This window comes from Mauremys mutica, chromosome 6 (assembly GCF_020497125.1).
Source record: "Mauremys mutica isolate MM-2020 ecotype Southern chromosome 6, ASM2049712v1, whole genome shotgun sequence".
Classification (NCBI taxonomy): Eukaryota; Metazoa; Chordata; order Testudines; family Geoemydidae; genus Mauremys; species Mauremys mutica.
Genome location: NC_059077.1, coordinates 86869494 through 87013672, shown reverse-complemented (window position 1 = coordinate 87013672; position 144179 = coordinate 86869494). Strand labels below are relative to the sequence as shown.

The following is a 144179-nucleotide window of genomic DNA, read 5'->3' as shown; positions in this document are numbered from 1 at the left end:
CCTGAGTCAGCTGACACAGGCCAGCCACAGGTGTTTAACTGCAGTGTAAACATACAGTTATGTCTTTTCTGTTTTATCTATTTTCATATAAGACTTAGAAATAAGTAAATCTATGCTGATTTCATGAAGATCCATCCATTTCAATCTATCCATTTCCTGTTACAAAAAGTGTTTCTGAAAGCAGTTTCGCAGTAGGTGGGGCAAGTAGCCAGATGAGAATAGTCACTAGGTTTTTGTGCTGGAGGAGATGGAATGGTATTTTCTATTCCTGAAGATGTGGTCTTATTAAACCTTTTATCAAATAATTTGGTTTCACAATACATTTCCGGGAATTAGTGAGATTGATTATGTTCCTAATTATGTTTTTTAAAAAATGTCCTTAGTCTACTTTGAAAAATTTTAAAGTGGACCTTTATTATAGTTACAGAATTGTATAAAAGAGCATTGCCCTCATAAAATGAGGGTCACAGGTGGAATGTAGCAGGGCTAATATGAAGGGTAATGGAAAAATCCACTACATGTGTTCACTACTTAAATGACATGGTTGAGTAAATGGATTTCTCTCCTTTCTAGGAGTGTGCTTCTACATTAGTCTAGCAGCAATTAGAGAGAAGAGGTTGCTCTGCAAATTGGCTCTGCGAACCATGTAGTTCATCTTTTTATTGTGTAAAACATAAAAAATTGCTGCTAATCCATCCACTTCAACTCTCTGTCTAAAAATTATTTACCATCCCTTTCAGCCTAGAGCACTTGGCGAATGTTTTCCTTAAATTCACTAAAAGGAGGAGGTATTTGTATCAATAAGCAGATTATGGTTATGTGGGATAAATCTTACCATGGTAGCAGTAAAGAAACTGCATTATTACTCAAGAGTTCTTAACAAATTGATTAATGCTTTTAGAATAATTAGTCCACATTTCAGATGTAATAGTGCTGTCTTATTTATTAAATCAGAGATGCATTACTTGACCATAATGCTAAAACAGTTTGGTTTTTTTCTTAAATAGGAAATAAATTGTTTTGAACTTTTCTTTGTTAACAGACAGTAAGTCACTTATTAAGCACAATTTGGCTTTCACAATAACATGTCTCTCTTTTTTTCAAATCTACATTGTGACTTGGGCTTTTCCGGACAATGACAATAATTGAGGTTGTGGCTTAACTATAGTCAATAGTTTCCACATCTTGAAAGAGTGATCTGTGATCAGTCCATCGGACTGGGTGTCGGGAAATACGATTTCTACAGCAGGCTTTACCATTCAGTATGGACAAGTTACTTGACCACTGTGTCATATTTTCCCCATCTGTAATAAGGGAATCATATTTACATGACAGGGGTGTTGTGAGGCTTAACTATTTGCACTTTGAAATTCTTGGAGGAAAGATGCTCTAAAAAGAAAAGTATTATTATCTAGATGGACATTTTGAATCCAATCATTTAGTCTTCACTAAGACAAAGCTGAAATGCAAAGCATCTTTATTGATTGTTACAGCTGACTGGAGAATTACAGTTCAGTTTCATGAAAACCTTTGAGTTTTCAGAATTTGTTTTTATTTTGCATTAGAACAAAAACAAAAGCTTGTGAACATTATCATGAAACAGAATGATATTGAAACATCTGTTTCTGGACTGAAAAGGTTCAAAATAATTTCTCTTTGTCTTGCTTTCTTTGGTCAGAACCCAGAGGTGACCAGGGAGTCCTGGACCTCAGAAACTTTACCACTGAAAACCTCACTCGTCAACCCCTTTTCCAGATCATTTATGAATATGTTGAACTGCACAGACCCCAGTTCAGATCCTTGGAGGATCCTGCTATTTAACTTTTTCCATTTATTCCCATCCTTTGTTTCCTATCTTTTAACCAGTTACTGACGACTTTCCCTCTTATTCCAATACTGCTTACTTTGCTTAAGATCCTTTGGTGAGGGACCTTGTCAAAGACTTTTTGAAAGTCCAGGTACACTATATCCACTGGATCACCCTTATCCCCATGCTTGTGGATACCCTTAAAGCATTCAAATAGATTGGTAAGGCTTGATTTCCTTTTAGAAAAGCTATGTTGACTCTTCCCCGTTTATCTGTGAGTCTGAATTCTATTCTTTACTATAGTTTCAACCAATTTACTTATTACTGAAGTACCTACCAGCCTGTAATTGCCAAGACTGCCTTTTTGAAAAACTGGCATTACATTAGCTACACTCCAGTCATCTGGTACAGAAGCTGATTTAAGTTACAGGTTACATTCCACAGTCAGTAGTTCTGCAGTTTCATATTTGAGTTCCTTCAGAAGTTCTGGTGATTTATTACTGTTTAACTTAACAATTTTTTTCCAATACCTCCTTTATTGACACCTCAGTCTATGACAGTTCCCCACACGCAAGCCATTTTTTAAAGGTGATAAATGTGAGGATCTCCCCCATATCCTCTGCAGTGAAGATCAATGCAAAGATTTCATTTAGCTTCTCTGCAACAGCTTTGTCTTTACCATGTGCTCCTTTAGCATCTCAATCATCCAGTAGCCCCACCACGTGTTTGGCAGGCTTCCTGCTTCTGATGCACTTCAAAAAACAATTTCTGGTAGTTTTTGTCTCTTTTGCTAGCTGCTCTTCAAATATTTTCTTGTCCTTCTTACTATACTTTTACACTTGCCAGAGTTTATGCTCCTTTCTATTTTCTTCACTAGGATTTGATGTGCAATTTTTAAAGGATGCCTTTTTGCCTCTTTTAGTCTGCTGTTTAGCCATGGTGGTATTTTTTAACCTCTTTTTTTAATTTAGGGTATATATTTAGTTTAAGCCTCTATTATGGTGTTTATAAATAGTTTCCATGCAGTTTGCAGGCATTTCTCTCATGACTGTTCCTTTTAATTTCTGTTTAAAGAGCTTCTTCATTTTTGTGTAGTTCCCAGTTTTGAAGTTAAATGCTATGGTGGCGGGTTTCTTTGGCATTTCCACCCCTTACAACAATGTTAAATTTAATTACATTATGGTTGCTATTACCTAGTGGTTCGGCTATATTAATCTCTTGGACCAGATCCTGCACTCCGCTTAGGACTAGATAAAGAATTGCCTCTCTCTTTGTGGGTTCCAGGACAGTCATTTATGGTGTCTTGAAATTTTATGGTGACATGTTCCCAATCAATATGAGGATAATTGGAATCCCCCATTATTACTGTGTTTTCTAATCTTCCTGATTTCCTCTCTAGTCTTCCTCACATTTCACAATCACTGTAACCATCCTGGTCAGGTGGTCAGTAGTATATTCCCACTGCTATACTCTGATTATTTAAGCCTGGAATTTCTATCCATACAGGTTCCATGGTACAGTTTGAATCAGTTAAGATTTGTACTTTACTTTTACATTTAGTGCCCCTCCACAAGCAACATGACCTACTCTGTCATTCCTATATATTTTATACCCTGGTATTACCATGCCCCATTGATTATCCTCATTTCACCAACTTCCCACAATGCCTATTATATCAATATACTCATTAGTGCCAGCCACTCTCGTCCACTCATCTTAGTATTTAGATTTCTAGCCTTTATATATTAGCATTTGTACATTTTGTCAATATTCAGTTGCTTGCCTTCATATGTTACATTTAAATGAGACTCCTATGTTTGTCTGTTGCTCACTAGCTCCTACCTGTACTTTACTAACTTCTTTCCTGTCCTCTTTACTAGGATATAGACTTTCCTTTCCCCTTTAATAAATTAATTCCTAAGGGATATCTTTGCCTGAAATGTATGCTCCTCCACATCTTTCAGCTCCCCCCCAGCCCTTAGTTTAACAATCCTCTACAACTTTTTAAATTTTACATGCCAGCAGTCTGGTTCCATTTTGGTTTAGGTGGAGCCCATCCTTCCTGTATAGGCACCTTCTTCCTCAAAAGGTTCCCCAGTTCCTAATAAACCTAAAATCTGCCTCCCTACACCATAGTCTCATTCCTGCACTGAGACCCTGCAGTTCTGCCTGTCTTTCTGGCCCTACATGTGGAATGGGATGCATTCCAGAGAATGCTGCCATGGAGGTCCAGGACTTTAACTAGTAGCCTAAATTTGGCCTCCATGACCTTTCTCCTCACAATTTGACGTCCAGGTTGAATTTGCAGGATTGGGAGGTAGAACAAATGTTTTTAAACTTGTAAACTGATCAGATTTGATATGGAAATCATAGAGACACAATGAACAAGAAACTCTATGATGACATTTTTATAAGATTATTTTCAGACTAGAATAGTACTTTAATTATGGTGATTCTGACTTTCTAGCTGCAGACACAACAAGACAACTGCACTGGGACATGACATACAATAACAGTATTATGTTTACATTGTCAAAGCTAACTTCACAACCAAAAGTCAGAAGTGTTATTTATTTTAAATTAAAGTGTAGATCCTGGAGAAAATGGCAAAATTCACTTTTAATTTGGTTATGGTCACAGACAAATGCCTGGTTCTCCTGTGCTCCAAGGAAGTGGGTTTGAGGGACGAGCACTCAATCAGTATTTTAAAAAACATTTCAGGGCACTGAATGGCTGCACCAAAAACTTAGTTGGGTCACAAACACACACACACACCCTTACACAACAAACTGCTTGTGAGTAGCAGAGAGGGAGAGAGACATTTGATAAGAATCTAGGAAAGATGGAAGTGAGGATAAGAGACTGGCAGGAACAGAGGCACATAACAGGGGTGCAGAAAAAGTATTAGATTTACGGTCATAAGTTTGGAAAAGCAACTGAGGGATACTGCAATACTACATCATGTTGGCCTTGTATATACTGCTTGCTAACAGGCTCTGGACTGGAATCCAGGGGTAGAGACCTGGGTTCCCCTACCGTTCACTGCAGAGTGGCATTCCTTGGGGCAGTGAACAGGAAGACTGTCAGAGTCACTGCAGGAGTGACATAGTCAAGGCAGCAGGCATGAAGACTGTCTGACACTACTTGTGCTGAGTGACTTGGAAAGATGCCCCCGGAAGGGGAAATCACAGTATGGCCCAGCTGGAGGACCAAGTCATGAAGCAGCCGTACTGCGACTCCATGAGTGGGAGGATAATGTAATGGTGGAAGAAAAGAAAAGGGGTGCTGAACTGGGTGGAGCTAATCCCAGAATCGCCAGAAAGGGGTGCCACCCAGTGGTGAATAGAGCACTTCATGACAACACCTCAGATACAACTATACCACACTGGACTCATATCACCTATAAAAAGAAGACATTTGCTTCTTTACATACTGTTTGAATATACTGTGTCTGAAGCCGTAAATCAGAGGGCAGGTTCTCTGCTGCTGCTGAGTTTTGCTCAGTGCAGTGGAGGGGGTAGGGTATCAGGGAGTTGGTTATAACTCCTTGATTCGTTTGGCTCCTCTGCAACATTGACTAGTAAAGTTTAGGAGATGCTTTGACTTACACCAGCTGGCAAATTGTTCATCAGCAGCATGCTCCATTCACATGCTTCCCCACCCTCTACAGTAGTGCTGCAGGGGATAGAGGTGTAGGTGCTGACTTTACCAGCTCTGTGCTGTCTGGTGACTCTCCAGTACTATGCTAATCAGCAGGGGAGATACAGTACTTTCTGTTTTTTTTCCATTACTCAAAGAGAACAAAGGGAGAGAAGTAGGGCAATAAATCTGCTCCCAGGAATTGTTTAGATTCATAGATTCCAAGGCCAGAAGGGACCTCTGTGATTATCAAGTCTGACTTCCTGCATAACCCAGGCTATAGCGCTTCCCCAAAATAATTCCTAGAGCATATAATTTAGAAAAACAGCTAATCTTGATTTAAAAATTGCCAGCAATGGAGAATCTACTATGACCCTTGGTAAATTGTTCTAACAGTTAATTACACTGCTCTACAGCCAAAATGCTTCTGAAATAAATGTAGTCAAACTTTACTAATTCTGGGTCACTGAATGAAAATGATGCTTAAAATTGTTGATTGGCTCTAGTTTTCAAGTTATGCTATTGGGTCAGTATATACGACCCTTGACTTGGGAATGGCGGAGGATAAGTGAGTTATAAAGGGAAGGGATCTCAATATAAACCAGAAATGACTAAAATACATCTTTGACTAGATCTATGAATAAATCTATGACTGGGTTTGCACAGTACTTGCTTTTTAGGCAAAACAATGAATGATGCAATCTGAAGCTGGTATTGTGTCATACATGATATGAATTGCATCATGTTATTCCTAGAAGTCATGGATGATGCAATCATAATGAAGCTTACATCACTCTGCTGAACAAATTGCCCTATATCAGCTCTAGAAATCATACAGTGTCGTGCTCTCTTATTTGTCAATGTTTGATTTTGCAAAGGGACACATTTCTGTTTTAGCCAAAGTGAGCAGAGATGCCTCGTACTTGTGTGAACAGTGCAGATAACTTCTGCTATGTTTGTGGTGCAATGACTTTTGCATCACAAAAGCGCAGTATAACCACTATGGTTAAGAAAGCCTATCACCTTTATTTTGGCTGCAAAATTGGAGATCAGGACAAGATGGGCAACTTTTGAGGTGCATAAACTATGACAAACATCAGTGGCAGCTTTGTGGCGATTTGAAGGTTGTTGCTCTCTTGCTTGGTCTGCAGACTGGATACACAAAGTACTGCTGTTTTCTCTGCGAATGGGATAGTCGTGCAAGAGATTCCCACATCAAGAAAGATTGGCCACTCCGACAGTCATTGGAGCCTGGGAGGAAAAGTGTTCAGCATCCACCACTTGTTGAATCAAGGAAGATTTTGTTACCACCCTTACACATCAAGCTGGGTCTGATGAAGAACTTTGTCAAGGCCATTGACAAAACACAAGCAGCTTTCAAGTACCTCTGTGGAAAATTTCCAAGGTTAAGTGAAGCTAAGATAAAGGAAGATGTCTTTGTTGGTCCTCAGATTCGTGAACTTCTTCGAGATGATACATTTGACCATGCACTGCGTGGCAAGGAAAAGACGGCATGGAAAGCCTTCCAGTTAGTGGCAATACATTTTCTCGGAAACAACAAGGCAGACAACTACAGGTTGTTGGTGGAAAACCTCCTCAAGGCATACAAAAGCCTTGGCTGCAACATGTCACTAAAGATACATTTTTTGCACTCTCATCTAGATTTTTTTCCACCGAACTGCGGAGCAGTGAGCGACGAGCACGGCGAGCGATTTCACCAGGACATTGCAACAATGGAGAAACGCTATCAGGGCAAATGGAGCCCATCAATGCTTGCAGACTATTGCTGGACAGTGACAAGAGATGCTCCATTTAATGAATACAAGAGATAAGCCAAGAAGCGCCGAGTAGACACTGAATAGGACTAAACTATGTACATAATAGTTTTTTGCCTTTTGTTTCACAATAAATTTTATTTATATAACCCTTTTGCTGATTTTTAAAGTGTTACATAAACAGGACAGGTGAAATATTATCATGTAAAGCAACCATAAACACATGAAAAGACCTAGGTTTACAATTTATGATTAAAACTCTACTATCTACACAATATACATAGACATAAAATGTAAAAACTTAAATATCTTAGAAACAGTAGCCAATCAGTTGTTTTAATTGTCATATTTGAATTTAGCACATCAAAATACATAATAAATATCACATTTTATCTCTGAAGCAGACGAATTCTAAAAAATTGTAGACCAGTGTTACCCTTGCTTTCAAAAATTTACACCTTATGTCCAATCTGAATTTGTCTAGCCTCAACCTTCAGCCACTGGATTGTCAACAGACTCTTTTGTTAAAGGTTTTGTAACTGGAATTTTTCTAAACTATCTTCTAATTCAAATGAAGGGGGAAAATTCTTCTACTGATAGCAAGACAGCTGAAATTTCTAAGCATTTGGATACGTCATTGTCAGAGAGTTCAGATGCTGATTACATTTGTTAGTCCTTCAAGGACTTTGGTATACTTTCCTTTGCTAGTTTGTGTCTAGTACAGGTTTATAGGTTAAACACAATTTCTGAGGCTTTGTGAAAAGGATGCAGCCTAGAATGTTTTTAAATAGGGTTTAAAATTCATTCTTGTTCTCTGTTGTTCATAAAAATTCTTTGGGAGTCTGACATTGAAATTTGTTTCCAGACTCAAGTTTATTTAATAATTTTTAGAAAAATAAAAAAGTAAGCAGTGTGCAACATCTGAATTTAAAAAGAAAAGATTTTAGAGGTTATATTAGCAAAGTCTTAACTCCATAATTACAGATTTTTTGTTTAAATGCTGACTGCCCCAGTTGCAAAAGAGGGGAAATGAAAAGACAAGATTTTAAAAGTACTGTTATTTTATTAGGTAAAGGATGGTTGGTCTTGTAACTTGAGCATAGGACTGGAAATCACCTCAGGCAATTCACTTACCTTACCTATACCTCAGTTTGCACAACTGTGAAATTGGGATATTAATACTTCCTTCCTAGAGGGGCAGTATGAGGTTTAATTCACTAATGTTAGACTTCAAGCTACAAGATGCTTGAATAGAGGTGCTATGGAAGCACAAAGTATTATTTTTAGGTTCTTAAAAGCCATGTTTCTGACTCTCTTATCTAAAATGTCCCAGCATGCAGTATGCCAGTAACACCACATCACCAGGGAACCCAGCTAGAGAGTGGAATCAAGGTTTGGGGATCAGATTAGGTATCTAATGGCACTGGAGTTTGGCTAACAGAAGTAGCAAGTCTATAATGGTAAGGGATGAGTCAGTGTTACTCTCAGTGTCAGATCCAATACTACATCAGGATTTGCTAGCATGACACCTACATCCCATGCAGACTTTAATGCAGGACTGAGTCTTTAGATCATAAAAACGGAACATGCTTTCACTAATATAAGGAGAGGGTACAATACAAGCAAAACTTGTCTGGCTGCTGCATGACAACCCATCAGCAGTTGGAAAGACAGCTACTATGCCCAAGCCACACAATGGTAGTTATTACCACTTGGGCACTCAGATACTACAGTGATGGACATAGTCTAATAACCTAAATAGATGGATATACTACAAGGTAGTCTTTAGTTTCAACGTATTTGACTCCTCAAAAGTTACCTTGCTTTCTGTAGAATACTGTATTTTTTGAAACTGGATGTCCTCTGCCTTGCTGTTTATCAATGGGTATCGCAATATGGATTGTTGCATGCACTGTTTACTCCCTTCCTCTCTCCATATTTATTTGTAGTCCTAATAAGACACTGATTTTGTGAGTGGAAACCCCACCCTGCAATCATTTTCAAGCCATGTATCTTCTAAGGCTTTTCTCTATATTTTGGAAGTCTTGCATTTGGGTCAGAGAGAGAAATAAAGTAATTCCATTTACATAGAGATGCTAGATGGAAATTCTTGCATGTATCTGTTGGGCTTTTCATTGTTAAGTACTAGAGTTGCACAGGGATATTACAGAAGATTAATTTAAAAAGTAAATTTTAACCCCCCACCAATTTCTAATTTGATTACTGGGCATTCTTGGAAACAAACCTTTTGAATGTCATTGTGAGAAAAGAATTCAAAAACTGGATTTTAATGGATATGCTTGCATTGAGAAAGGGGTGAGTAGGTACAATTAATGAAATGTTTGTGCCCATAATAATAAAGTATTTACCTCTACAGGAGCATGCTGTTTATATAATTAAAATAAAAATGTATTTCTCAACAAGTTACATGGTACTTGAATGGCAAATGTTGCTATGGCAATACTGAAACAAACAAGAAGGAACTGCATTCAGATGAATCATGACATTATATGTAGAAGACAAAGAATCAAATGTTTTCCAAATGGGGCTAGATATAAAATTATAGCAAACATTTTAATGAGTCTTTTCTTAATTGTTTCATACTGTATGATAAACAAGAGGAGTAAGTAGGAGCAGGGAATTATGTTTCTTATACAGTGTTTCAGCAAAATGCAGTTGAAGGATAATCTCTCTCACACGCTCGCTCTCCCCATCCTATTGCCCCAGTAGGGCTTATTGAAAGTGGTGGTAAAGGAAGGCAGTATAGCTTAGTGGCTAGAGCACTGGACTTGGACCGAGGAAACCACAGTTCAATTCCTAGCTATGCTACTCTCACCGGCTGAGTGACTGTGGGCAGGTCTATTCCCATCTGTAAAATGAGGATAATGAGACTGACCTCCTTTGTAATGCACTTAGAGAGCTAAAAGACAAAAAACACCATATAAGAACTCAGCATTATTATTAAATCGGGAAGGCACACCAGCCTGCTGTAGATGTGCATCGAACATCCTCTTCACACTACATGTATGTATTTTCCACTGCTAGGGATGTCAAGTTCTAGAAGCTAGTGTGGATAAGAGAACATATTTCTATACCTAACTATATAAGGATCCTGGGCTAGTCAGCTTTACCACTGACATGCTGTCCTATCCACAGTAAGATTAAAGAAAACGGTTAGAGCACAGAGATCCCTGGTGGTGATGTTATACAATAATTATATAATTAAAAAACACGCTAGAACATGGATGCCCTTGACTGTGGGAGACAACTCTGTTAACACATGACTATACCGCTTGTCTGAAGCCTTCTCTCTCTCTCCTGGTGTACTACTCTCTAACAGCCATTCAATGCTCTGAGTACCTCTTTATATGTGTGGCGTGTCTTCAGCTTCCTTCAGTGGGAGGACTGGTAAAAAGGACAAGCTTCCAAGCATCATTAATAAGGGAACCAAAAAGGACAGGAAAAGGTACTCATGTAACAACAGGAAATAGTAACATCCGAAACGAGACAACTGAAGTGGGGAAAGGCAGGACAGGGCCTGTGAAAAGTAAGATGATGAAGTGCTTGATCTCACCGGATAGAGGGAGGAGCAGAGAGTTGGAGGAAAAAATATTTTAAAACTCTCGGTGAAAGTAGGGGAAATAGGCTCTTTCATGCCTAGAGAAAACGTTTGCAAACTATACTAATGGTGTGAAAAGGAGAGATGTGCCACTGGGGGGAGGAGGTTATTGACATGGAAACATCTGCTTCAAGAAGCCACTTGTAAGGTAAGTGCGCACTTGAGTGGAGGAATCACCTGCAACTGGCCAACAGCAGAGCAAAAGAGGCCAGTCTCCTCTTTGCTCCTGCAAGTAGAAGAACCTTATTTTCAAGTTCTCTCTGGTCATGTTTTATGATAGTAAGACTCGTCAAAAAGTTGGGTGACCACAGTCCATTGCTGGAGATAGTCAGGTATCAAAACATGTTCTTGCTTTTCCCTTGCCACACACTCTCCTGCTTCTTTATTTTTTGTTCTTGTCTTTACTATTTCTCAACCTCTGTACTCTGAATGCCACCACATGTCCCCCAATCAACCAGTTTGGGTTCTACAACCAAAAGAGTAAACAGAAACCCTATCTTGCAACTAATTGGTTCATGCTCTTTGACAAACGTTAGCCAGTTTCCAGAAGGCAATTGGAACCCACTTCTGTACTACTATCGCCTCCCTCACTCAAGTGGTCTGGCACTGGATGGTTGGTGCAAGCTCCTCAAACAACTCCAGGGACATTTACTTTCTCATGCGGAAGTTCTAGAGCCACTCCAGGTCATCCCAGAGCTGCAGGACGATTTGTTCCCATCGTGCTGTGGTAATTGTCTTTCACAGAAACACTAGTTTACCCATGGAAAATAAACACCAACTGTGGCATTCATTAGGTCTGTCCAGTCCACCATGAATTAATCCCCCTCTGAGTACCACCACTTTTTTTTTTGGGGGGGTCTCAGAAAGTGCTCCTGGAATGCCATCCAGCATCTTGCTGATTGTTCTGCTGCATGAATCATTTACCCACAAGCAGGAGCAGCTGATCAAATAGATCAGGGGTCAGCAACCTCTGGCACACGGCTCACCAGGGTAAGCACCCTGGCAGGCTGGGCCAGTTTCTTTACCTGCCGCGTTGGCAGGTTCGGCCGACCGCGGCTCCCACTGTCCCAGGCCAATGGGGGTGGCAGGAAGCCGCAGCCAGCACATCCCTTGGCCTGCACAGCTTCCCACAGCCCCCATTGGCCTGGAATGGCGAACTGCGGCCAGTGAGAGCCACAGTCAGCCGAACCTGCCTATGCGGCAAATAAACAAACTGGCCCGGCCCGCCAGGGTGCTTACCCTGGCGAGCCGCATGCCAGAGGTTGCCGACCCCTGAAATAGATCCATGCCTTGTCTCTGGGTTGGAATGCACAGAAGTGAGGAGCATGCACAGTCAGATATGCCTCAGAAAAAAACTGCATTTGAAATGTTGCTGGCTGAAAGCACTTATGCACAGGGATCTGAAAAGGACAGACAAATTCTCCCACAACACACCACAAATCAAGGATTAGAGCAGCTCCAGGTGGTGAGGATGTACAGGACTATGGGATATGCACCCATAAATCCAAGCACAAATCACATGTAGCTACAGCACCACTATGGACACAACATATGTCTGATGCATGTGTGAGTCTGCACAGTGGACTCTGGCAGTGGACTTAGCTAACACGCGAATGCATGTGCACAATCCAGGATGCAAGTACACACACTACAAGAACTTCTTTTCATAAGATGACACTAGAAAACTGTAAGCTCTTTGGAACAGGGACCATCTCTTTGTTATGTGTTTGTACAGTGTCTAGCAAATGGGGTCCTGATCTATGACCCAGACCTCTAGGCACTTCCCTAAGTAATAGTTAATAATAAGAGCCTTATAATGACTAACTAGTACTTACTGAAACTCTGGCCGCTAAATAGCAATCTATAAACACTTTGAAACGGACAAAGTATTTTCTTCATTTCCCAAATATGTGCGTGTGAGAGAGCATGCGTGCAAGCTTCCAAAATACTAATGTATTGTAACTCTGTACTACAGTCAGCGGCAGCTCCAGGCACCGGCGCTCCAAGCGCGTGCCTGGGGTGGCAAGCCGCAGGGGGCGCCCTGCCAGTTCCTGCGAGGGCGGCAGTCAGGCAGCCTTCGGCGGCTTGCCTGCGGGAGGTCCACCGGTCCCGTGGATTCAGCGGCAATTCAGCAAGCCTGCCTGCTTGGAGTGGCAGAAAAGCTAGAGCCACCCCGACTACAATTGCAATGAGATGTTTAACATTTCATTTTCTACAAGCACTTTAAAAGGATGCTGAAAAGGACCACACTGGAAATGCTGAGGCTTATATGTAAGCAATGTTTGCCTGCTCAAAGCAATTGTACTAGGCTGGCACTATTTTAATCATTTAAAAATTTTTTTTTAAAATGAACAAGGAAAGCACGTTACCAAACAGAGGTACTGACTTCAAGCCTGTGTAAGTATAATGACTAAACTGGAGTCAACAGGCCAAATTCTGCTCTCATGGGTGCAACTCCCATTCATTTCAGGGGGAATGACTTCTGTGTAAATGAGAGCAGAATTCTTTCTTACTGAGTTCCAGTGTACCAGTTGGCTAGAAGTGTCTGGGAACAATGAACAAATACACTAGCTTCTAACAGTTTGTCCATCCACAGACAGAACTGTGGGCAGGAGTTTTCTGTGAAGTGGAATGTGCAGGCTTCTAACTCCTGTTTAAACCTATCATTCTGTTATGACTATTTACTATTTGTATTACTGCAGCACCTAGAAACTGCAGCCAAGATTGGGTCGCCCCATGCTAGCCACTGTACAAACACCTAGTAAATGGCAATCCCTTCCTCAAAGAGCTCATCTTTTAGCCAAGATAAACAAAGGGTGGGAGAGGAAATGGAGATGTAAAGTGACTTTGCCAAGGTCACACACCAAGTCAGTTGTAGAGCCAGGAACTGAATTATCCTAACTCTCTGTCCAGTGCTCTAGCCACTAGACTGCACTGCTTCCCCCTTAGAACCTTTTCCCCATGTTTGCTGAAACTGAAAGGTGCATATATCTACACAGTGTAGGAGGTGCCCATCCTCTACCACTTCTGATCAGCCCAAACCCTCTTCTCTTTGTGAAGCAGAAGTGCACCTCTTGCACTGCCAGGGGACCCTCTTTGGCTACACCAGCAGTATTGCCCCAGAATGAAATTCAGTTTGGCAGTGAGAGCTTGTGCAAGGTGCTCTACACCACTTAAATCCTGCCCTATTCCCACGCAGAAAGAGGCCAAGTGGAGGAAGATTTTAAGGGTGTGCTGCTGGAGGAACTACTGCAGAGCCAGTGGCTCAAAACCAATGGATGTTAATTGTTGGCCTCTATTCTGGGTCATAGAGGGGCTGCTCTTTACAGCCCTGCAGACTCTGTGTGTGTGTGTGTGTGTGTGTGTGTGTGCGCGCACATGGATTCCATCTTCCCAACCTCCCTGGAGTTTCCCCACACAGAGCTTGACCCCTGAAGGCTTTGTTAGTAGAGGAGTACCTTTTACCTCCCTAATGAAAACCACCTTATTGCAAACACTGCCTTGTGTCTAAAAGGCCCACAGAGCTGATATGGGGGCATCTTATGTCATCTTCACTGAAATGGAGTCAATGTGATAGGTGGATTAATTAGAACAGTTTCATGTATATTAGCTCCAGCTGACCCATGGACCTGAAAAGTTGTTAAAAGGATTTATCTGCAACATTAATGTCGCATGGACTTGCATTCACATCAAAGCCATAAAGACGTCAATGCAAATGAGACTGAGATGTCAGTGGGAGACTTTTTTTTAAATACATGTTTATTTTGTATTAGTTATTTTATAGGCGCATTAAAACAGCAAAGGGAATTAAATACAAATACAACTGTAAAATGTCTGAAGCCAGCAAGCTATTGTTATTGTGTCCTTTAAGGGGCACTGTCAAATTGTTGAGGACCATAACGTAGGTCTGCTTTTAAAAATTAAATAAAAATAAGACTTGGTCATGCTGAGCTCTGGGCTCTCAGCATCTGGCTCTAACCTTTAGAGGTGACATTCAAGTAGTGAGTGGTATTTATTCCTTGCCCTTCCCTCAAAAGCTGTTGTCTCCAGATGCTGACATCTGTGAATACTATATTTTGGTCTGGATTTTGAATGTGAGGTGGAAACAGGAAACTGTATGGAAAACAGTAGGGAAGACAAAATATTTTTGTTTCTCTCTTTTTTCTCCTTTACATGTTCAGTATGGGGGGAGGGCTATAAAGATAGTGATCTTGCCTTAGCCATTAGCTGTAGTATATTATGTTGTACAATATGGGATTTACCTAACCCACTTCCTGTGACCACTATCTTTTAATCATAGAGCCTGGACATGAACCCCTCAATTCTGCTAATACACACACCAGTACAGTGTCCCACTGAGGTCAATGGAACTCCATGAAGATGCAAGGGCCTGTATACCCAGCTCTATTTGAAGGGATGTGGCCTATATTCTGCCTTTATGATACTAGGAGATACTAAAGTAGAATTTTTTTGTGATTTTGATATTGTTCTTTACCCCCACATACCATGTAATTTGAGCATATGCAGTGGCTTAGTCTATAATGTAGCCATGATTTAATTCCATTTTTGAACTAGAGCTGAGTGAATAATTGATTTATTTAGTTCAGGGGCCAAACTGAAAAAAAAACCCTGAAAAGAATTTCAGCCAAAACTAATTTTGCCCCCAAAGTGAGAAAAAAAAAGGTTTGGGTAAATCAAATGTTTTGTTCTATCCAAAATGGTTTCCCCCCCCCACCCCCGCCAGTTTTTGGTTTTGTTTCAAGTTTAATGAAACACTTCTTGAATTTGAGCCAAATCTGAACTTATGAATCATGTAATCTTTAACAGAACCCCTTAAGTGCATAACAGCCAGAAAAGAAAAAAAATGACCAAAAGAAAAATGAAATTGAAATATATTATTATGAAAACTGAATGAAATGCAAAAAGCAACATCATAAATGGGAAAAAGGACATCAGATTTTAAAATTATTTCAATTTCAGTAATCTGTGATGGTGGTAAGTGTCACACGGAAGGAGAGAAGACAAACATTTCAGGTGCCTACTACCCCTCAGAATTTGGTTCCATTAAGTGTCTCTGACATGGAAAGGCATAAAAGCTTATAGTATATTATGTAAGGTCACCCACTGTTCTTGTGGGCTGCAGTATATGCAAGCACAGCAGAGGGAGTCAAGGATAAATGTCAGACTTAGGAATTTTCTAGCTTGAGTCAGTTTGACTTAGTTCCCAGAGGACTTCTGTTTAGCTGTTTCAGAGGGACTTGGATAAGCATCTCCAATTATCATGAATGAGAATTATGTGCTGCAGTTCTTCATGCTCTGTTCCTAAACTTAAACATTACTTTGTGTATCTTGTTTGCATTTAATAAGGTTATAATTTAATATAGACCAATAGTCAGCTTTTCCCCTGCCTGAGTTATTCCTTCATACGGTGAATGAAAAATCCACAAATTCAAACTTGGGAAGTTTCCTGATAATTCTCTGTTGGGAGGAGCATGGGGATTTCCCCTCTTCACTCCAAAAAATAGTCAGGAGAATCCTCAAAGATCTGCATGGATTTGGGTGACCACAGGAGGAAAAGGGCTTCCACAACATAGCCACTTGCCTCCCAGCCCCTACACAGTAGCCAAGATGCCAGTTACTCTCCATATTGAATCCTGAGCCCTAATTTGTAGTAGTGGATGGACAGTCAGGCCAATCACTATAAGAGTGTAGTGGATGCAGTCCACTGCTTTCCACTATGAGGGATTTTTGGCCAGCACATGTGCAATGTGCATGGACATGTTGACAAAGCTCTCATCTGCCCCCAATCCATTTCCTTAGGGGCGAGAACCTCTGTGGAGCACAGCTGTGTGATTTACAGGGGCTGCAGAGTTTCCCTGCACAGAGGTGATGTGGCATTGCAGCTACTTTGACATTTAATGTGGCCATGTATTTGCTTATCTGATCCACACTAGTCTAGGGTTTAATTTAGCTGCTTCATCTTGAAGGCCGAGGCTTTCTTTCTTTCCATTATAAGCCTGATTTTGGCTTACTCTCTAAAATCCTTAAGGTGGTCCTTCTCATTTCAAATGTGTCCACAAATTGTACCCAATTTGAAGAAGAAGAAAATATATTTTTCAAAATTTCTAATTAGATATCTAGCATACTGAAGGCAATCATTCCCCACTCATCATTTAAATTGCAAGTGGCATCAATTATACAGGTATAACCAAACACAGATTGTGTATCTATATTATAAAGATATCCTGGACCCAGTTCAGTATAGAACTTGCATGAAAAGAACAAAGATTAGTATAGGATGAAACATCATGTTTAGTATTGGAAAGTCTCTCTCTCTAAAATTTGAAACCAATGATAAAAATGATGTTTGGTGGTTGCTCTTGTCAATACTCTATCTGTAGGATGTACAGTACACTGTCTTTTCTCAATTTAAAGATGTGCACAGACTGCAGACTTCTTAAAACTCTTGTGAAAAAAGATGGAGGGAAGATGGTGGTGGTAAAGTCACTGTATCAATACAGAAATCTTTTCCAAATGTAAGATGTCCACAGATATACATCTTGATTCTGCACCATTCAAGTCAATGAGAGTTTTTTCATTGACTGGAATGGGAGCAAAATCAAGCCCATAGTCTATGAACTACTTAAAGCAGTGGCTCTCAACCTTTCCAGACTCCTGTACCCCTTTTAGGAGTCTGATTTGTCTTGCCGACCTGCAAGTTTCTCCTCACTTAAAAACGACTTGCTTACTAACAGCACCAGCTCCAGCTTTTTTTGCCACCCCAAGTGGCGAAGCAAAAAAAAAAAAAAAGAAAAAAAAGATAAAGCCACTTCCTTCTTCGGCTGTGGGTCCTTCACTCCCTCTTTTCCTCTTCGGCGGGAGCTCGAAGAGGAAGAGAGGGACTGAGGGACCTGCCACCGAATTGCCGCCGAAGACCCAGACGAGCTGCCCCTTTCCATTGGCTGCCCCAAGCACCTGCTTTCTTCACTGGTGCCTGGAGCTGGCCCTGCTTACAAAATCAGACAAAAATACAAAAGCATCAAAACACACTATTACTGAAAAACTGCTTACTTTCTCATTTTTACTGTATAATTATAAAATAAATCAATTGGAATATTTATATTGTACTTACATTTCAGTATACAGAGCAGCATAAACAAGTCAGTGTCTGTATGAAATTTTAGTTTCACTGACTTTGCTAGTGCTTTTTATGTAGCCTGTTGTAAAACTAGGCAAATATCTAGATGAGTTGATGTACTCCTGGAAGACCTCTGCGTATCCCCAGGGGTACCTCTGGTTGGGAACCACTGTCTTAAAGTTCTTAGAAAATCACTGATTCAAACAACACTTTTGAGGGGACAATGGGAGGCTGGCATCACTATAGGGGAAGAATCAAAGTTGTTTGGGTGTTCTAAATTGTGGATTTATATACATTCAAAGGTTTGGGTTTCATTTACTTGTAACCTCAGCTTTCCTGAGTGTCTAATTGTTGTTTTCTTAAAATTGTTTCTCTCTGCCTTAATTTCATATTAAAGTTTTCAATCTGATAATACAATGTAGCCAGACAATTCTTGTCTAACTGCTAGCAGTGGAGTTCTGTGGCTGGAGGACTATAAAAACCACATAGAAAATGATAAATTCAGAGATCAAAGACGTTTGAGAAATGTTTGCAAGCGAGTGTGGTCAATCAAGTAAAATTAAGCTTTCAAGTCTGTGATTTAAAATAACTCTCTTAAAAAAGATTATTTGAAAATTAGGTTAATTGAGTCCCACTAGGTAATACCAACTAGACAAAACAAGATGTTCACCTTTGTCTGATGATACCAAGTCAGACTGTTAAGATCTCTCTTTTCCTGGTGTACCATTTTGTTATTTGGTTAGAAATATGTCAGCCTTTTGCTACTGTTAATCTTTTTATTTTGACTCCATAAATAACCTTTAAATAAATGATACCTAAAAAAAGGCATATGCCCAGCAGCTGTAACCCATAACCTTTACAAAGTTAAAATTTAAATCTACACACTCTAAATATTAAGCAGATTTTTTTGTTTTGTTTCACATTTTCTCTCCTCTAACAAGGGGAAATTGGTTTGCTCTGTGTTTCCTCTGGGCCATCAACATTAATACTGATGGGAAGCAAACAGCCATCTCACTTTCCCCATGCCAGGTGTTCACTGATTGTAAAACTGAATAATGGATTATAATACATCCTAGTCTATTTATCAATCCACATATCTTTTTACAATGCAAAAGAGGTCATTTGAGACTCTGTGTAGGTTTTTTCAACTCTATCTATTCATCAACAACAAGCTGTCTGTAAAGGCTGCTGTGTGAAAAAGAGGCCACATTACCTGGAAACAATAATGGAGTGTGACACTGCATGAAATTGTAATTAGGTTTGACCAGGGCCAGGATACAGTTGCTATAATCAGTATCACTCAGAATTAATTTCACACTTATGAAAGGATTTGAGGTGAGATTGATTTAATGGTGACCAAAGCTACCCTATTTCCCATAAACCCAAAACCTTTTGAAAGGGGAGGGAGGGAAAAGAGAAAGAAAATTGAGAGATGATCATCATATTATTAGCACCATGGCGAGCACCCTGATCCCCTTAAAGTAAAAATGTGTTGCCATTTTAGTGAGCTCTAAGGGAATAATAACATGGTGATTATCTTCTGAACTCCTAGACCTTTGTATTGCTCTTTAGGTTTCTAAAGGTAAAACTAAAGCACTAAAAATGTAATTCCACCCTTTCATAAATTTCACATTTAAAAAAAGAAATGTATGCAGAGAGCAGCATTTTAATCTTTACAGGGCAGAAGTGAAACAAATAATGAAGTTGGGAGTATATTTTATTTAGAAAGCACTCGATAGACAGACAGTCCAGATGCACATCTTATTTTTCTGTGTCTTCAAATGAGTAAACAGGATTTTTCCAAGAAAAATTAAGGGGCAGGAGAGAGACTAGTTCTCCCATTGCATCTTGATTGCTGTGCACAATCATTTAACTCTCCCCTTCAGGAATGGAAAACCAGTTGACCAATGGTATTTTAGAGTAAATGCAATGTAATGTTCTTTTTAGCTTTATAATTCAGAAAAAGAAAAAGCTTGTGAGGGGTGAAGGATGGGGCAAGAAGAATGTAGTGCATTTTGGGCTTAAGGCTATGGAATTATTATACCAATGTGATATTCCACGTTATCTATTTTCTTGCATTCTTCCTCTTTTTCAATCTCACTGCCAACTGACTTAATGAATAGACTTAACACGTACCATCTGTTGTTATACTCTGGACCTCTCCACGGTGCCCTCTTGTTTACTACAGCATTACATTTAATCAGTTTTCATTTGCCTCTGACATTTAAAAACCACAGAGACCCAGGTGAACCAGACCATTTCAAATCACTGCTAAGCTGCATAAAACACCTCCTCATACATATGTTACTACATTTTCTTCTCTTTGAATTTTAGGAGCCAATTAGTCTTGAGATACATCCTAGTTCTGTTTGTTTGAGGAAGGGAGGTTGTTATTAATGTACCTTACTGGAAGGGCAGAGGTGGAGATGGAGGTCAAACCCTATATGGTTTAAAATATTAGATTTGGTAACTGAGGATTAATAGATTAGATAATTAGAGTTTGCCCCCTTAATCCCCTTTCCACTTTTATTAGGTTTCCTCCTTGCTCAGCTGCAATCTAATCAGGAGCCAAATGCCGCTCTCATTGGAGTCTATGAAAAAATGCCATTGACTTCAACAGGAGCAGGATAGGGGCTATGGAGCTAAACACTTCTATTTGCAGATCAAAATAGTCTCATCTTCTCTTCTTTACCCCTTAAATGGGAGCAGGAGCTCTTCAGAAATCAGTTTACTAATGTTCTTAAATTCAACTCAGGCCATATGCAGGGTGCCTGGGCATTTAACATAACATTACTTCTGAATACCACAAAGGAGCTGTAGTGGGTGAGTACATACACATCAACTTCATGATGAAGAAATAAAAATATTTTAGAAATGTAGCTAACTACTATGGTGAAATAAAACCACATTCCTGCCTGAACGTGATTCAATACTGGGAAATTTTAGTCCAGGGTATATCTACACAGCAAAAAAAAGATCCACCGCAGTGAGTTTCAGAGCCTGGGTCAACTGACTCAGGCTCATGCTGCAGGGCTAAAAAACAGCAGTGTACATGTGTGGCCTCAGGCTGAACCCCAGGCTCTGAAACCTATGCAAGGGGGAGGGTCTTAGACTGCAATTTTCAGCCCCTCAGCACAAGCCCTGTGAGCCCAAATCAGTTGACGTGGGCGGATACTTGCTGACTTTTTTTTTTTGCTTCTGTGTAGACGTACCCTTACTCACTATTGTCATTATGATTACATCACTTGTATAGTTTTAGAACATTTCAACAATGGCTATTACGTGCTTGTAAACTAGTGGAGTTCCCACTCTACTCTGCAAATAATTTACACACATTGGCTACCATTTTCAGATCTGCGTGCCTCAAGTTTGGCTCCTAAATCCACATATTGTTACATGAATGAGGGTGGTCTGATTTTTCAGAAGTTCTGAGAATGCACAAATCCCATTGAAGTGGATGGGAGTTGCAGGTGGTCAGTATTTTTGAAAATCAGGGCACTTGTACACAGTGACAAGATATGGATTCATTGCTTCACCTCTAGAATAAGAGCAGGATTTGGGGTGGGAGGTGAATGCAGATCTCGGCACTTAACTAAAAGTGGCTGATTTTCAAAAGGTATGGATGGCTTTAGAGTAGGTAGAGGATGAAGCCACATAACCCTATGGAAGGTAGGGGTCCCTGGTTAAGGAAGCTCTAGTTCCATGGAGGGCCCCCCCCACCCTGCTCTTACTCAGCAAAATCCCTCTCCCCATCTTTAGATGGGAATATGATGTGTTGCTTCTTCCCTCCAACTCACTACTCTACTTCCCATAGTTTCATGGAGCACTGACCCTATGGTGCTTTAGCTGAGGGACTTCAGTGAGGTCCCCAGGAATGAGAAAGGATGTCATGGAACTGCAGCTGCCCCCAGCAGGATGTATCGTTTTAGGAGTGGAGAGGATGATTGGGCCCCATGTTATTTAATTACTAAACTGTAATAGCTCTTTTCTAGGATTTAGGCATCTTTTAGATAAATAGTTGTTTTAGATAGCCAGAGCATAACAGTTCAGAAGGGGCAATGACACATGCATTTTATATAACTTGTAAGTTAATTCTTGCCGTTTTAAAATTAAATTGATATTTAGAAACCTTGTTATCAAGATATGCCAGTAAGTATTGGTTTAGACTGAAATATTGTAACGTTATTCTTGTTGCTCCCAACCTTTGCAGCCTGAACATTTTGCAAGCACTCACAGTGCATTCTGTGCTAGAGTGACATAATTCTAAACCTGCTTTCCTGCATATTTCTCCTGTCTATTTAATTTGTATTGAATTTTTTATGATAATATGAAACTAAAAGGAATCATGAATTTTATTAATATATGATGTATTTTACTGATAAATGCAGAACTCAAAGACCAAAATATAGCACAGGCCTTTTAAAATGTACGCAATGCCCCTAAAGTTGTATTAATTTGCAAAAGTGTCCAACATGCTAAGGGTGATGAATATAAAATACAATACGCAGCACACAAAAAATAAAGTATCAGGAGAAAAATATAAAACAACAAGCAAAATAAACACGCTTGATAGCCAAAATAGCAATTCACTTATTATTGTTTAACTTCTATATGTTAGTAGTAGCCAGAAAATGCCCCATCAGGACCATGGCCCCATTATATTAGATGGAGACAAGATATTTAGAACTGACAGTCTTTAAGACCCCAGTTCTGCAACAGGCACCTCATCCCTACACCCATGCTAAGCCCCATTGATGTCATTGGGACTTCATTGTCTCCAATGGAATTATTCATCTGCATAAAGTTAAGCATATATATAAATATTTGGAAGATCTGCACGTAAAGACTTGGACAGGAGAGAGCTATATTTATAGTTACAAGGGGCCAGATGTGCCTATAAATAGAGATAGGCACTCCTGAAAATCCCACTGTGTGGATATCTGCACCATTAGGTGCCTAATACCTTTAAAAAAATGGCCCAGAGACAGGTCTCCTTCAAGGCCCAATCCTCCATATTTTCTTTAGGGTGAGATTCATCACCACACCCCTTCCCTTCTACCTGAAGTAATCATGCTTTGTGTGGGCTCTCTGCAGCGGGCTGCAGAATATAGAAGATTTCAGCCTTTACTTTTCTTTGCTGAAAATTGTATCTTCCTAATGCTTTCAGAAAACAAAAGCTCCCTCTTTGTAATACATTCCTGCTCTACAATTTGAAGCCATTATTATGCGAATAGAGCTATGCATATTAAAATATTTTAAATTTTGTTGTTGTAATATTCAAAAACTGTGCCTTAAATTTTTAAGTTTTCTTTTTAAAAGATACCAAAAGTCCGCATTGAGGACTAAAACCCTTTAAAACATCATTATAAATGAACAGGAGTACTTGTGGCACCTTAGAGACTAACAAATTTATTTCAGCATAAGCTTTCGTGAGCTACAGCTCACTTCTTCGGATGCAACCAAAGAAGTGAGCTGTAGCTCACGAAAGCTCATGCTGAAATAAATTTGTTAGTCTCTAAGGTGCCACAAGTACTCCTGTTCTTTTTATTATAAATGAAGACATTTTGAGTTATAACAGCTCAAATATTTATATATTAAAAAAAAAATCAGGAAAAGTCAAATGTATATTTCACTTCCTATGAAATTGACAGTCTGGATTTAATTAAAAAAAAATTATTTAAAAGGAACCACCACCCTCTTTCCTCCTTAACTGGACCTAACTTTAAAACCATAGAAAATCTTCACAATTTAATCACCCGTCTTAAAATACACTTGTACTTTAAAAGAAGGAAAAGAAATCCTGTCAGGAGTCACGTAAGGGGAGGTTACACCAGGTCTGGAGACTTTTTACATTTACAAATATTTCTATGAAGGGACTGGATAACTCAGGGACTTGGTAATGGGATGCCAAAACTTTTGCCTCTAGGTCACCAGTCTGTTTGTTAATAACTGATCATTGTTGAGTGTTGGCTAGTGGCCTGTATGAAAGGGGTATGTGGTCTCAGTTCAGTTTCAAGTGAAAACCTAACCTCCACAAAAACCTAACCTCCATCCCTGGCACTTCTCTTACTAATCTCAGCAGAGCATCAAGGGAGCAGACAGACATGAAGACTGAACTGTCCTCTTGGCCCAGAAAGGTGGTCTTGCCAAACAGGACTGAGGCACATTGGCTGCATAGTGTGGGGGACACTTGGTGCTTTTGCTACATGTGCTGGACCTTGGGAAATCTGGAAGTTTCATGAGCAGCAAATTTATTATAAATAAAATAAAGTTCTTCTGTGAAAGCTGTTCTGATAATAATATAATAAAACAGAATTTTTCTGAGGAAGTCTTGTTAGATTTCCTTCATATACACTGGAAAGCTTTGACTGAACCAAACAGGTATATGTTTAAAGTGCCAAAAACCTTTTGGTGATTTGCCTTCAATTCTCTGATGATTTTTTCAATATATACTTATTTCTGCAAGATACCTTATCCTGCTTCCACTAATGATTAAAGGCCCAATTCTGCCACAGATTAAATGGGACAACTCATGAGTAAAGCACCAGTTATGAAAGGAGATGCATGCAGGTAAATCCCTCTATCACCCAGAGCCTGATTAGAATCAGTGGGGCTCCATGCAGGGTCAGGTGTCTACCTGCCTCTCTCTGTAGCTTCTGTACTGAACATCACTAAGGGTAGGTCTATACTTACCTGCCGGGTCGACGCGTAGCGTTCGACTTCTCGGAGTTCGAACTATCGCGTCTAATCTAGACGCGATAGTTCGAACTCCGAACGTGCTCCCGTCGACTCCGGAACTCCACCACCGCGAACGGCGGTGGCGGAGTCGACGGGGGAGCTGCGGACTTCGATCCCGCGGCATCTGGACAGGTAAGAAGTTCAACTAAGGTAGTTCGACTTCAGCTACGCTATTCGCGTAGCTGAAGTCGTGTACCTTAGTTCGACCCCCCACCCTAGTGTAGACCAGGCCTAAGGGTGAGAGAATTACACCCTAAACAGACATGGGGGAAAAAAAGGCAGCTGGAAATAGATTTTGTCTGAGAATTATTGGATCAGCTGCTTTTGTATTTCAGCATTTTCACTTGAAAGTTCCAAGAGTAATGTTAAAATTACTTGTAAATAGCAAGAAAAGGAGGATCTATAATGCACTCATGTCTTCTCTGATGCCTAAGTGATTATAAATATAACAAAACTGCTCTTTTAAAATTCAGAAACTGCATTCTGGAGCGTTTTAAAGACACCATCTGAGACCTGAAGCAAACCACAAAGACATTTAGAAGGAGCAAAACATGATTTTTTAAATTGCAATTTACAAGAGTGCAGCTGAAAGATGGTCTGCAATATTAAATGAACAGTATATACCATTGTTGGCTGTAAACAGAGTGCTTCTTCTAACTCCAACTAAAGCTCCAATTCATTTCTAATTATGGTGTCTCTTGGAAGAGCCTTTCACATTTCTGTATCTTTTAGAGATACACACATTTCTGGTAATTAAACACAAAACAAAAACAGTAGCTTATCTTGTATTTGGAGGGTGTGTTTCTACCAGGAAAGTGGAATTATTATAGTTCAGTCATAATTTATACTGGAGGTAGGTGAAGTGACATACATTTTAATTCCAGGAGAGGATACAGTGAGCATGTTCTAATTACATTACAAACCCTGCATTTAAAGTCCTTCAATAAGAAAAAATGGTTCTAATTATTCACCTTCATGATGAATCAGTTATACAAGAAAAATCAGCCATAGGAAATGCCCAAATGTTTTTTTTTCCTGCTTAAAACTCAAGTGATGCATATTTGTGCAGATTTTTTTTTCCCCTCAGAAAAAAAGTTGGATTCCCATTCCATTTTAGGGCAAAATCCCAAGCTCCCTACTCATGGCTTGTTTATGCATGGGCCTTATATGCACACACACAGAGTCCCACCCGCCATGGTGGAGGTAGAGCACTACAAAGTCAGGCATAATAGCAATCCCTGCATTCAGGAGAGCTGAGGTGCGGAAGGACAGGGAAAAAGCAGAACACAGCTTGTAGTGCAGGACTGGTGCAGCACCCAAAAGTGGCCTGAGGAGTGGAGCCTGCAGCTGTTCCCTCTGGAGCACAGTAGAAGGTGGTCTTTGCATTTATTATTTTCATACATCACATTTTTAATTTTCTTTTTATTCACTTTAAAGTATTTAAAGTTATAACAATCAGCCATCACCAAAAAGGAGAAAGAAAATAGAAGACAATAACTACCTACTGCATATCTAATTCTATGGACATGGTGATCAGCATTTGGAGTGGATTGGCTTAACTTCCCAGTGACTTTATGGTATCAAGGCCTTTGTAACAGCTGTGTTATAACGACATTATGCCCACACACAAGGCAGCATACCAGGATTACTAGGTCATTCATACTATGCAAGGGCGGATCAATATGCTCAGCCAATATAATACAGGACTTCCTGTCAAACCTTGGCAGGAAATCCTTGGTCTAAGATAGAATGTCATATTGATGTCTGGTATCTCTTGATCACAACTCTTAATTCTTAGGCACCAAGAGATTCAACAAACAGGAAAGAAAAGTAAAATATGCAGTCCAGCTGATTAAATGTGGCTGAGTTTTATGGTTCTTAGGGCGACAGTGACTTTCCATCTCCTGACATCTGTATATGTAAAAAGTGTGATGATGTGCTAGTGTACTGTAGTCCTTTGCATTTAACTTCCTCGTCTTAAAAAAAAAAAAAGAAAGAAAAGAAAAAGAAAAAGAAAAAAGAAAAGAAAAGAAATAAGGTACCTGTGATTGACTACACATTCAGATCAACTCATCATCACTTGTACATGCATGTATTTGAATGTGCAATAGGCAATCAAATGATCTCACATTTCAATATGGTATTTATATAAGTTCAGAGTCCATACATCTGAATTTTCTCACATGCAGAGCATATGTGATCTCACAGTCAACTCATATAACACATGCCAAGTTAGAACATATATAATTTGAGTTATCTAAGAGAACAGTTTTGAACAATTTTGCTAATGCATGAAAAAACTCCCACTTTTATTTTGCATTATGACAAAAAGCCCAAATAGATTTTTTTTCCAAATTTTCCAAAACAATTATTTTTATATTTGTTTTTTTACCCAAAAGTTACCAGCTAAAAGGGTCAATTTCTTGAAAAATTACAGGTGTTTTTAATGAAAATGCTTTCTTAACTGTAACTGCAGCATTGCTATCATGGCTAACACAAAGGGTCAAAATCCTTCCCACTTTACTCACACAAAACTCCCATGACATCAATGAGAGTTAGGTGAATAACATAAGAAGGATTTGGTCCTAACACAGGAAGAAGATATGTTTTATAAAACATGACGCCATGGCTCAGGTGCTCAGATATGCTATGGGATGAGACACATACATATGTTCAAAGGCATTTTTCCTCCAAGTATTCTTCAAACATTTGAGTTATATAGCAGATTAAATGACAAATATGTGTAGCCTGGAACAAATGAGTATGGAGTGTTCAGAGTGGTCTTTAGAAACATATTAATTAACTACCTTGAGTTAACTGACAAATAAGTCTGGGTAAAACCTTTAGGTGCATTCATGTTAGGATTTTTTTAAACCACCATGTTAGTTAACACACTGTAACTAATATGTGATAAAATCCAAGTGTTTAGTTTTCACATATGTGAGCAGGATGACTACGGGAAATCCAAGGGCTCACCTTCATTACCTAACATGTGAAAACTATGAAGTGCCTTGTCCACACTAGGATTTTACCACATAACACATGCCAAACAAACACCTCTTTTCCTAGTGAGGACAAAGTCGTAGTGCAGACACAGCTATAGGATCTTTCAAGAAAGAGTATACAAGAGCTGAATTGCTAATGTAAAACAAACACAGATCAAAAAAAGTTGATAAAAACAATCATATCAGGTCTTCTTCAAACAGGACAAAAACAAAAAATGGCACAAACCCCATTTCCCCCTCTTTTGCAGTCTACCTTTAAAATAAATGTTTAAGAGAGTAGAGAAAAACAGAAGGAGGAAGAGAAAGAATTTTGAAAGTTAAATACAGCCTGCATGATGGCTGCTTGGATTTCCTTCAGTTATACAGACTACAGCTGTGATACAGTGTTTGAGTTGCAATACAACTTATCAGGAAGAAGCAAAAGGCCCAATCCTGTATTCCTTAAGGACTCGGTCAAAACTTCCATTGAAGCTAGGCAGTTTTTCCAGAGTAACTACCACAGACAAAAATTTTTTAAAAGCGCCTGAGTGACTAGGATCTTAATGCCCAACTCACTGGTATTTGGGCTCCTAAGTCACTTAAATGCTTACCAAAAATGACTCAATAGGATCAGTTCCCAAGTTTTTCACATTGGTATTTTTCTGCCCTTTTAATAACTTCTCAAAAGACAGATTGCTTAAGAGGGAGTTTTATACACTTTGGCCCAATCCTACAATGTGGCTAATGTTTCCAGCAAGGTATTTAGCAATCCCTAGTCCCGCTGGATTATAATTGGATGCACTCAGTCCCCTTTGTTGGATTGGGCTCCCTTAAACAACAATTACAAATAAACAATTTATGAGGAATTCATTATAAACATTTTGTAAAAATAAAACCTTTTTTCAGGGACGACTACGCAACTTTCACTTTCAGGAAGCCTGTTGGCTGACAGAAAATCCACTGCATATTCTAAAGCACTGAAACATGAACATGTTTATAATAGTTCTTTACTGCATTATACTTTGTACTAAATAATCTGGTTCCATGAAAGGTACCTTTTAATACGGTAGCACTTATTTCCCACTATGCTTCTAGCATGAACAATTGTGATCCAACACCATCAATACCTGCCACCTGTATAGACTACATAATGAATATTTTAGAAGCAAAAATTTACTTAGGAGTTAAAACCTTGGATAGTAAATATTCATTAGGCACTTAAATTATTGTTTTAAAACAGCTTTTGTGATGTGGAGGGCATGTTTTTTTGTCAGCTGCTCAATATTTATTTTAAATGTATTAAACCACCTCAGAAATATTCATTGCACGAAAACCTTTTTATGTTTGAGTGGATTAAATTTACAAACCCAAATTAATGCTATAAATTACATTTACATAATTCATTCTCCACAAAGCAGAGTTTGTTTTGCATGTGTAGCTGCTAATATATGCATTGAAGAAGAAAACACAGCACAGTATTGTTGCCCACACTGCTAATTTGGCCTAAGCAGAGCTTATGAACCATTTCCGCACCCCTCTGGTTGTAGGATCTTTTTTTCAGTAGCTATATTTCACAATTAAGTATCAGGTACATGTGTTCTCAAACAACAAGGACCTTGCTAAGTAAACTCAAGCAGCTCTCTCTCTGGCTCTTAGTAACATAATAATGCTTAAAAAGCAATTATTAGTATTTTGCTTATTACTGTAAACAAGAAAAGGCAACTGGGGAGAAGTGAAGTAATTGAACAGAAGGTTAGACACTAACGTCTTTCCTTGTTGATTTGAAAATCCACAAGAAAAAACAAGCTGAGCTCAAATTCTTGTTAGTATTTAACTTTTTTTTTAAGTTGAAATTTTCAAAGCCTACTACGGGATGTAGCTACACAACTCCACTGAAATTAATGGAAGCTGTGTGGCTAAATCCAAATCAGCTTTGGAAATATCCACCAAAAGTCCCACAGTAACTCCCAGTGGCTGAAAACCAAGTTGATGTGGTACGTGTGATCAAGTACATGTGATGTGGTAAAGCTGGTAAATTGTTCGGCAAAATTCAATGAAACAATTCTATTCACACATTTTCTGGTCTAGAAAGCATGACCTATGAGGAAAAATTGAAGAAAAAATGAGTTTGTTTAGTCTGGAGAAGAGAAGACTGAGAGGGGACAGTACAACAATTTTCAAGTACATAAAAGGTGGTTACAAGAAGGAGGGTGAAAAATTGTTCTGATTAACCTCTGAGGATAGGATAAGAAACAATGGGCTTAAATTGCAGCAAGGGAAGTTTAGGCTGGACATTAGGAAAAAACTTCCTAACTGTCAAGGGTAGTGAAGCACTGGAACAAATTGCCTAGGAAGATTGTGGAATCTTCATCATTGGAGGTTTTTAAGAACAGGTTAGACAAACACCAGCCAGGAATAGTCTAGTTATTACTTAGTCCTGCCCTGAGTGCAGGGGACTGGACTAGATGGCCTATTGAGGTTCCGTTCCAGTCCTATACTTCTATGATTCTATGACAACAATCTAGGGCCACTAGTCCTCCAATGCTTTCCCACAAACCCCCAGAACCCCTCTTCCCTCTGGCCTTTTCTTGCCATCTTGTCTAATCACTATTTTCTGACCAGAAGCTACCTACCATTGCAAACAGGCCTGCTCAGAATTCTTCCCACCTGAGGCACACACAGCTTCTGGTAGCAGGAATTGCGCACACTGCTGGAACAGACTATTGTATTTTGAAAATAGCCTCCAGGCTGACATCATCTCAGTGTGCTGTCAGCTAAACAGAGGCTGGTACTCAGGCAGGTACTGGTGGATTTCTCATGAGAGGATAGCAAGACCTACAATATTGAAAGCAAGAACCAAAATGCAAAGTTTTACTATTAAATTTCTAAGAAGTTATGGGATAACAGTTTAGGGAGAAAATCAAAGGCATTAAGATGCAGGACAGAATAGCCAAGGACCATAGCTCCCAGGCCAGTAATTCCATGATGATGTGCCCATATTATGATGAGATGGATTGTGTCATTAGCAACACCCCAACCATGGACCCCCATTTTAGACTGGGTTGTTTAAAGGCACCAGGCAGATCAGTGGATTAGGTGGACAGGGGGAGCATACAGAGCCAGAGGATGGCGAATTGGAGCAGTTGGAGCTAGGTCCAGAGTCCAAAGACCTATTCACGGAGAAGTCCAAAGTGGCGGGAAGACTTGAGATGGATGTGGCAGAAGGTCTGGCATCATAGCCTGTTAAGATGTGTGCTGCCATTCTGAGTTAATTACAATGAGGGAGGGAATGGGGGGAGAGGGTTCACCTGCTAAGGGCCATTCTCGATTACTGTTAGGAGTGATATTACAAAATGGAGTGTGGCTTTTTGCTATAACCAATACAGTGGTATCTGGAGAGAGTCTGGAATCACAGCTATGAGAGGTCTGAACTGTTCTGTTAACCTCAGTTAGGCATTAACACAGACACCCAAAAATGATAATATAGATATCAACTATGTAACTACTATGTTACTGACTGGACACAAATCAGATATTAGGAATGGCAATATACAAAAACCTGTAGGAGAACACTTCAATCTCCCTGGACACACAATAGCAGATTTAAAGGTAGCCATCCTGCAGCAAAAAAACTTCAGGACCAGACTTCAAAGAGAAACTGCTGAGCTTCAGTTCATCTGCAAATTTGACACCATCAACTCAGGATTAAACAAAAGACTGTGAATGGCTAGCCAACTACAAAAGCAGTTTCACCTCTCTTGGTGTTCACACCTCAACTGCTAGAAGAGGGCCTCATCCTCCCTGATTGAACTAACCTCGTTATCTCCAGCCTGATTCTTGCTTGCATATATATACCTGCCTCTGGAAATTTCCACTACATGCATCCGACAAAGTGGGTATTCACCACGAAAGCTCATGCTCCAATATGTCTGTTAGTCTATAAGGTGCCACAGGACTCTTTGCTATGTTACTACTGAGCAATCATGTAAAAAGAGGGAGGGGGGGATTTGATAGCTGCTTTCAACTACCTGAAAGGGGGTTCCAAAGAGGATGGGTCTAGACTGTTCTCAGTGGTAGCAGATGACAGAACAAGGAGTAATGGTCTCCTGTCGCAGTGGGGGAGGTTTAGGTTGGATATTAGGAAAAACTTTTTGACTAGGAAGGTGGTGAAGCACTGGAATGGGTTACCTAGGGAGGTGGTGGAATCTCCTTCCTTAGAGGTTTTTAAGGTCAGGCTTGACAAAGCCCTGGCTGGGATGACTTAGTTGGGGACTGGTCCTGTTTTGAGCAGGGGGTTGGACTAGATGACCTCCTGAGGTCCCTTCCAACCCTGATATTCTATTATCTAATCATAAAAATTAAAATCTCTGGATATAACATGATACTCAAATACACTTATGTTGCCATAATACTTTGGGTCAAGTTAGCAGTTGCATACATGTATTTAAGAACTTAACTTGGCCATTCCTGTATAATTAACAGGAAAAAAAGCAGCATTTAAGTAAAGTTACTCAGTGACCAAAGACAGACAATTCACAATTAAGCTCCCCCGTAACTTATGTTGTTAGCAGTACACTTAACTCAGCAACACCACATTTCACAGCTCTTTAATAGTGTGTGTTAGCAGTGGCAGATTAGTCACTGGGCCATAAGACCCATGCTCAGGGGCCCCAGCCAACTGGGGGGCCCTCAGAAAAATGGACGCCCCCGCTCTGCCCGCCTGGCACTCCTGTGGGCAGAAGGGGCGGGGAGGGGCCCCCACTTGTTCTGGCCCAGGGTCCCACAAACCCTTAATCCACCTCACTGTGTTAGTGTTTCTTACCTTAGTATTATTAACACTTTTGTGTGTTATTATAGTAGGGTGTTTCATGGATGGTAGCACTGCTTATTTTGAAACACTTAGTTTATCACTCATTTCTAGATAAACAGGAATGGATTTCAATTTAAGAGCCTGCCCCTGCTCCTATAGAAGTCAATGTCAAAACTCAAACTGACTTTAATAGGAATAAGATCGAGTTCTTAAACTGTAAGGTCCATATCATGAAGAGTTCATGGCAAATTCTGGGTGGAAGGAGGATAGGAGTACTTACAGATAAACAAAATGTATGTTTTGAACAAACCCGAGAGCAAACATTTTGAAACACTGCATTTCTTATGAGTCAAAATCTGATAAGCTCAGAACATGTATTGCTTTCTCATTGTACAAAGTGCTTCTCCTGAGAATGTTCCTCATCAAAAAGTTCCCTGAGGCCTGGTCTATCCTGGGGTGGGGGGGATTGATCTAAGTTATGCAACTTCAGCTATGTGAATAATGTAGCTGAAGTCGACGTACTTAGACCTACTCACCGCAGTGTCTTCACTGCGGTAAGTCAACTGCTGCCGCTCCCCCGTTGACTCTCGCAGTGGTGGAGTACAGGAGTCGACGGGAGAGTGCTCGGTGGTTGATTTATCACATCTAGACTAGATGCGATAAATCGACCCTTGCTGGATCAATCGCTGCCTGCTGATCCGGCAGGTAGTGTAGACATACCCTGAGATTCCCTTATTTCCCACCCTTTTCTGTGCAGGACAGTTTCACTCAAGTTGGTCCTTATTAAAATGAGTGCTTGACAACCTCTGGGCAATAATTATATCCATTCCCTGCTTGTTCTCACCTCTTGATGCCTATTGGGAAGCATTTAACATCTTGGATTCCTCTTACAATAGTTTTATCCAGACAATTTGGGCAAAAGCTGGTTATCAAACAAAACATGATTTGGATAACTTGTGCTATCCCGAAGCATACAGAAAATCATTTAATCTAGCAGTTTTCATGATACCATTCAGCTTCTCTGATCTCCTGCTTGAACTTTGCTCCTGTTGATGATGTCTCTCTCTCCCTTCATTGAAATATATCTGATGGCTCCCTCTCCCAGTAAGACTCCTGGCAGCTAGCCACTAGGAATGGACAGTAGGCATGACAGACAACTGGAGTCTTGCCCAGCTTTTCTGGTGAATGGTTTACAATCTACAAGAGGTGGTGAAAAGCTGGAATTTTCCTGGAGTTGCAGCCTAGTTGAAAGGTTATGCCTTTCCTCTTGCCTCTTCAGTACAGCTTAATTTTCTCTATCCCAACTCACTTTGCTACATTTTGTTAAAAGGAGTTGCCTTGTGTACCTTGATTGCTTCCGAACATTTTAGTGTCACTTGAACCAAACTGCTCCTGCTGTTTTATGTATGAACACATAATGAATGAACCATGAGTCTTACGTTTCTCATGCTACAGAATCAACCAAGTCTATTATCTCTGTCACATTTGGCACCTGCGGCTGCTCAGAGCTGTATGTGGAGGAGCAGGAAACTGTGTGGGCCTGCATACCAGGGAGCCTTCAGAAAACAGTTGGATCTTTGTTTCTTAAACCCTTTGGCAGCAAAATGTAGCCTTTCTGGAGAAGCACATCAATATAAAATGCAAGTAGATTTAAGAGAAATTCACCAGGAAAATCCAATTCGACATACGAACTGAAAATTCTCTTCTAAAAAGTTTCAGCTACATGAGTTCTGAAAAGGTTTATTTTGGTGCCAGAAAAACTGTTCAGGTGCAAACAGGAGGCTCCTCTCCTCCAGCCAGGACTGTCATATTTTAGTCTACTGAAACATGATCCAGAAAGTGCAACTTGCATTCAGCAGATGCTTGTGTGATATTTGTATTCTGAATTTGTGCGGTGCCATAGAAGGAAGCTTCTCCAATGGCTATCCTAGAAGAGCGCTGCATTCTGGGAGACCAGCCCAAAAGCAGAGGGAGGAAGAGTGTTTGGATTCCCATTCCATTTTGCTGAATTTGTAGTCAACAGATGACCCACAAACGTGAACTTCTTCTGATTTCTCGCTTACACCTCAGGTGTCTTGCCATGTGAGGACGGCAAACTCATGAGTTATGGTGGAGACTAGCTTTCCATTACAAGTCAAATTTTTTTAGAAGCTCTTTTCACTTCAGGTTTTGCATGTGTGCTCTGTGTCCAGGAAAGATTTTTCCCCTTGATTCTCAGGTGATTTGGAGAGCATTTTGAAATCTGGGACTCAGGAAAAAAAAATGTATGGAAAATTCTTCTAATGGTTTTTTGCCACATTTCATTCCCAAAACAACTTGTATTAAAAACTTGACATGAAGTTCATTTGAAAGATCCTAATGAGATCCTTTACCATGATGGGGAAAGGCATAAGAAACTTAGAAAGTTAGAATAATCTTGTAGGTTCTAGAGAACCAGATGATACCAAATGACTGTTGGAGATCTAAGCTTTCATTACAAAGTAACAAAAAAGTATGTTGGTCTCTTTTCCTTGCAGAGTTAACTTTTTAAAACCATAATAAAATTATTTCAAAATGTAAAGAGATTGTCATGGAAGTTTATCATAGAGATTTTATCTGGGAAAAAATTAAATCAAAACATCACAGACTGACTTCCCCACCATCTTCGCTTAACTCTCTTCTTGTTTGATAACCCTCCAGCAGCAGAGATCCTATCTTCTCCTTCCCCCCTGTGGTCCACCAAAAGGAGTTTTCATTCCCCTTTGTACTCCTCCTAGATTTTTTGCATGTGTTTCCAATGACAGTAGTAGCATTGCCACCAGGAGAAACTGGTGGTGTTGTGTTATGCACTATTTAATAGTGGCTGTGTTGCACCCAAGAGCTGGCTACCATACGTGATGGGAGAAGCAATACCCTATATGTAATTATTACAACTTTGTAGGGTACTGTGAGGCTTAATTTCTGTGGCAAAGTGCTTTTAGCTCCTTGGATGAAAGATGTTACAGAAATACAAGTATTATTGATCCACCAAAAATTGTGATTCATGAAAATTAAAATTTAGAAAACATTAATTGTTCTAAAGGAATCAATCTTCTACTTCACAGCACTTACAAAGTAAAAATGATCCCCATACCCAATGTTCATTATATGCTGCATTGCCACTTAAAGGAATGATGCTGGAAAATGGAGAGCAACCAGGAAAATGTCTGACATACAGTTGCCAACCTTCCAGGATTGTCCTGGAATTAAAGATTAATCTTCAATTAAAGATTTTGTCATGTGATGAAACCTCCAGGAATATATCCAACCAAAATTGGCAGCCCTACTGGCATATTCACTTAAAAACAGAGCAACAATAATAATATAACTTCCATTAATATCCAACATAATGGGGAAGTAACATCAAATAAGTAAGTAGATAAAGTCTGTAGGCTAGTCTCAGCAGATATATACTTTGAAAATGATTATCCTGATGTACATAAAAAAAATTAATGGATTCCTTAACAATCTACAGATGCCCCAATCTACGAACACACACATAAAAGGGTAACTTAGAAAATGCATTAGATGAGAAGACTATTAATGCACTAAATAATGGGAAAACAGAGGGCCTGGATGGTTTACCAAGAAAATTCTCAGAAGTCTTTAAAGAAACTCTGGGCTCCATTTTGTGTGCAGTACTCCATGTAGCCTCTGAATGTGATAAATCGCCCAAGACATTCTGGAGCATTCTTATGTAAAGCTACAGATGTGTAGCCTTTATCTAGCTTATCAGCAAAGTACTTGTAAAGGTATTGCCAAAAAAATGAAATCTATTATTCAGTAAAACAGGATAATTAGGTTAGCTTGTTAATTTTTTTTGACAATAAACTTATTAACTTTGATAAATGTTAATCAGAATAAATACAACAGAGGCCATTGACTGCAGAGAGTTATTTTTTAAGCACTGATAATGTCCTTGTTCAGCTGTAGGAGTTGTCCATACACCAAAGAGTTTACAATCTAAAAAGACAGATAGAGAGAAGACGGTATATGCTGGGAGAGACCCAGAGGAGGATTTTTTTTAAAATCTAAAATGTATTTTGGGGGATTATTTTTCTAAGAAAATGCCAGGAAAAGGAGAGGGAAAACATGACAGAAATTTATACTTACCAGCTAGAAGAGAAAGAGACACAGCTAGTTACAAAGCAGCCAAAAACAAACAAAAATGTGCCATTGCATTTCTGCACTGCAGATCCAGAGGCATCATCACCACTAGCTCTTACAGTGCTTTTCATCCGTAGATCTCAAAGTGCTTCACAATCTGTAATGTATTTACCCTCACAATACCCCTGTGAGGTAAGGAAGTGCTAGTATCCTCATTTTACAATATGGGAACTGGGGCACAGAGAGACTAAGTGACTGGTCCAAGGTCAGACAGTAAGACTGTGGTGGAGCAGGGAGTTGAACGCAGGCCTCACAGTCTTAGGCTAGGGCTCTAACCACCGGACCATCCTTCCTTTCTTCCTCATGTTAGGGAATAGACGATTCCCTCTTCACTCTACTGTTGAGCCTGTGGTTAGAATTATGGGCACCTCAACCAGAGGAAGACTGCATCAACAAAAATGCTTCATCTCGTTAGAAGACAAGATTAAATGGACTGTTGTAAATATATTAAACTTGATGAAAGGATGGAAGAAAGTGGTGGAAAATAATCAGTGGAAAGGTGGAAACACTTAGGAGGGAGGGAATGATTTAGTGTGGTCCAGGGGGTAGGACTGGATATAGGTCTATTAGGCTGAGGAATAGCTTGCTAAGTAACATGGTTGAAGCCCCATTGCGTGAATCATTTAGAATAGACTACAGAAAGCACATGCACAATACTTCATCTGGATGTGGGAGGAAGTGCTGGTCTCTTCCCTCCCGTGGGCCACAAGTCTGAAGACAATCCACATACAATGGTGAGCAGGCCCAACCTGAGGGCTGTGTGTCTTACACAGAGCCATAGGCTCTTCCTACCACATACATCTCCAGTAAGTCAGAGCATTGTCCTTAACTCCCTGTTGTCTTCCCTCACTGAAGGACAAGCAGGACAAGCAGCCCTGTGGCTGGGCCATAATGAAATAGAAGATTTTCCCTCCACCCTGTCTAGGCCAAGGTTTGCCCAAAGACTCACCCTGGGCTTAATCTGGACTGTCTGCCTCTCCCTTCATCTGCACATTTCTCACGGGAAAAAACAACAACAGCAAGAGGATTTATACATAGACAAATTCTAAGTACAGTTGTGCATCTTGCTTTTCTTTTCCTTGTTTCTCTATTCCTCTATTTATCTTGTCCCTATATTTTCCCCTCCCACTTTCATGTGCATTTCATCCCTTTTCTTTCCTTTTCTTTCTTTCTCTCCTTCTATTGCTTTCTGTCACCCTTTCTTAGGTCCACTCATCTCCCTCTCTCATCTTGTCCAGGTTACCCCTTTACACTCTTTCCTGCCACCTTTTCTAGTTACCCCTTTCTGTCTCCTCCTCCCCGATTTTCTCTTCTCTTGGCTCTCTGATTTCTCTTTTCTACCCTCATTCTTCTCCCTCTCTTCTGGTTCTTCAAATATTTCTTTCCTTCTTCTCTAGCTCCCATATTTTCTCTTGCTTCCATACTTCTCCCTTCCCTGCTATTTCTGGCTTCCTGTAAGTTATAAAGCTGCACAGTAGTTGCTGTTTGTCTCAGGGTAGTTAGTGCATTACAAAGAGAGCAGAATTAAGATTGTTCCGGTGACCGTAACTGTGCATTTTATATTTTGTGAATTATTAAATATTAAAGTTAATATTAAAATAAACCCATTTCCTAGCTTCCTAAATGTTTGTTATTTGAATATCACAACCAGGCTCTCACATGTTCCATGAAGCTACATAGGGTGTCACACCTTTATACGGCCCTGGCTGCAGATTAGTGCCCCAGAATCCAAACTTCTATTAAATATTTTTCTAGCCCTTATGGTAACGAAAAAAGCATTTAAAACATCAACCACGTATAACCAGTGCAGTGAGTCTGCACATGGCATGAAACAGCTCAGAAATATGAGTTATTCATCTATCTCAGTGGGAGGTGAACTCTGAAAACTAATGATGACAATTTACAATACTAACTATTTTGCAGCTAATCATTTCAGCAGAAACATCCAGATAGTGTACAATCCCCAAATCCCATGCAAATCATACATGAAAGTTTTCTGAAGAGGATTTTACCTAGAGGAGAATGACTTTGTAGCCCACGAACAGTCCCTTGAGCTGTCCAGTCATATATTTTCATAGTTCACCCTCCTCTCCCCACCCCAAAAAAGAAGAACAAAACCAAACACAACAAAGCAAAATATAGTAACAAGACTAAATTTTGACTTGAGTTGTGTGCATACAATGTCCTTTGGAGAGACGAGGGACACATTTTTTCTTTTTAAAAACATTGGGATAGTCTCTCTATATAAACCACAATGCAGATAAAGTGTGCTTAAAGCTAGTTACACACACAGACCCCCCTCAGGGTCTTGATAATATTTCAAGCTACTTGAGAGTCGCTCTTCTGGTTACCATGTCATCAGACCCTTGATATGTTTTCACAGAATTATAGCTCATGGCAGTGATTTTTCCTTTCCCCACAAAACACACTCAGTTAATACAAAATTTAATTTGAGAATTTAATCCCTAAATAGTTAGGAAATTCAGAGTCAAGCTTCCCACATTAACTTCAATTCTTCCTTTTGCAACAAGGCCTGGTTTTTGGAGGCATGTTGCGCTAGTAGAATAAATCCAGGTGGCAGTACATTGATTTACATAGGGCTTGATCCAAAGCATACTGAAAAGAGGCAGCACAGTCTAATGGGTAGAGCACCATGCAGCTACTCAGGAGAGAGGGGTTTTATTCCCAGCTTTGACCTGGGAAAACCACTTTTCTGTTTTCCCTCTCACCTTTTGTCTATTATGGGCCAGACAGAAATCATATTTGTTTGTGAATACTCTCACTGACTTCACCTGGATTAAGGTACTACTCAATGTGAGTAAAGGTATTAGAATCTGACATTTAGATTGTAAACTCATCGGGGCAGGACCCATTTCTCACTTTGTTTGAACAGCCTCTGCAGCTCTGATCTCAGTAGGTGTCACTAGCCACTACTGTAGTGCAAATAATAAATAACAACAAATGAAATCAACTAGAATCTTTGGACTTCAGTGGAGATATCACACACTTTTCTGCTACTCTCCTCAGTTTAACGTCTCCCAGCAACTCAGAATCATATACAAGGCTGAATAAAATAGTAATGTATACCCTTTGGGAAACAGCAAAAACAAATAATAAAGCCAACCCATCCAAAAGAGACAGTAACTTACCTAAGACCCTATTGCTTGGCTCTGCAGTCTTTGGTGTCGTCTTCTGAGCCATCACACAGGAGCTGCATGGTATCATTTCAGTAGAACCCTAAAAGGAGAAGAAATTGAAGTTTTTAATTGTTTGCATAATGAATGGCCCATTGGCCTGGTTAGTTCAGTACATATTTCTGTAATAAAGTACATGTACTAATTGTATTTTAAGATCCCCTTCCAGAATTCCTATATCAGGCATAACATATATGCAGCACATGCAATTTACTAAACCCATTCCTGCATTATATTTCCCTGAAAGCAACATTGGTAGAGTCTATGTGTATTTCTTTTCCTGTTCATACTGTATATTTGTATGTGTTACAGAACGCAAGGATAGCTTACGCATACCCTTAACCAATATTTCATGGCCATAAGCCTATCTTCCTTATGCTACATGTACACTATACACTCTGACTCTGATTCAAAAACCCATTGAAACCAGTGGGAGCCTGTAATGGAGTTAACAAACTCCATATTGGGTATAGGCACAAGGGACAGGAAAGTCTTCCATGTTACAGGCAGTCAGGCTGATCACACCCTGCACAGCTGCCAGAAGTGCCAATCATGGAGACATGCACACACAGCTGCGACCAATAAAGAAAACAAGCCCAGTTATAGGGGAGGGGGAACACAGAAGGAAAAGGCAGCAGAAAGGCAACAATCCCACATCATGCTGCCTCTGAAACCAGCAAGGAGACAAAATGAGACTGTAGCCTTGGAGCTTAAGGGCTGATAACTTAATTGAGTTAAGAGTTTATGGACTGATCTAATTGCAGATGAATTGAAGGGGACCAGTTAGGAACCAGCTGGGACCCCTAGAGATATTGCACCAAGAGCAGAGGACAAAACTTTTCCATTAACTTTAGTGAACTTTGGATCAGGTCCTACACTACTTAGCCAGTAATGCTGTGATCCTTTAACAATACATTAGATTGGAATGATTTTGAGTACTCTGTATACTCATATTTTAGTCTTTACAGCTTATATAATGCCATAGATACCTAGAACACCTTATAGAAAAGGTAAAGAATTCCCTCCCCAGAAGAACTTATCTTAATTTATAAGAACAACAGGAAGAGACAACACACAGAGGAGTTGGGGAGAGGTAGGATAAGGAAGAGGACAACATGATAATGCAGTCACTTGAAAGGTTAGTACATGGTTAAAATATTCTTAGTTATATATTAGGATTAAGTTTAAAGTGAAGAAATGGATTTGGAGATGGGATTTAGAAGAGGAGAGGAATGCAGTGTAGCTGATGGGATCAAAAATGTCATTCCAAGAACAGGGAGTTGTGTGAAATAAAGTAACGAAGTGAGGCCTGGTCTAAACTACAAAGTTAGGTCGACGTAACTTGCATCAACCTATTTGTGAATAACTACTCTAAAACTTGTCTGTGGCTGATGTAAGTGCCCTGTTACAGTGACACAGTAAAACTGTCACTGAATGGTGTGGAACCATGGTTGACCTGCTGAGGCAGTGTGAGTGTGACCTGTGTCAACCCTAACTGTTTTCCAGAAGCTGTCCCACTATGCCCCATTCCTTGGGACAGTGAATGCTGTAGTCATAACTGTAAATGCCACTGCCCAGAGATCATGGAGACTGGAAACCTTCATCCTCTTTAAAGCCCCCCTGTGTATTTTTGAAATGACTTTTCCTGATTACCCACCTTGGGAAGCACATCTAGCAGCTCTCCCTTGTCGTGTGCAGCTGCCCAACCAACCATGCAGGTTCCATGCACTAGATGCTCTCCAATGCCAGGAGGCATTGGATCTCCAGGACTTGCGGGAAGAAGAGGCTGTGCAAGCATAACTATGGACCAGGTGTAGAAACGTGGACATCTATGAAAAGATTGCATGGTGGATGCAGGCAAAGAAGTTAGGTCAAGGATCATCATCAGTGTTGCATGAAAGTGAAGGACTTGCTTATTTTACAATGAGCCGCATGCCATATTGGGTGGAGAATCCATCAGCTCCCCACAGACCACCATGGATAGCTTAGAGGAACCTGAAACACAGACCCCTGCCATGAACAGTGAGAAGAAGGAGGAGCAGAAGTGCTGGGGGGAGTGGGCTCCAGCAATGCCATAAGCCAGGCCCTGAGGCTCCACTGAAGTCTAGCCAGTCCTGCTAGCCACATACAGAAGAGCCCAATGAAGGGGAAGGACCTTGGGTAATTGTGTGCATGCATTTTTCCTTACAAAGTTTAAACATAAAGATGTTGCCCAGACCACCCCCAAGTTGACAAGACATGAGTATCAACTTTTCATTATTTTACTTTTATGAGAAGAGGTAGATACAGGGGTAGGCAACCTATGGCACGAGTGCCGAAGGCGGCACGTGAGCTGATTTTCAGTGGCACTCACACTGCCCGGGTCCTGGCTACCGGTCCAGGGGACTCTGCATTTTAATTTAATTTTAAATGAAGCTTCTTAAACATTTTAAAAGCCTTATTTACTTTACATACAACAATAGTTTGGTTATATATTATAGACTTAGAGAAAGAGACCTTCTAAAAATGTTAACATGTATTACTGGCACGCAAAACCTTAAATTAGAGTGAATAAATGAAGACTTGGCACACCACTTCTGAAAGGTTGCCGACCCCTGAGGTAGAGGTACAGCAAACAAAGGTAGAGTTGGCATCTGCTTTTCATTCTTCTGTTGGATTAGGTGGGGGCAGAGGGCATACAGAGCCGTCTGTTTATGTACACAGGGATGTCCCCTTTATTCTCCTGAGAGGGCTTGAAACTTTCATGGAGATACTCTACAATTCTCTCCTGAAGCTTTTTAGGGGTAGCAGCCTTAGTTCCCTCTGTGTGATAGGTCACACAGGTCACACTTTCTCACACTACTCCATGATGAGTTCAGCTGGCATCATTGCACTATACAGGTTAACAGCATATGGGCCTTGGCAGCTTTGGGACACCAGAAGCAGCTCTCTGTGCCTTTGTTAACCTCTGAAATGAGATATCAGATTAACCATCACCGCCTGTGGAAAATGCCAATATTCAAAACCATTGCCCTATACTTGTACCCATGGAATAGGAACCAAATTTTTTTTCTTTTATGCAGCTGAAGTTCTTTCCCCAACTCACCCTTGGTGGGCCACACTCACAATGGCTGGGGCTGGAGAAGTGCTGTGCAGGGGCGTTCCAAAGCTGAAGCGTCAATAAGTCTGTCTTATTAAAAGAAGGAAGTTTTGAAATTTTCTCTCTTTCCATTGTGACTGTAACTCCAATGACATGTCTGTCTGTTTTTATCAACAGCCTCTTGCCATTGTGGCCTTGAGGGGTCCTCCTCCAAACCTGCAGAATGCATGACCCTGATGAGAAGTAGAAAGAAAAGGACTAGGAGGACATGTTCAGTGAGAGATTCTGCTAGGAGGTGCTGCACTGGATTATAAGCAAAGGGCCTACATGGCAGATGGCCTGGAGAAAGGACCAGGAATTCCAGCAGGAAAAGAGGGAGATGTATCAGGAAATAATGGGTATTCTCAAGAAGCAAACCCAAATGCTGCAGACCTTAGTTGACCTACAGGTCCAAAAATCCCAAATTCCTCATCCTTTGCAGTCCTTGGAGAACTCCATGGCTGCAGCTCCCTACATCCAACATACCACATGACATCCCAGGCTGCATCCTTACCCCTATCACTTTACATCAGAGGACAGCAAGGAAAACCACCGTTTCACATACACTGACATGTGAGAACCATTATTGGTGTATGTGCAACCACAATAGACTACATTTGTGCACTGAAGCTGACAAAAATGTTTGCTGCCTTTTCAATTTCAAAATCCCATTCTGTTAGTTTGTTTAAAATTTGCATTGTGTTGCTTGTTAATGCAGAAAAACAATGTGCAAAAACCATTTTTGCCAGTCAATAAAGTTCACAACACATACTGCAGAATGCATAGCAGTACTTAAAGCACTTGGTACTTGTAAATGTACAGCAAGCATCACATAACTCATAACTTCAGGGAAACATAGTTATATTTACAAATGTACAGTAAGTACTACACCATTGCTAGCAGCACACAATGCACCAGCCCAGAGAACAGTCCAGGACAGAACACTACTGTGGCTGACCATTGAAGCGCTCTTTCAAACTTCCTTTAACCCCATAGCTCCATGCTGAGCTCTGGTAATGGCCTCTTTGTCTGGCTGTTTAAAGTCAAATGCTTCACCTCTGCCATCCACCCTTGTGGCAGTTTTTTTCCCCTTTACCTCACAGATATTATGCAGCAAGTGGCTATAACAAGTAGGATATTTTAATCACTGAAATCAAATCTAGTGAGTAAACACCACCAGCATCCCTTCAATCTATTAGAAGCACATTCAACTGCCATTCTGCACCTGCTGAACCAATACTTGAATCTTTCCTTGGTGCTCTTGAGCTGGCTGGTGTTCAGTGTTATGAGCAAGGAATAGGCTGGGTCCTGCAGAATCCCCACTGGCCTTTCAGTATCTTCAATGATAATCCTCTGGTTGGGAAAGAATGTCTTTAATTACAGCTTTCTGAACAGTCCTATGTTCTTAGAGAGACAAGTATCATGCACCTTCCCTGAGCTGCCCACACTGATGTCGGTGAAGCATCCCTGGTGATCTACCAGCACTTGTATAACCATAGAAAAATAGCCCTTTCTGTTAATAGGTGGGAATAGGGAAAGGTGGGTTTGTACCAAAATAAGGATATATGCGGTGTCTATTGCCCCACTGCAGTTCAGGAATCCCATTGCTGTAAATATATCCACTACATCAGTGGTTTTCAAACTTTTTTTCTGGCGACTCAGTTGAAAAAAATTGTTGATGCCCGTGACCCAACGGAGCTGGGGATGAGGGCTTTGGGGTGCAGGAAGGGGGTCTGGGTTTGGGGGGGCTCAGGGCTGGGGATTGGGGTGCAAGGTTGGGTGGCTCCCGGTCAGTGGTGCAGCGGGGGTGCTAAGGCAGGCTTCCTGCCTCTCCTGGCACCTCAGACTGCACTGCAGCTAACAGCAGGTCTAGCTCCTAGGCAGAGGCATGCAAGTGGCTCTGCACAGCTCTCACCCACAGGCACCAGCCAATGGGAATGCGGAGCCAGTGCTCAGGATGGGGGCAGCACACTGCGCCCCATGGGCCCCCTGCCTAGGAGCTGGACCTGCTGCTGGCTGCTTCCGGAACAGGTAGGGACTAGCCTGCCTTAGCTGGGCGGCACCGACAGGACTTTTAACGGCCTGGTTGGCGGTGCTGACCAGAGCCGTCACGACCCAGTGCCTTACATTCCATGACCCAGTACTGGGTCACAATCTGCAGGTTGAAAACCACTGCACTACATCTTGCATGCTGCTGACAGTCATAGTCCTGCATAACAGATGACTATTAATGACCCCCCATAGTTGTGTGATCACAGCCCCCACTATGGATTTTTCCAGCTCCAAAATGATTTCTCATTGACTAGTAGCAATCTGGCCTTGCAAACTTCCACAGTGTGATCACCACTCACTTCTCCACTGTCAGTCTAGCTCTCATTCTGGTGTCCCTGCACTAGAAGGCTGGGGCAAGCTCAGCACACAGATCCAAGAATCAGGGGGTAGCCGTGTTAGTCTGTATCCACAAAAACAACAAGGAGTCTGGTGGCACCTTAAAGACTAACAGATTTATCAGTTAGTCTTTAGGATCCAAGAATGTGACCTTTTGCATCCGAAAATTCTGCAGCACTGCTTGCTGTCCTAAATCTGAATTATGATGCAATCTCATCAGTCAGTGCTCATGTCTTGGACCCAGAAGCAGCGCTCCACTGTCTGCAGCAGCTCTTTGAATGCTACCAACAACCTTGAATTGTTTTTTTGCTATGTCTCTTAGCAAACTGTCCTCAAAGAAATCATCATGTCTCCCATCGTTGCATTACTTCTTGTGGGTTTGCAAATACAGGAGAATTGTGTGTGCTGTATTCGTAACATTGATGAGAATAGTGCAGAGCTCTGTGGGCTCCATGCTTTTGTCAGAGATGATGGACACCAAAAAGTGCCATGATGGGACATGGATGGCATTAGGGGATGGAGAAAGTTGCATGCTGGGAACTTGAGTCCGAGCTCCCAGAGATCCCAGCACAACTCATTTCTGTCCCACAAAACACTGCAATCAGTTTCTGAAAGGCATTGTGCTGGAGGGTGGCACATGGCACACTGGGATATCTATCCATGATGCACTACACTTTGCATCTACACAAGCACTCCTGATGAGTATGCCCCGCACCAATGCAAGCAACAAAGTGTGCATGAACGAGTGATATACAAACTTCAACAGTTGTATGCTATGTGACAGACCCAGGCCAGTGGGGTACAGGAGTCTGGTAGAGGGCAAATATACTGGTCACTGGATGAGTAGTTTTCTGTTCCCTGAGTGACCAAAGCAGGGGCTGCACTAGAGTAATCAGGAACCTGCTAGAACCAATTAAGGCAGACAGGCTGATTAGATCACCTGCAGCCAATCAAGGCAGGCTAATCAGGGCACTTGGGTTTAAAAAGGAGCTCACTCCAGTCAGGGAGTGGGGAGCCAGAGGAGAGAAAGTGTGTGTGAGGAGCTGGGAGCAAGAGGTGCAAGGAGCTGGGGAGAGTGAGCGGGTGTGCTGCTGGAGGACTAAGGAGTACAAGCGTTATCAGATACCAGGAGGAAGGTCCTGTGGTGAGGATAAAGAAGGTGTTTGGAGGAGGCCATGGGGAAGTAGCCCAGGGAGTTGTAGCTGTCATGCAGCTGTTACAGGAGGCACTATAGACAGCTGCAATCCACAGGGCCCTAGGCTGGAACCTGGAGTAGAGAGTGGGCCCGGGTTCCCCCCAAACCTCCCAACTCCTGATCAGACACAGGAGAAGTTGACCCAGACTGTGGGGAAGATCACTGAGGTGAGCAAATCTGCCAAATAAGCCCAGGACCCACCAAGGTAGAGGAGGAACTTTGTCACAACTGGTGTTAGCAGTGGGATTTGGTGTGCACAGCGCGGCAGAAGAAGGAGGGTGATTTAAAAAAAAAAAAGAGGGTTGTTTTTTTTTTCACCACAATGAATGACTTAGTGCGGGCATTGATACAAGCTACGGCAGCCCAGCAGCAGGCTACCCGTGTCCAGGCAGCCGCCCAACAGGAGGCAGTGCGGCTGCAGCAAGAGACTAATCGCCTGCTGATGGACCAGGCTTCTCAAGACCGAGCTATGTTGCGGGAACTGGTAAACCAGGTAAAGACCTTTACAGAGCTGAACCGTGGCCATGTTCAGACGCAGATCATATGGGCCAGCCATTGGCTGCAGAAAATGACGTGGGAGGATGATGTAGAGGCATACCTTCTGGCCTTTGAGAGGACAGCCCTACGGGAGGCCTGGCCTTGAGATCAGTGGTCTGGCATCCTTGCCCCATTCCTCTGTGGGGAGGCCCAGAAGGCCTACTATGATCTGACTGAAGAGGCTGCAGTAGACTACCCCCAGCTGAAAGCAGAGATCCTGACCAGATCTGGGGTAACAACTGCAGTGCGGGCCCAGCGGTATCATGAGTGGAGGTACCAGGAATACAAAACCCCGCGGCCCCAATTGTATTACCCCCACCCTAATGCTTCTGAACCAGTAGAGGCAACAGAGACTGGGCCCCTAGATCTTGGGCAGATTAGCCCCGGAAGAGGAAATTTTGGATGGGACCAGGCTGAAGACCCAAGGTACGACAACATTAGAAAGGAGGTGACTGAAATAGATGGGGTCCCCGTGGAAGGGAAAACCCGGGGACCAGGACCCTATTTCATAATGAAGAAGAATCTCTTATACCAGGTTGCACCAGTACAGAGGCAGATCCTAGTACCTCAAAAACACCAGAACACTGTATTAAGTCTTGCTCATAGTCATCTTTTTGGGGGCACTTGGGGGTAGAGAAGACCCTGGCACGAGTCCTACGACGATTCTTCTGGCCCGGAGTACACGAAGAAGTGCGGAGGTACTGTGCATCCTGCCCGGAGTGTCAGTTGCACAGTCCCCGTCCCCACCTGAGGGCACCTTTAGTACCGCTTCCCATCATAGAGGTCCCCTTTGAGCGAATAGCCATGGACCGAGTGGGACCCCTGGAGAAGCTGGCTCGGGGCCACCAATATATACTTGTTGTTTTGGACTATGCTACTCGCTACCCGGAAGCCATCCCCCTGTGGAACACAGCCTCTAAAACGATAGCCAAAGAGCTGGTGGGGATTTTTGCCCGAGTGGGGCTACCAAAGGAGATATTAACAGACCAAGGAACCCCATTTATGTGAAAGCTAATGAAGGACCTCTGTACGCTGCTCCATATACATACCCTGAGAACTTCAGTCTACCATCCGCAGACTGATGGGTTGGTAGAAAGGTTTAACCGAACCCTCAAGGCTATGATAAGGAAGGTGGTAAGTCGGGATGGGAAGGATTGGGACACCCTACTGCCCTACCTTATGTTCGCTATCCGGGAGGTACCTCAGGCCTCGACTGGGTTTTCCCCATTCGAGTTATTATACGGGCGTCACCCCCGTGGCATACTAGATATTGCCAAAGAGATTTGGGAACAGGAACCCAATGAGGGGAGAAATATAATAGAACATGTAATACAGATGCGAGACCAGATAGCCTGGGTCACCCCTATTGTACGGGAACATTTGGAAAAGGCACAGGAGGCCCAGAGAACACATTACAATCACCAGGCAAAAGTCCGACAGTTCCAACCAGGGGATCGGGTGATGGTGTTGGTACCCACAGCAGAAAGCAAGCTTCTGGCCCAATGGCAGGGGCCCTATGAGGTGGTTGAACCTGTGGGGGAAGTAACCTACAAGGTGCGGCAGCCAGGATGCCGAAAACAAGAACAGATTTATCGCATCAACCTTCTAAAACCCTGGCATGCACAAGAGGCATGCATAACTGTCCAAAAAGATCTAACCCAGGAAAACAAGCCTTCCAAACAGGTGAGAGTATCTCCCGATTTAACACCAGACCAGAAGAATGAGGTGTCTGAGATGATCTTCTGGAACCAAGATGTGTTCTCGACAAAACCGGGTTGAACAACCGAGACATATCACCACATCGTGATGAACCCTGGGGCCAGAATAACAATGAGTCCTTATCGGGTGCCAGCGGCCAAAAGGGAGGAAATAAAAGCAGAAGTAAAAAAAATGCTGGAGTTGGGGATCATCGAAGAATCCCACAGTCAGTGGTCCAGCCCAATCGTGCTGGTGCCCAAACCTGATGGCACCACAAGGTTTTGCAACGACTTCCGGCGACTAAACGAATCCCAGTTCAACGTGTACCCCATACCTCGCATAAATGAGCTAGTGGACCATCTGGGGAATGCCCAGTACTTGACTACCCTAGACTTGGCAAAGGGGTACTGGCAGATTCCCTTTGCAGAAGAAGCAAAGGAAAAGACTGCGTTCTCTACACCAGAGGGTCTTTTTCAATATACTGTCCTCCCTTTTGGACTACATGGGGCTCCAGCTACTTTCCAGCACCTCATGGACAAGCTATTACGCCAGCATAACAGTTATGCTGCTGCCTACTTGGACGATGTGGTCATTCATACCCCAGACTGGGAAACCCACCTAGAGAAGGTGGAGGCAGTCCTTGATACCTTCAGGCGAGCTGGCCTTACAGCAAACCCTGCCAAGTGCGCTGAGGGTTTACAGAGGCCAAATATCTTGGCTACATTGTGGGAAAAGGTCTGGTAAAACCCCAAGTGAACAAGTTGGAGGCCATCCAAAATTGGCCCCGACCACGACGCAAGAAACAAGTCCGGGCATTCCTAGGTGTAGTGGGGTATTACCGACGATTTATCCCCCACTTTGACACAAGGGCAAGCCCCCTGACAGATCTAGTGAAAGCCCGTGGACCTGATCTGGTGAGATGGTCTGACGCAGCAGAGGAAGCATTCTCAGACCTACGGACTGCCCTCTGCAGTAACCCCGTACTGATAGCCCCTGATTTCTCCAAGGAATCTATCCTGCAGACAGATGCATCGGAAGTAGGGTTGGGGGCCGTTCTATCACAGATGGTCGGGGAGGAGGGAACAAAAATATGCAGTGGTGGAGAAAGAGTGCCTCACTGTAAAATGGGCCATGGAAGCATTGCGCTACTACTTGTTCGGGCGCAGATTTGTCCTCGTGACCGACCATGCCCCTCTTTAATGGATGCAGTGGAACAAGGAGAAGAACACACGGGTGACCAGGTGGTTCTGATCCCTCCAACCTTTCCAGTTCCGTGTGCAACACAGGGCAGGGAGCCGTCACGGTAATGCCGATGGCTTGTCACGTGTGCACTGTCTGGCATCCCAAGCTGCCCAACCTCTTGGTGTTGAGCAGCGGGGAGGGATATGTGACAGACCCAGGCCAGTGGGGTACAGGAGTCTGGTCCTATTAGTATCCAGGAAGTGGGCGGGCGAAGCCCGCCCACTGCTAAAGGACCTCCCCCCAGCCTAAGGAGAGGATCCACAGGTCCGGGACACTAACTAAGTACGTGGGACAACTAATGAAAAAAACAGGAGCGGGAGTGAGGTCATAGGGCTAAACGAAGGGAACCAGATGGGGACACCGAGCAGAGAACCCCGGACAACGCCCACTGCTCCTCGAAGGCGTCAAGGGAGCCAGTGGATGCCGCCCAGAGGAACTCCGCCCGGAATGCGTGAACGACGGAGGAGCGGAAATAGGCCCCACAGTCGCAGGAAATCCCATCGGCCCAACCTCCTCTCCCTGGTTTTATAGATGGCCAGTTTGGCCAGGACTAAGAGGAGGTTGACAAGGAGATCCCGCGACTTCGTGGGGCCACGGATAGGGAGTGCATAGACAAACAGGTGAGGGGAAAAGTGCAACCAAAAACGCAATAGGAGATCCAAGAGGAGCCGGAACAGGGGCTGCAACCTGGCACACTCTAAATAAACATGCGCCAGGGTCTCCTTCACGCCGCAAAAGGGGCAGGTGTTGGGACTGGGGGTAAACCGCGCCAAGTACACGCCCGTGCTCACGGCCCCGTGAAGGAGCCGCCAACTGACATCCCCGGCGGGCCTCGGGACTAGGGCAGAATACAGGCTGGCCCACCGGGGCTCCTCACCCTCGAGAGGTGGCAGGAGGTCCCGCCATTTTGTATCGGGGCGGGACGCGAGGGTGAGGTAGTGAAGCGTGTGGAGCACGAGCGTGTACAGATGTTTTCTTGGCGCGGTCTGGAACAAAACCGGCTGCAGATCGGGCAGCCGGCTCGCAGTGAAAGGGCGAGGGGGGTGATTGGGGCCACGGGCAGGGGCCCGATAAAAAGATCCACAGGGCCCCGGGGTGGAAGGTGGGGGGGGCGCGCCCTCTCGCAGGACCCGGTCGAGGTAAACCCGAGCAGCGGGCAGTAAAGCGGCCTTCACCTCCTGAAGTACGCGCCGGGGGGGTACGAGGGCTGGAGAGCCCCATGCGCTGAGCGAGCGTCAGGGGATCCAGCCAGTCTCCCCGGTCGTAGTCCAGGAGGTCTCCGACCCTGGTGACTCCTGCCAAGACCAGCCTCTGGCGCACCGCGGGGGACTCCGCCACCTGCACACGGAGCTGGGGGTTGTGTAGCAGGGGCTCCGCGAGGAGATCGACCCCCACGGTGGCCGCCACGGACCTGGTCGTTGAAAAGAGCTTCCAGGTCCGGAGGAGGTCTTGGTAGAAGACCGGCAGCCCAGAGAGGTCTCGCGGAAGACCTCTCGGATGGAGAGAAAAGAGCTGCCGGTCGTATCGGAGCCCTCGGAAGCGGCGGAGGAAGGTGTGTGCCAATACGCTCCACGACGGACTACCCACACCGTACAGGAGCCTCTGCAGGGCCTGGAGGCGGAAGACGTGGACCTGAGTGCGCAGGCACTTCAGGCCCTGCCCCCCCTCCTCCAGGGGCAGGTGGAGGACCCCTGCAGAGACCCAGTGCGTTCCTGGCCAGAAGAACTCCAGAACCGCCGTCCGGAGGTTTGGCCAGGAAATCCGGGGCCGGGACCAGGGTGTTGAGCCGGTACCAGAGCATGGACAGGACTAATTGATTCAGCACCAGCGCCCTCCCCCGGAGAGAGAGGCACCGGAGTAGTCCTGTCCATTTCCGGAGCCGCGCCCTCACCCCGCCCTCTAAACCATGCCAGTTCTCCGGCGAGACGGATGCGTGGCAGAAAGGTAAACGCCGAGATAGAGCAGCGGACCCGCGCTCCAACCGGATGGCCTGAAGCGCGGGTGGGAGGGAGCTCGCCTGCCACCCGTCCCCTACCACCAGGCCAGAGCTCTTGACCCAGTTTGACCCGGGCGGAGGAGGCCGCCGAATAAATGGCCTGGCAAGCCTCCACCCGCGCCAAGTCGCCCGGGTCCTGGACCACGAGGAGCACATCGTCGGCGTACGCCGACAGGACCAGCCGCAGCTCCGGCTCCCGGAGCACCAACCCCGTCAACCTCCGACGGAGGAGACAGAGGAAGGGCTCGATCGCCAGAGCGTACAGCTGACCCGAGAGGGGACACCCCCTGCCGTTCTCCTCGCGAGAAGCTGACCTGCTAGGTCAGTGTCCAGTTGATCCTGACCAGACACTCCGCGGAAGCGTACAGCACCTGGAGAAAACCCACAACCTGGGGTCCGAAGCCTAACGCTTGCAGAGTGCCCAGGAGATACCCGTGATCCACCCTGTCGAACGCCTTCTCCTGATCCAGGGACAGGAGGGCGAACGACAGACCATCCCTACACCCTAATTCCAGAAGGTCCCGGACCAGATACAAGTTATCAAAGATCGTGCGGCCCGGACGGTGTAGGTCTGGTCCGGGTGGACCACGTCCGCCACACGGACCCTAGCCGAATCGAAATGGCCTTCGCAACGATTTTATAGTCCGTGCTGAGGAGCGAGATGGGACGCCAATTCCGTAAATCGCGGAGGTCCCCCCTCATCTTCGGCAATAAGGCGAGCACGGCTCGCCTGCACGAAAGAGGGAGGAGCCCGCTCCGCAAAGACTCGGCCCAGACGGTGACTAGGTCTGGGCCGAGGACGTCCCAGAACACACTCAGTAGAACTCCACGGTCAGCCCGTCCATGCCCGGAGATTTATTGGTGGGCATGCGACGGAGGGCTTCCGAGAACTCGGCCAGAGTGAGAGGCAGCTCTAGCCGGTCCCGGTCGCCCGCGCTGACCGTCGGGAGTCCGTCCCAGAGCACTTTGCAAGCATTAGGATCGGTCGGATCCGGGGAGAAAAGAGCCGCGTAGAAGGCCCTGGCCCTCCCGCAGATCTCCGCCGGATCCGTGAGGGGGGTGCCGTCCTCAGCCAGGAGGCAGGTGACGTGCTTTTGGGCCCCCCTCCTTTTCTCCAGGGCGTAGAAGAAGCGGGAGCCGCGATCCATCTCCCGAAGGAGGCGGATGCGGGATCGAACAAAGGCACCCCGGGCTCGATGATCCTCGAGGGCCCGGAGCTCCTCCCGCTTCTCCCGGCACGCTCCGCAGAGGGATGGATCCTCGGGGCTGGCGGCCAGATGCCTCTCCAGCTTCAAAACCTCCCGTTCCAACTGCTCTATCGCCGCATCTCTCCGTCGGCTGGCGCCCCGGGTGTAGTCGCGGCAGAAGAGCCGGGCGCGCACCATCCCCAGGTCCCACCATCGCCGCGCCGAGGGAAAGGCGCATCTCTGCCCTCGCCAGGCCAGCCAGAACTCCCGGAAGGACGCCACGAAGCCCACGTCCTCCAGCAAACTATTATTAAAATGCCAGTAGGCCGGCCCCGGCCTCTCCGCGCAGAGAGAGGCCGTCACGGTGGCAAGGTGGTGATCAGAAAAGGGGGCCGGCCGACCGCTGGAGGAGTGGGCTCGTGAAAGGTGGAAACGTGACAGAAAAATGCGGTCCAGCCGGGAGTGGCGCGACCGATGGGCCCTCCACCCCGGACGAAGGTGAAAGTCGAGAACGTCGTCCGGGTGGTGGTCGCGCCAGACGTCCACCAGGGAGTGGCGTTCGACGATCTCCCGGAGGACGTCCGCTGCGGCCGGGCACTGCTCGGTCCCCGAGCGGTCCCGTTCCTCGAGGGTGGTGTTAAAGTCCCCGCCCAGGACCAGGCACTCACGAGGATCCAGGGAGCCTGAGGAAGGCGGACGCCTGCCGATAAAAAACGCAACCTCTCCGGGCCCGATGTCGGGGCATAGACGTTGACGAGATTAACCACAAGCCCTCCATGCGGACCCGGAGGTGCAGCAGGCGGCCCGGCACAGCCTCGGCGACCCCCAGCACCTCGGGCCGTAGGTCGGGGGAGAACAGGGTCGCCACTCCCGCCGAGCGAACCGAGAGGTGGCTAAAGTAGACCCTGTCCCCCACTCCAGCCGCCAGCTAGCTTCAGCGGCCGGATCCGTATGGGTCTCCTGCAGGAAAACCACAGAAGTACCCCCCGACCCGAAGGAAGGAGAGCACCTGGCTCCTGCGGAGACCCATCCTACAGCCCCGGGCGTTCAAAGTGGCAAAGATGATCGTCGCCATGAGGAGTGCTGGGGGGGATCCTCGCTGGCAGACACGCCCACGGCCTCCGTCGGGCCGCGCAGCAATCCGTGACCAAAACCCGTGGGTGAGGAGAGAGTCACGGAAGAGGCAGACCCGCCGGTAGGTCGCGGCGGCCTGCTTCCCGGTCCCCTTACCCTCCCCTATGAGGGCCTTTGCGGCCCGGAGGATTAGATGGAAATCCCCCCACCGCTGGAGCGCGAGTTGGACTTTGTTACGGGAGCCACGGACGTCCTCAAGGAACGCCCGCAGCTCCTCCCCTCAGCGCATGGGGGGCGGGGTAACGGATCGATGACCGTCCCCCAGCGGGGCCCCCATCACAGCCCCGTGGCCCACCAAGGCGGGCAGGCAGGGGGCAGACCCTCGACGTGGGCGTCCGATGGGCCGACGCCACGCGGCCCGCCCCGCTCCCCAGTTCAACAGGGGGCGGCGGAAGGAGAGCAGCAGCCCCTGATGGGTCAGAGCAGGGAAAAACAACTAAGGCCGCACCCTGGGGAGTAATCCCTGAGGGCGGCAAATGGCATCACGGGAGGTGGAGGGGACAAGAGTAGGGCAAGGGGTCGGTTGGCCCACACCCAAGAGGGACACCCCCTGGGAATCGGGTCCGGGCAGCGGGGCATCGGCCGTCGCCTCGATGGGCTCGGCGGCCGTCAGCGGGGTGCCACCCGCAGCCGGGATGATGGAGGATCCCAGGGGACCCTCAGAGGCAGGAGCAGAAGCGGCAGTCAGGGGAGGGGAAACCGGGGACAGGGGGACCGAGGTGAGGTCACTCAGATCGAGGCCCGCTAGTAAAGGGTCGTCCTCCCCCTGCGTAACCGGGGTCAGACTTGTTTTGAATAGGACAGTCCTGAGTGTTCCAGGTTCTCCTATCTGTCTTGAGAAGTCAGTTAACAACACTGCCCAAACATTGTGGTAAGGCTCACCGCCGATCCCACCAGATGTGGATAGCAAGCCACTAAGCTTCTCCACAAGATGACATCTTGTGAAGAGGTAAAGGAGAGTTTCACAGGACCTGATGGTAGGTGCCATACATTCGGATAAGCAACCAACATTAGGATGCTCTTGAAGCTTTGTGATCCACATCACTAAGCATGTTTTGGTATTCTGATGGAGTTTTGAGGCTTGTATGCAGCTCAATATGTTTCCACAACACTGTATCATAGGTATGAAATATTGTACATTGATGCAATATCAGGATGCAATATAAGAAGCATAGAATGAAGGGGTTTGTAAATTTTGGGGGGAAATTTTTAAGAACTGTCTGAAAACTTTAATTTTTGATGTGCTGATAATTAAAATACTGGTATTTAGAAGGAAAGAAAATAAATCCAACATAACGAGGATATAACCCTTTGCAAGCTGGACACCTCACAGCCCTCCTGTTTTCTTGGAAAATTGTCCCAGGAAAATTTAATAATACAGTGGCAACCACAGACAACCTCTACAGCCCTTTCAGAACTCTTAGAAGCTGCTTGTACTTCCTTATCTAGTATCGAAGTCTTTCATGTGGTCACTATCCCTTCAACTGAGAGTGGATAGGACTATTTCTTGATTGGACAGATGCAGAAGATATGCACATACACTTCACACTAAGGAAATAAGTGTTCCCCTTCCTACAATCCCCTGTATGGGGTCTCCAAATCACTATTTCAGACCTTGCTATATTTTTTCAGGGTTTAGCTTTTCCACAATGCTTATGCTGTGAGTCAAAGAACCTGATTTCCATCTGGAAAGCTCAAACAAAGACAACGGCAAGGGCAATTTTTAAGGGGTTGGAAGATAAAGGTACTGTAGCTTTAGGTGACCACTCTCAAAGGACTGTGACTGCTTCCAGTGGGGCTGCAGAGTCACTAAGGGCTTCTCTGCACTGTGGCTTTGAGGTGTGAGGGTCAGAATTTCAGAAGAACTCAGCTCCCTAAACAAGGGCCAGATTTTCAGAGGGCTTCAGCTCATTTGGTATGGAGCTCTTTGAATATCTGGCCACAAGTATCACATGGCGAGTTGCTGGGACCTGAGCATTTTGAAAATGTGGCCCTTATTTAGGTGCCTAAAAGGGAGCTGAGCTCTTGAAAATCAGTCCCCAAAGTCTTGTTTACACTGTGTTTTTGTTTGTGTATAAAATATACCAGTGTGGCTGCACTGGGGTGAGTCACTTTTTACATTGGTGCAGCGTAGCTGCATTAGGGGTTGTATCAGTTCAGCAAAAATAAAACCCAGCATAGACAAGCTATCCAGGGCAAGTAGGATGGACACCAGAGTGGAAGCAAGAGGCATCTGTTGTCCCTTGTCCCCTTCAGAGCCTCTAAAATGGATTTCACCTAGTCAGGAAATTCACTGTAACTAAGTAAGCAAGATTAAAAAGAATACATTTTATCCTTAAGTGCTCCTATAGTTTGTGTCAGAGTAATGAGAAAACAACAGAGATAGAGATTGCACTAACTAGAGGCATTAGACTGCACCTGTATCACATTTTTATGAAACTAATAGTCAAATAAGGTAGTTTTGTATTTCTGATTAGGCCGGGAGTTAAATTAAGGTGATGACTCAGTGGCATTTCCATTAGAGTCATTTAGTGTGTTTGTGATTTTTTTTTAATATGTAGCATTTAGGCTTTTGGAGTTTTGTTAGTTTTAAACTCCAATGTGCAGGGCCTATCAAAACAGTTTTAGGGTCTAACCTTGGAAACATTTACATACAGGAGTGGCACGTTGAGACTTGTGCTAAGGACTACTCCCATGAATGAAGACTGCAGGTTCGGGTCCTTGAAAGCGAAGTCTATAGGCCAGCCATAACATTTCTAATCTTACGGGATGGAGACGCCGTTATCAAACTGTGTTTATGGAGTGGATTGGGTACCAGTGTCTCAACTGCACCCAGAAGTGGTGGGCACAGCTGAAAAAAGGGGCATATGCAAAAGAGCCCTTTGCACCCCCATCTCCAGTGTTGGGTCCAAGTTTACACTCACATCGTCCTCAATGTAGATTGAAGCAACAATCTTAGAGCTTCTCTAAGCTATGTTGGCTGACAACAGACTCCACGGGTGGTTCTGGCAGTTGGGGATCTCTGGGATATAGTGATGTCGCAAACAATGGCATACACCCGACTCCAGGGCCAAGGGCTGGTTGGTGATACTGGAGCTCCTCTGGCAGTTCTACACCATCTACATAAAAAGAATCCTCCACTGGCCAGATCTCATCTGCCAGGTTTTAAGGATGCTTTTTGCTCGGAGACTGGTGCAGAACTACACTAGTGGACCAGTGAATTGGGCCCAGTGCTCATTTTAGCATTTGACTGTATGTTTAAGGTTGTATTTTCTGCAAAACGATAACACATAACAACATTCTGTATATTTAAAACCCCATAGAACCACATATTTATAAAATGAAACCCACTCCAGCTCCCCCAATGCAAGCAAGACTGGGAGTACTAGTGTAGAGTGGCCACCAGCAGCTTTAACCCCTGGTCTGCCTACACTTGAAAACTATAGTGTATCATCATGATGAGTTGTCTGGCATGGACACATGGCATGGTCTCAATGGCCCTGTCCATACAAACAAACTGAAGCTGCAATTCACCACCAGTGCTGAATGACAGCTCTGGAGTTTGTTGGTGTAGTCACAGCCCCAGTGTTGTGTTATACCCTTGACACAATAGTAAATGAGACATATTATTCGGCTCAGTGTAGTAGTTCATTAAAATCCAGGGACTATGCCATAGAACTAGTTTAAAACAAAGCTGGATGTTCATTCTCTTGACTGGAAAGACGCTAGGGTATATTTGTACTATACTTCAATATTGTACCATCAGTGTCTGCTTCATTTGTACTGTTTTTAATTTAATCAAGAAGGCACCTCTATGATTACTAATTTACACAAACAAACCTGTCTCTCATTACCTTGTCCGCCACACCTTCTTTAGCTTGTTCTGCTCTAACAACTGGATTGAAAGATCTCTTAGGCCAGGACTGTCTTTGGGTTATTCGTTTGTGCAGTGGGGCCTACTCCTTTTTTGGGGTCCTTAGGAATAAATAATAATAGTGTATTATTTTCATAATGTGTTTTGGGATAAGGTTTGCCTCCAACACTGCTGCTGAACAGAACAGTGTCAAGACCAACACAGACTTATTTTGGCCTATTCAGGAAGAAATGTCTCAGTGCAGCATTTTGAGTTGGGACATATTACTATCTGGGGCTCTTTACCAGATGTAGCTGAATCCCACAGAACCAACAACTGAAATCATAACAATAGTATTGAGTAGATTATTTCTAGTGGGAAAATTTAATAATTTACAATGCCGCCAAGATAACCCCAGGGCTGGATTTACACCTTATGTGCCCCTAGGCACAGCATCTTCAGCCCCGCGCCCCTGCCCCACGCCTACAGCTGATCTTTGTGTTGCACACAGTTTTAGAGAGGTAAGGCAGCCCTAGAATGCTGGTGCCCCTAGGCACATGTCTACCGTTCTTAATTGGAAATCCAGCCCTGGTTAAACCTCATTTCATATGTATTCAGGGCTAAGGGTTTGCATACATCTGAAATGCTCCAGCAGCACAGCTGCAGAGCTTCTGTTTAGATACTCACTGCAATGATGGTAGTGTTCTCCCATTGGTGTAGCTAATCCACCTCCTTGAGAGACGGTAGCTAAATTGATGGGAGAATTATTCTATCGCTGTAGCACTGTCTACACTGGGAGTTAGGCGGGCTTAACTACGTTGCTCAGGGGTGTGGATTTTTCACACTACCGAGTGAGATAGCTGGATTGACTTCACTTTTGAGTATAGACCTGGCCTATGTATTGTCTCCTTGATCCCTCTGTATTGGGAAAGGAGACCTGCAAAAAAGAGGGAGCTGTGTCTTTCAATAAGATGCAAGTCTCAACATTTCCCCCTCAAAATAAACGAAAATAAACTATTCAGATTATCATTTTTCCCTCTGGTTATTTTTTACATTAGGAATATCAGGTCAGGTCTTACAGGTCTTTGGTGGTCTCAGATGTTTACATGTAGAAAAAAGAGATTTTTCTTCTGCTAGTGCTGCAAACTCAAACAGGGTTTTGAGAATCAAGTTAGGTCCTTTCACTCTTGTACATCACCAGAGACATCTGTGTAACTATTATTACCTTAACGGTGTGCACAGAGATGCTAGGAACATTTCTTTTTGATGATGCACAAGGAGGAACAGAATCCAGCTCATTGCCTCTTTGCTGTGTTGAATCTGTAGTGCTAGTGGGAGTAAAAAGCAGTAAACTATTAATTTTGCCACCTAAATAAGCAGATATGACTGACTACACTCAAGGAACAGTTCTGCTGAGTAAGAAGAGACCATTTTTGCCACGTCCTTTTGTGGACAAGCTAATATTGTTAGGTAGGAATATGGTGTGCAGCTGCAGAGACCAAAGGTCATTGTGATGGGGTGCCTGCCCCACACTGGGCTCTAAGGGGTCAACAGAGCCCTAGGGAGGCTGTGCAGGAGGCAGCCAATCAGAGGAAGACTGAAAGACGCAGACAATCAGGACCAAGCAGGCCCATATAAAAAGGGAGCTGCAGAGCAGAGGAAGGTAGTTCTCTGCTGGGAGCCCAGAAAGGAAGGGCTGTGTCTCTGGAGGACTGAGAAACCTACCAGAACTCTGTACGGCGCAGTGCTGCTAGCAGGGACCAGGAGAGTGAGAAACAGCTCCTGGCTGGCTGCTGGGGTTTGCAGGCAGAAGGCAGGGCAAAGAGAATGCTGGGGCCATGAGGAAGTGGCCAGACAATTTGCTGCAGTAGCCACTAAGGGAAGTGGCTGAACAGTGGACTGTAGAAGGGGGGAGTACAGTGTGTGGCATGGCCGGAGGGCTGTGTCGCTGAAGAGGACGCTGCGGTCTTTGGAGAGATGTGGGTCCAAGAGGAGAAGTGATGGTGGCAAGGCACCACCTGAAGAGGGCACACTAACATGCAGTGCTAATCCCCAACACAGCCAGCAGGAGGTGCCAGAGTGGTGAGTGAACCCCATTACAGTCATCCTCTATTTTTTAAGTCTCTATTTCTGGACTGCTGGGAGCTTTTAGCTGGCTTCATTGCTGTATTATGGAAAGTTCAAATAATAACAATTTGATTCTTAAATGCAAGCTCTCTGTGCCTTAATAAGAACAATACAATCCATTTTCAGAGAACAACATATTTTGTTAATTGTTCTGCACAGCTGTTCTTTGGATACAAATATTGGACTTTAGGTATCAGTAATTTAAAGTAAAGTAGAACGGTAGAAGGCCAGAACCAGGCATATGCAGCTCTGAAGTCCTGCATACATCCTCAAAATAGGCCTTTTGCACAGTGATGAATTTCATCTATACTGATGAAAATAGCAGTGATTCGCTGAACATTTTTTTTCTTTGCTATTGAGATAGACCTGACCTGGAGCAGGAAGTCTCTCTCTCTATCCCCAATGCGCAACACACTCTGGAAAGAATTTCTAGCATTATGCTTCATAGAAGGGAAAGATATTAATATATTTAGTACTGTCTCTGAGACTAAAAGGAATAGGAAAAAATACTGCAATGACTTAGCATGGTACTCACTCCATTTTATTTTGACTTGATCTTTTTCTTTTAATCTTTATTTGACAGCTTCTGCACTGAAAGTCTGCAAGCCTGCAGCTCAGAACTGCACCATTTGGTACAACTGAAAGCATCTCTAGAACATATGCTGTCCTGATTAAATAGATATCTATAGGCCAGCCATAACATTTCTAATCTTACAGGATAGAGAAGCCATTACCAAACTGTGTTTATGGAGTGGATTAGGTACCAGTGTCTCGGCTGCACCAAGAAGTGGTGGGCACAGCTGAAAAAAGGGGTGTATGCAAAAGAGCCCTTTTGAGGCTAAATTGCTTCAATGGGAGATGGTCCAGTAAAGTAGCCATCTTGAGTCAGTGCATCTGAAGTAAGTGGAGTGAATTATGTTATGAAAACTAGGTGCTTGGTTACCACGGTGATGAGCATTGCATAAGAACCTAGCTAGAACAGTACTAGAAAATGAAAACAGCTCACTTAAACAGATCTAATGTGTGTATATAAAAGCTTTCTCCAGCAGCTAGAGAAGCTTGTAGGCTTTGTATCTCAGCCATACCACCTCCAGTTTCTAATCCTTTCCAAGTTTTTAGGGTGTTTTGGGAATGGTTTCAGGTCAATTTTCCATGAGGTAAGAATTAGTTCTCAGAATACTTCCACCTCCAAGCACGCTTTTTCTTGAAGTAGTAAATAATTCAGCCACAGCTCCGAGAGACAAGAACAGCCAAGTAAGCAACACTGTGGTTTGTTGTCACACGTTAGAAGGTGGAACATCTCAATCTCTCTCCAAGAGAGAAAAATGAAGGACACCATCTTACTTCTATTCTGAAGAGATTTGATAAGAATTAAAGAGCCTCCTTTGTACTGTAGAAGCTCTTGCATCTTACCGAAAACAGGTTACTGTTCTGTGAAGTGGATTACTTTTCCATATTTAGCAGTGATAAGTATTTAAGCCCATGAGCAGGGTTTCTAGCATCTTTGGAGGGCAAGGCTATTTGTGTTTCCTTCAGCCTTCTATATAAAAGTTTACCAGCATTAACAACTAATGCTTTTCAAGAAACATAACATTTTCCATCTGGACTAAGTTTGAGGTCAATGATCATACTTTTTGCTAAAGTTCCTTTTCGTTATCCCTCTGCAATACTTCCAACTCCCTCTCTTTGCCCGGGCTACTATTTTCTAGCGCCACTAGCTTTGCCACCTTTAATATCTTATTCCACTTCTTAGATGGCTTGACCACATCAGCTTCCCCTTACAATTAGAATCCAGCTGGGGAGAATTCCCCAGTGCACAAACTCGATAAGCACCTCAGGTTGTCTTATGAGGCTCCTTTGCAAATGCCATTGTAGGGGGCATGCTGAGGCCTGGAGGGTGGGACTCCAGCAGAGGCTACTAGAGTTATTTGGGTCATAGAACTGCCTATAGTCAGTGTGGCAGGGCTGCTGTAACTCAGGCAGCCCGCATTCTCTCCCCAGCTTCTTAATATTACTGTGGGCCATTTTGGCTCCTACAAGCAGCCCAGAATTAGGAGGATGCAAAGGTGTCATAAAACCAATTTTCCTTACTTGCAAGTTTTGTGCTATGTCTCTTAGTATAGCACAAAATCTCACCCTAATTGTTTTTAATTGCAATATTAATCACTTGCCACCATAATTCTACAACAACCTCAGTGAAAACAGCTTTTAACATCACTGGCCAAGATTTTTCAAAAGTGACTAGTGATTGTAGGTGATGAATTAAAGTCATTGTAGAGGGGCCTGATTTTCAGAGGCTGGATGCTCTGCACTTTATAAATCAGGCCCTTTAAAAGAGTCGCAAGTTGGGGATCCTAACAGTGAGGCAGCCAAACTGACTAGTCACTCTTCAAAATCGTAGTCCAAAATTGATGGTATTTTTGTATTAAACTGGTATTGGACTGAGTTAATAAAAATATTTCTGCTTTCATTGTGGGCAACAGACATAAACAACTTGTCTCAGAGTAATACAGCGAACTGGTTTGTTACAGTATGCAGGTTTTCTTGTGAAGAACTTTCACTGATGATATTCTGCCATCTAGTGATATTTATCTGAGAAGGGAAACATTCCAACATTCTGCCAGTACATGAAAGGTGTTACTGCAAAGTACCGGTAATACATGTTTCAGAAAAAGGAAAAGATGTTTGGGAGAAAGGAAGCCACAATCTTAGTAGCATGAAAGTCACATGAGCATAGAGTAAAAGTGCAACCACAGGTCTCATTCTGGGCTACACTGTGGACTAATTATGGCAGCTCAGCCATCCTAAAGAGGGTGTAAAGAGCTGCTTGACCATTCTGAGGGAATCCCTCTGGTGCAGGGGATTCGCTGGGTGTGGTCAGGTCAGCATAATTGAGATCAAACTCTGGTTGGGCCAGATTCTGCCCTAGTTACATTGGGGTAAATCTGGTATAATTCAGTTTACATGGTAGCATTGCTCTGGACTTCCATTAGAATAACTGCATGGATATAGAGCTGAATTCTACTCTCAAACAGTTTGAGCAAAATTCATGGGCAGTTTTTTTTCCCCAGAATTTATGGGGCTACATTTCATTCATACAATACTGTACACCTACCACACTGTCACTGAATCTTTGCAGTGGCCTCCTTGGGTAGTACATGCAACACAAATGATTCAAGATACATGGAAGAGCTATTATGGAGCTTATGAACTGTGTAATCAGTGGTAGATTAGGGCAAAATTGAATGAGTTGCATGCAAGTATATATGCAAATAATGGGACCCAGTTTTGAACACTTGGCCCACAGAGCTAATAAACTAGGTAGAGTAGGCAGTTGTGGATCACATGATGGTAAACAGTGACTGCTTGCTACTGCATGAATTTAAATGCATTTCCTGTTATTGTTTCCTGCCTCATTTTCAATCAGGTCCTATAGTAATTGATTGGTGTTGCATTAGATAATAATAATTTCCTTTCTGTCATCTATTAAGGGATTATTTACTTCCTCCTTTTGTGGACTAGAGTGGTCCTATTCTAAGTCGAAGGCCCAAGACAATAGAGTTGCCTCTCCTTATACCAAGTCTGAATTTGAGCCTATGACTGGGGGCGGGGGGAAGTATTTGCTCTGTGATTTCTAACTCTTCCTTACTCACATGCCTACAATGATCCTGCCCTCACAATCCATCTGTCTAACAACGGCCTGGTCCCCATCACTGTACTAGCTGACCACTTCATAACCACTGATGAATGTACTTTCACAACACTTCTATGGGATGGGGAAGTATTATTCCCATTTTACAGCTGGGAAACTGAAGCACAGGGAGATTAAATAACTTGCCCATGTTTCCACAGGAAGTCTAGAGCAGAGTCAGAAATTGAACCCAACTGTCCTGGAGTCTAAGTCCAGTGCTTTTACCACAAGACCATTCTTCCTAAATGGGGAACTCACTTTCCTAATGTTATTAGGTCATATGATTTTTGAAGCTGAGTGAGAGAAACATTCTCCTAGACCTAGGAAAAGCCTCAGGAAGAAAAAGCTACAAAAATGTGACGTTTCTTAAAGATTAAATAATTTTATTACATTTTTCTGCACTATTAGTAAAATGCAGCCTATTTTCTGGTTTCCTCTTGACAAACCAAAACCTGAGCTCCAACCCACACTCACAACAACTGAACACAAACCTACATGCTAACACTTTGATGAAAGGCTATTGTAGCTGCCTGACATCTAGCTACCTGGCGCCAAAGTCATCAGTCAATAGGGAGAAAAAAATCCCTGGGTCTGTTTTCACCATGGCAACCCATGCATAGTAATCAATGTCTCTCTGGTTTGTATGCTGGTTGCTATAGTGAGTCCCTATGCTGCAGTATACTATAGCAACAAGAAAATGCCATAATTCTTGTTTGTTTACAAGGCAACCTAAAGAGGCTGTTTAATCCTGAGCCAAGACTTGGTGATACTCCCTAGTCTGTTGTGTTGCATTTACTTAGCTACACAAGGAAAAACAACAGTAGTGTGTATAAATACACAGGACCTGATTCAGATCCCATTTACACTAGCATTGTAATATCAGGAATAACTCCCCTGGCTTCAATGGAGTGATATGAGTTTTAAACCAGCATGAGAGCAGAATCAAGCCCAGAGAGTCAGTTTACCCTCCTTTACGCTGTTGTAAATGCAGAGTAACTCCAACTTCAGTAGAATGGCTGCAAATTTATACTGGTGTCAATGAGAGTAGATTTTAATTAAGGGTCCCTGACCTGAAGAATTTACATTTTAGGCCTGAGTCTGTTGTTCACATTCATGCTGAGTATTGCCTTATTCTGCAAGAAATTCCATTCATCCCATGGGGCTACTTGTAGAGTACGACACTGTTCCCTATGAGTAAAGGTCTGGGTTTAGGGACTCCATTTTCAACCTTATTCACACTAACAGTCCCAATGACTTGAATATGGCATTGTTCATGTAACTACTTTTTTAGCACCAGGAAGAGGTGCAGAATCAGGCACAGTTAACCTTCCCATCCATGACCTGAAGAGCTCTGTGGAAGCTCTCTGACCAACAGAAGTTTGGCCAATAAAAGATATGACCTCACCCATCTTGTCTCTCTGGGACCAACAATGCTACAACGCCACTGCATATTTCCCATCCATGGCAGTTCAGAGCTCCCTTCCATTTCATATGAAGAAAAAGCAACTCATTTTAATTAACATCCTGTGTTCATTTTGTTACTTTATAGACTACATGCCATGCCCTCTAGTTTCGTTATTCCGCTTTCTGACAGCGTGTTTTGGCAGTCATTTCAACAACTCCAGTCGTAGATCATAAGAAAACTGTTTGCTTAATAAATGCCCTTGAATCGTATCATTGTTGAAACATATCTCTTACAGGGGTAGCAACTTCTCCATATTTAACTTTAATATAAGCTGTTAAATATACACAAATACAGCTCTTGTATTCTCTAGTGGGTAAGAACGAATTTCTCATACAAGATACTCATCCTCTTTAAAGGGACATCATCAACATGAAATCTAGCCAATTTTTTTTTTTAATGTTAAAAGTAATTTCAGGTATTGCACTTGCCCCTGAGTTCCACTGCTAAGTGTTGTGGTTTTACAATCATGTTGTCCTACTTTTTAAAATAAAGGGTGGGATAGTCTGGGGGAAAGGCAATTAAAAACTTAGGAAAATGGGATTAGAAAAACCACAAAAATTCCCAGAAGGACACAGTGGCAGGTATAGTACCTGAAGTTAGCCTTAATTTATTTTTAAACTGACAAGATTTAAAATTGATGGGGGCTATTAAAAAAATCTGCCTACTCCTGCAGTTCTAATTTAGGCCAAATTGCCATGCTAATGGCAATAGGAGTCCTTTTAATTTCAAAGGAAGTTCTGCCAGAGAACTTACTCCTGGTGGAATTCTGCACCACAGCTGGCGTGCATAATAAATGTGTAGCTTCTGTCAGAAAGTTGCAGCAGTTCTGCCTTTTGCCTACTAAAGGGCACTATGGTGCTAGAACAGAGCAGCCGCTCCCAGACAGCTAGGGAAGAGAAAGAGCCTCTCGTGCCAGGTCAGGAGACAGGGGATATGGAGAGACAGATAGAATGGGGTTGCTGGGGGGTCAGATAGAGGCTCATAAGGGCTAATGGGGGCGGACAGACTGGGGCAGAGGCTGAATGGGAGAGGGAGGTGCAGGGCCACATGGGGATATGGGAGAGGGTGCAAGGGCACATGGGGGAAGAGGGATGGCTGAGTGGGGGCACAGAGACACATGGGGACAGAGGGGATGGGGTGCAGGGACACAGGGGGTTGGGAGTGGGTGTCTGAGTGGGAGTGGAGGAACACGTGGACAGGAGGTGCAATGATACATGGAGGTGCAGGGACATATGGGGACAGGAGCAGATGAGCCTGATTGAATGGGAGAGGCTAGGGGGTCAGCCAAGGTCTGCATGGGGGAAGTTCCTTAACAATCCCTCCTCCCCACCCCCCAACAAAACCCTGTTCCATACTTTCCACACCCATATCCAACAGCCCTCCAAGCTCCTTCCCAACAATTACTTCCCTCTCCCTCAGCTCCTCCATTACCCCGACTCCTCCAAGCCTATTCACTGCTTTGGAGGGGTGCAGGAAATATGGGTCTATATTGTAGTTAAAATTAATTATTACTCAGAGTTCTGTATTAATATCCCTAGTAAGGAATCTATTTGTCAAAAAACATTTCCTGAATCTTTTTTGTTGTCTGTATTGTTACTTGCTGACAGGTATATTGAAATAAATTACCAAAATAATTGAAACTGGTGTGATTATATTTTGTTATTTTGACAAATAAAATATGCAGAATTTTAAAATAGTGTGCAGAATTTTTAATATTTGGCACATAGTTTTTTGGCACACAATTTCCCCAGGAGTAAGAACTGTAGGAGCTGGCCCAAAGTTTTGACAACAAGGCTATTTTAAGAGCATCTGTAGCACACAATACTTGTCTGATAATACAATAGATTGTTATGGGTTGGGTGAATTTAGTGGGTGTAACAGCTGCATAGTTGCATTCAGGGTAAATGTAAAAAGCAATTGAGGTTTTTGTTTTTTTTTAATTGAATCAGATAGCTGAAACACAAAAGAAGAAGCAGAAAGCCAAAGACACAGCCCTGTTAGTGTGATCCTGAGGAGGGATGGTGGGGGAAGTTATAGAGTGCTTTTGAATGAAAGATGTTTGGAAATGTAAATGAAGAAAATATCTCTTGTTGTTTCCTTCTTATTATGTTGAAGGAAACAGGACTTTATGTACATTCTTTGTAAATAAACAGGCTTGCCTCAGAGAAATACCTGACTCCACCCGGAATCTCTCCTACTAGCCAAAACAACCCACCAGTCCCCCCAAATTGGCTAACCGCTGGGGTCAAAAAGGGCTAACAATATTCTAAAGCAAAAAATAAATGTTAGCATTTGTTTTTTTACTCAGATTTTTTTCTGTGTAACAATTATGCTGCTAATATAGATTATTTCATGGTTTTTGATATGCACAGAGGCCTTGATCTAGCAAAACACTTAAACACATCCATAACTTTAAGAATGTGAATAGTCCTCTTGATTTAAAATGGGATTATTCATGTGCTTAAAGCTACACAGACTCTTAAGTGCTTTGCTAGATTGTGCCCAGAGAGATCTTGTGTTAAAATTAAAGCAATTTCCTTTGATTGTATATTCCTTTTGCATTATAAAGAGTATTAATATGTTTGCTGGAATTATAGTCAATAGACTGACTAGCTTAGCTAACTTCCTAACCATACTATATAACAAAACTCCTCAAGGCCTTGGAATACATCCTTGCATCTGGTAGTTAGCATACATGATGTAACTGACCCTATTTTAACAAAGCACCTGGATTAGATCCAACACTTTATATTCTGGTTTTCAGTAACATAGGATAAAGTTGCAACCTTCCCTTGTGTGTGGGAACTGTAAAATGGGGATACTACTATTTAGGCCTCATTGCATCCTCTGAGATACTTAATTAGATGTCATTTGAAGAGTGCTTTGAGATCCTTAGATGAAAAATGCTAAACAAAGTATTAGCAATTTGATTTAAAAAAAAAACCCCATTTATTACCTCTCTGTCCCTTAGTTTCTTCATCTGTAAAATGCTTTGAGATCTACTGATAAGTGCTATGTACGAATGAGGTATTATTATTATTTCACTTTGTGCCTACCAATGCATAGTTAGTGTGAATTATTCCACAATAATTCACACTCTGCCATGGTTTACTGATTAATAACAATCACTGTTTTTTACAGAAACCATTAAAAAAAGTAGGAACAGTATGACAATAAACAGAATATTTACTGTATATATACACTATGTAAACTTTTAATAGGTTGATTCGCTCCCCCCCTTCTGTTTTAGGAGATAACCTGTAGACTGATGTGTCGCTGTGTGACAATGTGCTTGTGGAATGGCTCTAGAAATGTTATCACCAAAGGAGCCTGAGCTTTTAAACATCCTAGGAATGTGGTTAGGAGACCAGCACCACTTGTTTATGAAACTCTGGACTCTGAGACAAGCAGAACTATTGGCAGCTAGGCTGTTAGAAATTTGGCCTGCTCTGGGCTTTTCCAGTTTATTGGATTAGTCCTAGCATATATGAGACTTGGATCTTCCTTAGCACGTTGTCACACCACTACCACAGAAGCTCTGACAGTGGAGATTGTCATTGACAGAAAGTGGTCTTTTGGAAAGCATGAGTGCCCTTGATAACAAGTTCCTTCTGTACTCTCTGCCTCCCTTGTTCTGTCTTAAGAGCTCTAGGAACAGGGTGGGCTGAACACCTCCGTCACTAGATTCCTTTAATTGAACGTACAGGAGGCCAGGTAGCTGATCTGTTTGCCCAGAAGCAAACAGAACAGTAGAAAACTCCTCTAGGAAGGGAACATGCCAAATCAACCAACTGGTAAAAAGATTACTCCCTCAAGTCATACAGGAGTCATTTTTGAAAGTGAGACGGGACTTACCACTTGTGTACTTTTACTAGAGAGAGTGGTCTTGCAAGCCAGGCTTGGAAATGCAGTCACAGCAATGGCAGCCATTTTAGAAGGCTGAACTGGGGTGGAGCATGCTAGGAAATAATGAGAAGTAGAGAGAGTCTGTGGGTCCTATTAAACAGGATCCCTCTCTCATTGATAGGAAAAGAGGTTCTACATCAGGGAAGTTTGGAGGAATGTATCTGGTCCCAAGTCCCATTGCTACCTAGGAAAGAGATTTCAGGATTAGCTCTGACTTTGATTTTCTGCATAGCTAATATTTTTGATTTTCTGTTTATTAAGAGTATATGTTTCTGCATTTCAGTAACCCTAAACTTTCAAAAATCACAAGTCAGGCTCCACCAAATATCATGAGATTGACTAAAAGTCATAGGATAAAAACATTCTGGGTTTTTTTCTTCCTTTTGGTTTCTGAGCTTTTAGGATGAACTTATTTCATGTTTTCAAGCTTTCATCTGCAACCCACGACGGCTATAAACTTACCTTAAAAAAGAAAAAGCTGAGATTCTCAAGCAATCTCATGATTCTAACAGTTGGGGCTTTTTAAAAACAACAACAACAAACACAACCCAGCAAGTATGTGAGCCTTGCAATAATGAAGGATGGCAGCACTGGCATTTGCTGTTTGTGTTGGGGCTGAGGTAATAGACATCCTTCCTTTTATACACACTCTTCCCTCCTCAGTTTTACAGAATATGGACACTTTTCTTAAGGAACCTAGAATCAGAAGTGACTATCATAAATCCCAAGAAAATAGCGCTAGCAGCAGTGGCCTTAAGAGCTTGACACAGCCATGTAAGGATAAAAATTTAACAAACCAATCAGAAGTGCCAAAAACAGGTTCTCAGGTGTTTAGATGGAAAAGTGAAGGATTTGTTAGTTCATATTTTGGTAGAACTGGTTGACTTATCCCATACCTGTATGAGCTAAGGTTGGTGTGGGAATCTCAACCAACAATTTCCTCATATTTAAATTCTTTATTTTAGCGTTATAGTAACATCTTTGGCATTAACATGGTCTTGTGCTATGGAAATATATACTAAAAGCTTTTAAAAAGTAAACTCCATGAAAATGTTTTCAGGCTCAAAAGACCTTGGTGTAACTTATCATGTGAAAAGAATAAAGCCTAAATCATGACACATATACTCTTCATTTTTTTAAAGAAAATTCTTGACATAGGCTAATCATCATATTTTCTCTAAATAACAATTAAAAAAGCCCAGATCTCTCAAATATAGAATAGCTTTATTATGAAAAGGCACAAAATATTTTAGTTTGTTCTGTCAATATAATCTCAACACATTTTAATAAAATATATACAGCCAGATGACAAATAAAATGAGCTAGTTTTCCCAAAAGAAGGATTTTTGTAATGCTGACAGATTTTTTTTTTTCATGGTTAATTTCAGTGTTCAAGACTCACAGATGTTCTTCCCATGTCAGTGACAGAGCAGAGGCTTGATTCTGGTATCATTCACACAGGATTTACATCAACTTAACTCCATTGATTTCAATGGAGTTACTCCTGATTTAGCCTGGCGTGATACCAGAATGAGACCCCAGAATTGCAATAACAAAGGAACCAGTAGTGATAATACAATGAATTTCACCTGGAATCTCATCTGATTTGGAAATTAAGTCACAACTGGACCTTTCCAATTATACAGTTACCATCTTTCTGCAAGAGCACGAAGAATCCTGCTACAGAGATTTCAGACAGCAAACAAGGTCATTTGTCTTAGCAAAGTAAAAAAACTTTAGACTCAATATTATAAAAAGAAGAAATACCAATGGCAGTAGATGACAATTTTGAACATGGGAAAATTATGAATCAAAACTGAACAGCTACCAATGCACTAGGCCCTATTCTCTCCTCACAGCAGTTTTACACTAGACAGATTCCATCAAATTCAGTGGAGTTACCCTGATTTACACTGGCGCAAGAGAGAGGGGAATCAGATCCAGCAGGTAGGCCCATGATGGTAGTTCTCACATTCTCTTCAGGCTGATTTCATGACTGGAGAACTGATCCGGTTGTCTGGGCCTGGTTGTCTTTTTATTTACCAGAATAATTTAGGAGTAATTCCACTCAAATCAAAGGAGTTGTACTGATGTGAAAGGAAACTAAGGCTCAAACTATTGCACATTCCTTAAGCAGAAAAATATTTCTCCACTCTTAATTTCTTTCCACCTGTCCAACAAACAGATGTGACCCTATTCCAGCCTCTTGGTTATGACTGGTCCCAGTTCAAAATAATGAAGTGGTCCAACTGCAATTAAAAGTGGGAGAGTCCAGCATTTGACAACATCCTCTCAAAGAGCTTAGGCTGTAGTTTCCTCCTAAGACGATCTCTTGAGAATTGTTTGCAGTGGTGCTGGTGAAGGAGGGGGAAAAAAGGAAGTTAGGTTTATTTTTACAATATACATATTTTGGCCAGGGGGGTTAGAATGTTAAATTATCATACTTGAAATGGGACTTAAAATAGACAGTTCTAAACCCCTGCAATGCTAAAATGCCCATATGTCCTGGTTTTATTGGGGCAGTCCCAGGTTTCCATATGAAATCCCTGTGCCCCAGGAAATTCTTCCAGGACAACTGAAACATTCCACTGAAGATTAAAAAAAAAAATCTGATTGAAAAAATGAAACAAACTGTTTGCTCAATATCACTATACTGAGTAGAACTTGCTCTGTGTTTACCAGGAACAAAGAATCAAGCAGAATGAACATTCAGTGTGATGAACATTGCTTGGAGTGAATGGAATATGCCAAGGAGAGAGGATCCCAGCGGAGCTGGATTTTTTGCTCTAAGTAAATGTTAGCCACATCTGTCCACTGTTTTGTGATAAACTCATTCAGAACACTGTTACAGGAAAAAGTCCTCCACTCCAAGTAATATGCATTTAGTCAGAAGAAGCTCGTGGTAATGGCACCAACATACTAATTTAAACAAACAAAACCGTGTTTGCCTATGAGTTTTTGTAACCATAAAAATGTCATCATAAAAGCGTACAAAGTTTTGATTTTGAAAATATGGTCATCTTTCCCATTGCATATGCAATATTGAAAGCTACTTTTCATATAACGTCATCCAAGCTAGAAACATATTTAGAAATCTTAAAATAACAAAAATAGAAAATTAATTTAGGACTGTGACCTAGATCTGTATTAGAAAGAGAGAAATTTCAGCTGGAAGTTTAAGTTGCCACAAGCCTGCAGGATGCTTTGCAAGATCACATTTCCAGACTCTTGCATGCAGGGACAGGAATGAATAGCAGAGCCTTTGATGATGTAAATTGTCATAGCTCCATTGAAGTCAGTGGAGTTAGTACAATTTACACCAGCTGAAGATCTGTGCCAGAGAATACGGCCAGGCTACATTACAGCAGCATCTATACTGTATTTACTTTATACATTATATATATATATATTTGTATATTTGAATAACTTTCCATAAAAGATTTAGTGGGACAAAGTAAATAAAGATATTAAATAAATAAGGACTATATTAAACCAAGTTTATGGAAGTGTTTCTATGATTTATCCTAAAGTCTGTCTCAGTCATCACTGCAATTATACAAAGGCTACCTCCTCCCACCACCCGCAGAGAATGGAGTGGATGATGAAGGGATACAGAAAACACCATAAGGTTCCTTTGATTTACATTTGTGTAAGAGCAAAAAGAATCAGACCCTTGATCCTTATCAGATAATAGATTTATTGTGGAAGTGAAAGGAAGGCATATTAGAGTGAATAAAATATGTGCCTGCCATAACTTAGAAAACATAGACCTTTGTTGCCTCATGTCACAATCTAAACTTGGTTTAATATACTCCTTATTTATTTAATATCTTCATTTACTTTGTCCCCCTAAATCTTTATGGAAAGTTATAGAAATATACAATTTACCTCTAGACCTGTTTTGGTTCAAATGTATACAATATTTTCTAAAGAAAAAATGTTCTCTTTTTAACCAGACACACAGACTGTTGGAGGAAAAGACCCTGGCCTATCTCAGATATGTGGTTATGGTCATGTACTGTGGTCAGGGCCGGCTCCAGGCACCAGCAAAGGAAGCAGGTTTTTGGGGCAGTCAATGGAAAGGGGCAGCACGTCTGGGTCTTCAGCAGCAATTTGGCGGCAGGTCCCTCAGTCCCTCTCTTCCTCTTAGAGCTGCTGAAGTGTCGCTGAAGAGGAAGAGAGGGAGTGAAGGATCCGCCATTGAATTATGAAGCGTCGCGATTGAGCTGCTGCTGAAGTGCCACTGATTGGCTTTATCTTTTTTATTTTTTTCCGCATCGCCACTTGGGGCAGCAAAAAAGCTGGAGCAGTCCCTGACTGTGGTAGTTCAAATACTTAAGGTTTTAATAGGTTTAGAGATGAGCCCTAATCATAACACAGGATCCAACAATACTCAGACTTTGGGGATGTGTGCTTCTGGGTCAAAAATGTGACCACCAAAACAATGATTCAAATGAGCGTTCCAGATCTAAAATTCACTTGAATTTCACATTTTGTTCTGAACTTCTCAGCTGTCCCATCTCTAGTTGATATCTGATAGAGAGGAAATGCACAATTGCAAGAAAAACAAACCAGGTTAAAATAATTTCTTTGAGGTGTGCAAAAATCACCTGCAGCCAGTGGATGGAGATAGACCAGATATTCAAAATAAAATCAGGCTGTTGGATGTCCAAATGCAAAGCTAAAGAGCCGAAGTGAGTGAAAAATTCCATATGCTCTGGACGGTAACTCTTATATTCCATACTTCTGAGGCACCACATGCATTGTTCTGGTTATTTACAATGGAAAATGTTATTTTGGCTCCAAAGCAATGTCTGTGGACATTGATTTTTTCCCCTTATATTTCTATTACTTATGCCTTTATTTACCACGGTTTCCTAAAAGACTGCCATGAAAATACAGCAGCCCTGGGGAATAACTGACTTCACTGAATTGACTGCAAGAGAGAATGACACACTCATAAATACCTGTTAAAGAGATCTTGGCAGCATCCAACTACTTTTGTGGTGTTGCTTGGCAAATTTGTTACATTGAAAGCATCCCCTAATAAAATGTGGCATGGAACCTCCACAACCGGTACAGATAATATTCCTGGAAATTGAATACGGTAGTGTCAGTTTCCTTTAATAATAGAAATCGCTAGGTGGGTGTCTTCACTAGGAAAAGAGATGTGTTCTTACCTCATATTAGCTAACGTGGTAACTAACACGAGGTAAAATCCTAGTGACGACAAGGCAAGTTGTAGGTTAAATAGGAATTAGCAGGTCAAGGTAAAGGTTAACTCATGTGAAACTACAAACAGCTGTGTCTTCATTAGGATTTTTTATCTCATGTTACTTACATTAGCTAATGCACAGTAAGGTAAGAATATTCCTTTTTTCCTGAATACAGGGCCTAAGATACCACACTAAACTCAGAGAAGAGTGATGGACAGTTTCTCCCATTCATATCATATGACACACAATGCTGCTGACACAGGAGAGGCCAGATTCTGGGTGAAGCTCATTCATTTCAGACACATCAAATCCTTTGTTCCAGTTCTGAAATAACCTCTCTTTAAAAATTAGTGGACAGCTGTCTGCCTTTCTCACGCTTCTTGCTAGGCACTGAGTGATGTCATTTTTCAAATAAGTTCTTAAGTAACGGTTGACATTTCGAGGGTTTATCTCCTGCCAGCCAGGAAGGAAAAGCCTTTTTAGTGATGGTGATATCAGGTCTGTATGGGTGTGTCTGCACTTGGAGCTAGGGGTGTGATTCCCTGCCTGCACAGGCATGCTCATGCTAGCTCGCATTGAGCTAATACACTGCAAATAGTAGTGTAGCTGGGGCAGCAGCGAGTAGCGGCAGGGGCTAGCAATGCAGAGTACAGACCTTCTTGACCCCCCTGGGTATATACTCAGCATGGCTAGCCATGCCACTGCTCCCTGCTGCCTGTGCGACCCCTTGCTATGCTACTATTTTTAGTGCACTAGCTAAATGAGAGCTAGCGCAAATATATCTACATGACCTAGGAGGTATGAGCCCATTTCCAAGTGTAGAAATAGCCTCTAAGAGACCAACAGCGACTGGAGTTTGAGCATGGCAGTCAGTGGCCCATGAATTTATAGGGAGCTTAAGCCTAAGGGTAAAATATTTGAAAGTGTCTAAGTGACTTAGGAATCTAATGGGACTTAGGTTCCTAAGGGTCAAATTTTCAAAAGTATTTAGGTGCCTAATATCAATGGGAGTTAAGTGGTTAACCTGCTTTGGCACTTTTGAAAATTCCTCTACGTGACTATCTGCATCTTTAGGCACCTAAATACATTTGAAAATTCTAAGTCACTTAATCCCTTCTGAAATTTTACCCTAAAATCTCCTCTCATATTGGTTTCATGTCAGTGTGACTTTGTTGACTAATATGGAGTCACTCCTGATTTACATCAGGGTAAGTAAGCAGAGAATTAGGCCCATTGTTTTGGTAGCTTTGGGCATAAATTTTAAGTTCTGCTAAGCATTTTCCAAAATATAAACTATACAGGTATAAAATGGTCTGAGGAGAACCATGTTCATTAATGTCTATGGAGTTTCAGGACTTGGTCCCATGTCTCTATATACTCAGAAAGTGGGAGGAGGGATAGCTTAGTGGTTTGAGCATTGGCCTGCTAAACCCATGGTTGTGAGTTCACTCCTAGAGGGGGCCACTTAGGGCAAAATCAGTACTTGGTCCTGGTAGTGAAAGCAGGGGGCTGGACTCAATGACCTTTCATTCAGCATCCTTTCCAGCCCCATTAAGATAGGGTTATCAGAAATTACTTGGATCTCAGAATTTGTTCTAGGCATAAGAAAAGCATTAACTATGGCAGAAGTGGGTGGAATACAATTTTCTTTCCACAATAGATTTTAGTATATACAGATTTGCCTATGGATGTTCTGGATTCTTAGTCAACCCAGGACCTTCAAATTATACTGTTTGCTAAGATTTTCTAATGCTTCGGTTTTTCCATGCAAGGTAAAGTTGTCATTTGTCAAAAACTCAGAGAGCTGTAGAACTAATGTAATGTCAAGGGTACTAGTTTCATAGCTTTCAAAAAATGGAAAGAGCTACATGGGGCCATAGTGAAAAAGACTGATATACTTAAAAGTGGACTTTTCTGATTTGGGACATGATCTGGCTGTGCTATTTATGCACCAAGATCCTGTCTAAATTAAAGAAACATCAATTCTTTGATTTTGATAATGACAGTTCTGGATATTACATGCTCAAAAAGGAAACTGCAAGTTAGGGGAAAAAACTGTTGCACAATTTAATCACAGCTGATTTTTTTTGGAAATCTCACTAACTGGCTAATGAATTAAGCCCTACAGTGGTATGATTCCTGATATTGCGTCCTCTTTTCATTTCCTCTCTGAGATAGTAATTTCTTTGTAACTCATGATTCAGCTTGAGACTTTTACCCACATTTTGATGGGATTTTGAAAATAAAGGCCTCGTTTCTGGTCTCACTTATACTGGAGTAACTTCATTGACTTCACTGCTGTGACTCCTGATTTACCCCACTCTGAGAATGGAATCAGGCTCATTAAAAAATAAAAGTACTCTATTTCCTCCACTCCTCCCCCTCTTGTACCTCTTCTTTGCCTTCTAGTTCTAAATTAAGCCAGGATAAAGATGTGGGGGAGGTCCTATAACTCACCTGTAACTGGTAATTATCATTTCTTCTAGATGTATCAGTAATTATACATTGACTAAAAATTTTAAAATTGATATCTTAGATGTAAAAGACAAACTAGGGAAAGTCTTTTTATATGCCAAATTCCAGGAGCTCTTCCTCACTAACAACTTTTAACCATCTCAAAGCAAGGAGTAACTAACAGGTAGATAACATGAATGATCTCATTATAAAATTAGTGTACTAACATACTGACACCTCGTGGTCAGTCACAGATATTACAAATTTATACACAGTACCTGCAATACAAGCTGTCATGAAGCAGGCGACAGTACCAGCAATCATCGCCCTAAAGGCACTATCAGCAATGTCCCTTTTTTTGGAAGGAGCCATGGATGCTGGGAAGAAAATTAGAAAAAATCAAATAAAAAGAGGATGAAATTCCTAGGAAGCATATCCTCTAGAAAAGCAAATTGCAAATCATGGGACTGACAAATAGGGGCAAGTAAAATAAATCTGAAATTCTCAGGGAGATATGCAAACACAAAGTATATACATGTTTTTCTTTCTACTAAAAGGTGAGCTGCAAATAAAAAATTTAATTTCCATTTACCTCAACAATATGTGCTGAATACCCGACTGAAGCTGGCTAATAGATACCAACTACAGTGAAACCACTTTTTTCCCCTTGTATCAGAATGTCACACCCATTGATTCCTGCTCCTCTGTGTTGCCCCAGCACGTACCATTCTCTGACAGCAGAGCTGTCACAGAACCCAGTGCAGACAGGAGACAGCCTATATAGGATCAGGTCAGACTATTTTAAACAGTACATTCTGGTTTTCAAAATTCATTTTTAATTTTTTGATACTCCTGAAGAACAGGGAAGTTGGAAGTTTATAAACTGATTCACTTATGGGGCGTTCTTACAGAAAGCAAACCAATATTTTCCAAAATACCAGCAAGAATACAATGAAGCTAATGAAATGGTTTATTTTGTGCAAAGTCTGAGGGTCTGCTCTGTAGCACTGGCTGTCAATGGCCAAGAAGAGAGGGTACAACAGCAGAGGACTGCCAGGGCATAGGACTGCCCTGACCACACCCCCAGCCACAAGAGTGGAGCATAGGGACTGCCACAGCAGCCTCACACCACCCAAGGATCTTTGCTGGCTGATTCATTCAGGTTTAGGGCAGCTTTACACTGAGGGAGAGGCAAAAGCTGCCCTAATGCAGCTAAGAATCCGGGCCTTGTTGATGTGTTGAAGTTCATCAAGAATGTATCCCATAGAGTGGTTTTATTTTTAATTATACATGCAAAAAATTGTCAAAATGAGAAAAACATATTGTTCTTACTGAGTCCTCCTATCACCATTCCCAGAGAACCAAAATTTGCAAATCCACAGAGGGCATAGGTGGCAATGGTTTCAGAACGGATCTACAAACAAACAAACAAACACACACCTCAGACAGAAAATAAATTATTCAATTGTTTGAAAGTTTGCAGCTGATACAAAATTACTCAAGATAGTGAAGTCCAAAGTGAAGAGTTATAAAGGGAACTCACTAAACTGGGTGACTGGGCAACAAAATGGCAGATGACATTCAGTGTTGATAAATGCAAAGTAATGCAGATTGGAAAACATAATCCCAACTATACATACAAAATGACGGGGTCAAATTAGCAGTTACCACTCAAGAAAGAGATCTTGAAGTAATTGTGGATAGTTCTCTGAAAATACCTGTGCAATGTGGAGCTGAAGACAATGTTAGGAAGCATTAGGAAAGGGATAGATAAAAAACAGAAAGTATCACAGTGACACCCATACTTTGAATATTGCAGGCAGTTCTGGTTGCCCCATATCAAATATATCTTTATATATCTATATACCTATATATCTATATCTATAGATTAGAAAAAGATCCAATCTTGATTTTAAAATTATCAGTGATGGAGAATCTACCACAACCCTTTGTAAACTGTTCCAGTGGCTAATTACCCTGAGAGTTAAAAATTTGTCTCATTTCCAGTCTGAATTTGTCTAGCTTCAAATTCCATCCATGGGATTGTGTCATACCTCTCTCTGCCAAACTGAAGAGGCTATTACTAAATATATGTTCCCCATGTAGGTACTTATAGACTCATGGTTCTCAACCTATTTACCATTGTGGGCTGTATAAGCAGCTGTGTGTGTGTTATGTGGGCCACATCAACACAACGTATATACTACCTGTACATCTACCAAAAAATCAAACAAAAAAAAGGTTTAGTATTTGTTATATGACAGCCATACGATTACAATTGATATAATACCTTTCATTTCAACACTGGCAAATGTCTACGAAGAGCATTTTAAATTAGCACAACAAGTCAAAACATTAACTGTTAAAATTAATTAATTTACTATAAGGGTTATACCTCTGTGCAGTTATAGACTATAATCAAGTCACCCTTTAATTTTCTTTCTGTTAAGCTAAATAGATTGAGCTCCTTGCGTCTATCACTATAAGGATTTTCTAATCTTTGTCATTTTTGTGGCTCTTCTTTGAACCCTCTCCAATTCATCCTTGAATTGTGGGCACCAGAACTGGACGCTGTATCCAGCAGTGGTCACACCAGTGCCAAATGCTGAGGTAAAATAACCTCTCTACTTCTCTTGAGATTTCCTTCTTTATGCATCCTAGCTCAAGTTCAGGTGATTAAAGGGTTGTCTGGATTGGGATTGAAAATCCCAGAGGGTTTGATTATCCAAACTGGTTTAGGGCCCCTGCACTAGCTGGAAATGCTGCAGCTTAGGAGGCATTCACTCTGAGGTAGGACAGGTGGTGTTACTTGCTGAATGCTTCCTTCAGGAGAAAGAGCACATTTAAATTGTTATTGGGCCTCCCCAGGAACCCCAGGGGCAGAGTCGAGATCAGTGCATCCCCTGGCTGCCCTTGTCCATACCTGCTCCCTGGCCAGTGCCGTCTTCTTTTGGGGCAACACTTGCTCTCTATGGACCTCAGAGCAAAGAGAAGTTTGTATTGCTTTCCATTTCCAAATGCTCACCTCTTTCCTCAATGGACTTTCCACTGACAAGAGCCACTTGCAGGGTATATGATAGCTTCCCGAGGGTGAAACTAGGCTACAGTCCTTGAAGAAGCCAACCTAGTTGAAAGGTATGGGAAAACAGGGAACATGGAAATGGAAAGCTTTGCTCCCTGCATCCCTTTTCCCATTAACTGCATTTTAAGCCCACACTGAAGTCTGAGGAGTGCTCTCATAGGTTTCCTGTTGATTAGAAGCTCCTTTGTTCCTGCTCCTGTTTTCTGAGAACCAATTTGTAGATATTTGCAGTCATGCGGCACATATGCAAGAGAATGCTTGTCAAGTACTCATTCTATCTGCTTTCCCTAGAAACGGCTTTGTTTCCTGTGATTTCCCTGCCTTCACTTGTACTCTCCTAGCTTTGAAAAACAGGAAGCCTTGTTGTTATAAGCTGTGGGGGTGAATCAGAGTGCTCTCTCTCTCTCCGAGCACATAGATATATTAGAGGGGTCTGAGGTTGAATAGAAGTTAAATCTGAAAACCTAAACACCCTCATGTCCAAGCCATCAGGTCACACTTAAAATTGCTACTAGCAATTTCCAATTCCTGCAGTAATGATAATAATCCTTTGCACCACAGCATAGGTTCAGGAGGATGAAGGGGACATGTTCCTCTCAATGCTGATGCAAGACTAATGCAGTCCCATCCTTGATTCCCCCCTTCTCTCCAACCTTTGTATGTGGTTGCATCACTAATTCCTGGCTCTGCCATTCCCTCCCTCCATGACCGTGGGAAAATCTCTTAACCTCTGAGCCTCCCATGTTTCTACATCTGTAAAATGAGAGTGATATTTATTTTACTCAAATCTACCTTCAGTCAGGGGGAAAATGATACTTTGCAAAGTGCTTTGAAACCTATGGATGCAAATTCTTATGAGTGCTGTGCATGATTTTTATTTTCTCATGTGAGGATCTCAACCTCTTTACCAAGGAGAGTTAGTTTGACTGCCTGTATGAAGCAACAACAGTAGCTCTTCTGTACCACAGAGGATAATAATAAAGTGAGATGTGACCAGGTAGTCAACAGCATCCATCTTTCAAAGCTCAGGTTTACGCAGAGATTTAGAGCCACATACTGTTCTTTGTTAGGGTACAATGAGTTAATCACTCTGCTGTTGGAAAATATTCCATAGGATCTTTAATGACCATAAGTGGTTAAGATATCAATTTTAAATTTTATCTGAAGAGAGGGCACCTGCAGTATCATACAACATTGGGTCATAGATTCAATCCTGGCTCATAAGGATGGATGGCCAGAAAATAAGGATTCTGTTTTGTTGAAAACATTTTGAGGTTTTGACATATGGTTTTGTTCCCATGCAGGACAAAAATGAGACTTTTGAAATTTTTCATAAAAAAACATGAGAGAGCCCTGCCTGATTCAGAGCAGGTTCTTGAACCTGGGTCTCCCACATCCCCAGTGAATGCTCTAATCATCAGGCTATTCTGAGGTGGGTGGGTCTCTCTCTCTCTCTCATTTTGACCAGAAAATCTGTTGGGAAAATTTTGATAGGAAGAAGTTGTGTCTAAATTCATTTGACCAGCTCCACTCAGAAAGAAGAATGCCACCTAACTAGGTCTTGTCTACCTTGGCAATTTGCCTTCATTCCACCAATTGAAACCAAGCCCGGCCCTATTGGTGCAAACCATGAGCTTGGGCTTCCAACTAGTGTAGCTACATTTGGGCCTGGCCATTCTGTACTAGAGTCAGGACAAATTCCCAATAGGGACAAGACCTTAGTCTCTAACACCACTTCCTGCGGCACACTGGGCTTTCCTTGGAGTTCTTTAATCCTAGAAGTGACCAGGCCTGACCTTGTCTGGCTGGTGAGATCTGACATGCTCACAGCCCAGGATGGCATGGTTGCAAGAACATAGCTGGGTCTGGAGAAGGATGAACTTGTAACTGAGGTCCATTGGGGAAAGATCAAAGGAGGTTTAACACAAGAGAAAATGTCGGAGTAATTGGCCATATTCATCCCTGTTGTGATTCCACTAAAATCAGTGGAGCACCATCAGGTAAGAATTGGGCCCAGTAAATCAGTAGACTATAAAATGTTACTCACGGTCATATATTGCTTCACACCACCAATGTACATGGGCCCACCTTTCTCCCGCAAGTGGATCAACATTGAAAGACGCTCATAAGCCACAAATTCATTGAAGAAAGTCTTGTAACCTAGGAGTCCACCGACAATAAAACTATCTTCCCAGTCTACCCCCATCGTAAAAGAAAATGGCATGAAGACATAAGCGCAAATGATCTGCAAAATATACAAGACAGAGAGAAGGGCCGGGTGCACAAGCCCAAATATTTGCTAATCACAGGAGAAAACGTCAATCAAAGAATGAAGGTATCTGCTAAATTCTTTAAAATAAACTTCTATATATATTTTAAAAAAGTATATAAAAATAGTTCTTGGCATCTTGCTGCTATCTCTCTAATAGTCTGGGGATTTTTAATGGTAAGGTCTACCTGAATTATCACAAAAGTAGCAATTTAAGGTTCAGATCCAACCAAAGTACTTAAGCATATAGTTTAATTTTATGCCTCAAGTTAAACACATGCTTAAAAGCTTTGTTGGATTGTGGCCTAAAATGAGGGCCGTGGTTCAGGGAATTGGTAAGAGAGGTGGAGGTTTAATTTCTCATCTGACGTAATCTGGTGTAGCTACACTGAGAAAATGAGTGTTAAAAAATATGTTAGCTAACATGTTTTAATTACTATGTTGACCACCACCTAGGGTAGACAAAGGGTTTGTCTATGTCTAAAAGATGTACAGCTTTAGCTATACTGGTATAGTTAAGCCGTATACTCCCTCCTTGTATTGATATAAAAGTGCTTTTAGCAGTATGGCTTATTCCTGTATGGGAAGAGGAATAAGCTATACTAGTACAAGGCACCTTTATACCGTACAATTGTGCTTGTAATATTTTGGTAATAAATACCTCCCCCCTCCTCCCGACCAAAATAGCTATATCTATACAAAAACTGCGTGTAGACCAGGCCAGAGACCATTTGGTTTAAGAAGTCTCTTAGCCTAGCAAAATGATGTAGGTATGTCTTACAATTAAAAATCTACAAACTCAGCTAACACATTTTTAAACACAACTTTGTCTAAACTAGGAACTAAGTGCTGTTCGAAACCGTGCCAATTAAAACACCTCATTTTCCCTGTGGAAGGGCTGGTCTAAACTGCAAAGTTAGGTCACCTTAACTACACTGCGATGGGCTGTGAAAAATTTCACACCCTGTGTGATGTATTAAGCTGACGTAAGCCCTGGTGTAGACACTGATAGGCCAACAGAAGAATTCTTCCATTGACCTACCTCTCAAAGAGGTGGATTTATTACAGCGACGGAGGAACCCCTTCAATCAATGTAGTAAATGTCTACACTACAATGCTATCGCTGTGCTGCTGTGCCATTTCTTGTGTAACATAACCCTCACAAGCTTTGTCTAGGTAAGGATAAAAGACTCAGTGCAGTGGTCTGAAGCGAAAGCCATTGTGGGTGTTTAGTGAAGTGTTAATTGTGTGGCTGGTGCATGCAAATAGCTCTTCTGGTTTTTCTATTCATTGATGGTAGCTCTGGCACAGATTAGAGCCAAAGCAAACTCACTCTGCACAAAATGGCAGCCTCTTTGGGGTGAAGTCATAGACATTGATGGCTACAGAATGTTTACATTGCAACAGGTATTTTTCACAGATTATTTTGTTATACAGGGATTTAAAGGAGTTGTTCTTTTTAAAAGAAATATATATTTAAATATCCAATGTTTGATTAAAAGAAAGACAAAACATGAAGAAAAGGTATGGGGACAATACCTCGAAGTTCAGCTGTGGGTAGTTAAACATATTCCCCAACCAAGACAGTGCTGAATCAACGAAAGAGAGCAAAGCAAGGAAGGCAATCAGGTTCACAGCAATGTTCGCCACCAATGGGATGGAGGCAGAGGCACCCTGACTAGCAGCTTCCAGCAGGTTTTTTGAGTCTCTTTACCAAGGAAAACAAAAAGAGAATTTGAAAACTAGAGACATTTTCCAGTTCACGGACAAGTTGAGAAACAGTAAAGGTTACACTACAGTTGATTATAAACTAGCTATTTACTCGCCTCGCTCTCTCAGGTGTTCTGGAGGGGGTGCAGAGGGGCCACCATGTGAATGAAGCTTCTAAGAGAAATTCTGGCAGATTCAGAATTCCTCCCAGGAGATCCTAGGAAGTGACCTTGAGGATGCCCTCAAGCTTTGCCATCCTTGGAAAGAGTGGAACATGCTCCTCATTCTTCTCTGGCTCTTTGGGGCTTTGATCCAAGGCCTACTGCAGTCAGTTGCGGCACTCTTTCTATTGACTTCAGTGAACTTTGGATCAGGCCCGGGCACTGCTCATGCCTGCAGAAATGAAGGTGTAGGCACTGTGCTCACCACAGGGTCAAGGTCAGGCCTTACACAGAGGTGCAAGCTGATGAAGAGAGGCTCCTTGCATTTTCTGCCTCTTTGCACTCCTCCGCAGGGATTTTCTTGATCAAAAATTATATGCACTGAATTCTCTGATTTTTGTATGCAAAATAATCCACTCACCTTCACTTTTGCTTACAGGCATTTAGTACGTGCTTCTGAGTAAAGCAAAGGCAACAATAAACAAATAGAAAAACATCCCATAGAATTGCACTGGACTTTTGCAGTTCTGTCTCTGTGAAAATGCCAGTGGGACAGCTACACCTCTGTACAGCTCGGTCTGTTGGTTCTTCATCTGAGTTCAGAAACTATTTACTTTTGGTTTCCTTAGTGTGTAATTAGTGTAATGTGTGCAAAAGCATTGTATAGCTCTCATCAATATAATATTTGAGCACCTAGGTATATTGCTGTTTCTAGGCATAGATCTACTTACCCTTTCTCCATTTTTACACCACTCTTCAGAGTTATTTGGGGTATTTTAGTCTCAGGCCAGAATAGTTTGGAGATAGCCAGTGATGCTGGTGCTGACATCACAGAAGCAGTTAGTAAATGGGAGGCTGAAACCTGGAATTCCAGATGCCAGAAAATAAGCTTTGGTCAATTCATCTCAACAGAACATAGAAACGGAAAAAAATTCCAGAGAAAGGCAATGAAAATCATTAGACACCTGGAGGATTTTTCATATCAGAAGAGCTTGAAAGAACCAGCATTGTTTATATGGGAGAAGAGTAAGCAGAGGTATGATACAGGGATACAAAATAGTGAATAGTATGTTTACCTCTGATGATAACACCCTTCCCACTGGCAGAAGCTGTGGCAAAAGCAGCGATGGGGGAGTGAGAATCAGACCCTGTAGCCCCAAAGCCCCTGGACAGCAGTGATGTCAGCAGACTGCATTCCTCAGCTGGAACTCTGGACATTCTTTTCTTCTTGATTGTTAGGCCTGATCTCCTCCTGTCTATATTCTTTCCACCCTCTCCCACACAGCCCCACATGCATCTTTTTATCCCTCACCTCCTTCAGTGTCTTGCATCCCTTCCTTCCTTTTCCTATTCCCTTAGTCCCTTAGCCCCTGCCCTTATAATGTATATTTTTAATGGCTTGACAAACATCAAGTTAGTTCCACAGTCACCCTGATCATTCTGCGTGTATGTTGTATCCCTTTCCCTCATCTGTCTGTCGTGTCTGTTAGACTGTAAGCTCTTTGGGGTGGGGAGTGTCTTATGATTGCCTAGTACAAAGGGGCCCCAATCCTGAATGGGACCTTTAGGTGCTACCATCATATAACTAAATAATAATAAATCTCAGAAATATCTGCTTGAGGTCACTGCTAGGATCCAGGAGCAGTTGAACCATGGGTATATTCCACTATGCCAGTTCCTACTGCATGTAAACTATAAATATAAATACATAAATACATCCATTATTCCCTCTGCCCTAGAGCTGGATGAATCTCTATATTACCAAGGTAAACATTTCTGCTACTGAATGCTGCACTAAAGGTCAAGTCAATGGGTCTAGTTTCCCATACACATATGAAGATAGTCATAATGGGAATTACACATATAAACCTTGGACACATTGATGGAAGCATTAGACCCACTATTGGTCAGGAATCTCAGCTACAGACATTCTTCTGATTCAAAGTGCTGTTTGAATTTGAATCCATAATACCCTGAAGGGAATTAGGACTGCTACAGGTGCAACATGTAAATGGGATTTGAACACACACTATATTTTCATGATTTATTTTCCCCTCCTTACCCCAAAAGAAATGTATGCTCCTAAGACACTGCCGGCGATGGTTGAGAACCCTGAAGTCATGATTGAGTGGAGTTCAGACTTGGTGACATACGGTAAATAGGGCCTCACTAGAAGAGGAGATTCTGTCTGAAAATGAGAAGCAACAGTCAAATGAATAATTTCTGTATAAACCCTCACAGAGTGGCCAGTTATTTTATGAATTAATGCTAGACACAGTTCAATCACAGTGTCTTTGGTGCTATCAGACAGTTAATGTTTGTGCTGACGAGTGCTCTGAATATGGGGCTTTCTCAAGGCTAAGTGCTGTTTTTCAGGTAGTGCAATTGTGCTGGACACCCACCCCGCCTGGCTGAAGGTCATTTCTTGGTTGCTTTAATGTAGTGGTTCCTAATCTGTTTTTTTTTTTTTTTTTTTTACTGGAGTCCCCATTGTCCTGTATGTCCTAGGGCCATGTCCTCACACAGTTGACCCCTTATCTTATGTTTCTGCCATTCTCTCTCCTGTCCTTTTCTGTTTCTGTTCCCTTTCCCCCATTCTTATCCCATTTTCATCGTCTATTAGTTTTTTTCTTTTTTTGCTTTCTTTCTATTTTTAGACTAGTGCCCTCTTGAGGGGGTCTGTCTCCCAGTTTCATGCCAGAGCTTCATGTGTGAACATAGTATAACCTTCAGAATTTACCCGATTGTGTGTCATTGCTGATTTATAAACTGATGGAATTCTGGCCTCCAAAAATCCAAGCACCTGACCTGGTGCAGTAGAGTCCTAACTTCACACAGAAGGGATGTTTATTGGAAACAGAAGCTCATTAAACAGTGGTATTTCACTTTCCACAGTCCAGGATTTCTGTCTTTCAATAGGTGGGTGATTAAGGGTACTAGCCTATTTTTCTATTTCATAACTCACCTGTCCCACAAATATGTTGCCAGCTGCTACCAGGGACTCAACGGGAGTTGTCCCCAAGGTAACCTGCATTATCCAACCAACCTAAAAATGATAAATATTAAATTTTTAAAATGCCACAATTTGACTTTATGGGTGCAACAGCTGTGTAATACCTGAATATCTCAGATAAAAAGCAATAACAAAATTCTGTGCCGTGGTACCTTATTAATGAGCCATTGCATGAATCCAACATGGTAAAGCATAGACACGACTGTGCTGAAGAAAACCACTATTGGCAGGACCTAATTTGGAAACACAAAATTAAGTAACTTACAATTTTAAAGAGTTTTTCTTTTCTCTCTGTCTGAAAGAAAAGGCCAATGTCTTTGAGATACATTCTGGTTTTGAAATCTTTTAAAGATCTTGCAAGCTCAATCATTCAACCTCAACTATTCAGTTCAGAAATTGTTTTACTCTGGAACTCTTAGAGTTGTTTTCCGTGTAGATGTGTTGAGTTTGGATGAATTGCTTTTCATGGATTTGGATACTTTCCAGATCAAACTGTGATAGTTTTGAAACGGTTTCATAACCATATATTGCAGGTTGGCTGTAGCCATGTTTAAAGCACCTCAGTAGTCCGCACTCAGATACCTACTGGACATTAGCAGCTGCAAATATCTGGATCAAAATTCTGTAAACTTTGTGCATGTTTCAGATGTGGGGTTTGGTGGATCTGCATTGCAAAGTTCAGATCTGGAACCAAATTTAACCATTGTTATACGAGAACATAAGAATGGCCATATTGGGTCAGATCAATAGTCCATCTAGCCCAATATCCTGTCTCAGACAGTAGCCAGTGCCAGATGCTTCTGCACTTGGAGGTTTAGGGGTACCCAGAACATCAAGTTGCATCCCTGACTATCAATGGCTAATAGCCATTGATAGAACTATCTTCCATGGAGTTACCTAATTCTTTTTTTAACCCATTTATACTTTTTAGCCTTCACAAAATCCTCTGGCAATGAGTTCCATAGGCTGGCTGCGTTGTGAGAAGAAGTACTTCATTTTGTTTGTTTTAAATCTGCTGCTCATTAATTTAATTGGTTGAGCCCTCATTCTTGTTTTATGTGAAGGGGTAATTAACACACCTTTATGCACTTTTTCCACACCATTCAGGATTTTATAGACCTCTATCATATCATCCTTTAGTCATCTCTTTTCTAAACTGAAAAGTCCCAGTCATTTTAATCTCTCCTCCTATGGAAGCTGTTCCATTCCCCTAATCATTTTCATTGGCCTTCTCTACCCCTTTTCCAATTTTAATATTTTTTTTGAGATGGGGTGACCAGAACTGTGTGTAGTATTGAAGGTGTGGGTGTAACATGGGTTTATATAGTGGCATTATGATATTTTCTGTTTTAGTATCTATCCCTTTCTTAATGGTTCCTAACATTCTGTTAGATTTGTTGACTGCCACTGCACTTTGAGCGGATGTTTTCAGAGAACTATCCACAATGATTCCAAGATCTTTCTTGAGCAGTATCTGCTAATTTAGACCTCACAACTTTGTATGTATAGTTGTGATTATTTTTTCCAATGTGCATTACTTTGCTCTTATCAACACTGAATTTCATCTGCCATTTTGTTGCCCAGTCACCCAGTTTTGTGAGATCCCTTTGTAGTTCTTCACAGTCAGCCCCGGACTTAACTATCTTGAGTAATTTTGTATTTTTAGCAAATTTTGCCACCTCACTGTTCACTCCCTTTTCCAGAACATTTATGAATATGTTGAACAGCACAGGTCCCAGTACAGATCCTTCAGGGACCCTGCTATTTACCTCTCTTCTTTGTGAAAACTGACCAGTTATTCCTACCCTTTGTTTCCTATCTTTTAAGCAGTTACTGATCCATGAGAAGACCTTCCCTCTTATTCCATGACTGTTTAGTATGCTCAAGAGCCTTTGGTGATGGACCTTGTCAAAGGCTTTCTGAAAGTCCAAGTACACTGTATCAACGGGTTCACTTTTGTCCACATGCTTGTTGGCCTCTTTCAAGAATTCTAATAGATCGGTGAGGTATGATTTCCCTTTACAAAAGCCATGTTGACGCTCTTGTTCTGTATGTATGAATGAAAGGAAAATTTTAATTTGGATCTTTATAGGTTCAGGTCCAGATCTGGATCCAAGTTTCCCAGAAGTTTGAGAGGGTTTGAATCAAAGGTTTTGGTTTGGACCCATTGACCTGACATTCGCAAGATCAGGGGCAACTTGCTTATCACACTCCCATCTAGTTTAACTGTAGATTAACAACATACACAGTATTAACAAAGTCCTCTTCTTGTCATTATTGAGGTGAGCTCTGCTCCCCTTATAACACTGATTATGTCAGTGTTGGATGTTTGAGCTTTGCAGCAGTGAGCAGAGTCACTAAGTTCCTTAAAAGTAACTCCACAGGGATCTATCCATTGTATGGCAGTGAAACTGAAGGAAAAGAACTTTCTTTAAACATATGGTTTAAAAGAATCACAAACGAAGTAACACAAGCATGGCCCACAGTCTGGCAGGTAATTAGCTGCTTTCTGTTCTTCATCCTGAATTAAAATTGGATCATTTGGTACGTATATATCTTAAACACACAGGAACTCAACATTTCTATGCTAGTATGTAATAGGGAAAAAACCTCTCAGTACAGGTTCACGATAAGCCAGAGAGATAAGTAATGTTTAAACCAATACCTCTAAAGCCAGAAAGCTTTTTAATTGTGCAACTGAAGGAATCACACGTCATAAATAATGAACATGAACAGAATAAAAAAAAAGTATAAAAAATCAAATGCATCAGTACTAAAGTATTTGTCAATAAATTCAATTCTTAATTCTCCAGAGGAAAGTTACTACCATAACTTATACTGATGAAGTTCGAAAAACACCCTCTCTCAAAATATATTAATGTGACTCATAGCCATAACTGCCTCTGCCCTTCAAAAGAGTTACTATTGGGATACTTCTAGCTTGACTCTATTCCTCTAATGCATTTAATCATTTAAATTGATATTAGCTGACAGTCAGGGGAACCTTTAGCATTAGCTTGTGATGCACTGAGGGTTCAGGAATTAGGGAGAAGTATCACAGAAGTGAGATTAAATAAACCATCAAATGGCCACCACTCTCTTTTTCTAGGCATAATCCTTACAATGGGTCCCAACTTTCTTCTTATCCCATATTCTGTACTTAAACTTGTGTCCCTACAAGAGATTAAATGGAAATTCCTCAGATTCTAGGAACATGATTATCCAACAGGAAAGCATTGCAGGGAGAGGAAGAAGCCTGGTGGCCATGAACCTCAAGTAGCATATGATCAAAATTACAAGCAAATATCTTTCCTTTCTCACAGCCCAACTGGAGGCAGAATGTTTCAGTGTAGCTGTGGGAGTGTGTGACAAGTTGGAGAGGGAAAGAACGAACGTGCCATTTAAGAAGTGACACTTACTACTCCTCTGTCATTCTCACTACACATGTCACTGGCCAATGCTGTTACAGGCTTGTCCCTGATAAAATCACTTTACAAACTGACTTTAAGAAACTGAGTTTTAAAAGTGGTTTGCCATTGTGCACCTGAAGACAATTACAGGTCCAGTTTTTGTTCCCAAAAGTCAGGATGTTCCAATTGTGATCATCTGCACCCTTGATTGGATATGGAACTTAGAGAGTTAGTTTTTAAAAAATCAGTCCCTGATTATTTAATATGATAGCAACTTTTGTGTCAATGTCTTCAACAGAAAGTGGCACACAACCAATTAGCATGTATCTAATTACTGAGATGACCTCTCATACCCAGGCTAGCTTTTATCTAGAGCATGGAGGAGTCAATTTGAAAATGTCAGACTTTCCTTCCCTAGTGTGACCGAGAAGAACTGAACTACATGCAGCATGTGATAAACTATTTTCACATGTTGCACCCACCCTGATTTCTCAGTTGTGCTGTGCTCACTGGCCCATATTAGACAAACACAAAGAAAAAGACCTTAAGTTAACGTTAGGGAGGCTGCAAAAGCAGAGCTGTTTTGAATGAAGGAATAACAGCCTTAATTCTCACCAATATGCCTAGGTCTTGCAGGGTTCTCTAAATAGGGGGCAGTCACATACATTGTAGATACAGAAAAATCTATGCACAGCAGGCCAAGTTAAGGGTACAGTATCAGCCTCTCTTTCCTTTGTTTGGTTAGTTAGACTGTGAAATGTATTGGACAATAAAAGGTCAGATGCTCCCCTCTGTTCTTCACCAGGGAGCAAACATGCACTGATTGCATGAAACTGGGCTAGAAAAAGCAGAAGGAGTAGGGCGGACACCAAGTGTCGTGCTTCTTGGGCCCCCAGGTAGCTCTTCCTGTGCACCACACATTTGTGGTTCTGCAGGTGTATGGCTACCTGAATCAGAGATAAAAGGGAGATTTTTCCTGTATGCCCTCCCCTCTTACTTTCTAGGCTGTGACCAGGCATGAAAAATGTCAGCCTGAAGAGAATACATAAGAGAAAGTTATGAGTAAGGCTACTATTTAGTCACAGGTATTTGTAGTAAAAGTCATGGACAGGTCATGGACAATAACAAAAAAATCATGGCCCATGACCTGTCCATGGCTTTTACTAAAGAGACCCCTAACTAAATCTTAGGTGCTGGGTATGGGGGCGCTCCCACGGATGCTGCTGCTCTGGGGGTGGGGGGGAGAATTCAGGGGGATGCTGCTGCTCCATGAGGGGGGTGGGGGCACCACCGCCGCTGCTTCAGGTGTGGGGCGGTCTGGGGCCCTGCCACCACTGCTACTCCCGGATCGCTGCTCTGGGGCAGTGCCCAGGACCAGCTGCCTGGGGTCAGCCGCACTGGCCACTGCTGGAGTCACAGAGGTCCCAGAAAGTCACAGAATCCATGACTTTTCAGGACCTCCGTGAAAGACTCACAGCCTTAGTTATAAGCAAATGTTAAGACGGTCAGAATAGAAGCTGGAACTCAGCCTCAACTATGCCCTGTTCTACCTGTGCCCACTGTGCTATGCTAATGCCCATGAAGGTGAGTAAGGGCTTGTTTACGTGGAAAAGTTTCACCAGTTATACCAGTATAATTACACTGCTGTCATTAAACCATTATAGTTATACCAATATAACTCACTGGACACTCATCTACCAGAATACAGAAGTCCTCATAGGGAGTTATGTTGGTATAAACATAGCACTTCAAATTCACATTCTACCATATACCAGAATAATTTCCTTGTGCAGACAAGTCCTAAACCAGGAATAAATTAAATAAAAGTGAACATCTAAATGGAAAAGGTAAGTCTCAAAAAGCTTTTTACGATTGTATGTCTGTTAGCTACAAATGTTACATTCATTGCTATTAGTGTAATAACCCTCCAAAGAAAATAGAACTCTCTCGTTGTTATGCCTTTATAATGTGTTTTTGATTAGCGACACTGTTACACATCCACTACTAATTTTGATAAATATGAGAAATCACCTTTGGACCTATAGAAGTGTCATTTGACTTCTCAGCCATGTCACCTACTGTTTATGTGGCGCATGACTCTGAGATGCTGAGTACTCATAACTCCCATGGAAGCTGGGCATTGTGGGTGCTCAGCATCTTGCACAATAAGACCCCAAATAAGAAGCAGGCGGCAGATGATGTAAAGATGCATTCTAGGTTTGAAACCCTTGGAAGATTCTCCAACCTCAATCATTCAAACTAGACCCTTATACTTAATGAACCAGAAACCTCTTGGCATAAATAAAGAGCAAGCAGTCAAAAAAACCAAAATCCAATAACATTTCACCTCTAAAGAAGTATAAAAGATTTAATTCTGACAAGTAAGTTTTAGCTGACCTATCTTTACTTATGTCAAGAAGCAATTGGGTGTGATCTTCTTACTTTATGGAGCTGGGAAAAGGGTAGCATCACCTGCCTACAGAGATTATATTTATAACATCTCTGTTTGTGAGAGTAAGTATTTAAATAATGGGTTTAATCTGGGCTATATTTTCAAAAATAGGTCTACATTGTGCCTGAAAAATATGCATGTACACACACAAATATGCAATAGTATGCATTTTAAAATTAACCATTTTCTGCATGTATATACATATTTTGCCTCTGCCTGCCTATTTTGTGGGCACATCTTGGATACCTGCTTTTGAAAATGTTGCTCTTTGTGTATTTAGTGAATATGACTGCAGAGGATAAATCCTAGCCCACATTTTCAATTACTCTTGCCCATGTATATAGGGACGTGCTCTTCTGTGTGCACAGCAGGATGGCTATGTACAAAGTTTTATGCATGCACTTACTCTAATTAGCAATCTGATTAGAACTGTGTGCAGCCAAAGTTGGGGTCTGGATACTGAATCTCATTGCAGGCACTGGGTTATTGCAAAGGGGCAATCCAATTATCCTGCTCATTTCTCCCCCTCCCCCTCCTGGGCCAACACAGTTTTGGGTGGTACCTCATCATCTCTTTGAAGCTACCACAAAATACAGTGCATTAGAATTCCACTTGCAAAAAATGGAAGATAGTAAAATCACTTTTGACCAGCTTGATACCCAAGCACTGGAAAAAATATTGCAAGGGTTAGAATATGCAGGAGGTAAATGGACTGGGTGGGTCTGTCTCCTTAAATGTATCTTTTACTCAAGTTGGAGGAAGTCAAAATCCAAGATAAACCATATTGATGATCAGCCAGAGGGAGGATAAGAAGCTATTTATGCACCAATGAGTCCCAGCTGCTGCTTTTTTTTTTTTTGGCCTACAGTAGGTGGCCCATAGGCCAATGGAGGGCCGATGGGAGACTCAATCACCTTAAGGCTGGCACCTGCTAGACACATAATTAGCATGCATATTCCTAAACTGAGCCATGTGCAATTCTGAAAATAAGCAGCATACACACAGTTTTGAGGCCACATCAACCATGCAGCTCATTTTGAGTTGTCTGTCCTTCAGTGTGAACATTTTCTGCTGGTATCCAATCCCACTTTAAAATTTCCACGTGTGTCCTTCTCCAGTTTATTCCATAGAAAAAGGCACATATGGATGTTTGAACACATGCAAACTTTTGAAAATGTAGCCTTAGCTAACATATCAGTCCACAACATGCCTTTATCATTGCTGGAGCATTTTTTAAAAAATAGGCTATAGCTCCATGTGCAATCAAACTCTTATTTGTGCAATGCACTCATCATGCTTTCACAAAACATACAGTGACTGAGCATAGAAATGGTCCTTTAGGTGCCTGACTGTGTAAAAGTGATAGAGAGTTGGAAAACTGAAAAAAAAATATTTGAAAGAAAAAAAAATATGTTCCCTTCTGGTTTTTGTTGAAATTTTGGGGTTCTTTTGCTGATTTTTTTTCTACATTTTTCTAACTATCCTTAGTAATAAATGCACAATCATGGGAATTGTGCATGGAAACAGAGGCGTACAATTTCTTATGAATTGTGTACTATGTGTACCTTGGGCCTTCAAAGCGGCAGAGTGATTCAGTGGGTCAAGTATGAAAACACAGTGTTCCCCTGACTGGATTTTATCACTCAGTGTTTGTGTTCAAAGTGCACTAACTATCCAGGTTGGTCTTATATAGCTAGGAAGCTAAATGAAAATAATTCCAGTCTGGGCTATCACCTCAGTCCATGGGAGAGAGAAGGTATAAGAGCTTGGATAGAGAGACATTTCAGCTTCTTATCTTCTTATCTTCTTATCTCCTGGAACAATGGGATCAGTGATAGCCCATTTCCCAACCTATCTTCTCAGGAAGGGAGAGGAGAAAGATAACTTGCCTAACTGTCAGCTCTTTCAAAGAAGGGAAGTACTGTTGACCTGTGATGAGCTGCAGAGAGAGCCTTGGGTAAAAAAATGCTTAATTCAAAACAGCTTCTCATTTTGTCCCCTAAACAGCTATTTTTATGGAGTTTCTTGCCTTCCTACTGATGAACCTTATTGGCCTGCACCCTCCAGCCCTGCCTCCTCTAATTCTTTCCACCTATCCATGGTATTTATAAGACACCTATTTCCATGGTATCTCAGTACTCGCATCTTTCCTTGAGTACTTGTGGGAGGGAGGATAAGATAGGCAGAAGTTAACCCTGTGCTTACCACTGACCAGGTAAGACCCCTGTATCCTGCCATGCCTCCATTTTGAAAATGTGTCTGCTAATACTGTCATCCTGTCGAAAATGTAAATTGCTGCAGCTGGGTTAAATAAATTTAGAACAAACAAATGCATAACATTAAATGGCAAGTTAAATCCCCAGTTCCCCAACTTTTTCATAGTGTGGGTCACATCTTATTGGGGAGATTGTCCCCTGGACACTTCCTCTCCCATTGGTAATTTCAAACATGCTGTAAATCATACATGGAACATGTTTTCCAATGAAACTCTTTTTGTGGCCAACCATATGTAAAATACCATATATATAATAGCTGTTTACCTTAAAGGCAAATAAATGATCTGTATATTTTTCACCAAACACAAATTTAGCACCGTCATCAGAGTATTCCAGGAAAATCTAAAGAGAAAAAACAAACAAACAAAGCATCTGTTATAAGCAGAGGGTCACTGCTAAATAATAAGCAAATATTGCATAGATTAAAAAAAATCATAAAGGGTGAGATTGGCTGCTGGCCCTATTGCAGGTTTTTGTGGGGAGGTGAGGCGCCTTCCTTCTGTTCTGCATCTTGTCCAATGAACAAGTACAATTGTAGTTCAGGATCTGCTCTCTAGGACCCAGTGGTGAACATTGCCTCAAAGGGAGCAGATGAGAGACATAGCCATAAGTCACACTTGCCCATCTGTACCAGACTATTGAGCTGACCAGCTGTGGGAAGGGGAGTAGTGTGCACTATCCTAAACCTTCCCTTGGGGTAGGGCAGAGCCACTCAGCCATCTGCTCATTACTAATTATTATTATTATTTAGTATTGTGTTACAGTCATGGCTAGTGGCCTCAGCTGAGATTGGGGACCCATTAAGCACAGTTCAACATGTAGTAAGAGACAGTTCCTGCCCTAGGACAGTGGCGAAATGCGAGTCCAAAGGAAGTGTTTATTTTTCACTCCGCACAGATGCCATTGAGGTGCATCTGCACATTCTACATGCTGTTGGCAGAACTTCACAGGGCAACTATGAGCAATAAGTTAACCATTTTCAAATTGAAGCCTGAGGGCAAAAAGAAGGTATTGTCAAAAGAATGGCCATGTGCCAGGTGGGATCAATGTTTGAGCGGCCCAGCTCCATCTGAATCAGAATGGGAAGGAAAGGATGGCAGGGACTCTTGTTTCCTGGAGATTAGTGGCCATACTTTAGGTTTCATTTTTGAATGGGGGTAATTATATTTTAATAAAATTTTTATGTGGGAATAGTACCGCATTATTTGTCTACATTGGATTATTCACCTGTACCTTTTAAGAGCTATCAGAGAGGGACACAATATCTTTTTGTGCCAAAAGTTTGAATTCTCCTCACTGTATAACACTCTGCCCACCTTTTCCACTGTTACTCTCCAGCAGTGGATGGTTTTTTTACATCAGTTGTCTTGCAGGTTGGCCACATGTAGGAGCTCACATTGGATGCAGCCTCCACTCCAGCAATGCTACAAAGTCACGCTAGTTTCAATGAGCAGCTTCTTGTGCAGAATTCTATCTCCATCTGCCACCAATGCTTGAATTTTATTCCTTCTGTTTCTTCTATCGCAGGTCATCTGAGAACCATGGGGTCTGTGGGGGCAAGGAGTGTAGGCTTTGGTGCTAGCGTGACAGTGGCTGTGGTGATAGTATTTCATTAGATCTTCTATTACATGGCATTTTAGTGGACAGAGTTTCTTGCAAGGATGTTTCAGAATTGGACCATGAGCTTCTGTGAGTGGACCAGTATGATACTCTTGCCTGGTGACGGGGTGGGTTCTGATTTCAGCCCAAATGAGGTGATGGTCAATCAAGGAGGGGGCATGTTCTAATTATTATTTATTAGGCCTGCTCTACATTACAGGGCTGGTCGACATAAGTAGCCTTGTGTCAACCTAGCTGTGGAAATGTCTTCACTTAAATTTGGCTCCCAGCAACAGAAGTGCCTCTCTATGCTGATTTAGTAACACCACTTCCCTGTGTGGCATAGCCTTATCATTGATGTAATAAGGTTGACCCAGTGTCAGTGTAGACACTATGTTGCTTATGTCCACTGTTACTGGCTTTCAGGAGCCATCCCACAATGCCCCACACTGACAAAACAAATGATACAAGTGCTCTTGGTGAGGACATGCACAACCAACACAAGAAGTCAAGTGTGCACACACACAAGTGATTTAATAATGGTGGTGGCTGTATGACAACGTAAGTTAGGTCGACATAATTCTGTAGTGTAGGCATGGCCTTAGGCCAGACAATTTGGCATAAGAATAACATGCTCATTTGAAGACAGTATGCAGAGAAAAATGAGGTGACTGGATATGATTACTGGGCAGGTTACCCCCCAGAGGACCCTATTTCTCCCAGGAAGTCAAAACAGTAAGGATCTGATTCTGCTCCCTTTGACTTCTATGGCAAAACTCCCATCGACTTTATGGAACACCTGGTGCATTAGCCTAGGAACATTTCATCCCAAGAGGAAAAGAGGGTGACAGTTGTGTTCAAGAAACAAATGTTTGACTCTGATAATCTGGCTAACTGACTGTTTCTAGTGCCGTATTCATATGTAACAGAAGGTAGCTCTTCTGAATAGTAGGGGACTGCAGACTTATACTGTGTAGAATATATAAAACTTTCTCTTATTAGTGTCTTGTTTACTTTTGTGGTCAACATGCTCCTGTTCTAATATAAATACCCCAATAAAGAAAATGTTAAAAAGAAAAACTTTTTTTTTTGGCTAATGCCTTACCTGTATCTGCCTACCCAGCCAATTAAATACATCAAATCCTGCTTTAGTCCTCAGAGTAACAAGTCCTAGAATAAACTGCAATCCAATTCCCCAAAATACTGGTCTCCAAGCAACCTAACCATACAGAAAAATGAAAATACAGAAATCACTTGATATGAAAACAAATATGTTAGTTTAACATACATATAATTAATGATGATTTAGCTACATTGTAGTGTATTGGGACTGCCAAATGGAACATAGGGAGGTTTCATCTCTTTGGGTTACCACAGTTGCCCTCCTCTTTACTATGGAGTGATGGACTAATGCCAAATCCCTCAATGTGATGCTCCCTTTTGATCCAAGTTAGAACTGCTCATATAAAGATGGAGCACTGAATGCTGAGCACTGAAGAGCACAAACCATGAACAATAAGAACAATAAGAAAAGAACAAGAGGCATATCCCTCCCTGTATATAGTACAGAGGTGAAATAATTGTTATGTGAATGCAACAGACAACGAAAATGTTAACACATGAGTCTTCTTTCATCATAGCAATGAATATATCACTACATGCTAATATAACATCACGATGTTGCTCTTATAAATGGATAAAGCATTGGGCTGAGAAATAGGAGACTACTATTGTCTCACTATGTGATCTTGGTAAGTCATTGCACTTGACTATGCCAGTTTCCCCATTTGTAAAATAGGGAGAATGATGCTTCCTCAGCTTTGTAAAGTGCTTGAACGTCTATGAATAAAAAGGGCTTAGAAGAACCTGTGGGCTCTAGGCTGCTGATGCTTCTGCATAGGAAGTTTAGGCTGGGTTTTTGTTAGAGGAGCCCCTGAAGTTAGATACTGCAGGAAGTACCACTGAGCAGGGCCTGAGTGGCTGCCCATGCAACCCACTGATAAACTAGGAAGCCAACAGAGGGAGCTGTCTGAGCAACAATGCTTGCTTGCTCATGCTCTAGGCCTTGCCTTGCTGTGGACCCTAAACTCTGACATTTGACCCTGGTTCATCCCTGACTGCTACTTGCCTGCTGCCTCTGACTAGGTGCCTAATTCTGACTTCCTGGTATCCTGAACCAGCTTGATGCTGACTTTGCTACTTCCTTCCTGCCTGCAAGTGTTCCTGAGCCTAACTTTGTGGTATCCTGACCTGGCTTGCCTCTGACCCTACTACTTGTCTTCTGACTGGAACTAGCTAACTGACTGGTGTACACAGGCTGCCCACGGCCTGGCCCTGCCAGGGCTACATGAGTGTTAAATGTTATGATACAAGCATTCATTATTGGGTTATTCTAGGGGTGGCCAACCTGAGCCTGAGAAGGAGCCAGTATTTACCAATGTACACTGCCAAAGAGCCACAGTAATACATCAGCAGCCCCCCCATCAGCTCCCACCCCTGCTCCCAGTGCCTCCCACCCACTGGCAGCCCTGACGATTGGTGCCTCCCCTTCCCTCCCGATCAGCTGTTTTGTGATGTGCAGGAGGCTCTGGGGTGGGGAGGGCCGGCAGGCTCAGGGGATGGTGCGGGAAGGGGTGGAGTGGGGGAAGGGCCTGCGGCAAAGCCAGGGGTTGAACAGTGAGCACTCCCTGGCACATTGGAAAGTTGGCACTTGTAGCTCCAGCCCTGGAGTTGGTGCCTATACAAGGAGATGCATATTAACTTCTAAAGAGCCACATGTGGCTCCGGAGCCACAGGTTGGCCACCCCTGGGTTATTCCATCTGGAAATGTGAATGGATGACTATAACCCTATACTTCAGGCTTTCTGCTCTGCTATCATAGTTTGTATATTGTAAATCTGATCAATTTACAAGGACTGAAGTAAGGTACAGCCTTGCTGATTTGCTCCCACTTTAATAAAATAGGCCAATTAGATGTAATGAAGACCCATGGGAGAACACCAGATCTGGCACTTATTAATTCTCACTTCAGTTGCTGGTAGTAATGCTTTGCAATGGATTATGGGGTAAAAGCCAAACAGGCATTTCTCAGGAATGGAAGGGGCTGTCAGGAAGACAGAGTGACAAAATGAGCATCCTCTGGAGTTCTATGTGTTGCTCTTTCCCTTGGCTGTGAAAAGCTTCAGCATAGATATAGAAGTGTTCCAGGAGGCTTTGTGCAATCTAATGAACCAGACAGTGGATTAATGTATAACTCAGAAAAACACTAGTGCTATGCATAAAAAGAGCAAGTAAAAACTGAACAGGGATTTCTGGCAATAAAAGCACAACCTTTCCAAAAATCTCTCCAGTGCAGAGTACTGAAGCGGCTATCACAGTTCCTTGGAAAACAAAGATAAATAAACCAACAGGCATATTTAGAAAATATAGCGAAGGGGTAAATAGAGTGAATTAGAGCATAAACCTTGCACCTCTGAGGGCCTTTGAATTAATACTTTGCACTCTACATGCTTCCTCCCTCTTTCCATGGAGTTATACCCTACCTAATGCTATAATAGGCCTGGTCATTGCTACTAGGAAAAACAACATCTCTGAAGTACAGATTCATTTTGTACTCAGTCCTTAAATAGGCAAAACTCCCATTGTGGCAAATCCTGAAATTAATAGGAGATTCATCTGATTAAGGACACAACATAAGATGAATAAGGACTGTAGGATATGGCTCTTGTTTTTTAAAGTTTTAGGAGATACTGAAGTGTACTTCATTCCTTTTTTCCATTGATGCTCCCCTTCTCCCTTTTACTGGATACTACTAAAACAGATTCATGCTGATAGCCTTCCAGCAAATGTGTTCTTCGTTGTCAATAGGATTATTTGAACATATGTAGAAAGGGACTTAGACCATTAAAGCCCGAGTGCCAGCCAAACAACAAAGATAATTTTCACCAATTGACCCTGAGCTATTAAATGTAACTTGTACTGTGGTTTTTACACAAAGTCAGAGTGAAATGGTTTCTTTTCTTACTATAGAGAAATGGTGAAAATGTTCTGTATAGACTTGTATTTTAATTTTACAGAGCATAGAAAATGTTATAGTCAGAGTCTAAATCTAGAGAATCCTGGATTTTCTATTGCTCTTATTGGGCACAATTTTGCAACTCCCACGCGTATTTTCTTGTTCAAATTGAGTAGTGTTGTATGTAAGCAGTTCCACTGTCTTCACAAAATACACATTGACTTCAGTGGAACTCTTAACATGAAGTACCACTCAGTGTTAGTAAGGGTTTCAGAGTCAGGCCCACTGTGACTGCTGGTTATCAGAACAATGGTTAAGATTTTTTTAAGTGTACAAGTATTTGACCAAATGCATCCATGCATATGACCATATCTCTCAATACTACATTAAAACTAAAGTTGCGAAGTCCAGCACTCAAGTTAGGAAATGCCAGAATTCAAGTTGCCTGTGCAGTACAGTAAATATAGTAACTACAGTTAGGTTTTTAGAAAATGTATATCATTACACGTAAATTGCAGTTGGCTGGGTGAAACTGTTCAGTCCCAGTGAGTACATTCTTGAGACCTAGTCAAAATGAAGGAAAAGATCAAGAGTTAGCCAAATACTTACTTTGGTTGGGTATTTGGAAAAGATCAACATCAAGAGAACATACATCACAAGCCCACCAAAGGAGATGAGCTGATTGGTTCCCTGTTTGGCAGTGTCAAAGATGAGCCAGCAAATGATAGCTGCAATGAGAGCTATCCACACCACCCTATTAAAAAGGAAACAAATATATCATCATACACAATATCTTGATAAAAAGAAGAGCTATCAATTACTCCAATTTCTATTTTATTTTAGTTTTTTTCAGATCAATACTGCTACATCAAAGACCACCCATCCCAGCCTCTGAGCACTGGTGGCAAATTCTTAAAAATACATCTCTACATAAATAGGCAATTACCCAAAGATAACATTACCCTAGCAGCAATAGGAATATAATAAGAATCTGTCAATCACATAGGGTGACCAGATAGTAAGTGTGAAAAATCAGGATGTGGAGGGTGGGTAATAGTTGCCTGTATAAGACAAAGCCACTAATATCAGGATGGTCCTGATAATATTGGGATGTCTGGTCACCCTACAACCAAACCACCACCAGAATCCTTCTCCAATCACTGCCAAAATAGAGAAAAATAGTTTTGCTTTTTTGCACAACTGTTGTTTCCATTTTAAATACTTTGTTGAACTTTCAGATATTTTTGGACTAGTTCTGGCTTATCTGAGACACAGCTATTCATATTATTTATTACTATCTTAGGTACCTATTTGGCCCCCATTTTGGCTCCTTCACAATCTTCAATGTAGGTATCCTAAAAGCCCTGTGAGAGATAGAGGTGCTAATATCCCAAGTTTATAGATGGGAATTGAAGCACACAGAGCCTAAGGCCCAGACCCTCAAAGGTATTTAGGTTCCTAACATCCACTGAAATTAATAAAAATTAGGAGCCTGAATAACTTTGAGGATCTGGGTCTAAGTGGCTTGTCCAGATTATACAGGAAGTCTATGAGAGAGCAGGAAACTGGACCTGGGTCTCTTAAGATCCAGGCTAGCACCCTAAACATTAGACCATTCTTTCTCTCTCTATAATTGTTTCCCAGGAAAAAATAATATGTCTGCCCAATAATAACATGCCAAAAGCTACACATAAATGAATAAATGTGTGGCACAAACCTATCAAAATTAAGAACAGCCTGTATTGCAGGTCTTACAGTAGGGCAATGATGTGATGGGAATATATGAACAAGCTACTCTAAATTTTTTCCCATTATCCTGTGTCAAGTCCCAGGTAACTGAAGTACATGTGCCTGCAGAGGGGGGAGGGATTGAGGAATCTGTTTGTTAGCCCATTTTAACAACAATATCTTCTCTTACCTATAACCAAAGAAGGAAGCAACAAACAAGTTGCACTTGGCTGGATATTTGTATAGCTTGTCTCAATTACTGTACATCAACACAGTATACTGATAATTTATTTTATATGGCCCTCACTACTGTAATATCTGAACACCTCACAAACATTCGTAAAACCTGTCTGTTGTAGGGCAGTACTGTTATCCCCATTGTACCAATGGGGAACTGAAGCATGCAGACCAAATGACTTGTCAATAGTCAAGCTGAAAGTCCCACATCAGCACAGAATTGAACCTAGGTTTGTCAGGTCCAGGCTAGTACCCGAACCACTAGACTAGCCTTCTGTGTTATTAATCAGCATGCTTATTATGCTAGTACCTAAGATGGTCCCTGCCCTGAAGCACTTACAATCTAAACAGGTGAGACACAGGGCGGGGGAAAGGGTAGAATGCACAAGCAGAGTGAACAATGTGATGGCAGAAAACAGCATGTTAGTGCCATATTTTTTATTAATTTTTGGGGTGGGGTTTACTTAGGAGGGGATCAGAAGGGGAAGGAGGGTTAGGGGGACAGAGAAGGGGAGAAGATGGTAAGAGGGGCAGGTGTGGAGTGAACTTGAGGTAAAGAAACAGGGTGGGAGGTGGGTTGGAGCAACAGCCAGTTAGCATAGGGCAGAGAAAGTCCAGTTAAAACTAGAGAACATTCTCTGAATGTCCAGAGGTCCTGGCTTTGGCTGCTTCTGTCCCTGCTGGCTAGAGTGTCTGATTGGCTCCTCTCTGCAGTTTTCTACCACATGCACCATCTGAATCCTACTGCCCCCAGAGTGTGTGTGGGGGTCTCCCCTGCACAGTTCTGGGTTCAGGATAGTGCTGGGTAGAGGGGGTGTTCCCAGCTTGTTTCCATTTTGCCCCCTCCCTCCCAGTGAACATGCCCCCACTGTGACTACTTCTGTTCTGACTGCCCGGAGACAATATAATGTTCAACTTTTATAACTGGATTGAGTGGTGTGTGTGAAGACCACAGGATGGATACACTGGCGTCAGTCAGGATTAACTCCAGTGAAGCACTGGATTTACATCAGTATAGATGAGAGAAGAATCAGGCCCTTTATGAGCACATATGACTGGGGGCATTCTCCCCAGAGAAACACTTGAAAATTCCCACTATTAAGTGCAAACAGATCCCTACCAAAGACAAAAAATAAAATAAAATAAAATTGCTCTTCAGAAATATTCTTGAGCCCTAGAATAACTGAGAAAGGGGTGTGAACTGCATCAGAGGCAGGAATTTTGGCCAATTTCCTTTCCCTTTTGTGTCAGGATTTTAACAGGATGGGAACCTTTAAGATTCCCCTCCAGCACATCACTCTAATGTGGTATTCCTTTTGCTGCCAGGTAGGGGCCAGGAGGAGTTGATGCTAAGTGCTCCAAATAACCAACCACTTTGTTAATAACATGTTATTTTGCACAGTAGACATGTTTGTCTCCTGAGGAGTAAAATTATGCTCAGATACCACAGTGATGGGGCCATACAATACCTAGACAGATTAGATATAGATATAATACATTGCAGGCTTCAACAATTTATTCATCTTAGATATGTATAAAGCCCTGAGAATTATACTTTATAATGGGAAACCTGACACAACTTGAGTGCTAAGGAATGGTTTGAATAGCAGTGATCTAATATTGGAGAAAGATTCATTCAGGGTGCTTATTAACTTGCATTTACATTCACTTCCCAGTGAAAACAGTAAAATGGTTTTTTAAAAATGGTCCCAGTGAAGTCATAAAATTTATAAACAGCTAAAAGGCTAAATTAACTTAATGATATGATGTCCCTCTGCATAAGTAAGAAGCCAGTTTCATTTACCATTTTAGCCAAAACCACTGTTGTTTCAGAAACCTTTCACAAGGGGAAAAGAACTCAGCTATTTTGTCTTCATATCTGGCTATTAAAAAATCCCAGCAGATGAAGAAGATGGCTAGAACAGTGAGTACAAAAAGCGCCAGGGCTCTCTGAAAATTCAGGACACATGCTGCGATGACTATCATCAGGTAAGCTGTCAAGGAAACAAGCATATGTATGTCAGTTACACCTGTCCTGTAAAAAAAAGCAAACAAGCAAAACACACAACAGATGGCTATTTACTTACTTGAGCTTTAATTAGGAAATAGGAAAGCAAAGCCCTGATTCAGGAAAGCACTTGAACATGTACTTAAGTTCCACTTGATTTCAATGAGACTTAAGGATGAGCTTGAAGCTAAGCATGTGCTTAAGTGCTGTCCTGGAGGATAGCTTCCTGATTCCTGGCTTAAATGTGGACAGTATTATTACATGCAACATATTCAGTCACTATCAAACCCCATCACTGGGAAGTGGGGAGAGAAAGGGATTCTGGTGTGTGGCCAAAGCAAAGTCCATTTTTAAGGTAGCAGCAAGGTAATAATAATAAACCAAACTCATAAATAGCACTATTCATCCTTAAATCTCAAAGCAGTTTACAAAGGAGGTAAGCACCACTAGTAGTGTTACATATGGTAGTAGAGTAATGTCCACAGTTTCATTAAAAACAAAACCAGTAAATGTTCATTCAGATTACAGGCCTGGTGCCAGAAGTATGGGGTGATGCGATGCAAACAGTTGTCAAAAGTCGACACAGAATTTGGATAATGCCCTGTAGTTGGGTTAAGGGAGTTTTGAAGGCTGAGAGCCAGTAAGAGGGCAGGAAGTATTTCTAGGAGAGAGAGAGAGAGAGAGAGAGAGAGAGAGAACTAGGCTTTGCTGAAGTAAGCGGCAACAGTAGATACCGAAGCTACTACATTGATGTGCGCACTATAAACATTTCAGGGATAAATAGTTCTGAGGAAGGGGAGAGCAATGCAGTTAAATAAGAATGGTTGGAACCTATAGCTAGCAGATGGGATAGGAGGAGAGATGAGATAGGACCTGGCTCATGGACATGGGGCAGGGATGAGGAAGGGATAAGTAAAGAAACCAGCAGAGAAGAATCTAATAACAACTGATTTAAGGTGTATATTAAACAATAATCCCCAGATTAAACAAGAAATAATGTTGCTCCTGTATTCAAGTAATCCAAATAAAAATGGGCTTCTAGGGGCTTCCATGATATGTTTCTGGCTGAACAAAGCCTACCATATATTAGAAGAAGGCAGTTTCTTTGATCACTGGGGCAAAGTGAAACATCCTATGAAGCAGCATGTGTTCTGTGCACAAACAGAGTGATTTAAAAATAATGGTGCCTATTCCATAAATAAGGAGAAGCATTCAGAGATTTACCTCTGTAAACTGGGCTATGCAACAAGGGCCTGACTCATAGCCTGCCGAGATCAATGGGAGCCTTTCCAATGACTTAAATGGGCTTTGGACTAGGCCCCAAATTTGCTGCCCGCAGTAACTAGCTACAAACGGATTTGGCACATGACAATTTCCTGGCTAAAATGTGGGGCAACAGAATACTTAATACACATAAATAATGACCTGCTTTTGCATGCCTATAACAATGAAGCAGTAGTTTCTTTTCCTTTTGTAAGGCAAGTTGTATATATTAAACACTGACATGTGCTTGGGAAGCCTCTCTCTTGAGTTATTCTAAGAGTTATTGTAAGAGTTTAGGTCGGAGACCTCAAAAGGAAGCTCATAAAAGGACAGAATGGAACGACCCAATTTACTGCACAATCAGGAGAGGGACAAACAGGACCATTTGAATGAGTTCTCTACGTATGCTGGAATGCTGAGGCTTTATGGCATGACGTCTCCATAAAGAAACACTTTGGCGTGGGCACTGAATGGCTCAGGTAGGAGAATGTTAATAGGACAAGGAGCCTTTCACTTCTAGAACACTGATTTGAATCCAGTCTAAATCGGTACTAACTAAAAGTCTTTAGTATCTGATTGCTGTTTAGTGGTGTCTCGTATAGGAATTTGTAGTCTCAAGCAAGCTCCTAGAAGATATAATTTAAGATAACTGACCCCACTGTCTCAGCAGAGAAACTGATCACGGAATGGACATGGTAACTGAACTCCCCTTTTCATCCCTAAATGTAGTCTGTCCAGGTCAAGAGATGAAGCATATTGGTGGCACAGCATATGGAAACTTCCACTATTATTGCTCTTGCTGTACTTGTCTGCTGAATAAATGGAGAATTTCAGTCTGGAACCATTATCCAGGACTAGAATTCACTTTAATCTTCTATATCTTCTCAAAAACATTCAGAAAGATTTCGTGGACTTTTATCTGTAAAAATGTCTCATAGTTTTCCAGTATGTTATATCAATTAAATTCTACTTCACACTATTTAATTCAAACATTGACAGCAAAACATGCATAGCCTGAAATCAAAGTAAAACTGAAAGAGGGTACAGTTATTTCCTATGGTTTTAAAAAATAAAGTACCTGCTATTAAAATTCCATATATCACATATCGAATTCTGGTTTTGTATTTCTTGCAAAAGTCACAGACTTCCTCATATTTCCTTTCCAGATACCTAGAAGTACACACAAGCAACCAAAGCAAACAGAACAAAGAAATAAATTCCACCAAAGCAGAAAGAAGAGTAATTCATATAGGAACATTGCAGAAGATCTATCAAAGCTCCTGGACTGCCAGAGAGTTAATTTTGCATTTCCAAAGTGCAAAATAAAACTCCTTTGACAGTCTTGGCTATCTTTTTGGAATTATTTTAGTATTAGTTGTTTGACTTTGGACTAGTAGGATGAAAATGGATTTGGGAGACCCTTAAAGGGCCAAAATTTTGAAAGATTAAGATGTGGGTCTGTCCACACAAAATGCACATGTAAATGCACAACTGCACGTGTCTGCAATTACTGTAACTGTGTGGAAATTAGATAATGGAATTAACATAAACTAGTTAGACTCTTAACTAGTCATTAATGTACTCGTTACCAGATTTGTGTGCACATCTGCAATAATCCTGAGCTTTATTGCAAAGGTGTAGTTTTTTGTGCTTGCCAAGCTCCATGCACAAAATCATTGTAGTAATTTGGATCTCTTGAAAATATAGCCCATCATTACAGGCACTCAACATTTATCAAACCTTTGATTATATGGAAGCTACAATTATCTAGTGTGTCCAAATACTGTGAGCGTATCTTAGCATCTGCCCTTCCCAGGTGTTAAGTGACCCATTTTTGGTTCTTTTTTCATATCTATAGTGAATGCCATGGGATTTTACCATGGTGCACTAAGATGTAAGGGAAGAACATTGTAAGGGAATGAATTCACCCAGATTTTCATTAATATGATATATGGTGGTACAAAGTATGTGTCTAGACCAGTGATGCAGCTCTCTGTGTGTTATGTGGGCCACCACAGAATATATATACTACCTATATGGCCCTGAGGATGTCACGGGGCCGCAGATGCGTGCTGATTGGTCTGCAAGCACCCCATGGGCTGTGGGTTGAGAATCACTGAGCTAGACAATCACCTAAGCTTTGTGTAAGCTTGGAAAGAATTCACAGCTACAGAAATGACTCTTTAAGTCAGTTCCTTTAGACTAGAAAAGCAAAGATATATTTAAGGATAATAATTATCCAGACTGTATTCACATGGTAAACAGATGCAGCTGGAATCAAATATGCAGTGAAATTTAGCATTAGCTTTCTCCTTATGCTGTGGTAAATAATGATTAATTTTAAAGAAACAGGAAATGACACATGCCACTGTAATGTGACTCATTTTTATCTAGTTCAGATTAGCACTCAAACAACAGATTAGGAAGAAGTTTGCTCACCACGTCAAACAGTAACAGGTCTTTGATAAATGTTGTTTGCTTCTGACCTGTCAGTTTTTGTTACTGGAATTTCTATTGCCATACAAATTATAGCTATTATTTCATAGGACGTTAAATTACCCACTAAGCCTCTGCAAAGAGATTAGGTCCAAGGAAAAGGCAAGAAAGCTGAAGAGAAAGACACATATATAAGACAGAACAGCCTTATCAATTTTAATTGTTCGTGAACGAATTAAAGATTATTGGTGATTACCTGCAATGGTGTATTCTTACAGTGATATTGTAATCGACAGATTTATTTTACAACTTAGTAATAGATAGTTAAGATAGGGTATGTTCATGAAAGGATACTGTCACCCTGTGGAACTCTTTGCCAGATGATGTTCTGAAGGCCAAGACTATAAGTGGGTTCAAAAAAGAACTAGATAAATTCATGGAGGATAGGTCCATCAATGGCTAGTAGCCAGGTTGGGCAGAGATGGTGTCCTTCACTTCTGTTTGCCAAAAGCTGAGAATGGGCGACAGGGGATGGATCACTTGATGATTGCCTGTTCTGTACATTCCCTCTGGGGCACCTGGCATTAGCCACTGTCAAAAGACAGGATACTGGGCTAGATGGACCATTGGTCTGACTTATGAGAAGAGGCTGAGGGAACTGGGATTGTTTGGTCTGCAGAAGAGAAGAATGAGGTGGGATTTGATAGCTGCTTTCAACTACCTGAAAGGGGGTTCCAAAGAGGATGGATCTAGACTCTTCTCAGTGGTAGCAGAAGACAGAACAAGGAGTAATGGTCTCAAGTTGGATATTAGGAAAAACTTTTTCACTAGGAGGTTGGTGAAGCACTGGAATGGGTTACCTAGGGAGGTGGTGGAATCTCCTTCCTTAGAGGTTTTTAAGGTCAGGCTTGATAAAGCCCTGGCTGGGATGATTTAGTTGGGAATTGGTCCTGCTTTGAGCAGGGGGTTGGACTAGATGACCTCCTGAGGTCCCTTCCAACCCTGATATTCTATGACCTCCAGAGGGCATCGAGTCCAGTCCCCTGCACTCGTGGCAGGACTAATTATCTAGCCTGTTCCTGATGGGTATTTGTCTAACCTGCTCTTAAAAATCTCCAATGATGGAGATTCCACAACCTCCCTAAGCAATTTATTCCAGTACTTAACCACCCTGACAGTTACGAAGTTTTTCCTAATGTCCAACCTAAACCGCCATTGCTGCAGTTTAAGCCCATTGCTTTTTGTCCTATCCTCAGAGGTTAAGAAAAGCAATTTTTCTTCCTCCTCCTTGTATATGTTGTTGTTAATGGATTGATTTGTTTCAAGGCTTGTGACACAGGAATGCTAGGCTATTGGGAGTGATTTTTTTTTTTTAAATAAATCAGTGAGCATTGGCCTTCAAAATAAAGGACACATAATGAATGGACTTTTCAAGAACATGGGAAAAAATAGTCAGGCTAAATGTTAGGTCCATCTTGAAGTTTTAATTCACAAATAAAAATGTTATAGGTATACCACTACCCGCACCGTATGCCTGATATTCTACTCCCACTCTGTGTTCAGTGACATCAAAAGCTAGCTTCAAAGTAATTCAAGTGAAGCAAAGTGCTCTTTGTATTACTGTGTAAATAGAGATTTCTTTACTGCAAGTAATTATATTTAGCTGCTGGTGGAAGAACAAAATGACCTGGAGAACAATAATAAAGCACTGTGGATAAACCTTAATTATGTTGGAACTTTCAATGGTATTATAAATAAATCAGAATTAATAACTTCCTAACATGTGCCCTTCATCTTCTTTGCCCTTACTCATCTTTCCACTCCTACCTATCATAGATTCATTACTATTCTTTGTTCGGGTTTTCACCAAGAAGGTTGGTGGTGATTGGACGTCTAACGTAGTGAATGCCAGTGAAAAAGAGGTAGGATCAGAAGAGGCTAAAATAGGGAAAGAACAAGTTAAAAATTATTTGGACAAATTAGATGTCTTCAAGTCACCAGGGCCTTATGAAATGCATCTTAGAATATTCAAGGAGCTGACTGAGGAGATATATGAGCCATTAGCGATTATCTTTGAGAAGTATTGAAGACAGGAGAGATTCCAGAAGACTGGAAAAGGGCAAATATAGTGCCCATATATAAAAAGGGGAAAAGGACAACCCAGGGAATTACAGACAAGTCAGCTTAACTTCTGTACCTGGAAAGATAATGGAGCAAATAATTAAGCAATCAATTTGCAAACATCTAGAAGATAATAAGGTGATAAGTAACAGTCAGCATGGATTTGTCAAAAACAAATCATGTCAAACCAACCTGATAGCTTTCTTTGACAGGGTAACAAGCCTTGTAGATAGCGGGGGAAGTGGTAGACATGGTATATCTTTACTTTAGTAAAGCTTTTGATACTGTCTCGCATGATCTTATCATATACAAACTAGGGAAATGCAATCGAGCTACTATAAGGTGGGTGCAAAACTGGTTGAAAAACTGTTCCCAGAGAGTAATCAGTGGTTCATAGTCATGCTGGAAGGCATAATGAATGGGGCCCCACAGGGATCAGTTCTGGGTCTGGTTCTGTTTAATATCTTCATCAATGATTTAGATAATGGCATAGAGAGTACACTTATAAAGTTTGCAGATGATACCAGGCTGAGAGGGGTTGCAAGTGCTTTGGAGGATAGGATTAAAATTCAAAATGATCTGGATGAGAAATGGTCTCAAGTAAATACGGTAGGATGAAATTCAATAAGGACAAATGCAAAGTACTCTGTTTAGGAAGGAACAATCAGTTGCACACATACAAAATGGGAAATGACTGCCTAGGAAGAAGTACTGCAGAAAGGGATCTTGGGGGGTCATAGTGGACCACAAGCTAAATATGAGTCAAGAGTATAACGCTGTTGCAAAAAAACTGAACATCATTCTGGGATGTATTAGCAGGAGTGTTGTAAGGAAGACATGAGAAGTAATTCTTCCGCCCTACTCCGCTCTGATTAGGCCTCAACTGGAGTATTGTGTCCAGTTTTGGGCACATTTCAGGAAGGATGTGGACAAATTGGAGAGAGTTCAGAGAAGAGCAACAAAAATTATTAAAGGTCTAGAAAACATGACCTGTGAGGGAAGATTGAAAAAACTGGACAAGGAGGAGGAAGAAAAATTATTCTTCTTAATCTCTGAGGATAGGACAAGAAGCAATGGGCTTGAACTGCAGCAAGGGAGGTTTAGGTTGGACATTAGGAAAAACTTCCTACTGTCAGGGTGGTTAAGCACTGGAATAAATTGCCTAGGGAGGTTGTGAAGTCTCCATCATTAGAGATTTTTAAGAGTAGGTTAGACAAACACCTGACAGGGATGGTCTAGATAATTAGTCTTGCCACGAGTGCAAGGGAGTGGATTAGATGACCTCTCGAAGTCCCTTCCAGTTCTATGATTCTAAACTTTAGGGGCGTGATTCTGAGAATGGGAGTCTCTGCTCAAAAATGTGCACACAATTGCATGTTTGCAGATGCTTAGTTTGTACACACAACTATGGTAATTGCAAATGGTTATTTAGACACTCAAATGCTTAATTTGCACTCACAATTACAGCAATTTCCACCCTTTTTTAAAACATGGCCCTAAAATGCGAAATTGTTTCATAAATGCTAATAAAACCACAAGTTTCCAAAGAGCAGGGAGGAGTGACTAGAGAAGAATAGTTCATTTGATTATGTAAAAGTAGTTAATTACTTTACAAGTTGTGTGGCATAAAAACTAATGCTAACTGTTTAAGATAAATATTTTAATGTTATGACTGCTTGTGAAACTGACCAAATTATGGGCCTGGTTTTCCAAGTTAAGTGTGTAATGCATATTTTTTGCATATACTTAATTTATGGATCCAAATTCCCAAATTGTGCATATAAATTGGGTAATTTTACATGCATATGGCCAGGTCAAGTAACCCAGTTTGAATGAGATAAATTCAAAATACCTGGCTACCCAGCAGCTGAGTTTCTAGAGCTTGCTGAACTATAAAACAGGAAGACTAAGATTCAAAACTGAAAGTTGTGAAGACAATACCTAACAAAGCAGTGATATAAATTGAAGGAAAGAGTAAAGCAGAGCACAATGTGCTTATATGAAAACTTCTCCCAACCCAATATGGCAGAAACATGTTAATTCAAAAGTCAGTATTTTATCTCAAGCTCAGGAACCTCTTTTATGGAGATGGGATGCACACACACACACACACAGGGACTATCAGCTCAATTCATTGTGTAATCACTGACATCTGTGCAAAGTAGTGTAAAACACTACAAATCAGGATGGTAGTGGTTTACATCTACTTTGCACTGGTGTGAATTACTATACAGTATGCATGGCAATGATGAATCTTGAACTTTCAGTAGGAATCCATTAACAGGCTCAACTGTGCTACTATGCAAAAGTGGTGCTGTTAGATCAAACGGGCAAATCTACTTTATGTAAAACTATTAGCTTCTCTAATTTGCAAAGATTCCTGATCATAATCACATGCTCAGTTCCGTGATCATATACTTTTTTAAAAATTTTAAATATGTAGTTTTTTCAATACACAATTACTAGGAGATACAAAGGACTGCCTGGCTTAGTAATATGGCAGCTGAATTTTTGCCTGTCATGAAGGAGGCTGAGACATCGGCAAATTTTTGTTTGGAGTGAGGGTGAAATGGGTGGAAAACTTGCTCATTAAAAAAAAAAATTACCCTTTTAAGAATATTTTCTCAGCTACTGAGTCTTGTTTGTTTTTATGCTGATCACTCTCGATATTGATGTGTGTATCCTCCTGGAAAACAGATACATAAAAATATAGTGAATATGACATATTTCTTGAGTAGTTTTCAAAAGAGAAGATTCTCTTAAAGACAGTGAGGTGGTTTTACAGGGCAAAATTTGGTTTCATTCTGTAGCTGAATCACAATCCGCATGCAGTCTCAACAGGAACTCTCAAGAGTAACATCTCATTCCACTAGCTCTATTCATAACACACATTCTCTCTCTCATTTTGCATACACAGCTCTGATTCTGCTGTGTGGTACCAACACTGTTATTAACATCAGGCAAACCCAGTAGTTATATAGCATAGCTGTCAAGTGATGAGCTTTTTTAATTTTGAACCTTCTCAAAGCCCATAAAATTTAAAAGGGGGAGGTAAAGAAGGAGACTAGCTTGTCCCTTCTGTTACTAGATGAGGAAAAGAGCCAAGAACAGAACAGTTTTGTATAAATGATCAAAAGTGAATCTTATATTGTAGGTGGATCTTGTAGCACTGCCTATTAAGGTTATCTGACACTTCTCATTATAAGACCCTGTTTTCAGTTAATTATAACTTTGCCAAACTTTAACCACTTAGGCTGAAATTTGCCATGCCAGGTGTTTGCCCCAGGCTCAATGTTTTTTGGCTAGTTTCAGTCAAAGTGGTCCAGCTGCTTCCAAGAAGGTGGCTAGGGAAGACTATGTTGTTTTGCCCATGTTTAAAAAATTCTGGAAACGTTTTATTTGAAAATCTCTAGTACCCCCCATGCTTTGGAATAGGGACTTGAAGTTTGGCAGGGAGGTAGCCTTTTTGTCAGGGATATCCTTTTAGGCCGATTTTCATAGAAACAACTAAATCTGGCCAAGTTATAAGCCTTTGAAATTTTGTAGTTTACATATGACAGCTTTTGATTTTAACAGCTAAAAATGCTACAGATTTTATCCACCCTGACCATGCTTGAGCCTCTCACAGCTCCTAGTGCTGACCAGACTGCATGTGCAATCCACATTGAACAACTGAGCATGCTCTATCCATGGCTCTACCCTCACAACTTTTACAGGTAAACAAACTGGACACGCCCAATCCCCAAAGAGTGACTGAGCATGCTCCAGACCAGTGATATGGAGGCTCAGAAGGACTTTCCCTGTAATAGCAGTTCCCAACAGCTCAAGACTGGGGTGGGGCCAGGTACTGGAACTGAGAGCAAGGAGCCCGTCTCTCCTGTGCTCTCTGTGACCCTACCCCCTGCTGGCACCCAGACAGTGGGAAGGAGGAAAGCACCTGATTTGAATGCAGAGGGGACAAAAGGCAGCATTGGAGGAGGGAAAGAAGTAGATTGAGACAGTTACTTGAGGGAGGAAACTGACTAGAAGTTGGCAGGAACATGCTCCTTCATAAACGAAATTTCTCTGAGGTATAAAGTATGCATCAAACATAGCCAGAACACTTTACTGATGCAACCATACTATGGACTATACACTAGTCTCCAAAGAAGTTTTTTTTCAAGTTGGCTGGTAGTTTGGAACAATTGTGTGTTGAGTAATTTTAGTCTTTGTACGCAATAAATATTTATGCTACATAGCTAGTATATAAACTAGTATACAAAACTAGTTTATAAATCAAGACCTATCACTGCTTTTTCTCCCCTTCAATCTATTTTTTTCTGCTGCATATTATACACTCTGTTGAAAGCTCTGAAATGCCCTAAGTTAGTTTCTAGGGAGACCATTTGAAGCAAAACAGCTCAATGGGAAAACTAACAAAATAATTAAAGTGGCATGTAAGGAAAAAATTTTTTTGCTCAGAAGCTGCCACTCATTTTCCTATGTGATAGTCCAAAACTACATGGATAGAGGTCTGTTTTTAACCTTCGTGATTCAAATTTCCATGAGAGGGCCTTGAAAGCCTTTCAGCTCTGTGGAGCTAGACTATTGTATATTATCTGCCCTATTCTACTTAACTTTGATTACTCTCTTTTTGATATTCACTGGGAAATAAAATGAAAATCAAACGTGAATTAAGCCACCCGTACTTTTAGGTAGTATTTGCCAACCAAGGGGTTCTTTCCACTGTACCTCTGTAGCAGGGTTCTATCCTGATAGCCACATCCCTTTAGATCTATCAGAGTGCCATTTTCTCTATAGTTAAATTAGGGTTATACTGCATCTGTTCATTTTGGATAGGTTGAATCAAGACACTCAAACCTAAATTACAGCTGATCACATACTGCGAAGTAAATGTGCCCATTTTTCATTCTATCTTCCCAAGTCAGACCTCCTAACTCTCAGTTTTGCCATGATACAATCATGCTTAAAATACTTGAGCCACATTACCCAAAACAGTGGGGGCTAAAATATTATTCTGAGTGTCTTGGGAAGGGAGCACTCGTGGGAGTCATAATTAAGGCTACAGTTTTGTCATGGAGGTTGTGGAAGTCACGGAATCCATGTTTCCAAAGACCTCCATGACTTTAGCCTCGGCAACTGGGAGCTGCAGGGTCCCACCACCTCCTGCAGTGGCAGGGAGCTGTAAGGTACCACCTCTGCCTGAGGCAGCAGGCTCCCAAGCTCTCAGTTGCCATGGGCAGCAGAGGTACTCCGCAGCTCCCAGCTGCCACAGGCAGGGAGGGGTACCACACAGCTCCCTGCCAGCCAAAGCAGCAGAGGGACCCCTGCAGCTCCCTCATCGCAGGGCAGAGGAACCCCAGTAGCTCCCCGGCTGCTACCGCGGGGCAGGGGAACCCCTGCAGCTCCCTGCCACCACAGTGGGGCAGTGAGACCCCCCCAGTTTTTATCTCGTTTCCTCAGTTTTTTTTTCATTTTCAACAAAAAATACAAAACTGACAAATGTTGGTTTTCAGCAGTTTTTGGCTGAAAATTTGTTGTTTTTGTTGAAATTTTCTGTAGAAAACCCCTAATTTTCTTATCTTTTCTTATATACTCCTCATCTTCCTAGAATCTTAGTGCCTCACAATCATTAATGGATTTTATCCTCATAGCACTCTTGTGAGGTAGGGCAGCACTATCCCCATTTCCTTAGAGAGGGAACTAAGGAAAAGGGTAGATTACTTGCCCCAAATTACATGATTTGGGGCAAGGGTAGATGACTTGCCCCAAATCATGCAGGAACTCTGTGGGTGAGCCAGGAGTCAAACCCAACTCTCCCAAGCCCAGTGCCCATCTTTCTGCCTTCTAGCATGGGCTGGGTCTTAAGGGCACAATCTTACCTTACCAGTACTCTTTCTAACCTGAAGAATTTCACTGATGGCTCTTTAGATTAATTTGTAGTTCCACTTTAAAAAAAATATTTTTATTTATCTCTAATACATAACACCCTTATAAAGGAATGGCTGTTTGTAAAGTGGGTTTCTTTTGTCCCCCTCTCCTATTTAAAGTAGGCTATAACAAAGGTACTGAATAGTTAAAGTTTTGAAAATAATGATACTTTGCCTCAGAAGCATTTGGAATTGTCTCATGTGACACCAGCTCTCTTGGCTGACACACCAGGGACTGAATGCGTTGGGTGACCTCCAGAATTAAAAGCATGAACTACTGCAACTTGAGCTATAGCTCTGTAGCTGTGGTCTGTAACAACTCATATCTTCAGGGGATTGGCACAGAGGCGGAATGGTAACACCCTCCCCCACCCCCGCTGAGTTATACAATGTTAGCAATTTCTTTAAGTATCCCTGAATCTATGTCTATTGAGTTAAAATATTTAAAAAATATGAACTTGGAAGAGAATTTGATTTTTTTGGCTTTCAGACTCATTGTGTCTGAAAACATTTGTTAGGGGTCCCACACTGCTGTGCCCTTTTAAGTCTACAATATTTTAACCTGAGGACCTCCCCCGTAACCCTCCCAGCACTGCTGGAAATTACTGTAGCATATGAGCTGCTGGAGTGTGGTACAGACTGCTGGAGTTTTGCTAGTGAGCATTTACCCCATATTTCTCCAAGTGATTGGATTTACTTCCAAAAAATAGTATTGTTGGGCCCACCACAAACACAGTGGGCCAGATTCTGATCTCATCTCGACCCATGTATTTTAGGAGTAACTAGAAGGATTGCAGATTTACAGTGCTGCGACAAAGATCAGAACCTGGCGTAACATGTCACCAGTGGAAGAGCAGAACCATTGTAGACAATCAGAGTAGCTAGTGATGAATTAACTCTTTTTCTTGCCCTGGATGAAGTCTAAAAAATGTTGGCCTTGCACACTCACACCTTACTCCTTGCATTTAAGGGCAGCAAATGAAAAACTTGTTACCACTGCTTGCAGGCCTCTTGCCACCAAACTCAGTCACTGGACAAGACTTCAATATAGGCAAATATATTAACTAAAGCATCTAATGGAGCTGCTTGAAATATGAAGACTTTTTTGTGAAAATATTGATGAAATCTTTGCTATGCACTAACTTCACCATGCAGACAAGCCCTAAGTTCAAGTTCCGGAATTGTCTGACCTTTCGAAGGTAAAGGAAGGAATGAAAAGTTTTGAATTTCAACATTTTTTGACTAACTCTAGTATATCTAAGTGATTAGTGACTCACCACATAGAACCATAGGACCATAGAAGATTAGGGTTGAAAGAGACCTCAGGAGGTCATCTAGTCCAACTCCCTGCTCAAAGCAGGACCAACACCAACTAAATCATCCCAGCCAGGCCTTTGTCAAACCAGGCCTTAAAAACCTCTAAGGATGGAGATTCCACCACCTCCTTAGGTAATGCATTCCAGTGCTTCACCACCCTCCTAGTGAAATAGTGTTTCCTAATATCCAATTTAGACCTCCCCCACTGCAACTTGAGATCATTGCTCCTTTGTCTGTCATCTGCCACCACTGAGAACAGCTTAGCTCCATCCTCTTTGGAACCCCCCTTCAGGTAGTTGAAGGGTGCTATCAAATCCCCCCTCACTCTTCTCTTCTGCAGACTAAACAAGCCCAGTTCCCTCAGGCTCTCCATGTAAATCGTGTGCCCCAGCACTCTGATCATTTTCGTTGTCCTCTGCTGGACTCTCTCCAATTTGTCCACATCCTTTCTGTAGTGGGGGCCCCAAAACTGGACACAGTACTCCAGATGTGGTGGGCCAAGTCATACAGCCAAAGGAAATGAAATAGAAACATTTGATGTAAAACCATCTGTATAGCATTTCTGTCACCCTTTGACCATTGGATGTTGCCTCTTATTTACTCTTGCCCTTGGATTTGGGCCATCTAGTGGATGGGTAATTACAGTGCAAAACCAAGTATGTGCTCAAATCAGGGAGAAAGGGTCTCATTTTATGTCCTGTCTGAAAAATAGCCTCACTACAAGTGTTGGTGAGCCAGACCAACATTTTCACTGTGGTTTTCCAAAAAACAGCAAAACCTAAGAGGAAGAAAATACTTCTTTCAGTGTCAGTGGATTCTGGAAAGTGGAATTCCATTTGCTTATGGTCAAAAATGTTTACAGTATAGAATCTGCCCATGAGGTTTTAGATTAATAAGTTAAATAAAACCCATAAAAACTCTTTTGATAAAGACAGAGAAAAAAAATCAGGGGCCTCATAGTAGCAAAGAATTTACCATAAAGGACCACATTCTACTCTCAGTTACATAGATTTGAATCTGGAAGAGCTCCATTGCTCTTTAGACTATTTATAATACTTTCTATGGAAAACTGTCACCACCCCCTCTGCAGGTATATCAGCAAATTGAGCTGGAGGTGTAATTTCCAGATTTAAAAGGTATACCCTTACTAGAACTGATCGAGCTAGGAAGCTAAAAATGGCAGTGTACCCACAGAGGTGCAAAAGCAGCAGGAGGGGCTAGCCACCTGAGTTTGTACCCATTCAAGAAGCTAGGCATATACTTGACATGGCTAGCCTGTTCCACTGCTATGGTTACACTGCTGTTTTTAGCTTCCTAACTCGTTCAGAGCTAGCAATGTCTCTTCAAGCTGGAAATTACATTTACAACTCAAAGTGCAGACATACCATATGTCAGCTCTCTGCCTTTAGTACTCATCATGACCAGCATTGCTATGCCCCATGTACATTTTGGATAAAGCTGTTTTGATGGATTTCTGAGAACAGGACTGGCTCACTGATTTCAGTTCTAATTCAGTTATTCATTTTATTCCTGGATGTACTATCACAAGTGCATATTTATTTTCTCCCTTGACAGTATTACCAACCCTACTATGTTTATGGTTCATTCTGAGTGTAAACATGGTTACTCTAGTGACTGGATATTATTTAATCTGAAGAAAAACAAAAACTTACCGGGTTACTATGCACAGCATCCCTGTTTTGTAAATTCCTGCTTCTTAACCCCTCCTCATTTATAACATCATCTTCAGAGTCATTCTGAGAAATATCAAAATTGTAAACAAGATGTTAGTTCAAAACCAGAATCAAACATCTTTCTTTAATGTAGGAATAGTTGACTCCAGTTGTGACAATCATGCTTCTGCGCTTTACTTTAGCAAGACAGCAAAAGTACAGAGTTGCTCTGTGCTCAGATACTGATCTGCATGCAAAACTCAAGGGTTGAATGGAGGAGAAAGGGGTGCTGTTCTCTAGATAAGTTAAGACCAAAGTATATTATTCCCCCATCAGCAGTGAGTCCAATCTAAGTGTATGAGAGATGATAAAAAACAGTTTATAGATGGGTGAGGGAATTTAATTTAAGGGTTGGTGAATCATGGCTGGACAGAGGTAAGTTGTCTTAACTAAGGCCTTGTCTACACTACAGGGAAAGATCAATCTAAGCAATGAAATTTGAGTTATGTGAATAGCATAACTCAAGTTGATGTAGCTTAGATCTACAGTAACTCCCGGCTTAACATTGTAGTTATGTTCCTGAACAATTCTACTTTAACCGAATGATGTTAAGCGAATCCAATTTCCCCATAAGAATTAATGTAAATGAGGTGGTTAGGTCCCAAGGGAAAAAAGATATATATATACTGTGTGCACACAGTATAAGTTTTAAACAAACAATTTAATACTGTACACAGCAATGATGATTGTGAAGCTTGGTTGAGGTGGTGGAGTCAGAGGATGGAAGAGGGTGGGATATTTCCCAGGGAATGCCTTGTGCTAAATGATGAACTAGCACTTGGCTGAGCCCTCAAGGGTTAACACGTTGTTAATGTAGTCTCACACTCTACAAGGCAGCACAAATGGAGGGAGGAGACACAATAGACGCATGGCAGTGGCTGCAAACATTCCGCGCGGAAACTGAACCCACACTGATGAACCCACGCTATCCCACTGGAGTGCACCACTCCCTCCACTTTCCAGACTGCCAGCGAGTGTGCATGTGTGAGTGAGTGAGAGAGACAGAGACACATACTGTGTGTGTGTGTGTGAGAGAGACGTGCATTTCCCCTTTAAGTCCACTGACCCCGCTCTAAGTATGCTGCCTTTTTAAGTAGATCAGCAAGTTGAGACAGCAGCTGCTGCCAGCAAGCTCCCTCCATCCTTAGCCCTGTAGTGTCCGCCCCTGCTCTGTGGAGATGGGGTACAGAAGCAGGGGGCAGGAGCAGGGGAGGGGGACACCCTGACATCAGCACCCCTCTGTCTCCTCCCCTTGCCCCTGTGCACAGCAAGCAGGAGGCTCCCGGGAGCAGCTCCAAGGCAGAGGGCAGGAGCAGCACATGGCAGGGGGGGGAGGGACACCTGAACTACCCAGCAATTGCTAGCCTGCTGGGTGGCTGCTGCACAGGAAACTTAGGGGAGCAGGGAGCTGACAGCAGGGCTCCTGGCTCACCCTGGTTCCAAGCCCCCACCAGCTAGCTGCAACAGGCTGCTCTTCCTGCAAGCAGTGGACAAAGCAGGCAGCTGCCAAACAACGTTATAGGGGAGCATTGCGCAACTTTAAACGAACTCCCGTGCCTCCTGGTGGAGGGGATCTTGAGGTGGGGTGTGTGTAGTGGGGTGGTCACCTGCTCCTGCTCTAAAGGGTTGAAATCAGCCCTTGGAGAGGGCTGTGGCAGGGGGCAAGCAGACCAGGATGATTGGGGAAGCAGCCTCAGCTGTAGCCACATCCCAATCAGGGCTCAGCTGGCCCTTATAAGAGGGCAGTGGGCCAGGAGCAAAGACAGTTTCCTCTAGCTGTAGAGGGAGATGGGCCTGGCTGCAGGGAGCTAGAGGCAGGGTACCTGAGTGGAGCAGGGCTGGGGGAAGGCTACGGGAGCTGGGGAGCTTCAGCCTGGAAACCCCGTAGGCTGTGGCCTAGTATAAGGCCAAACAGGTACTGGGGTTGCAGGGAACAGCCCAAGGCTAGGCAGAGGCAGCAGGTCCAAACCCAACCTTGCCAGTGATGAGTGGCTTATACTGTAGTCAGCTCCAGTGAGCGGGGGCTAGTTGGTGACTGGCAGTAGCCTACAACTGAGGTGAGGTGGGAAAGTGGGTGGGGGTTCCCCTGGAAGAGGGAGACCCAGAGATGGTTGGGTTACTGCCGGGCAGCACCCCAGTGGAAAGGGGCACTGGGGTCCGGGAGGGACATGGGGGCCCAGCGGTCGTGAGACACTGGCCTGCAGAGGGCGCTCCGATGGCTGGCAAGCTAATCCCCAGGACAACCAGCAGGAGGTGCCGCAGGGGTGAGTCCTACACCATTACACCCGTCAACTCCCCTTACTCTTCTCAATTCGGTGGAGTACAGGAGTTGACGGGAAAGCAATCTGCGGTTGATTTAGTGGGTCTTCACTAGACCCGCTAACTTGACTGCCGATGCATCGATCACCATGTGTGGATCCCCCGGTAAGCGTAGACAAGCCCTAAGTCCTATGACCTGAAGTAAATATTTAACTCAGTTACTTAAAAGAAGCCATTTAAGAGTTACTCAACTGAAATAGCAATATTTCTTATGAACTCATCCAATTGCTTTAAGGATCTTGACACAGGCAAATATATGAATGCAAAGAATCTTAAATTCAAATAAGTCCCAACATTTCTCTCTTTTCCCTGAGGTTACTTTATATCTCTTCTTCAGAAGTACATAGTCTAAACAATCTGGTGTTTAACAGAAGTTGTTGGTACCTTAAATTACAATAGCATTTCAATATGAAAATTATTACAGGAATTATTTAAGTCTAGTCTATTGGCAGTGCTTTTGGAAACATTAAGTCATCAACGATGTTGATGTCATCACATTGCAGAAATAGTGCTGGACTGGAAGGTTGCTTCTTAACAATGCCGTGTTGTGGCTTGTTTGTTCTTTGTCATCTTGATTCTGTTTACTTGCATGGCTGAGATGAGATGAACAGCCTAAAATGAGAGTGCTGAGTGGTATCTCAGTTCAGACAGCTTTATACCCTTCTCTTTCCATAGTCTCACTAAAGGTGGCAGCCACACTGTGCTACAGAGTAAGTCTTCCAGAAAACGTAGAGATGCCACACCGTGTGTACTCTAGATGCAGTATTGGGTTTCCTGGGACGCACTTCCTGCTGGGACAGAAACAAAAGCAGCCCAGTTGCAGGCTGCAGCTACACAAAACAGTAGGAAGTTTGTTTCCTCATTGCTGTTCATGGTTCTGCCAAAAAAAGGATTTATCTTCAGGCGTCAGTAAGATACTATATACACACCTCTTTCAGAGGCTTGGCTGGATCCAAATACCTGTTGCTGTCACCTCTTCACAAGCTCCTTTATGGGATGGTCAGCTACTGAATATGTAATCTGCTAAAGCATATGCAGCAAAGTTGTACATTTTCTTCACTTCATATTACTTTTGTCTTTGTGGTATGACATTTTCAGAACATCTTTACAGATAGAGTTTGACTCTTTCTTTTATTTAACTCATTTTCAGAGATGCCCCTTTAGTTCCATCAGGATTTAATACACATTGAAATTCCCTTTCAAATGAGTCCAAAAGCTTCTGTTTACTATAAAGAAGTCTTTGAGCTTTCAAAATACGTCCTTTTAAATGTAAATGATTCTTCCAGAGAGTCTTTAAATTTATGCGGTCATCAAAGAAGGTATTACCTCTTCTTAACAACCTTTGGAAAGGTGGTTCTCGTCTGAGCATCAGGGTCCACAGGTCTCAACTGCCATCCCAGGACTGTTTAGGAGTCAGTATGTTCTGACCCGCCTCCCAGTGATCTGTTAACAGTTGCTAGAACTCAAAGCTCAGCTCAGCAGAGGATGCCAGTCCTGGGATCTGACTGGCAAAGCTCTAAGGTTCCTGACTGGTTCTCTGCTTCTATTTAAATCAAGCAGAGGAACAGGAAGTCATTTGTGGAACTGGAGTGTTCCCTGCATAGGACTGCCTCCCCTACACTACCTGATCCTGCTGCCTGGCTTTGACCTCCTGGTATCCTGATCCAGCCTGCCACTTGACCCTGACTTCCAGTCTGCCCTCTGTCTTGTCTCAGACTCTGATCACCTGGTAACCTGACTCTGCCTGGCTCCTGACACCCAGGGGTGAAAGTAAAGTCAAAGACTTACCAGTACGGGGGCTGGCTCCACGCTCCATCCCTTCCACACTGCCTGGCCCATGCTGCCCAGGGTTCCAGCGGCGATTTAAAGGGCCCAGGGCTCTGGCCGCTGCCATGGCAGCAGCAGCGGCCAGTGGCCAGAGCCCTGGGCCTTTTAAAATTGCTGGCCCCGGGGCTGCTGCTCCTTCCCCACAGCGGCAGACGGGGGCGGGGAGGGGGAGGGACAATGACATTAAAGCACTGCCGCAGGATCCTTTGCCGCGGCAGTGGTTTAAAGTCAGCTGGGTATGGGCCAGTACTGGCAGCCACTTTTTATCAGTACACCATACCAGCCCGTACCGGCTTACTTTCACCCCTGCTGACACCTGACTCCTGGTCTGGTCTTTGGCCTGTCTCAGATTCTTGACTCCTGGTATCCAGACCCAACCTATCTCCTGGCTCCTGACTTCTCTGACCACTAAGTCAGATCACTCATGTCCCAGTCGTGAAACTGAGTTTGGTCAGGAAGTTGCTTAACCATTGCCTGAAAACTAATTAATTCCCCAAGTAATATAAATATTTGATACTCAAGTGGCTTCTTATATTAGTAACCATTTATAAGATTACTTTATTCCATATCAGTACATAAAAGATATTACTACTCACACAGCATTGGTATCAGTAAATTGTCTTACATGATTGAATTTAGATACAAACCATTTGCAAGTGAACATCACAAAAGAAGGTTATAGCATCTTAAGCACTTAAGGAATAAACAATCTAAGGTTTCCACCTTTTAAGTGGAAATGTGACCTTAGATATAACCAAAATATTTCCCAACTATACATATTTTCCTTAAAGTTAAACAAAGGAATACTTTAGGCTATATAAAAATCAGTGTCCCTAAGAATATTTCCAGAATTCTTTGTATGGATTTCAAACTGAGGTTTTTCTCCTTGAAGAGAGGAGGGAGGAAAGAAATAATGACAAGAGACTCCTGGTTCAGCTTTTGTGGCCTTGATATATCCAGAATCAAACATCATTTTTCTTTCAGATACTAGGAAAAGTCTATCTTCAGATCCCAGTCGAAGGGGGAGGAAAACCACTGTTGTGTGTTCACACTGACAGATGCTTGCGCAATAGCGTGTTCACACTTGCAGCGCTATTTGGAGCGGTGCACTATGGGCAGCTTTCCCACAGAGCACCTCTTTCTCTTTTGCCGCTAAGAACTGTGGGAAGGCGGAGGGAGTCATGGGACATCCTGGGTCCAGTCCCAATGCCCCATGATCCATTGGTTCGCATCCCAGCAATCCCTCTGCTTCCATCCGCATTTGGTGCCATCTTTCAACGATTTGTGTACCGTGTGCCCTGCCTGTTTTAGGCTGCAGGAATGGATCTTGAACTGCTGATCAGTATGCTGCTTGCTCTGACCAACACATCATGAATGGTAGTGGAGTTATTCCTTAAACTACAAAGTCAAGAGGAGTGCGATGTTGATCTTGCCACGCGTAGTAGCTATGATACGAGATTGCTTGTGGCTTTCACGGAGGTGCTGACCACAGTGGAACACTGCTTTTGGGCTCGGGAAACAAGCAGTGAATGGTGGGATCACATCATGATGCACGTCTGGGATGATGAGCAGCGGCTGCAGAACTGTCACATGAGGAAAGCCACATTAATGGGACTGTGTGATGAACTTGCCCCAGTCCTGTGGCGCAAGGTCACGAGGATGAGAGCTGCCCTGTTGTTGGAGAAGTGCAAGTAGAAGCTAGCTACTCCAGACTGCTACCCATAGGTCGCTAACCAGTTCAGAGTGGGAAAGTCGACCGTTGGACTCTTGTTGATGGAAATGTGCAGGGCCATTAATCGCATCCTGCTCTGAAAGACCATGACTCTGGACAACGTGCGTGACATTGTGGATGGCTTTGCACAAATGGGCTTCCCTAATTGCTGAGGGGTGATAGATGGCACGCACGTTCCAATTCTGGCACTAGACCACCTAGCACATTAATCCCAAGGGGTATTTCTCAGTGGTTCTCCAGGCGCATGTGGATCATCTCTGTGAATTTTAAATGCAACATTTTACAGAAATAGTATGTTTGCAACACAGAAAACACTGATTCAGTGCTTTAAAACACAGCCAGTACTCACACACCTGTCACTAACTGGCTGACCCCAGGCAAACACACATGAGCCACAAGACCCCTACAGCCGCAGAGGCAGGGTGAATCATTGTTTCTGGACCCTCCTGTACACTGGGCACATGGCTCTTGTGGGGGGGCCTGATAATCATTCCTGTCCCCACACTTTCCACAGGATGGAAGATATCTCACTACTGAGGGTGAGCAGGAAATCGAGGGACGGTCTTCTTCAAGCCTGTGGCTTCCGCCTTCACCCCTATGTGGCTCCCCTGTGTGCAGCAATGGTCCCCCTCCCCCTACTGTGATGGCACAGAGGCACAGGAAAGTTACGGTTAATGGGGCAAGAAACAAAGCAGCTCTGCTGAGGAACCTGCGGCAGAGGATTGCCCAGTATCTCCACGAGAGTTTCCTGGAGATCTCTGAGGGAGATTCCTGTGAAGTGAGGGATTCTATCAACAGCCTGTTCTGACATTCAGAATAGGCATGCAGTGGGAGACAAGCCTGCTTTCTGCAACCCTCCTTCCCTCAACAAATTGCTTCAGCAATTCCCCAAATCAGATCCACTTACCAGAGGCCTCCTCTCCTGTTTGCGCTTTGCCAAGATCCAACTGCTGTGACTGGCTAGGCTCCTCCGGGGTAGAAAAGAGCTCCTGTCTGCATGCATCTCTGGCCTCTGAGCCATCCTCTGCCTCTGGGTCCTCCTCCCCCTCTTCGTCCAAGATTTCCTCCTCCTGGCTCGGTCCACTCTTGACTGGCACGTGAGCCAATGAAATATTCACAGGGGCCTTCGCAGTGGAGGTGGGTTTGTCATGGAGTATCGTGTCCAGCTCTTTGTAGAACTGGCAGCTCATGGGCGCAGCATTGGAGCGGTGGTTTGCCTCCTGAGCCCTTGTGGTAGGTGTTCCACAGCTCCTTCACTTTACCCTACACTGCAATGTGTCCCAGTCATGGCCCCTTTCTATCATGCATCGTGAAATCTGTCCACAGGTATCATAATTCCTATGGCTGGAGTACAGCTGGGACTGCACAGCTTTCTTTCCCCAAATGCCAACGAGGTCTAGCAGCTCGGCATTACTCCAAGCAGGGGATCGCCTGGTGCATGGAGCAGGCATGGCCACCTGGAAAGATGCGCTGAGACCACTGCACACATCACTGAGCAATCAGGAAGGGGACTTTCAAATTTGCAAAGGAATGTATGGGGTGGGGATGAGGGTTGGTCACCTGAGGGCAGGGCAGTAGAATTCAAACCAATGACCAGAGAGGTGAGAACAGGCATTGTGGGACAACTCCCAGAGACCAATCCCAGCACTGTAATCGCCACAATGTCTACACTGGCACTGCAGCGCTGTAACCCTGGCGCAGAAAGCTGTATGCCTCTTGGCGGGGTGTGTGTGTGGTTTTTTTTGTTTGTTTTAAGAGCACTACAACTGCACAGTTTCTGCACACTAAGTGGCTTGGCAGTGTGTATACCTTGGGAGTTACAGCACAGAAAGCTGCTTTACTATGCAGAAACTTGCCAGTGTAGACGAGGCCTAAATGACATCCTCTTAGGCCACGTTTACACTTACCTGCTGGGTCGACGCGGCGAGTTCGACTGCTCGTAGTTCGAACTATCGCGTCTGATCTAGACGCGATAGTTCGAACCCCGGAAGCGCTAGTTCGAACTCCGGTACTCCACCGCGGCAGGAGGAGTTGCCGGAGTCGACCTTGGAGCTGCGGAGTTCGCTTCCGCGGCGTCTGGACGGGTAAGTAAGTCGAACTAGGGTAGTTCGAATTCAGCTACGTTATTCACGTAGCTGAATTCGCGTACCCTAGTTCGACCCCCGACCTTAGTGTAGACCAGGGCTTAGTCTCAGAAGACAGGTCTCTTTGCCGTAGCCTTTCTACATAACCATGTCCTTTGAATTTGGAACCATTTGGTTAACTTCTTTTGCACTTCCTCCACTTCTATCATACCAGTTTTGAATAAGAATATTCTAGATGTGACTCCACAGCAATCTGTTAAACAAAGCCAGCATAGTTTCCATTATCAGTGTTTAGTATTCTGTCTAGACATAGTACACACTCAAGATCTTTTCCAGATGATGATGATGAAAGATGGGCTGGCATCAGAGCACAGAGGTAATTACTTAGAGGTTACAGATTATTTAGGAAGGATCTGTTATATTGTTGTTAGAGATTAGTCAGGATAACTTTGAACCCCAACGAATATCTGGTGTCTACTGACGTAAATGATGCTTAGTTGCTTTTAGTGTGTGGAAATATTTGATTTGTTTGCACAATTGGAATAGTTGCATGTTCAAATATAAGTACATAATTGTTCATGCTTTTTTCTGTCTGGACATCCAAAGCCTTTGGTTTCTAATTGACCTGTAAAGTCCATCTTCTCAACATTTCAGACATTCATTCATTCAGCCAGTTGCAAAATGAAGATGTCTTTTATGTGATTCACCAAATCCCATTTTCCCCTCCACCCCGCAGCACATTGTTCATCCTGGCTTCGTTCTTCATCCTGCCTTCTCTGTTAACTAGCATGTCACTATCATTTATAAAGGCATCAATCTGCATGTTCTATCCTGAGACACAATTTTCCAGATCAGTAATGCTGAGGTCCAGGAATAGTGAGTTAGGAATTTTTAAATCAATTGTTGGCAGCATATGCTGAAAGAGTTCAAAGTTACTGAACAAGAGAGAGAAATTGTATTGAATTCAAGCAAATGGCCCTCCCATGTACAGCGCAGAGAGATGGATGATGAGCCAGCAGATTTAAATTCAGTGGGCCCAAAGTGAAAGTGCACAAGTAGTGTAAATTAAGCCCACTTGTGTACATTTGATATTTTTAAAGGTTTAAATCAGCTGTGCAGAACAAGGCAGCTGTAAATCCATGATACAGTGGGTGGACAAGTAAGAACGATGTGACAGACTGGCTAAGAGTGTTGCACAACTTGGCTTATAGAAACCAATAGAGAGCTGCTCACTGTCACAGCAGATAACACTTTAGACAGGCAGAGAAGTAAAACCACAGGAACTGAAGCGGAAAGAGAAGCAGCAACTCTTGAAGCTGCTCATAAAAAAAAAAAGTCAGATTCATAAATATGATCCTGACTCCTGGTCTGCCCTCTGGCTTGTCTTGGGCTCTCATCTCCTGGCAGTCTGACTCTGCCTACCTCCTGACATCCCCTTTGCTGTGACATTCACAACCTACCCGTATTTAACTTAATTTATACTTTGTTTGCTGGTTACTTTAAAAGTCAGGTGATTTTGAGTGTATTGGAGTCCTTCTCACAACTCCTCACTATGTACCACCTCCCATGGCTCTGGGGAGGAGGAGTTGAAACTTCTTGGTTATCCGCAGTTATAATGAGAGCCCAGAGTCTTAGCACTGACTTAGAGCAATCTTCAGATAACAACCCAATTAGGGTGTTTGAATGATGAGCCAAGTTAGTTTCATGGCTATATAAGTGGGAACTGAATTTTGTTACTGAATAGATTGTGGCTCTAATGCCACAGCCTTGAGTAGGTGACAGCATGGCACAGATGTCCAGAAACCAAATCCATGAGGTGTTCACAAGTGTGACATTAACAGTATTCAAAGATAGATGACACAATATTGCATAACCTCCGTACCACACTACTAATGTATATTGTAGAGATATATATACAAATATATATGAGAGAGAGAGACGGGTGAGACACAGATATTTCAACATCTAACACTGACGTTCTGTTCAATAAATACATAGCAACTATCTAAGCTTAAACATACACAATAACAATTTATGTTCCTTAAATTATGTGACATTTTCCAATGCATACATCTGTTAAAAGCCTGAAGACATTGACAAAAATGATTTGTGTTAATTCATGAGTTCTAGCTACAAGGTATCTATTGAAACAAGGAATTTAGCATGTAGGTTTTATAGTTGCAGTGAGGCCATCTTGTGTTATTCTGCAGGGGTAAGAGTGTGCTATGGGGGATGGATAAGATTCAGTGCAGGAGAAGCTACATATGTTGTGAGCCATACATGTAAGCAGCTGACACTTATGAATCTCCATCACTCCTTTTTGCTACTTCAAAATGATTTTTTATACACTAAACGGTGCCAGTTCCCTGATATGGTTTTAACTGTAGTTGGATTTGTAAGGGGTGCAGTGGCTGCTGTACAAATTGCAGGCATTCCTCTTGTTCTTTAGAGACACTTATTGGAAGCTGAAGCTGCAAATGATGAGGGGAAAGTGCTTATATGACAAAGATGGCAGTTTCTTAGACATACGTATCATCACAAAGCAGTTGGGAGGGGAGGTGCACTGGGGCCATTACTACAACTAGCTCCAGTGGGATCCATGTAACACAAATGAGAAGAAGTTGATCCTAAGAAGGGCTGAAAGCAGGAACCACAAAAGACATCAAATGTACTATAGAAAAGGTTATACCCATGTGGTACAGTGAGAATGCTGTTATATTAGCTAGGGCTCTGTGAATTAAGTATTTGTAGACAAATGGAAACTGAAAAAAGCTCAAATATTTATACAAATAATAAAAATAAGTAAGAAATAATAAGTAAAATAAATTGCTCCCTTTACTTGTGTTCTAGCCTGTCTGTCAATGTACACTCTCTCCACATTGCGAGGCAAATTGTCTTTCATGCCTGATGAAGGGAAATGCAGATATGACCCTTTGACCACAAACCATTTACCAGTCAAGTCCACTGAGCACCATTGGAAGCTGTCTTATTTACTTTCTAAAACAAACTTACTGCAGCAGATTTACGTTGTCCCTGTCTTATTTTCTGTTATTTTGTGGTTTAATCATTAAACAGTTCATACACATCTGAGAGTTTGTTTATAGTGTGGTACAACAGATTCAAAGGGATTTAAATTAAATTAATCACTTTCCTCAATGCCGTTATATTTATGGCTTGGAGAATTGCTGACTACTTTGACCTTTTTATTGTATAGCAGGGAAATTATTGGTTGTTTAATATAATACAACCAGTACAACAGAAACTACCAGACATCATGTCTTTGAAGACAATAAGGGCCTACTCTATGCTTAAGAGAAACAGACAGAAGGAAATAGGGGGAGCTGACGATCCTATTTTTCTCCTTGGCCTCTGTCAAGTGATTTATTTTTGTGCACAGGAAGCTAAATATCATCTTCTGATTTTCATCCTTTGATAGAATGAGTAATATGTTACAAATAGTATCCCTATATAATGAAATCTTTTTGTTTTCTTCCAGAAAAAACTTCACTATTGGTCAAATTCAGATATGATAATCTGGAGTATGCACCACTGAAGTCACTTGGATCAGGTCCTAGGTGCATTCCACATCATTGATTTCCTAGAATTTGAACCCTCTTATACCAAGTCTGAATTTGTTCTGTAATTTAGCTGTAACACCAGAATTGCAATGTGCCCTTTGTGTGTTGAGGTAATTTCACTTTACTATGACTAGGGTTTCTCTCTGTCTGAGCTCACTGTAAGACACTGCACTAGTAAAAACTATATACCATTGCTGGGTTTAGTTCAGTCAGCAAAAATGTTCATTTGGAAAAAAAAAACTCTGCAGATGATATCTGGTTGGTGTGAATGTTCCCATTAGCATGCAGAGTATAATAGGAGTCACATATTATTCTGGATGCTCTGTAATATGATCTTGATGCCCTATGTGAACTGTGACTGGCATATGTGCATGGCCCGCAACAGTAAAAGCCAAATACTGTCCTTCCTGCTGATCCCCCTTGCTGAGCTTGGAACAAGGTGGGTTTAGGGGTTGTGGGAGGAGAGGAAGGAGTCTGTCCCGCACAGAGCAGCTTCAGGACCATAGTCTCTCCCACACGTGTGCCCCAGTACTCTAGGTGACAATGCTGCCTGATGGTGGATCCATTGGCCTCTCTGTTCCTTCTTCTCCTGTCCCTACCCTGCTACTTATGTCTTGCTGTGCATGGATATGCAGGGAACCTTTGCTAAGCGGGGCTCCATGTCCCTCCTTGTAAATCCTACCTGCTCCTTGTCCCTCCCTGTAGCAGAATGTGCTTTTGCAGTCACTGTATCTAGTGAAGGAGCAAGATTTGCCCTGTGTGATTATGTGTGTGACTGTTTCTCTTAAGGCAAGGGCAGCTCTTTGATTAGAAGTTAATGTTTGGGGGGGGGTCTAATACTTTCCTCCTATTAATTTTCCTTGCTTTGATGAGAAAACTGTTTGCACCACAGCGATGACTAATTCCAATGCCCTCAGCTGCAATTCAAAGCAGGCACTGTAAATTAACAATCCTAATAACTGAATACAATTTTAGTCTGAGATGCTCTGCACAGAGAAGATAGTGGGAAAAGTCAGTGGTGAGATCTGTGAGCACAGGTGACACACTGAATTCGGGAGGCTGAATGTGAACAAGAAACTTCTCAGCTATCCCAGCACACTAGGTAACAAAGGAAGGCAGTAAATGGAGCCTCTGTAAGTGTGCCAGTTCTGGTCAGTCCCTTTATTTAAGAGCCTTGCACACTGGCAGGATAGGTCTGCAAGCGTGCTGTAAAATATTTGTAGGTGCAGAGCAGAAATTGTTCTCTCCGTGCAGATTCCAAAAGCCCAGTAATTACTTTCCAACCCCCTACAAAAATCAGGCTTACCTGAAATGAAGCATTATAGAATCCATCTGCCCCAGAAAGAGCACTGATATTTTCTTTCAGCTCCATGTGTGTAACTTGGTCAGGGATTTCTACCTCTCTGTTCAAAAAGGCAGGTTGGCAGCAGCACTTCGTTAATCTATCTAGTATTCTGTTTCTATTACTTACAGTTTACCTGTGACCACTCCCATTCTGTTATTTCATGGCCCCACCTTCTAGCTCTTTTGAAACATCCCCCTGCACATAAAAGCAGGGTGAAGCAGAATTCCAAGCTTATTAAAATGACAGAAGGATTCATGCATGCAACAAAAGAAAAATGCCTTCCTGAGTGATCCAAAAGCAAAACATGTATTTTTACATAGCCTTCATTCACTCACACACAGAAAGCACGTAGTGCACAGAAAATCCTCCTCATCCAGGTCTTTGAGAGGCAGCACTCATTTAATCATTTGTGATGCTTGTCTCAAAATGTCAATCAAAATCTATGAAAATATCCGTTGGCAGCTATTGAAACAAATGACTAATAAAAATAGTCAAAATAGTCAGAGACCTAGGATATTAAAAGGCTTGCTTTTCAAAAGATCAGGTCCTGGGATAATTTACAAGTGAGTGCAATTGCACATTTAAGTGGCATGCACTGTGAATGTAGTTGTACCTGCAAACTGAGAGGACAACTTACACCAACGGAGTCTCTGCCTCCCAGAGCGTAGTGTAAAGGGGCCTTTGTGTACATAAGAATAGATTCCAGGTGTTTCTAGTTGAAGCAAGCAACCAGCCTCCACCCCCACCAGCCCTTTCAGCTCTTCTTTATCCAGTATAAAGACACTAAAGTCAAAAACATTTTTTTTCTTCTCTGCGGATCACCGTTAAATGGGACTGTCTCAAAAACAATTATTGGTTTCCTAGTCATTTTGGAAACTGGAAGAATTACTGAACTGAAGGGCCCATTGTCTCTTCCATATACACAAGTAACTTCCATTAGTGTTCCTGTGAGTTAGCCTATTTATACCCACCATGGAGAGAATTGACTACAGAATCAAAGAATTTTACCTTTACAAAGACTGATACATAATTAGATCCAATGAATAGAAAACAATATCAAAAAGAGAACCTACAGCTTTTTATTTGTAGTGTTTCCTTATCAAGTTTGTACAGGAATGGAGATAAATTTTAAAATACCAAAGTTATTTGGGAAATACATACTCCTTGCATAGTCATCTTTCTTATGTCTGGGGAAATCTGAATTCAGTGGAGTTACACTCAGTGGTGTAAAACTGCTATCAGTGAGCTCAGATTCAGACCTATGGTCCAGGAATTTCAGATGAGGATTGACAATTTGCATGCCTTCCTTTCTCCTGCACCACTGAGCTCCATTCCCTTCCCTTGTTCAGCCCAGTACTTTCATACCACATGGGTGTAGCTAACATTCCATCGTCTCCTTTTATTAAACAAAATGAGCAAATGAAATCCTGTCTGTGTTTACAGTATTGCAGGGTGTCAGATGCTGTTACACAATGGATAGCCATCACTTCACAACAGTTACAAGAGAAAACAAGAGATTAATGCTCTACAGAGGACAACAATTGTTGAAAAGCATCCATTTAACATCCTTCCCTTGTAGCCATTCCCCAAAACAGATGGAAGGTTTTTTCAGTGCTGTTTGAGAAAGATATCAAGCTATTTGAAAAGACTGACTGCAAAAAACTAACTTTGTGAATCCTGATAGACATATAGACAATTGTAAAGAAAAACACAAGTCCTGCTAAATGGATAAACCTTCTGCCTGAGCTTTGTGCTTATATACAAATTTACCTTTGAATAGGAGAAAAGGATGGGCAACCTACAGCTATTGGAGGTGAAACTGATAGCCATCTTCAATGCTTCTTGGGCAACAGACACAGAAATGTAAGTAGTAAAGGATGGAGAATTCTGGCAAGCAAATAAATGTTCCAATCTTCAAAACAAGGCTGCCGCCACAATGTGACTCAACTACATTAACCACAAAACTCTAATCACAAGAAACAACAAACAAAACACTAGGACTCTGGAGTGTTGAGTAATGGGGCAGCATTCAATTTCCTCTTCCAAGTCTGCTTTGAAAGTCATTCATTCAGCCTTGCTAGACCATCTTATGCAAATCAAATTGTTTCCGTACATTTCCAGTAGCTGAGCAGATTAGAATTTTTACAGAACACAAAGGCCTCAATCCACATCAGGGCCTCACTGGTGTAGGCATGGTGCCAACACATGGACCTTGTCTACACTGGCAAGCTTAAGCGCAGTAAAGCAGCTTTCTGCACTGTAACTTCCAAGGTATACACACTGCCAAGCCACTTAGTGTGCAGAAACTGTGCAGCTGTAGTGCTCTAAAAAAACCACAACACCCCGACGAGAGGCGTAGAGCTTTCTGTGCCAGGGCTACAGTGCTGCGGTGCCAGTGTAGATGCCGTGGCAATTACAGCGCTGCAATTGGCCTCCGGGAGTTGTCCCACAATGCCTGTTCTCACCTCTCTAGTCATCGATTTGAAATTTACTGCCCTGCTCTCAGGTGACTAACTGTCATCCCCACCCTGAAAATTCCTTTGCAAATTTGAAAGTCCCCTTCCTGTTTGCTCGGTGATGCATGCAGTGGTCTCAGCACATCTTTCCAGGTTGTCATGCAGGCGCCACGCGCCAGGTGACTCCCCCCTTGGAGCAATGCCGAGCTGCTGGACCTCGTCGGCATTTGAGGAGAGGAGGCTGTACAGTACTCCAGCCATAGGAATTATGATACCTGCGGACAGATTTCATGATGCTTGATAGAAAGGGGCCATGACTGGGACACATTGGAGTGTAGAGTAAAAGTGAAGGAGCTGTGGAACACCTACCTAGAGGCTTTCCAGCGCTGCAATTAGTAACCGTCCACACCTGCAAGGCACATCCAGCGCTGCAACTCCCTGGCTGCAGCGCTGGCTGTACACCTGGTCAGGTTGGGGTGTAGCGATTGCAGCGCTGGTGATCCAGCGCTGCTCATCAAGTGTGGACAAACACCAGCGCTTTTATTGGCCTCCAGGGAATAAGGAGATATCCCAGAATGCTTTTAACTAAATTACTCTCTTTGTTTTGTTATGCAGCCTCTCTTTGTTTTGTTGTGAACTCCGATCGGAGCTCCGTTGAACTGCTTATCTAAAAAAACAAACACTGATCACAGCAAACAGGAGCTATCTGTACCTGGCTGTGAACGATCAAATGAGAGGCAGGGAGTGAATGTTTGCTTGACAGAGAAACAGCGTTGGATGCAGGCTGTTTGCAATTAAGACTAAGGGTTCGCGAACATTTTGTGATTTTTTTGTGACACAGTGTTCGCTCCAAAAATCCACGCTCTCTCTCTTCCCCGCTCCCTGTCACAGTACACCACCCTCCACCCCCCTCTTTTGAAAAGCACTTGTTGAATGCTGGGATAGCTGCCCATAATGCAGCACTCCCAACAGCGCTGCAAATGTGGCCACACACCAGCGCTGGTAGCTGTGAGTGTGGCCACACACCAGCGCTGTTCCTGCACAGCTGCATGACCAGCTCTGTAACTCCCAGCGCTGCAACTTTCAAGTGTAGCCAAGCCCAAAGATATGTTGACCCAACCCAAAAGGTAACAGAACATCCAAAGCATGGTTCCCAAGGTCAGTGTATTCTTTTGTACTCAACACCAGAACTGGTTGGTGTGGAATCATTAAACTTCATTTGCAGACCACGGTCTGAGGACAGCTCAAGAAGATTTTCTTGCTGACTGGTAGAGAGGTTAATGCTGCTTACATCTGACAAAATGAATGTGTTTCTGACCCAGCTGGGTTGAGCTGAGTTGTGCTGAATGTTGGGAAATATGACTTGAGCTCAGATGTCAAATGGGCCAAATGATCTACTGTTATTTCTTTAATTTTGCTCTGCTCAATTTCCCCAGTTCAGACATCAGTGACATATGCATGAAGCAGCGGAAAACAGGTAAAGTCTTTGTCTCCACATTTGCTCTTCTGGAATTCAGTTTTTTTTTATAAAAGCATCCACTTGGTCATAGAGAGTCAGAATGTTAGTGTCATGGCCTCACATGGACAAATTTAGATCATTCAGCTTGCTAAATGTATCTACGAGGTAGGCAAGTTGAGTTAACCACACAATACTGTCAAACATAGAGGCAAGAGGGGATGAATAATCAGAAATGTGTGAACTTCTGTGCATAATTCAAAGGCTATCAAGTACTTCCCCTCTTCAGAGCCACTGAATCTGTGTGTGAAGCAACAGTTGCTGATATTCTGACCTCATCTCTTCGCAAAGAATGTGAAACAGGTAAGCAATGAGTGGCTTGAACTTGATAAAGTTGAGAATTTTGAAAGACTCATTTAAAATTTCATGCAGCTAAGTCCCATCTTTTTTGAAGTAAGTGGCTCTCTGTATATGATACAATGCACCTACTGCAAGGAAGGCTTTTCTTTCCTGATCCTAGCTACAAGTCTGTTCACTCTCCCAGACAATCCAGCGAGCCATCAAGTGCAGACAAATTTGCATAAATTCCAGCTCAAATCATGTCCAGGAAAAAAAGTCAGTTAGTTTAAAAATGGCCTCTCCAATTGAGTTTGCCTTTCTAATTTGCAAAACAGTATGTGCTGTTGAGATCAGTGGTTTCAGGGCATCAAACTTAAGCAATTAGCTGAGCTTCTCCACTAATATCTGTGGACTCATCAAGCTGAAGGGCAAATGTTTTTGCCATTTTAAGTTTCTCTACAAGTTGACAGACAATATGCTCAGCCATTTCTCCAATTCTACAATACAGGTGTCATTTGATAAGGGTATTTTCTTGAGAGTATCGACTGCTTTTTTTAAAATCGAGCATGTTTTCTGCAAGTGCCACAGCGGCAGGCAGAATCAGATCTTCTGCAATTGTGGATGGCTTCTTTGATTTTGCTACAAAAAGGCAGACAGCATACGAAGCTTCGAGTGCTTTTGTAGAAATAGTTGAAGCTTTTTTTTCATTTTAAGATGGCAAGTCTGGGACTCAGAAAGCTTGCTTTGAAAAAGTTCTACTGGCTTACCCACATGCATAGGGTGTTTTGTCTTCAAATGACATTGCAAATGTGCCAGCTTCATACTGTTGTTTGATAGAGTTTCTCTGCAAAGGAAACACAATGGATTGCTATTTGTGGATATGAATCCCAAAGCAATATATTTTTGCAGAACTATGTTTTTTTCCCCCACTCATTTTCAATTCCTTACAAATTTCACTGTCACCACTACTGCTGCTTCCAGCTCCTCATTTAAAAAATATATTTTTACAGTGCAATCTCATATACACTGTGATATAGCACGGCCAGAGGGCAGCAGGAGAGTGATAGATGGGAGATATGTAAGCCCCAGGATGATAAGAGCCTTATTCCCTGTAGAGGGAAGAGAGGCTGCTACAGATTAATTAGAGCACCTGAAACCAATTAAGCCAATTAGAGCACCTGAAGCCAGTCACCTGATAACCCCCGCCCCCGCCGCTTCAATCAGACAGTTGGAGGAGTTGAAGCAGAGTGGTTTGGTGTTGGAGCGAAGAACAGTTTGGAGAAGTGCTGTGGCAGGCCAGAAGACCAAGACCCTAGGTAAAGGGAAACCCGGTTTGTGCAGAGCAGAGGGACTCTACAGACACAAGGGGTTGGGAGAAACTTGGCCCGAGTGGAGAAAGGGCAGGACGCCCCACAAGCTGAAGCCCTGGAGAGAGAAGTAGCCCAGGGGAAGGAAACTAGTTCAAGTGGTTCATTGCTATACCTAGGGCCCCTGGGCTGGGACCTGGAGTAGAGGGTTGGCCCAGGTCCCTCCCTCTTCGCTCCCCTTTTCTGGGACACTAGTTGGACAGTTGATACCCCAGTTCAGGGAAGAGAAATGGTGCCCTGAACCCCCACAAGAAGAGAAAGCACGGGATGCATCATAATAGTGCCGGCAATTTGCCACAACAACATGACAACTTCTACTTCATTAATGTGCTTTCATGGATCAGGAAATGACATAAAATGCATGTCTAATACAGTGCATATATGCACATTATGTTACCTTATAATATATAGAGAGCAATATAAAAAAGTCATTGTATACAATTTTAGTTTGTATTGATTTCACTAGTATTTTTTATGTAGCCTGTTGTAAAAATAGGCAAATATCTAGCAGGGTTGATGTGCCCCCTGCAAGACCTTTGCATAGTCTCCAAATTTACCAGCTACAATTTTATTTTCTAGAATATTTGGGTAAAATTTGCAAAAGTATCTAATCCATCAACTTCCTATGAGACCTACGGTTTTCATTTTTGAAAATGGGACTTGGCACTTTTGAAAAAATTTACCCATTCTGAATAAAATATTTGTCATCTTTGCTATAGAAAGCCATTATAGTATAGTCTGTCAAAGTGTTCGGTAGGATAAGAATTAACTCAAAAAATTCTTGGGAATCTATTTTTGAGCCACATATGCTGCCCTAACTTGTTATGATCTCTGCACCACCCAGCACACCTACTGCAGTTGCTAAAAATATGACTCTGATTAGGTTTAGGAGAGAGAGGAATATCGACCAAATTGCTCTGTGCCTTTATCTCATGTCTTTCACTAGAAAGATTTTTTAAATTTTATCTTACTCCACTAAACTGTAACTTGTCTGTTCTGTAAAACTGAAACAGACCAGGAGCTATTACCCTCTCTGAGATTTAGATTCTTTAGAAAAAGTGGAATTTTTGACCCCAAAGACTAATTGCTCCTAGGGAGTTGGCCATCATATCCGTTCTTAAAAGACTGATTCACTGTTGCCCTGCACATAAGCAGTTATCTACATCAGTGCCAAATGGGTGTAAAATAGTACCATTCTGAATTGGAAGCATTTTATACCCAATTTGTATCAATTTTGAATAGAAATTGGGTAGAAAATGTAAATTGATGCAGTTTGCAGGTCATAGACCTGGTAGACTAATTATTATGATACAATTACAGCTGCTTACACTCTACTGTACTAATATAGGCTTGTGTGCTAGAACGTTTGAGGGCTTCTTCACTTAAACAAATAAAAGTAAGAGATGCCTGGGCAGAAAGTCATTTATTGGGTTTGAACCACTTAGTGTGACTGATCCATAAAGTTTTTAAGGCATCTTCTAGGGTCCAGTATATGCTATAGAATAGGTTTGAACATGGTTGTGAAGATACAGAGTTAACTGGGATGGTGCTGAATGTGAGTTAGTGGTCAATGTGGCCCAGAAAACGTATGTACAGCATCTTGTCTGATGGGTGTAAACATGATTGGCTGACATAATGCTGAACAAAAGTTGTCTTAGCCCACTCTATTATTCCTAAAAAACCTCCCAAACTGACTCAAGTCTGTTGCATCCCTTGGGATAAAACAATAAAAAGGGTATTCCACCACAACAGGAATACAGAAACCTTGACTTCAAACCAAAGGAGCTGAAGGTTAGGCCATGACATAGATATATCCTCTCCAAACCCAATCCAATCCAATCCTCCTCTGCTCTGAGCGCTCATGGGTTGCTACAACTATAGAATCAGTAGAAAATCCAATCAGTGCCCACTATTTTCTGCCTGAGTCCCTGCTGGTCAGGGTTTTTGTCAGTGCAGCTGATAACTCCACAGAAATGGCCAATAGCAAAAAAGTGAGCTTTCGAAAGAACGAGGGAAGAACTGTACATGGACAAACATTACTGTTGTGTGTAATAGTTTAGCATAGATCTCAAAGGAAAGGCGAGAAACAATAAAACATGGCCACTGTTTCCAATGGTGTAAAATTTCCTCATTTTGCTAAGGAAAATATTTGCTCTGAAAACTAAGCACCTGATCCTGCACACATTGTCATTACCAACCCTGCACTAGTCTTGACTTCAATAGGTGCAGTATCAGTCCTGTACAGTTTTGAAAAACTTGGACCGGTGAGAAATGTGTCATTAATCCTTATAACGGCTGTGGAATTTCATAATCTCACCATTTTACCACTTACACAGTTTTTCATAACCACTTTCTCTAGTAGAAAATTTTTACATAGTCATGAAAATGGTAAGGGTGACGGGAAGGAGTGAAGCTACTTCTCAATACAGGGGAATATACAAAATAATTCCAGGTAGATAAGTAGTAATTTGGTCACTTTTCTTGGCAAAAGCCCAACTTTTTGGGCTAACAGAGAACATTTTTGTGGGTGTACTTCTCTGCTATTGCTCTTGAAGTATGGGTCTTTCAGCAGCAGTACAGACGATCAGGTTAAGATGAGATACTTTGTATTTTCCAAGAATATTTACAACACTGCTTACAGAACAAGCCACATCTCATGGGAGAGATCGGGGGACTGCCCTATAAAGGGCAGTGAGAGGCTGCAATAAAGAGGAGAAATCAGGACATGGTAGGGAGACCGCAGAGTGTGAAAGGCTCCCGCAGGGAAGAATTAGGGCACGTGTATATTGCAAAACACAGAAAACAAAACACCCAACCCATTCAAACCCCCGTGGCAGTGAGTCTCAGATCCTGGATCTATAGACTTAGGCTCATGCTATAGTTCTAAAAATAACTGTGTAAACATTCTTGCTTGGGCTCTGACAAACGTTCCCACTGAAATGGTTTCAGAGTCCGAGCATGAGCCCTGAATCTGTAGACTCATGCTCTGAGACTCGCTGCCATAAACATATTTCCCACCCCTCCCTCAGCATAGACATAACTTCTGAGGTCCAGGGAGCTGTGAGAGAGGAGCTAAAGTGAGCAGGAGGCTTCTGCTAGAGACCCTGACTTGCAGAAGGATTTGGGCCTTGAAGCCAGAACCACAGGGCTGAAAAAGGCTGAGCTTCAACTAGGTCAAGTCTGAGATCCTGACTGGGAGAAGGACTTGGGGGCCTGGAAGCCATAGGGCTGAGCTCCAGCCATGTAAAGCCTAAGGGCTGACCTACACTAGAAAGTTAGGTTGGCTTAACTACACTTAATTGATCAGCCCCAGTTGTCATAAAAAATAAAGATAAGATCAAAAGGTCATTTGCTGGGGTAACACTTTGAATAGACACGTTTCTCTCCTCCTTTCACTGGCTATGATAAGTCTCAGGTATCTTGGTGGGAATCCCTGGTCAAAATCAAAGTAACAAAACATTGAGAGACAACTGTCTCGACGTGCTTCATGAAAGCTATGTGTAGGGCTAGGCATATATGTAGGCTGGCGGTTACTTGATGTTTGGTTGATAATGGAATTCCTGCCTCCTGCTCATGCCTCTGCAGGGGGACAGCACGACATCCAAGTATAACTGAAGTATCACTTGAATCAGAGGTGGGCAAACTATGGCCCGCGGGCCAGAGGCCCCCGGGACCCTTCTGCCCAGCTCCTGGCCTGGGAGGCTAGCCCCTGGCTCCTCCCCTGCAGTTCCCTGTCCCCCGCAGCTGCAGCTTGTTGCCACCGGTGCAATGCTGTGGGCGACAGGGCTGCGAGCTCCTGGGACAGCGCAGCTGCAGAGCCGGGGCCTGACCCGGTGCTCTGTGCTGTGCGGTGCATGGCTGTCTCCAGCTGGGCGGCCACCAGCCACCGGTGCTCCAGGCAGCATGGTAAGGGGGCAGAGGGCGGGTTTGGAAAGAGGGCAGGGGAGTTCAGGGTGGTGGTCAGGGAGCAGGGGTGTGGATAGGGGTTCCGGAGGTGGTCAGGGGACAGGGAGAAGGGGTGGTTGGATGGGGCAGGGGTCCCGGGGGGGGGGAAGGGGGGCGGCAGTCAGGAACGGGGGGTTGGATGGGGCGACAGGGAGCAGTCAGGGGCAGGGGTTCCGGAGGCGTTCAGGAGACAGGGAGAAGGGGTGGTTGAATGGGGGCAGGGGTCCAAGGGGGCAGTCAGGAAGGAGAGGGGGTTGGATGGAGTAGCAGGGGGCAGTCCCGGGGGAGGGCAGGGTGTGTCAGGGGACGAGAAGCACGGCGGGGGGCACGGATATGGCGTAGGGGCTGGGCCATGCCTGGCTGTTTGGGGAGGCACAGCCTCCCCTAACTGGCCCTCCATACAATTTCTGAAACCCGATGCGGCCCTCAGGCCAAAAACTTTCCTGCCCCGACTTAAATCCTCAAGACAAACCTGAAATGGTACTTCAGTGGTGCCTGGGTCTAGTGCTGGCCCTCTGCAGATGTGTGAGTTTCTCCCTAAGACAATAGCTTCTGTTATAAATGATACAAATTCATTAATATCACTTCAGTGGGAGATGCAGGATATGACCTATATTAAAAATCTCAATTTCCTGGTATGAGTTATTAGCACTCAATCTTGATTTGAATAAATCAACAATTTTTTTTAAAGTCTTTTTAAATAGTAGGCGTAGACATCAGTGGGCAATTCAGTCATCAGTGTAATACAATCTCACACAAAACCAGTAGTTGGGTAATACTGATCCTGTGGGTCTGGCAGCATAAAGAGTAAATGTTTCTCTTAAGATTAAGTATTTGCAAGGAGAGCTATTGCTTTAGCACAAAAGAAGAGCCTTTGTGCAGGGAAACCTGAAGAACTGGAAAGTCCTGAGAGCAATTAAATGCCAATGTACCAGGAACAGAGGTACAAATACAGTACTTTGCAGGTAAATCCCCTTCTTTATGATTATAATTTCCTTGACATGTTTAACAATAATTCTGAGCGAGGGACTTCACAAATACATTAGGAACTGCTGGATCTAAGTTACCTGGAAAGCACTTAAATATTCTGGTGATAAGCATTACAAAAAATCCTAAAATAAGTAGAACAGTGTTTCTCCCTAATCTGTCAATAGTTCATGTTTACATTAGCTCTCATTAGTCTTGGAGGATCCCATCCTAGAACTCAGCTTCTGATAGGCAACACTATGCTGCTTCTTTTGAATGCCACACATTCTGGCCTGTATTAAATTCCTGGGCATAATGATGGAGGACTACTGGACAATAAGGGAGATGGACCTTTTGGAGGGTCAGAGAAGAAATAGGGTGTTAAAAAGAAGTTGAAAGGGAAACCCTTGAGAAACTCATTCTGAACCTGAATGTTAGGCTCCAAGTACATTTTGATAAAGTGGTACATGAGCAGCTGGTAGTAGCAAGACATCATGTAGAACAAGCATCTAGTTAAACTGAATAATTCCAGGAAGGCTGAATAAAAACAAAACAAAAAAATCAGTGAAAGGCAGGATTGGATAACCACATTAATGAACAGGATGTTCTTATAAAGATAGACTCTGGTGCAGAACATAATGTAATGACAGATGCAATATACTAGCAACTGCTGCAGAGCATAATTCAAAAACTAGACAATTTCACATGTGGGTCACCAAGTAAATAAACTAATTTTTTTTTAAAACTAGGCCTGGCAAGGCTACGTAGTCCTGAATTCCTTGTCCAATCTTATTGTTGTGGCATGAACAAAGTCTCTGTTCACACATCTTAGAGCTACTGACTCATCTAACTGGGGGAGTTTACTCTTCCTGTCATATACAGACACACACAACCAGTTTGCTAAATGCA

General features: G+C 42.4%; 1 protein-coding gene and 1 long non-coding RNA gene across 3 annotated transcripts; one reads left to right on the top strand and one right to left on the bottom strand.

Annotated features, from left to right (window-relative positions):
* Positions 1-70631: 70631 nt before the first annotated feature.
* Positions 70632-132832, bottom strand: SLC28A3 (solute carrier family 28 member 3). 2 transcript variants are annotated; one of them, XM_045020906.1, is made up of 18 exons: positions 132703-132832; positions 119797-119880; positions 113483-113562; positions 107398-107489; positions 104853-105042; positions 101693-101837; positions 98174-98287; positions 95734-95811; positions 87484-87564; positions 87284-87364; positions 86381-86506; positions 85050-85180; positions 83987-84155; positions 82226-82423; positions 78429-78510; positions 77375-77473; positions 74394-74517; positions 70632-71780 (listed from the first exon to the last, which is right to left on the bottom strand). In XM_045020906.1, exons 1-18 carry the CDS (start codon positions 132766-132768, stop codon positions 71654-71656), a joined length of 2067 nt encoding a protein of 688 aa, XP_044876841.1. In that variant the 5' UTR covers positions 132769-132832; the 3' UTR covers positions 70632-71653. The 2 variants fall into 2 exon arrangements, with proteins under 2 accessions (XP_044876841.1, XP_044876842.1); XM_045020907.1 differs by lacking the exon at positions 82226-82423.
* Positions 87120-107596, top strand: LOC123372647. Its single transcript, XR_006580384.1, has 4 exons — positions 87120-87237; positions 104882-105037; positions 106684-106798; positions 107486-107596. It is a non-coding gene; the product is annotated as an uncharacterized LOC123372647 (long non-coding RNA).
* Positions 132833-144179: the final 11347 nt, after the last annotated feature.

What these genes read in the sequence shown, in the direction of transcription:
- SLC28A3 (XM_045020906.1), bottom strand. Translation starts at nt 132,768, where the DNA reads ATGGAGCTGAAAGAAAATATCAGTGCTCTTTCTGGGGCAGATGGATTC. An exon ending in TTTCCAAATACCCAACCAAA is followed by an intron (nt 98,288 to 101,692) that starts GTAAGTATTTGG and finishes CTGTATGGTTAG; the next exon opens with GTTGCTTGGAGACCAGTATT. An exon ending in TGCCAAGATCTCTTTAACAG is followed by an intron (nt 71,781 to 74,393) that starts GTATTTATGAGT and finishes CTCCTTCACCAG; the next exon opens with CACCACTGCAAACAATTCTC.